Source organism: Oncorhynchus mykiss, chromosome 9 (assembly GCF_057628025.1).
Source record: "Oncorhynchus mykiss isolate SJ-2025 chromosome 9, ASM5762802v1, whole genome shotgun sequence".
Lineage (NCBI taxonomy): Eukaryota > Metazoa > Chordata > Actinopteri > Salmoniformes > Salmonidae > Oncorhynchus > Oncorhynchus mykiss.
In genome coordinates this window covers 71,193,742-71,294,934 of record NC_143030.1, presented here as the reverse complement: position 1 = coordinate 71,294,934, position 101,193 = coordinate 71,193,742, and the positions used below count along the sequence as shown (strand labels likewise).

At 41.3% G+C, this 101,193-nt stretch overlaps 3 protein-coding genes across 10 annotated transcripts; 2 read left to right on the top strand and 1 right to left on the bottom strand.

The window, feature by feature from the left end:
* Positions 1-23,656: 23,656 nt before the first annotated feature.
* LOC110532692 (uncharacterized) lies at positions 23,657-43,407 on the top strand. Of its 2 annotated transcripts, XM_021616785.3 has the most exons (8): positions 23,696-23,811; positions 24,339-24,463; positions 26,183-26,282; positions 26,594-26,626; positions 26,824-26,877; positions 29,753-29,794; positions 42,343-42,421; positions 43,033-43,407. In XM_021616785.3, exons 2-8 carry the CDS (start codon positions 24,353-24,355, stop codon positions 43,049-43,051), a joined length of 438 nt encoding a protein of 145 aa, XP_021472460.2. In that variant the 5' UTR covers positions 23,696-23,811; positions 24,339-24,352; the 3' UTR covers positions 43,052-43,407. The 2 variants fall into 2 exon arrangements, with proteins under 2 accessions (XP_021472461.2, XP_021472460.2); XM_021616786.3 differs by lacking the exon at positions 29,753-29,794 and having other exon boundaries at positions 23,657-23,811.
* On the bottom strand, positions 41,476-61,035 carry LOC110532691 (glycoprotein-N-acetylgalactosamine 3-beta-galactosyltransferase 1-B). 2 transcript variants are annotated; one of them, XM_036988728.2, is made up of 7 exons: positions 60,531-60,810; positions 59,181-59,230; positions 58,765-58,915; positions 53,756-53,909; positions 53,325-53,486; positions 52,633-53,135; positions 41,476-44,962 (listed from the first exon to the last, which is right to left on the bottom strand). In XM_036988728.2, the coding sequence occupies exons 3-7, from the start codon at positions 58,843-58,845 to the stop codon at positions 44,612-44,614; spliced, it is 1,251 nt and encodes a 416-aa protein (XP_036844623.1). In that variant the 5' UTR covers positions 58,846-58,915; positions 59,181-59,230; positions 60,531-60,810; the 3' UTR covers positions 41,476-44,611. The 2 variants fall into 2 exon arrangements, with proteins under 2 accessions (XP_036844623.1, XP_021472459.1); XM_021616784.3 differs by lacking the exon at positions 59,181-59,230 and having other exon boundaries at positions 60,531-61,035.
* Positions 61,036-67,054: 6,019 nt separating this feature from the next.
* LOC110532694 (beta-1,4 N-acetylgalactosaminyltransferase 1) lies at positions 67,055-89,402 on the top strand. 6 transcript variants are annotated; one of them, XM_021616787.3, is made up of 11 exons: positions 67,055-67,558; positions 71,819-72,064; positions 72,767-72,949; positions 73,470-73,576; positions 73,731-73,768; positions 77,410-77,590; positions 78,441-78,533; positions 79,468-79,655; positions 79,898-80,038; positions 82,483-82,720; positions 87,402-89,402. In XM_021616787.3, exons 2-11 carry the CDS (start codon positions 71,847-71,849, stop codon positions 87,608-87,610), a joined length of 1,596 nt encoding a protein of 531 aa, XP_021472462.3. In that variant the 5' UTR covers positions 67,055-67,558; positions 71,819-71,846; the 3' UTR covers positions 87,611-89,402. The 6 variants fall into 6 exon arrangements, with proteins under 6 accessions (XP_021472462.3, XP_021472463.3, XP_090041350.1 ...); XM_021616788.3 differs by having other exon boundaries at positions 67,168-68,274; XM_090185224.1 differs by lacking the exon at positions 71,819-72,064 and having other exon boundaries at positions 67,172-67,558.
* The last annotated feature ends 11,791 nt before the right edge of the window (positions 89,403-101,193 follow it).

Here is a 101,193-nt window from a genome sequence, read left to right as displayed (position 1 = left end):
TATGAAGCCCCTAAATAAGGGGCCATCCATATGTATTCACCCCCTTTACTATGAAGCCCCTAAATAAGGGGCCATCCATATGTATTCACCCCCTTTACTATGAAGCCCCTAAATAAGGGGCCATCCATATGTATTCACCCCCTTTACTATGAAGCCCCTAAATAAGGGGCCATCCATATGTATTCACCCTCTTTACTATGAAGCCCCTAAATAAGGGGCCATCCATATGTATTCACCCCTTTACTATGAAGCCCCTAAATAAGGGGCCATCCATATGTATTCACCCACTTTACTATGAAGACCCAAAATAAGGGGCCATCCATATGTATTCACCCCTTTACTATGAAGCCCCCAAATAAGGGGCCATCCATATGTATTCACCCCCTTTACTATGAAGCCCCTAAATAAGGGTCCATCCATATGTATTCACCCCCTTTACTATGAAGCCCCTAAATAATGGGCCATCCATATGTAATCACCCCCTTTACTATGAAGCCCCTTAATAAGGGGCCATCCATATGTATTCACCCCCTTTACTATGAAGCCCCTAAATAAGGGGCCATCCATATGTATTCACCCCCTTTACTATGAAGCCCCTAAATAAGGGGCCATCCATATGTATTCACCCCCTTTACTATGAAGCCCCTAAATAAGGGGCCATACATATGTATTCACCCCCTTTACTATGAATCCCCTAAATAAGGGGCCATCCATATGTATTCACCCTTTACTATGAAGCCCCTAAATAAGGGGCCATCCATATGTATTCACCCCCTTTACTATGAAGCCCCTAAATAAGGGGCCATCCATATGTATTCACCCCTTTACTATGAAGCCCCTAAATAAGGGGCCATCCATATGTATTCACCCCTTTACTATGAAGCCCATAAATAAGGGGCCATCCATATGTATTCACCCCCTTTACTATGAAGCCCCTAAATAAGGGGCCATCCATATGTATTCACCCCTGTACTATGAAGCCCCTAAATAAGGGGCCATCCATATGTATTCACCCCCTTTACTATGAAGCCCCTAAATAAGGGGCCATCCATATGTATTCACCCCCTTTACTATGAAGCCCCTAAATAATGGGCCATCCATATGTATTCACCCCCTTTACTATGAAGCCCCTAAATAAGGGGCCATCAATATGTATTCACCCCCTTTACTATGAAGCCCCTAAATAAGGGGCCATCCATATGTATTCACCCCCTTTACTATGAATCCCCTAAATAAGGGGCCATCCATATGTATTCACCCTTTACTATGAAGCCCCTAAATAAGGGGCCATCCATATGTATTCACCCCCTTTACTATGAAGCCCCTAAATAAGGGGCCATCCATATGTATTCACCCTTTTGCTATGAAGCCCCTAAATAAGGGGCCATCCATATGTATTCACCCCTTTACTATGAATCCCCTAAATAAGGGGCCATCCATATGTATTCAACCCCTTTACTATGAAGCCCCTAAATAAGGGGCCATCCATATGTATTCACCCCTGTACTATGAAGCCCCTAAATAAGGGGCCATCCATATGTATTCACCCCTTTACTATGAAGCCCCTAAATAAGGGGCCATCCATATGTATTCACCCCCTTTACTATGAAGCCCCTAAATAATGGGTCATCCATATGTATTCACCCCCTTTACTATGAAGCCCCTAAATAAGGGGCCATCCATATGTATTCACCCCTTTACTATGAAGCCCCTAAATAAGGGGCCATCCATATGTATTCACCCCCTTTGTTATGAAGCCCATAAATAAGGGGCCATCCATATGTATTCACCCCCTTTACTATGAAGCCCCTAAATAAGGGGCCATCCATATGTATTCACCCCTTTACTATGAAGCCCCTAAATAAGGGGCCATCCATATGTATTCACCCCCTTTACTATGAAGCCCCTAAATAATGGGCCATCCATATGTATTCACCCCCTTTACTATGAAGCCCCTAAATAAGGGGCCATCCATATGTATTCACGACCTTTACTATGAAGCCCCTAAATAAGGGGCCATCCATATGTATTCACCCCCTTTACTATGAATCCCCTAAATAAGGGGCCATCCATATGTATTCACCCTTTATTATGAAGCCCCTAAATAAGGGGCCATCCATATGTATTCACCCCCTTTACTATGAAGCCCCTAAATAAGGGGCCATCCATATGTATTCACCCCTTTGCTATGAAGCCCCTAAATAAGGGGCCATCCATATGTATTCACCCCTTTACTATGAAGCCCCTAAATAAGGGGCCATCCATATGTATTCACCCCCTTTACTATGAAGCCCCTAAATAAGGGGCCATCCATATGTATTCACCCCTGTACTATGAAGCCCCTAAATAAGGGGCCATCCATATGTATTCACCCCCTTTACTATGAAGCCCCTAAATAAGGGGCCATCCATATGTATTCACCCCCTTTACTATGAAGCACCTAAATAAGGGGCCATCCATATGTATTCACCCCCTTTACTATGAAGCCCCTAAATAAGGGGCCATCCATATGTATTCACCCCCTTTACTATGAAGCACCTAAATAAGGGGCCATCCATATGTATTCACCCCCTTTACTATGAAGCCCCTAAATAAGGGGACATCCATATGTATTCACTCCCTTTGTTATGAAGCCCCTAAATAAGGGGCCATCCATATGTATTCACCCCCTTTACTATGAAGCCCCTAAATAAGGGGCCATCCATATGTATTCACCCCTTTACTATGAAGCCCCTAAATAAGGGGCCATCCTTATGTATTCACCCCTTTACTATGAAGCCCCTAAATAAGGGTCCATCCATATGTATTCACCCCTTTACTATGAAGCCCCTAAATAAGGGGCCATCCATATGTATTCACCCCTTTAATATGAAGCCCCTAAATAAGGGGCCATCCATATGTATTCACCCCCTTTGTTATGAAGCCCCTAAATAAGGGGCCATCCATATGTATTCACCCCCTTTGTTATGAAGCCCCTAAATAATGGGCCATCCATATGTATTCACCCCCTTTGTTATGAAGCCCCTAAATAAGGGGAAATCCATATGTATTCACCCCCTTTGTTATGAAGCCCCTAAATAAGGGTCCATCCATATGTATTCACCCCTTTACTATGAAGCCCCTAAATAAGGGGCCATCCATATGTATTCACCCCCTTTACTATGAAGCCCCTAAATAAGGGGCCATCCATATGTATTAACCCCCTTTACTATGAAGCACCTAAATAAGGGGCCATCCAAATGTATTCACCCCCTTTACTATGAAGCCCCTAAATAAGGGGCCATCCATATGTATTCACCCCTTTACTATGAAGCCCCTAAATAAGGGGCCATCCATATGTATTCACCCCCTTTACTATGAAGCCCCTAAATAAGGGGCCATCCATATGTATTAACCCCCTTTACTATGAAGCACCTAAATAAGGGGCCATCCAAATGTATTCACCCCCTTTACTATGAAGCCCCTAAATAAGGGGCCATCCATATGTATTCACCCCTTTACTATGAAGCCCCTAAATAAGGGGCCATCCATATGTATTCACTCCTTTACTATGAAGCCCCTAAATAAGGGGCCATCCATATGTATTCACCCCCTTTACTATGAAGCCCCTAAATAAGGGGCCATCCATATGTATTCACCCCCTTTACTATGAAGCCCCTAAATAAGGGTCCATCCATATGTATTCACCCCTTTACTATGAAGCCCCTAAATAATGGGCCATCCATATGTATTCACCCCCTTTACTATGAAGCCCCTAAATAAGGGTCCATCCATATGTATTCACCCCCTTTACTATGAAGCCCCTAAATAAGGGGACATCCATATGTATTCACCCCTTTACTATGAAGCCCCTAAATAAGGGGCCATCCATATGTATTCACCCCCTTTGTTATGAAGCCCATAAATAAGGGGCCATCCATATGTATTCACCCCCTTTACTATGAAGCCCCTAAATAAGGGGCCATCCATATGTATTCACCCCTTTACTATGAAGCCCCTAAATAAGGGGCCATCCATATGTATTCACCCCCTTTACTATGAAGCCCCTAAATAATGGGCCATCCATATGTATTCACCCCCTTTACTATGAAGCCCCTAAATAAGGGGCCATCCATATGTATTCACGACCTTTACTATGAAGCCCCTAAATAAGGGGCCATCCATATGTATTCACCCCCTTTACTATGAATCCCCTAAATAAGGGGCCATCCATATGTATTCACCCTTTATTATGAAGCCCCTAAATAAGGGGCCATCCATATGTATTCACCCCCTTTACTATGAAGCCCCTAAATAAGGGGCCATCCATATGTATTCACCCCTTTGCTATGAAGCCCCTAAATAAGGGGCCATCCATATGTATTCACCCCTTTACTATGAAGCCCCTAAATAAGGGGCCATCCATATGTATTCACCCCCTTTACTATGAAGCCCCTAAATAAGGGGCCATCCATATGTATTCACCCCTGTACTATGAAGCCCCTAAATAAGGGGCCATCCATATGTATTCACCCCCTTTACTATGAAGCCCCTAAATAAGGGGCCATCCATATGTATTCACCCCCTTTACTATGAAGCACCTAAATAAGGGGCCATCCATATGTATTCACCCCCTTTACTATGAAGCCCCTAAATAAGGGGCCATCCATATGTATTCACCCCCTTTACTATGAAGCACCTAAATAAGGGGCCATCCATATGTATTCACCCCCTTTACTATGAAGCCCCTAAATAAGGGGACATCCATATGTATTCACTCCCTTTGTTATGAAGCCCCTAAATAAGGGGCCATCCATATGTATTCACCCCCTTTACTATGAAGCCCCTAAATAAGGGGCCATCCATATGTATTCACCCCTTTACTATGAAGCCCCTAAATAAGGGGCCATCCTTATGTATTCACCCCTTTACTATGAAGCCCCTAAATAAGGGTCCATCCATATGTATTCACCCCTTTACTATGAAGCCCCTAAATAAGGGGCCATCCATATGTATTCACCCCTTTAATATGAAGCCCCTAAATAAGGGGCCATCCATATGTATTCACCCCCTTTGTTATGAAGCCCCTAAATAAGGGGCCATCCATATGTATTCACCCCCTTTGTTATGAAGCCCCTAAATAATGGGCCATCCATATGTATTCACCCCCTTTGTTATGAAGCCCCTAAATAAGGGGAAATCCATATGTATTCACCCCCTTTGTTATGAAGCCCCTAAATAAGGGTCCATCCATATGTATTCACCCCTTTACTATGAAGCCCCTAAATAAGGGGCCATCCATATGTATTCACCCCCTTTACTATGAAGCCCCTAAATAAGGGGCCATCCATATGTATTAACCCCCTTTACTATGAAGCACCTAAATAAGGGGCCATCCAAATGTATTCACCCCCTTTACTATGAAGCCCCTAAATAAGGGGCCATCCATATGTATTCACCCCTTTACTATGAAGCCCCTAAATAAGGGGCCATCCATATGTATTCACCCCCTTTACTATGAAGCCCCTAAATAAGGGGCCATCCATATGTATTAACCCCCTTTACTATGAAGCACCTAAATAAGGGGCCATCCAAATGTATTCACCCCCTTTACTATGAAGCCCCTAAATAAGGGGCCATCCATATGTATTCACCCCTTTACTATGAAGCCCCTAAATAAGGGGCCATCCATATGTATTCACTCCTTTACTATGAAGCCCCTAAATAAGGGGCCATCCATATGTATTCACCCCCTTTACTATGAAGCCCCTAAATAAGGGGCCATCCATATGTATTCACCCCCTTTACTATGAAGCCCCTAAATAAGGGTCCATCCATATGTATTCACCCCTTTACTATGAAGCCCCTAAATAATGGGCCATCCATATGTATTCACCCCCTTTACTATGAAGCCCCTAAATAAGGGTCCATCCATATGTATTCACCCCCTTTACTATGAAGCCCCTAAATAAGGGGACATCCATATGTATTCACCCCTTTACTATGAAGCCCCTAAATAAGGGGCCATCCATATGTATTCACCCGCTTTACTATGAAGCCCCTAAATAAGGGGCCATCCATATGTATTCACCCCCTTTACTATGAAGCCCCTAAATAAGGGGCCATCCATATGTATTCACCCCCTTTACTATGAAGCCCCTAAATAAGGGTCCATCCATATGTATTCACCCCTTTACTATGAAGCCCCTAAATAATGGGCCATCCATATGTATTCACCCCCTTTACTATGAAGCCCCTAAATAAGGGTCCATCCATATGTATTCACCCCCTTTACTATGAAGCCCCTAAATAAGGGGACATCCATATGTATTCACCCCTTTACTATGAAGCCCCTAAATAAGGGGCCATCCATATGTATTCACCCGCTTTACTATGAAGCCCCTAAATAAGGGGCCATCCATATGTATTCACCCCCTTTACTATGAAGCCCCTAAATAAGGGGACATCCATATGTATTCACCCCTTTACTATGAAGCCCCTAAATAAGGGGCCATCCATATGTATTCACCCTTTACTATGAAGCCCCTAAATAAGGGTCCATCCATATGTATTCGCCCCCTTTACTATGAAGCCCCTAAATAAGGGTCCATCCATATGTATTCACCCCCTTTACTATGAAGCCCCTAAATAATGGGCCATCCATATGTATTCACCCCCTTTACTATGAAGCCCCCAAATAAGGGGCCATCCATATGTATTCACCCCTTTACTATGAAGCCCCTAAATAAGGGGCCATCCATATGTATTCACCCCCTTTACTATGAAGCCCCTAAATAAGGGGCCATCCATATGTATTCACCCCCTTTACTATGAAGCCCCTAAATAAGGGGCCATCCATATGTATTCACCCCCTTTACTATGAAGCCCCTAAATAAGGGGCCATCCATATGTATTCACCCCCTTTACTATGAAGCCCCTAAATAAGGTGCCATCCATATGTATTCACCCCCTTTACTATGAAGCCCCTAAATAAGGGGCCATCCATATGTATTCACCCCCTTTACTATGAATCCCCTAAATAAGGGGCCATCCATATGTATTCACCCCCTTTACTATGAAGCCCCTAAATAAGGGGCCATCCATATGTATTCACCCCCTTTACTATGAAGCCCCTAAATAAGGGGCCATCCATATGTATTCACCCCCTTTACTATGAAGCCCCTAAATAAGGGGCCATCCATATGTATTCACTCCTTTACTATGAAGCCCCTAAATAAGGGGCCATCCATATGTATTCACCCCCTTTACTATGAAGCCCCTAAATAAGGGGCCATCCATATGTATTCACCCCCTTTACTATGAAGCCCCTAAATAAGGGTCCATCCATATGTATTCACCCCTTTACTATGAAGCCCCTAAATAATGGGCCATCCATATGTATTCACCCCCTTTACTATGAAGCCCCTAAATAAGGGTCCATCCATATGTATTCACCCCCTTTACTATGAAGCCCCTAAATAAGGGGACATCCATATGTATTCACCCCTTTACTATGAAGCCCCTAAATAAGGGGCCATCCATATGTATTCACCCGCTTTACTATGAAGCCCCTAAATAAGGGGCCATCCATATGTATTCACCCCCTTTACTATGAAGCCCCTAAATAAGGGGCCATCCATATGTATTCACCCCCTTTACTATGAAGCCCCTAAATAAGGGTCCATCCATATGTATTCACCCCTTTACTATGAAGCCCCTAAATAATGGGCCATCCATATGTATTCACCCCCTTTACTATGAAGCCCCTAAATAAGGGTCCATCCATATGTATTCACCCCCTTTACTATGAAGCCCCTAAATAAGGGGACATCCATATGTATTCACCCCTTTACTATGAAGCCCCTAAATAAGGGGCCATCCATATGTATTCACCCGCTTTACTATGAAGCCCCTAAATAAGGGGCCATCCATATGTATTCACCCCCTTTACTATGAAGCCCCTAAATAAGGGGACATCCATATGTATTCACCCCTTTACTATGAAGCCCCTAAATAAGGGGCCATCCATATGTATTCACCCTTTACTATGAAGCCCCTAAATAAGGGTCCATCCATATGTATTCGCCCCCTTTACTATGAAGCCCCTAAATAAGGGTCCATCCATATGTATTCACCCCCTTTACTATGAAGCCCCTAAATAATGGGCCATCCATATGTATTCACCCCCTTTACTATGAAGCCCCCAAATAAGGGGCCATCCATATGTATTCACCCCCTTTACTATGAAGCCCATAAATAAGGGGCCATCCATATGTATTCACCCCCTTTACTATGAAGCCCCTAAATAAGGGGCCATCCATATGTATTCACCCCCTTTACTATGAAGCCCCTAAATAAGGGGCCATCCATATGTATTCACCCCCTTTACTATGAAGCCCCTAAATAAGGGGCCATCCATATGTATTCACCCCCTTTACTATGAAGCCCCTAAATAAGGGGCCATCCATATGTATTCACCCTCTTTACTATGAAGCCCCTAAATAAGGGGCCATCCATATGTATTCACCCCCTTTACTATGAAGCCCCTAAATAAGGGGCCATCCATATGTATTCACCCCCTTTACTATGAAGCCCCTAAATAAGGGGCCATCCATATGTATTCACCCCCTTTACTATGAAGCCCCTAAATAAGGGGCCATCCATATGTATTCACCCTCTTTACTATGAAGCCCCTAAATAAGGGGCCATCCATATGTATTCACCCCTTTACTATGAAGCCCCTAAATAAGGGGCCATCCATATGTATTCACCCACTTTACTATGAAGACCCAAAATAAGGGGCCATCCATATGTATTCACCCCTTTACTATGAAGCCCCTAAATAATGGGCCATCTATATGTAATCACCCCCTTTACTATGAAGCCCCTAAATAAGGGGCCATCCATATGTATTCACCCCCTTTACTATGAAGCCCCTAAATAAGGGTCCATCCATATGTATTCACCCCCTTTACTATGAAGCCCCTAAAAATTGGGCCATCCATATGTAATCACCCCCTTTACTATGAAGCCCCTTAATAAGAGGCCATCCATATGTATTCACCCCCTTTACTATGAAGCCCCTAAATAAGGGGCCATCCATATGTATTCACCCCCTTTACTATGAAGCCCCTAAATAAGGGGCCATCCATATGTATTCACCCCCTTTACTATGAAGCCCCTAAATAAGGGGCCATACATATGTATTCACCCCCTTTACTATGAATCCCCTAAATAAGGGGCCATCCATATGTATTCACCCTTTACTATGAAGCCCCTAAATAAGGGGCCATCCATATGTATTCACCCCCTTTACTATGAAGCCCCTAAATAAGGGGCCATCCATATGTATTCACCCCTTTACTATGAAGCCCCTAAATAAGGGGCCATCCATATGTATTCACCCCTTTACTATGAAGCCCATAAATAAGGGGCCATCCATATGTATTCACCCCCTTTACTATGAAGCCCCTAAATAAGGGGCCATCCATATGTGTTCACCCCTGTACTATGAAGCCCCTAAATAAGGGGCCATCCATATGTATTCACCCCCTTTACTATGAAGCCCCTAAATAAGGGGCCATCCATATGTATTCACCCCCTTTACTATGAAGCCCCTAAATAATGGGCCATCCATATGTATTCACCCCCTTTACTATGAAGCCCCTAAATAAGGGGCCATCAATATGTATTCACCCCCTTTACTATGAAGCCCCTAAATAAGGGGCCATCCATATGTATTCACCCCCTTTACTATGAATCCCCTAAATAAGGGGTCATCCATATGTATTCACCCTTTACTATGAAGCCCCTAAATAAGGGGCCATCCATATGTATTCACCCCCTTTACTATGAAGCCCCTAAATAAGGGGCCATCCATATGTATTCACCCCTTTGCTATGAAGCCCCTAAATAAGGGGCCATCCATATGTATTCACCCCTTTACTATGAATCCCCTAAATAAGGGGCCATCCATATGTATTCACCCCCTTTACTATGAAGCCCCTAAATAAGGGGCCATCCATATGTATTCACCCCTGTACTATGAAGCCCCTAAATAAGGGGCCATCCATATGTATTCACCCCCTTTACTATGAAGCCCCTAAATAAGGGGCCATCCATATGTATTCACCCCTGTACTATGAAGCCCCTAAATAAGGGGCCATCCATATGTATTCACCCCCTTTACTATGAAGCCCCTAAATAAGGGGCCATCCATATGTATTCACCCCCTTTACTATGAAGCCCCTAAATAATGGGCCATCCATATGTATTCACCCCCTTTACTATGACGCCCCTAAATAAGGGGCCATCCATATGTATTCACCCCTTTACTATGAAGCCCCTAAATAAGGGGCCATCCATATGTATTCACCCCCTTTGTTATGAAGCCCATAAATAAGGGGCCATCCATATGTATTCACCCCCTTTACTATGAAGCCCCTAAATAAGGGGCCATCCATATGTATTCACCCCTTTACTATGAAGCCCCTGAATAAGGGGCCATCCATATGTATTCACCCCCTTTACTATGAAGCCCCTAAATAATGGGCCATCCATATGTATTCACCCCCTTTACTATGAAGCCCCTAAATAAGGGGCCATCCATATGTATTCACCCCCTTTACTATGAAGCCCCTAAATAAGGGGCCATCCATATGTATTCACCCCCTTTACTATGAATCCCCTAAATAAGGGGCCATCCATATGTATTCACCCTTTATTATGAAGCCCCTAAATAAGGGGCCATCCATATGTATTCACCCCCTTTACTATGAAGCCCCTAAATAAGGGGCCATCCATATGTATTCACCCCTTTACTATGAAGCCCCTAAATAAGGGGCCATCCATATGTATTCACCCCTTTACTATGAAGCCCCTAAATAAGGGGCCATCCATATGTATTCACCCCCTTTACTATGAAGCCCCTAAATAAGGGGCCATCCATATGTATTCACCCCTGTACTATGAAGCCCCTAAATAAGGGGCCATCCATATGTATTCACCCCCTTTACTATGAAGCCCCTAAATAAGGGGCCATCCATATGTATTCACCCCCTTTACTATGAAGCACCTAAATAAGGGGCCATCCATATGTATTCACCCCCTTTACTATGAAGCCCCTAAATAAGGGGACATCCATATGTATTCACTCCCTTTGTTATGAAGCCCCTAAATAAGGGGCCATCCATATGTATTCACCCCCTTTACAATGAAGCCCCTAAATAAGGGGCCATCCATATGTATTCACCCCTTTACTATGAAGCCCCTAAATAAGGGGCCATCCTTATGTATTCACCCCCTTTGTTATGAAGCCCCTAAATAAGGGGCCATCCATATGTATTCACCCCTTTACTATGAAGCCCCTAAATAAGGGGCCATCCTTATGTATTCACCCCTTTACTATGAAGCCCCTAAATAAGGGTCCATCCATATGTATTCACCCCTTTACTATGAAGCCCCTAAATAAGGGGCCATCCATATGTATTCACCCCTTTAATATGAAGCCCCTAAATAAGGGGCCATCCATATGTATTCACCCCCTTTGTTATGAAGCCCCTAAATAAGGGGCCATCCATATGTATTCACCCCTTTACTATGAAGCCCCTAAATAAGGGGCTATCCATATGTATTCACCCCCTTTACTATGAAGCCCCTAAATAAGGGGCCATCCATATGTATTCACCCCCTTTACTATGAAGCCCCTAAATAAGGGGCCATCCATATGTATTCACCCCCTTTGTTATGAAGCCCCTAAATAATGGGCCATCCATATGTATTCACCCCCTTTGTTATGAAGCCCCTAAATAAGGGGAAATCCATATGTATTCACCCCCTTTGTTATGAAGCCCCTAAATAAGGGTCCATCCATATGTATTCACCCCTTTACTATGAAGCCCCTAAATAAGGGGCCATCCATATGTATTCACCCCCTTTACTATGAAGCCCCTAAATAAGGGGCCATCCATATGTATTAACCCCCTTTACTATGAAGCACCTAAATAAGGGGCCATCCAAATGTATTCACCCCCTTTACTATGAAGCCCCTAAATAAGGGGCCATCCATATGTATTCACCCCTTTACTATGAAGCCCCTAAATAAGGGGCCATCCATATGTATTCACCCCCTTTACTATGAAGCCCCTAAATAAGGGGCCATCCATATGTATTCACCCCCTTTACTATGAAGCACCTAAATAAGGGGCCATCCATATGTATTCACCCCCTTTACTATGAAGCCCCTAAATAAGGGGCCATCCATATGTATTCACTCCCTTTGTTATGAAGCCCCTAAATAAGGGGCCATCCATATGTATTCACCCCCTTTACTATGAAGCCCCTAAATAAGGGGCCATCCATATGCATTCACCCCTTTACTATGAAGCCCCTAAACAAGGGGCCATCCTTATGTATTCACCCCTTTGTTATGAAGCCCCTAAATAAGGGGCCATCCATATGTATTCACCCCCTTTACTATGAAGCCCCTAAATAAGGGGCCATCCATATGTATTCACCTCCTTTACTATGAAGCACCTAAATAAGGGGCCATCCATATGTATTCACCCCCTTTACTATGAAGCCCCTAAATAAGGGGCCATCCATATGTATTCACCCCCTTTGTTATGAAGCCCCTGAATAAGGGTCCATCCATATGTATTCACCCCTTTACTATGAAGCCCCTAAATAAGGGGCCATCCATATGTATTCACCCCTTTACTATGAAGCCCCTAAATAAGGGGCCATCCATATGTATTCACCCCCTTTGTTATGAAGCCCCTAAATAAGGGGCCATCCATATGTATTCACCCCTTTACTATGAAGCCCCTAAATAAGGGGCTATCCATATGTATTCACCCCCTTTACTATGAAGCCCCTAAATAAGGGTCCGTCCATATGTATTCACCCCTTTACTATGAAGCCCCTAAATAAGGGGCCATCCATATGTATTCACCCCCTTTACTATGAAGCCCCTAAATAAGGGGCCATCCATATGTATTCACCCCCTTTGTTATGAAGCCCCTAAATAAGGGGCCATCCATATGTATTCACCCCTTTACTTTGAAGCCCCTAAATAAGGGGCCATCCTTATGTATTCAGCCCCTTTGTTATGAAGCCCCTAAATAAGGGGCCATCCATATGTATTCACCCCTTTACTATGAAGCCCCTAAATAAGGGGCTATCCATATGTATTCACCCCCTTTACTATGAAGCCCCTAAATAAGGGGCCATCCATATGTATTCGCCCCTTTACTATGAAGCCCCTAAATAAGGGGCTATCCATATGTATTCACCCCCTTTACTATGAAGCCCCTAAATAAGGGGCCATCCATATGTATTCACCCCCTTTGTTATGAAGCCCCTAAATAATGGGCCATCCATATGTATCCACCCCCTTTGTTATGAAGCCCCTAAATAAGGGTCCATCCATATGTATTCACCCCTTTACTATGAAGCCCCTAAATAAGGGGCCATCCATATGTATTCACCCCTTTACTATGAAGCCCCTAAATAAGGGGCCATCCATATGTATTCACCCCCTTTGTTATGAAGCCCCTAAATAAGGGGCCATCCATATGTATTCACCCCTTTACTATGAAGCCCCTAAATAAGGGGCTATCCATATGTATTCACCCCCTTTACTATGAAGCCCCTAAATAAGGGGCCATCCATATGTATTCACCCCTTTACTATGAAGCCCCTAAATAAGGGGCCATCCATATGTATTCACCCCCTTTACTATGAAGCCCCTAAATAAGGGGCCATCCATATGTATTCACCCCCTTTGTTATGAAGCCCCTAAATAATGGGCCATCCATATGTATTCACCCCCTTTGTTATGAAGCCCCTAAATAAGGGGACATCCATATGTATTCACCCCCTTTGTTATGAAGCCCCTAAATAAGGGTCCATCCATATGTATTCACCCCTTTACTATGAAGCCCCTAAATAAGGGGCCATCCATATGTATTCACCCCTTTTACTATGAAGCCCCTAAATAAGGGGCCATCCATATGTATTCACCCCCTTTACTATGAAGCACCTAAATAAGGGGCCATCCATATGTATTCACCCCCTTTACTATGAAGCCCCTAAATAAGGGGCCATCCTTATGTATTCACCCCCTTTGTTATGAAGCCCCTAAATAAGGGGCCATCCATATGTATTCACCCCTTTACTATGAAGCCCCTAAATAAGGGGCCATCCTTATGTATTCACCCCTTTACTATGAAGCCCCTAAATAATTGGCCATCCATATGTATTCACCCCCTTTGTTATGAAGCCCCTAAATAAGGGTCCATCCATATGTATTCACCCCTTTACTATGAAGCCCCTAAATAAGGGGCCATCCATATGTATTCACCCCTTTACTATGAAGCCCCTAAATAAGGGGCCATCCATATGTATTCACCCCCTTTGTTATGAAGCCCCTAAATAAGGGGCCATCCATATGTATTCACCCCTTTACTATGAAGCCCCTAAATAAGGGGCTATCCATATGTATTCACCCCCTTTACTATGAAGCCCCTAAATAAGGGTCCATCCATATGTATTCACCCCTTTACTATGAAGCCCCTAAATAAGGGGCCATCCATATGTATTCACCCCCTTTACTATGAAGCCCCTAAATAAGGGGCCATCCATATGTATTCACCCCCTTTGTTATGAAGCCCCTAAATAAGGGGCCATCCATATGTATTCACCCCTTTACTATGAAGCCCCTAAATAAGGGGCCATCCTTATGTATTCACCCCCTTTGTTATGAAGCCCCTAAATAAGGGGCTATCCATATGTATTCACCCCCTTTACTATGAAGCCCCTAAATAAGGGGCCATCCATATGTATTCACCCCCTTTGTTATGAAGCCCCTAAATAATGGGCCATCCATATGTATTCACCCCCTTTGTTATGAAGCCCCTAAATAAGGGTGCATCCATATGTATTCACCCCTTTACTATGAAGCCCCTAAATAAGGGGCCATCCATATGTATTCACCCCCTTTGTTATGAAGCCCCTAAATAAGGGGCCATCCATATGTATTCACCCCTTTACTATGAAGCCCCTAAATAAGGGGCTATCCATATGTATTCACCCCCTTTACTATGAAGCCCCTAAATAAGGGGCCATCCATATGTATTCACCCCTTTACTATGAAGCCCCTAAATAAGGGGCCATCCATATGTATTCACCCCCTTTACTATGAAGCCCCTAAATAAGGGGCCATCCATATGTATTCACCCCCTTTGTTATGAAGCCCCTAAATAATGGGCCATCCATATGTATTCACCCCCTTTGTTATGAAGCCCCTAAATAAGGGGACATCCATATGTATTCACCCCCTTTTTTATGAAGCCCCTAAATAAGGGTCCATCCATATGTATTCACCCCTTTACTATGAAGCCCCTAAATAAGGGGCCATCCATATGTATTCACCCCCTTTACTATGAAGCCCCTAAATAAGGGGCCATCCATATGTATTCACCCCTTTACTATGAAGCCCCTAAATAAGGGGCCATCCTTATGTATTCACCCCCTTTGTTATGAAGCCCCTAAATAAGGGGCCATCCATATGTATTCACCCCTTTACTATGAAGCCCCTAAATAAGGGGCCATCCTTATGTATTCACCCCTTTACTATGAAGCCCCTAAATAAGGGTCCATCCATATGTATTCACACCTTTACTATGAAGCCCCTAAATAAGGGGCCATCCATATGTATTCACCCCTTTAATATGAAGCCCCTAAATAAGGGGCCATCCATATGTATTCACCCCCTTTGTTATGAAGCCCCTAAATAAGGGGCCATCCATATGTATTCACCCGTTTACTATGAAGCCCCTAAATAAGGGGCTATCCATATGTATTCACCCCCTTTACTATGAAGCCCCTAAATAAGGGGCCATCCATATGTATTCACCCCCTTTACTATGAAGCCCCTAAATAAGGGGCCATCCATATGTATTCACCCCCTTTGTTATGAAGCCCCTAAATAATGGGCCATCCATATGTATTCACCCCCTTTGTTATGAAGCCCCTAAATAAGGGGAAATCCATATGTATTCACCCCCTTTGTTATGAAGCCCCTAAATAAGGGTCCATCCATATGTATTCACCCCTTTACTATGAAGCCCCTAAATAAGGGGCCATCCATATGTATTCACCCCCTTTACTATGAAGCCCCTAAATAAGGGGCCATCCATATGTATTAACCCCCTTTACTATGAAGCACCTAAATAAGGGGCCATCCAAATGTATTCACCCCCTTTACTATGAAGCCCCTAAATAAGGGGCCATCCATATGTATTCACCCCTTTACTATGAAGCCCCTAAATAAGGGGCCATCCATATGTATTTACCCCCTTTACTATGAAGCCCCTAAATAAGGGGCCATCCATATGTATTCACCCCCTTTACTATGAAGCACCTAAATAAGGGGCCATCCATATGTATTCACCCCCTTTACTATGAAGCCCCTAAATAGGGGGCCATCCATATGTATTCACTCCCTTTGTTATGAAGCCCCTAAATAAGGGGCCATCCATATGTATTCACCCCCTTTACTATGAAGCCCCTAAATAAGGGGCCATCCATATGCATTCACCCCTTTACTATGAAGCCCCTAAACAAGGGGCCATCCTTATGTATTCACCCCTTTGTTATGAAGCCCCTAAATAAGGGGCCATCCATATGTATTCACCCCCTTTACTATGAAGCCCCTAAATAAGGGGCCATCCATATGTATTCACCTCCTTTACTATGAAGCACCTAAATAAGGGGCCATCCATATGTATTCACCCCCTTTACTATGAAGCCCCTAAATAAGGGGCCATCCATATGTATTCACCCCCTTTGTTATGAAGCCCCTAAATAAGGGTCCATCCATATGTATTCACCCCTTTACTATGAAGCCCCTAAATAAGGGGCCATCCATATGTATTCACCCCTTTACTATGAAGCCCCTAAATAAGGGGCCATCCATATGTATTCACCCCCTTTGTTATGAAGCCCCTAAATAAGGGGCCATCCATATGTATTCACCCCTTTACTATGAAGCCCCTAAATAAGGGGCTATCCATATGTATTCACCCCCTTTACTATGAAGCCCCTAAATAAGGGTCCGTCCATATGTATTCACCCCTTTACTATGAAGCCCCTAAATAAGGGGCCATCCATATGTATTCACCCCCTTTACTATGAAGCCCCTAAATAAGGGGCCATCCATATGTATTCACCCCCTTTGTTATGAAGCCCCTAAATAAGGGGCCATCCATATGTATTCACCCCTTTACTTTGAAGCCCCTAAATAAGGGGCCATCCTTATGTATTCAGCCCCTTTGTTATGAAGCCCCTAAATAAGGGGCCATCCATATGTATTCACCCCTTTACTATGAAGCCCCTAAATAAGGGGCTATCCATATGTATTCACCCCCTTTACTATGAAGCCCCTAAATAAGGGGCCATCCATATGTATTCGCCCCTTTACTATGAAGCCCCTAAATAAGGGGCTATCCATATGTATTCACCCCCTTTACTATGAAGCCCCTAAATAAGGGGCCATCCATATGTATTCACCCCCTTTGTTATGAAGCCCCTTAATAATGGGCCATCCATATGTATCCACCCCCTTTGTTATGAAGCCCCTAAATAAGGGTCCATCCATATGTATTCACCCCTTTACTATGAAGCCCCTAAATAAGGGGCCATCCATATGTATTCACCCCTTTACTATGAAGCCCCTAAATAAGGGGCCATCCATATGTATTCACCCCCTTTGTTATGAAGCCCCTAAATAAGGGGCCATCCATATGTATTCACCCCTTTACTATGAAGCCCCTAAATAAGGGGCTATCCATATGTATTCACCCCCTTTACTATGAAGCCCCTAAATAAGGGGCCATCCATATGTATTCACCCCTTTACTATGAAGCCCCTAAATAAGGGGCCATCCATATGTATTCACCCCCTTTACTATGAAGCCCCTAAATAAGGGGCCATCCATATGTATTCACCCCCTTTGTTATGAAGCCCCTAAATAATGGGCCATCCATATGTATTCACCCCCTTTGTTATGAAGCCCCTAAATAAGGGGACATCCATATGTATTCACCCCCTTTGTTATGAAGCCCCTAAATAAGGGTCCATCCATATGTATTCACCCCTTTACTATGAAGCCCCTAAATAAGGGGCCATCCATATGTATTCACCCCTTTTACTATGAAGCCCCTAAATAAGGGGCCATCCATATGTATTCACCCCCTTTACTATGAAGCACCTAAATAAGGGGCCATCCATATGTATTCACCCCCTTTACTATGAAGCCCCTAAATAAGGGGCCATCCTTATGTATTCACCCCCTTTGTTATGAAGCCCCTAAATAAGGGGCCATCCATATGTATTCACCCCTTTACTATGAAGCCCCTAAATAAGGGGCCATCCTTATGTATTCACCCCTTTACTATGAAGCCCCTAAATAATTGGCCATCCATATGTATTCACCCCCTTTGTTATGAAGCCCCTAAATAAGGGTCCATCCATATGTATTCACCCCTTTACTATGAAGCCCCTAAATAAGGGGCCATCCATATGTATTCACCCCTTTACTATGAAGCCCCTAAATAAGGGGCCATCCATATGTATTCACCCCCTTTGTTATGAAGCCCCTAAATAAGGGGCCATCCATATGTATTCACCCCTTTACTATGAAGCCCCTAAATAAGGGGCTATCCATATGTATTCACCCCCTTTACTATGAAGCCCCTAAATAAGGGTCCATCCATATGTATTCACCCCTTTACTATGAAGCCCCTAAATAAGGGGCCATCCATATGTATTCACCCCCTTTACTATGAAGCCCCTAAATAAGGGGCCATCCATATGTATTCACCCCCTTTGTTATGAAGCCCCTAAATAAGGGGCCATCCATATGTATTCACCCCTTTACTATGAAGCCCCTAAATAAGGGGCCATCCTTATGTATTCACCCCCTTTGTTATGAAGCCCCTAAATAAGGGGCCATCCATATGTATTCACCCCTTTACTATGAAGCCCCTAAATAAGGGGCTATCCATATGTATTCACCCCCTTTACTATGAAGCCCCTAAATAAGGGGCCATCCATATGTATTCGCCCCTTTACTATGAAGCCCCTAAATAAGGGGCTATCCATATGTATTCACCCCCTTTACTATGAAGCCCCTAAATAAGGGGCCATCCATATGTATTCACCCCCTTTGTTATGAAGCCCCTAAATAATGGGCCATCCATATGTATTCACCCCCTTTGTTATGAAGCCCCTAAATAAGGGTGCATCCATATGTATTCACCCCTTTACTATGAAGCCCCTAAATAAGGGGCCATCCATATGTATTCACCCCCTTTGTTATGAAGCCCCTAAATAAGGGGCCATCCATATGTATTCACCCCTTTACTATGAAGCCCCTAAATAAGGGGCTATCCATATGTATTCACCCCCTTTACTATGAAGCCCCTAAATAAGGGGCCATCCATATGTATTCACCCCTTTACTATGAAGCCCCTAAATAAGGGGCCATCCATATGTATTCACCCCCTTTACTATGAAGCCCCTAAATAAGGGGCCATCCATATGTATTCACCCCCTTTGTTATGAAGCCCCTAAATAATGGGCCATCCATATGTATTCACCCCCTTTGTTATGAAGCCCCTAAATAAGGGGACATCCATATGTATTCACCCCCTTTGTTATGAAGCCCCTAAATAAGGGTCCATCCATATGTATTCACCCCTTTACTATGAAGCCCCTAAATAAGGGGCCATCCATATGTATTCACCCCCTTTACTATGAAGCCCCTAAATAAGGGGTCATCCATATGTATTCACCCCTTTACTATGAAGCCCCTAAATAAGATCTGGTGCAACCTATTACCTTCAGAAGTCACATAATTAGTTAAATAAAGTCCACCTGTGTGCAATCTAAGTGTCACATGATCTCAGTATATATACACCTGTTCTGAAAGGCCCCAGAGTCTGCAACACCACTAAGCAATGGGCACCACCAAGCAAGCGCCACCATGAAGACCAAGGAGTTCTCCAAACAGGTCAGGGACAAAGTTGTGGAGAAGTACAGATCAGGGTTGGGTTGTAAAAAAATATCAGAAACTTTGAACATCCCACGGAGCACCATTAAAGAATATGGCACCACAACAAACCTGCCAAGAGAGGGCCGCCCACCAAAACTCACGGACCAGGCGAGGAGGGCATTAATCAGAGAGTCAACAAAGTGACCAAAGAGAACACTGAAGGAGCTGCAAAGCTCCACAGCGGAGATTGGAGTATCTGTCCATAGGACCACTTTAAGCCGTAGACTCCACAGAGCTGGGCTTACGGAAGAGTGGCCAGAAAAAAGCCATTGCTTAAAGAAAAAAATAAGCAAACAAGTTTGGTGTTCACCAAAAGGCATGTGAGAGACCCCCCAAACATATGGAAGAAGGTACCCTGGTCAGATGAGACTAAAATGTAGCTTTTGGCCATCAAGGAAAACACTATGTCTGGCACAAACCCAACACCTCTCATCACCCCAAGAATACCATCTCCACAATGAAGCATGGTGGTGGAAGCATCATGCTGTGGGGATGTTTTTCATCAGCAGGGACTGGGAAACTGGTCAGAATTGAAGGAATTATGGATGGTGCTAAATACAGGGAAATTATTTCTTCTTTCTTTCAATCTTCCAGAGATTTGAGACTGGGACGGAGGTTCACCTTCCAGCAGGACAATGACCCTAAGCGTACTGCTAAAGCAACACTCAAGTGGTTTAAGGGGAAACATTTAAATGTCTTGGAATGGCCTAGTCAAGCCCACACCTCAATCCAATTGAGAATCTGTGGTATGACTTAGAGATTGCTGTACACCAGCGGAACCCATCCAACTTGAAGGAGCTGGAGAAGTTTTGCCTTGAAGAATGGGCAAAAATCCTAGTGGCTAGAGGTGCCAAGCTTATAAAGACATATCCCAAGAGAATTGCAGCTGTAATTGCTGCAGAAGGTGGCTCTACAAAGTATTGACTTTGGGGGTTGAATAGTTATGCACGCTCAAGTTTTCCGTTTTTTTTTCTTATTTCTTGTTTGTTTCACAAGAAAAAATATTTTGCATCTTCAAAGTGCTAGGCATGTTGTGTAAATCAAATGATACAAACCCCCCAAAAATCTACTTTCATTCCAGGTAGTAAGGCAACAAAATAGGAAAAATGCCGAGGGGGGTGAATACTTTCGCAAGGCACTGTATGTTTGTTAGCCCATGTTGCTTGCTATGCTATTACACATAGGGCGACAATATTCCGTTTTCTGTCCAACTAGCTTACAAGACATTTGATATAATTTCACAGTTTCATCATGACAGTGTGTGTAGCCTGTAGCAAAGTGATTACAACCTAACTAGTGCATTATTGATTTTGTTAACTTTCATTGAGGTGACATCATAAAGGTTTTGTGTGATTGTATTGTCTAGGTCCTGAACTCAGTAAGGGGAATTTCCAATGCTGTAGGCTAACTTAAAAGACGTCTGTCTATATTATGCTGATATTTTGAATCTTTTGTGATATATTGAGTCTTTTGGTGTCTTATGCCAAGAATTACCCAAGGCGGTTGTATGGTTCATTTGGTTCCTATTCTGAAAGTTTGATAAATTGTGCATAATGACATGTATATTTAATTGTGCAACACATGTATTTAGGGTGTCAGACTCATATATATTGTATTTCAATGCAGATTCAAGGGCACCTCTGAAATATTTTGGAGCACCCTCTGGCACTGGCCAGGATCAGGAGCCATCTACCTCCTCAGCCACACAGGCCTCTTCAGAAATTATCTTGGCGCCTTGGGATGAGGGGCCTTCCACCTCCTCAGCCACACAGGTGTCTTCACAAATGTTGTCTGAGCCTGAGGACCCATTTGCTTCCACTTCTCCACAGCAGGATTCTTCAGGTGTGTTTGTGTAGCACGTGGACATACATGTGTGTGTGTGGGTACACACATGTGTTTATGTGTGCATCACTGCATAACATAAACAAAATAAATAATTTCCATTTTGCAAAGTTTTAAGTTTCCATTTTCGAGGTAACAATGATGATTTTATTATTACTGGGTTTGTATGTGGGATGTTCCACCACTATAAATGCTGTGAGTAACGAATGCCCATGTGCTCTCCATCTCTCATATGAGTGTGTTATTCTTTTTGTGTATTTGTGTGATTTAGTGCAATTTAGTTTTATTTGTGTGTTTCTTGTTAGCAATAGGATAATAGTTTAACAATTTGATACTTATTTATTTGTATTTATATACTACAATTTGTTTCTATTTGTCTTTGTTACTTCTTTTTTATATTTATGAGTCTTATTTCTGTATATATTTATATAGTTTTAAATGTTATGATTATTTATTTGTGTTTTTCAAAATGTCTGATAAAACGTAGTTAGTGCAAAATTGTGCACTTTGAAGTTTGTGGAAATGTTAAAGGAATGTAGGAGAATATAACACATTAGATATGGTAAAAGATAATAAAATGAAAAAACACCTTTTGTATTTTTTTTTGTACCATCTTTGAAATGCAAGAGAAAGGCCATAATGTATTATCCCAGCCCATGTACAATTTAGATTTTGGTCACTAGATGGCAGAAGTGTATGTGCAAAGTTTTAGACTGATTCGAAGAACCATTGCATTTATGTTCAAAATGTATCAAGACTGCCAAAATGTGCCTAATTTGTTTATGAATAACTTTTCATGTTCAAAACTGCACTCTCCTCAAACAATAGCATGGTATTATTTCACTGTAATAGCTCCTGTAAATTGGACAGTGCAGTTAGATTAACAAGAATTTCAGCTTTCTGCCAATATCAGATATGTCTAAGTCCTGAGTAATGTTCTTCTTGCTTACAACCTCATGCATTAGCCTACATTAGCTCAACCATCCCGCAGGGGACCCACAAATCCTGAAAAAGCTTTTACTCAATTTTCTTATTCCTTGTGAAGAAATTAATCGTACTCTTTGGGTCTAATGTCATGCTTGTGGTAAGTTGCAGAATCGATGTTTGATCGCAACGGCTGTCAAAAGCGTTTAAGTAGGAATTTAGCAGCAGAGGAAGCAATTTAAAAAGACCTTTGGAAACACACACACACACTGACTGCCAATCACTTTGACATCTTTACAGGATCTCTTTCTGCTAATCAACCCGGCAAGCAGGCAGCAGCTCAATTAGCTGTCTCCAAGACGTCCATCCATGTAGCCTCACGGTGCTGTGGCAGCTCCTATCTCTATAGTCTATAATGACTTCCTAGACGGATTGGGCTCTTGTCAATGACCACTACAATTAAGCGATCAAGAGCACAGGCCACCACGATGAGAGCAGCTATTTAGCAGTTAACTAAGGCATAGCAAAAACCAAAATGAACCATAATCCACTTATCTTCAGTACCAATTAGATTTGTGTCATGTATCAAAGAATAGGACTATGGAACGTTTGAGGCCATTGAATGGATCATGGTGTTCGTTTTTCCGATGACAGCTAGGCGCCACGGGCTCCATTTGAACAGCATGGTCATCATCACGAGTAGTATGAATATGAGTGAGTGTACACGAGAATGTGCTATGACGTCGAGAACCCACCTACGTTTCTGCATCCGATTGGACTCGCGCAGATACCCAGCTATCATTTAATAAACAGAGGTGGACTGGACCTCTCACTTTCGTCGTGGATCTCGTCGCTGCACTGCAGGAGCTATTCACGCCTTTCCTCACTCCAGAACGCACCTGGGCACACGCGCGGTGTAACAGAATATTACCACTTCGATCGGAAAACAGGTAAGTAAGTATTTATTTTAGAGAAATATGCCCTGTATTGATGTATTATATATCTAGATGTTTTTAAATGATTGCTATGCTTGTTAAATGGCGTGCATATTTCAGCGACATTTGGAGACGCTGATAACCCAACCTTGAACGCAGCGGGGAAAAAACATAAATATTGTACTGTTGTTGTTGAAACATGATTAATGTCCTTGAAAACATCCGAACAAAGCAAACATTACTGCCATTGTTTATTAATATAGACTTTACATTCAAAATGCATGGCAACATTTCAGTGCGCATTATGCATATTTTCAAACAAGAAGCCATTTCCTTTTGGGTCTTTTTATTTTCAGTTTTTTTTTAAAGATTGTATTGTAGAGTCATATCTGTCAGCTATATTATATTTATTGAGGGACAATATTAATTCGCTTAAAATCAGGCTCAAATGTGATGCGAGATTGGTTTCCGCAGAGCTCTTATCCAAACTTTTCAAGTTGTTTGGCTATATTGTTGCTAACCCATCGTCACTCACCTTACAGGTAGTGGTAAAAAGATGAGAAGCGGCATTTTGCTGGTGGCTTTGTTTGTCGCCATGAAACTCCACTCAAGCCAGTCCAGCTGCGAGGAACCTGCGGCTGGGGCACACAGATCAACCGACTCAGAGGTATGGAAGTTTTTCAGCCTAACGTTTCAATTTAAATCTCTGGTTAGCGCGTAAATGTTCTGTTTTTCCTTCATACAATAAATAAGATTTATGAATTCAAATTACTGATAAAATACACTATAGCCAATGAATAGGTTGAATCAAATCCGGAATGTGGAGAGATAACATTGTTTCATATGCCATGAAAACATTAAATGAGTTGGAATGAATTAATTCCTTCATATTTCACCAGACCTTGCCCACTGGGAACAAACGTTAGTTCAACGTCTAGTTTTGATTTACATTTGGTTGAGTTGTCGACTAATTCAACGTGAAATCAACAAAACTATTTACCATGTAATTGGATGTAGGTTAAAAGTTGGGTGAAAAAGAGACGCAATGCCATTCATTGATTACCTTTGGAAAATCCAAATCGTTTTCCAAGCTGATTCAACGTCATCACATTGATCTTTGGGGGGTGGAATGACCACAGTCATCACTTTGGTGCAATTTTCACAAGTACAGTATGTGTTACATTTTCACAACTCTAAGCACACAAATCTAAACAGATCATCAATGGCTGGTGTTTCAAAACTTCCAAGTACATTTTCAATTGACTGAGTACAACAAGCTAATTCACAAAGTATCTTATCCACTGCACCAAATCACTCTTCCAATGTGTATACATATTCAACCTACGTATCTGCTTTTCACAATGCAATATCCTCTTTACTTTTTTAATGTCATTTGTTAACAATACAATTAACTATCACTTAATCAAACTGATCAACACTAATAACTACTGAAACAAATGTATGTAGTGCCTAGTTAACATTATAGTTTGATTACTGCTGAACACTGTACATTTCTATATATTTACCTCATAAATGTGTCAATTTGACATACATATATGTTGGAAGGTAAAACCGAATCATATATGGATGTGGCTGTAAATACTACATCATCATTCTCCATCAGCCATTGTTCTTCAACAGAACAAAGTAGAACTAGTCACTATGTGCTACCGTTTGGAATTCTAGTGTAGTGTACAATGCACTGCTGAAATACCTAAATATATATATATATATACATATTATATTCCACTCGTTATCTGAATTGCATTGATACACTGTAAGCAGAGAAACAGGCAATATGGGTAAAAAGGTGAAAAAAGTGATCTTGAAAAATGTTGCATGAGGCACAAATGACATACAACACTGTGCTGCGTTTTTACAGTAGCCAACTGCTTTACAATACCACTATTTTGATGATTTGTCCTACGTATGTAATTTATAAGGATAATTAAACTATAAGCTTTACATGTTTCTCAATATGCTCACAATCTGCCACTGGATACAAATATACTGTATGGGAAATGATACTTACCATCTACTATTCTTTCTATTCAACACTATAAAAACTAACGTTGTTTTTTTGCTATTGGATTAAATGGTAGTTAAAATGATTAAATGGTTAGCCTATCGTTATCTGATGTATTGATGACCAAACAAAATGTTCTCATGGTATTTCACAGAAAATATTTTGGCATGGATGACTCAGGGGTGAAAGATGTGTGAAACCCCAATGTATGCAAGGTTTTGAACATAAAATAGGGGGCATTACAAGTGTTATCAGTTCAGAGTTTTGTACCCGGGAGTATACCACTTACATCTAAAAACTTGCACAGGTGATCGAACAAAAATAAAAAACACTGAATACAATCATGTGTCATCATTACAGGAGGGTCCAGGTTTGGGAAACATCCAGCGGACCATTCTGAAGAGATATAACGGTCTGGATTATGACAGCTTTGTCGGGCTGATGGGGAGAAGGAGCGCTGGTAAGCGTCTGCTCTGTCTACTCCACATCCTAGATCAAACTAAAGTTATTTAGAAATACCTTTTTACATCAGCAGACAACAGTTGTCACAAAGTGCTTGCCCTGGCCTAAAGAGATGATGTTGTGTTGACTTAGGCCTTTCATGATGGATAGAAGTGTTTATACCAATGATACATCTTTAATTATTTCATAACATGTTCAATGCTGATGCTGGTGTTCACTGCTGGTAAAGGACTAATAGGACTAATTCACTTTTTATTGGAGATCTATTGGGATTTATGATTTTTTGACATTTGACTTGTTTTTCCCCAGATATAAATGATCTACCACCATCTCCCCATAAAAGTTAGTAATAACCATTCATTTACTGTTTCTTTTACATATCAATAGAAATGTTATTATCTTTAATTGAAAATTATGAGGCATTTCGTGTCATATAATACTAATTCATAAAGTGATTTTTTCATACCCAAGGTCCTAAAAAATGTAAACATACTGTGAACACCTGCATTTGATAATGACCTAAGCCTTTTTTGTAACAGGGGAGATGGACGACGTCTTTGTTGGGCTAATGGGCAGAAGAAACTCTGAACTTGGTGAGTGTAGGTGGATGGGTATATGTTAATGTATATGTTATTACCCTCAGAATGGAGATCTGAGAGCAGTAAGGTAGAAATATGAAATGCGGTGTAAAAAAGGAAGCACATGAGAACGTTTCAATTGTATCAAGTGACTCCGTTTTCATAATCAATCAAAAGTTAAATAAATGAATATTCATATCAAATAAGTTTACATAAAGAGGAAATGATTCTTAGATTGAATTTCACAAAATCACAAAAATAGAATTGACATTACCCAATGAAACAAAACACCATTCAGTATTTCAGTCTCCTCCATGAACACACTAACATTCAGTCTCCCAGTCTTGTATAGCAAACGGCTCCATTTTATGATGACCACATCAGCAAGAGACAAACAGTTCAAAAGTCTGATGATAGAACCACGACAGAGTATTACTGTAATAACAGCCCAAATACGTTCTGCATCCCCCTGAACCATGAGATGACATTACTCCCCTGTTGAACAAATAAACCATCCAATACATTCACTGTAATATACATTAGAAAATAGTTACTTGGATATGGACACGCATTCCCCAGGGCACGAGCAGGCACCCTTTGAAGCTAGCTAGCAGCCCCTAAAATGCTAAAATGTATAGGCCAATGACCTCTGAAAACCCGCCCACAAGGCCTGACCATTAGCCCCTAAAAAATGTTGTTGCAAGAGTTGCCACATTTATCCAATTACCCTTTTTCCGTAGTTATCAACCGAATTAAGAAGGAATATCAATGTCATTTTTAACGACTTAGACTAAGAAGCAAAATTTGTTTTTTCATCAAAATAACAATTCTTGTGAGTTTAAGAATAAGTCGCGAGAGAAAAGATAAAACACCCGTATTAAACTATCCAGATCATTGTCCATCAATGGATGTAGATTGGACTTGTTTTGACTGCTTTGATTATGCAGTAAGGCTGGAGGAGGTGTGGTAAGAACAGCCCTCAGCCGTGGTATATTGGCCATTTACCACAAATCCCTAAATTGCCTTATTGCTATTATAAACTGGTTACCAATGTAATTAGAATGGTAAAAAGTATGTTTTTGTCATTCCCTTGGTACACATCTAATATACCATGGCTTTCAACCAATCAGCATTCAGTACTCAATTATAATTATAAACTGGATCATTCGAGCCCTGAATGCTGATTGGCTGACATAAGTGGCATATCAGACCTTATAACACAGGTATGACACAACATTTATTTTTACTGTTCTAATTACATTGGTAACCAGTTTATAATAGCAATAAGGCACCTCTGGTGTTTGTGGTATATGACCAATATACCACGACTAAGGGCTGTATCCAGGCACTCCGCGATGCATCATGCATAAGAACAGCCCTTAGCCGTAGTGTATTGGCCATATACCACACCCCCTCGTGCTTTATTGCTTAAATGAACCCTGGTTGTGCACGTGCATAACTATAGATACATCGACCTGAGAGTTTGAGTGATGAAAGTTGGACAGAGGGTCTCGAAATCTCTGCAAGAATCACTTGGACAAACTTTAAAAAACGAATATTAGTCTATTTTCTCGCAATTGTGCCGTCATTATCTGCCAAATGTTAAGACTACAAACATAAATCGCCTATTTGCGAGATTGACTTGTTATTTCAATAGGCAATATAATTCAATATAATTGCAATTCAACTGTGACAGATGCAGGTGGCCTATAGCCCCTGATAGGCCAACATGCCAACATCTAATTTCAGGGAAAAATCCACAATGGAGAATGACACATTTGTGATAGAGCTGTGACCATGATCACAATTGATAACTTCCAATTTAATTTAACTAAACATGGCCATTAATAATTGCATAATTACACAAGGATACAACAACAAACTGAATTATATTCTATTAAATTCGTTTGCCAGCTCCAGGTAGGCTACACAAGTGGCACAAATTGATTTGCATCGACTCCAGTGACATAATCATTTCAACATACTGTATTTATTGAATCAAATGGCAGGCTACAGTAGCCGAGAATGGCATATAAATGAATAGCTTACTTGATGGCCATCAGATGCAAATGTCGCCTATCAGTCCCCACATGTAATGTGATTTTCATTGTGGACATTTCCCCATAACACAAACTTCCATTTCAAATGTCCCTAGAACTGAGCATGAGTAAAACCCTTCGCCTGATACGGTTATCCATAAGAAAAGTCACCTTCAAAAATGCAGTTTACTTTAAACCACCTCTGAGCGAATTTATCTAAAGTACTCTAGTGCGCCTAAAGTCGTTTTCAAATGCATTCTCGCCGTTATCAGTTCTAGCTTGTTAATGTTTTATGGAAAGGGGGTGTCTCCATAATGACCCATCTAAATAGCCTAGCTACAACCGGTAAAAAGTTATCACGATGTGCGCGCGTGCTGCTCTGTCTCCCTGACTCAGTGAAATATATATATATATATATATAAACATTTTAAAGGAGAAATACGATTGCGATGATTTTGGAAGTAGCCCAAAAACCCGCCACCCGCGACCAATGCATTTTCACCCGCGACATCGTTTTCAAAGTAGCCCAATTTCGCTAGAAAACTGCGAACATGTCAACACTGAAGCCAGCTCAGTACTTACTCCCTTGATTCCTAGTCCAATACCAAAGTTAGAGCGCCCTCTTGTGTCCTGACTGTAATTGCATCTACTGCTGCATAATAAATACCTGACTGCATAGGAATGGATAGACTTAGTCCAGCAAAATATAAAAGGTATCCCTTGAATCCCATGTACTTTAAGTTCTAACTCAATTATTTGCAACCTGCTACACACGCACCCTCTTTAAATAGTCCCTCCTCTTATTACTCAGCAAGTCTGTAACTGAGCGGTATGTCTGGTGTTCTGTATAGGTTTCGGCACTGGTATTGATATTGGTCACACTGCTGACATTGGTAAGTAGACATGCATATTGGTGGAGTGGGTGGTAGAGTTTGCTATAAGGCATGAATGTTAGGTCTCCACACCTGGTATGTTGGCTGTCCAAGAGTGTCATAAGTTAGCTTGCTCCTTGGTTTTAGGCAGTGGTGTAAAGTACTCAAGTAGAAAATACTTTAAAGTACCTCAAGTTGTTTTTTGTGCTATCTGTACTTTACTTTACTATTTATATTTTTGATAACTTCTAGTTTTACTTCACTACATTCCTGAAGAAAATAATGTACTTTTCACTCTATACATTTTCCCTGACAACAAAAGTACTAGTTTTGAATGCTTAGCAGGACAGGAAAATGGTCCAATTCACGCACTTATCAAGAGAACATCCCTGGTCAACCCTACTGCCTCTGATCTGGCGGACTCACTAAACAGAGAACATCCCTGGTCATCCCTACTGCCTCTGATCTGGTGGACTCACTAAACAGAGAACATCCCTGGTCATCCCTACTGCCTCTGATCTGGTGGACTCACTAAACAGAGAACATCCCTGTTCATCCCTACTGCCTCTGATCTGGAGGACTCACTAAACAGAGAACATCCCTGTTCATCCCTACTGCCTCTGATCTGGTGGACTCACTAAACACAAATGCTTTGTTTGTAAATTAATGTCAGTGTTGTAGTGTGCCCCTGACTATCCGTAAATATATATACAAAAAAAAAAATGAAATTATGCTATCGGTTTGCATGATATAAGGAATTTGAAATGATTCATACTTTTACTTTTGATACTTAAGTACATTTTAGCAATTCCATTTACTTTTGATACTTAAGTATATTTAAAACCAAATACTTTTAGACTTTTACTCAAGTAGTATTTTACTGGGTGACTTTCACTTTTACTTGAGTCATATTCTATTAAGGTATCTTTACTTTTACTCAAGTATGACTTTTGAGTACTTTTTCCACCACGGGTTTTTGGATACATTGGGATCTTCTGATATCCATCCCTTCCTCTACGCACTGCTGATCTGAATCCATGACGTCATTCATACATGAACAACCATTGTCTGGATTGGGCCCAACTACAGTTTCGGGAGTGTCATCTCTCCTTTCAACATGGTCCTCTCTCCCTTCGGCATTGTCCCAATCCTCATTGTTTGGTTCTTCTAGGACCTCTGATTCCTGCTTCATGTTCTCATACTAACTACTTTCTGTATCCTGAATACAGGGATGAAACATATAGGCCTCTTCTGTCAGTGATTTTATCTGAGGTCTTGGGTGTTCTGCGCTTGCAACTGGGTTAACTCCACGAGAACAGATGTCTTCCTCCTCATTAGATTCTTCTGAAGTTTCATCCCCATCTCCTCCATGTTCCATGTTTGATGATCTTTTACTAGCATGCTGTTTCCTCTCTTCCAAGGTCTCATGTTTCACACAGGTATGTCGTTCACTAACAACAGCATGTTGCTATGGAGAACTCTGATGCCCTTAGCACCATTCTCCCTTTCCACCTTGTAGACTGGTACTTCCCCAATCTTTATTACCACCCTGTGTATGGCAATGTCCCAGTAGGCCTGCAACTTGCCTGGTTCTCCTCTCTCTAACATATTCTTCACCAAGACTCTATCTCCAGTTTGGAGGGTCACTTTTCTCGGTGTCTGTTGGTTGTCGCCCCTTTAACCTCTTCGGCAGCTTGGATGTCCTCAACGGTTAACGGTATCATGTCTTCCCAGACATTAGTGTTGTCAGGAAATGGAAGACTGATTGACAGAGCAGCTGCCCACATAGCCTCCTTTTCTTTGACACCTTTACTTTCCTTCCAGATGGCAGTAATTACATCTTGAGTCATGTTGTTGGTGAACTCGCATTCACCCTTATTGGAGGGCAAGTAGGTTTCTGGATAGAGTGTCTACGTCAATATTGACTTTCCCTGGGCGGTACTTAATGTAAAAAAATAAATAAAAAAAAATGTAAGTTTGCTAGTTCACGCACCCATCTGTGCCCTACAGCGTTAAACCTGACAGTACTCATCACAAATATAAGGGGATTGTTATCTGTGTATATTGTAAAAGATGAGGCATAGTAGAGATTATCACGGAACTTGTCACAGCCCATTTTAGAGCCAGGAATTCGAGCTTTCTGGAGTGTAGGTGATAGTTATTTTCAGCTGGAGACAAGGTCTTCGGCCTATAACCTATCATTCATATATTTTCCTGCTGCCTTTGGTAGTTTACTGGTAGTTAACTGCATTCACAAATCTATCTACAATGGCCTGGTGTGCTGCTGTCCATTCTACTGGCATCTTTGATGGCAATTGACCTGAACATTTGGTTTTCAGCTTTCCTTTCGATGTTCTTTGGGACATTTTGCTCTCCACTGTATTTTCTCAGTCGGGCTGGAGCAGTTCATTCAACGGTTTTGCGAGTCTCAAGAAATCTTCTATAGGAACCTAGAAATCAGAGAATAGGCCTCACCTCTCCCACTGTTCTCACACAACAGGTAATGAGTAGGACCACTGACTTTCTTACCCCCCCTCTTTCAAGCAGTGTGTGCACATGCTCCTTCACTTCCTTCTACAATGGTTTTGGAATGGAGTTGTAGGATTTCTGTACAGGTGTGTCATCACGTAGGTTCACACAACCTATATCTCCCGGAATTCTGATTCGTCGAACTACATTCGTCTCACTACTTATTCCTGCCTTGAATCTAGATCAGTGGCTCCCAAACATTTTATCGTCCCATACCCCTTCAAATATTCAACCTCTTTAGCACCAGGGTCAGCTGTACCCCCTCTAGCACCAGGGTTAGCTGTACTCCCACTAGCACCAGGATCAGCTGTACCCCCTCTAGCACCAGGGTCAGCTGTACCCCCTCTAGCACCAGGGTCAGCTGTACCCCCTCTAGCACCAGGGTCAGCTGTACAACCCTCTAGAACTAGGGTCAGCTGTACCCCCTCTAGCACCAGGGTCACCTGTACCCCCTCTAGCACCAGGGCCACCTGTACCCCCTCTAGCACCAGGGTCAGCTGTACAACCCTCTAGCACCAGGGCCACCTGTACCCCCTCTAGCACCAGGGTCAGAGCACTCTCAAATGTTGTTTTATGCCATCATTGTAAGCATGCCACACACACACACACTATACGATACATTTATTAAATATAAGAATGACTGTGAGTTTGTCACAACCCGGCTCGTGGGAAGTGACAAAGAGCTCATATAGGACCAGGGCACAAATAATAATAATCAATAATTTTGCTCTTTATTTAGCCATCTTACATATAAAATGTGATTTGTTCATCGAAAATTGTGAATAACTTACCACAGGTTAAGGAGAAGGGTGTGTTTGAAAGGATGCACATAACTCTGCAATGTTGGGTTGTATTGGAGAGACTCTCAGTCTTGAATCATTTCCCACACACAGTCTGTGCCTGTATTTCGTTTTCATGCTAGTGTGGGCGAGGAATCCACTCTCACATAGGTACGTGGTTGCAAAGGGCATCAGTGTCTTAACAACGAAATTTGCCAAGGCAGGATACTCTGAGCACAGCCAAATCCAGAAATCTGGCAGTGGCTTCTGAATCAATTATATAAGGGCACAGGGCGAGACCCAGATGCAGACTCAGGAGGCAGATGGTTTGAGGCTCTGATATTTATTATAATCCAAGGGGCAGGCAAGAGAATGGTCGTGGGCAGGCAAAAGATCAGAGATCAGAGTCCAGGAGGTACAGGGTGGCAGGCAGGCTCGGGGTCAGGACATGCAAGGGTCAAAACCGGGCAGACTAGCAAAAAACAGGTGACACCTGGAGGGGGGTGGAGACAATCACAAAGACAGGTGAAACAGATCAGAGCGTGACAAAAATGTAATTTTCACAGAACCACTTCTTGCCATTTTGATGAGGCTCTCTTGTTCAGATATCGGTAAGTGGACTGGAGGCAGGGCATGAAAGGGATAATGAATAGGGTTGTTTGTGTCATCCGTTTCGGGAAAGTACCAACGTAATTGCGCACCCAACTCACTCAGGTGCTTCGCTATATCACATTTGACATTGTCCGTAAACTTGAGTTCATTTTCACATAAAAACATCATACAATGATGGAAAGACCTGTGTGTTGTCCTTGTTAATGCAGACAGAGAAGAGCTCCAACTTCTTAATCATTGCCTCAATTTTATCCCGCACATTGAATATAGTTGCAGAGAGTCCCTGTAATCCTAGATTCAGATCATTCAGGTGAGAAAAAACATCACCCAGATAGGCCAGTCGTGTGAGAAACTCGTCATCATGCAAGCAGTCAGACAAGTGAAAAACATCACCCAGATAGGCCAGTCGTGTGAGAAACTCGTCATCATGCAAGCGGTCAGACAAGTGAAAAACATCACCCAGATAGGCCAGTCGTGGGAGAAACTCGTCATCATGCAAGCAGTCAGACAAGTGAAAAACATCACCCAGATAGGCCAGTCGTGGGAGAAACTCGTCATCATGCAAGCGGTCAGACAAAATACATTTATGTTCAGTAAAGAACTTTAAGCTCGTCTATCAATTTGAAAAAAGCGTGTCAATACTTTGCCCCTTGATAACCAGCGCACTTCTGTATGTTGTAAAAGCGTTACATGATCGCTGCCCGTATCATTGCATAGTGCAGAAAATACATGAGGGTTCAGGGGCCTTGCTTTAACAAAGTTAACCATTTTCACTCGTGGTGTCCAAAACGTCTTTCAAGCTGTCAGGCATTCCTTAGGAAGCAAGAGCCTCTCGGTGGATGCTGCAGTGTACCCAAGTGGGGTCGGGAGCAACTGCTTGCATGCGCGTTACAACTCCACTATGTCTCCCTGTCATGGCTTTTGCACCATCAGTACAGATACCAACACATCTTGACCACCGAAGTCCATTTGATGTCACAAAGCTGTCCAGTACCTTAAAAATATCCTCTCCTGTTGTCCTGGTTTCCAGGGGTTTCCAGAAAAGGATGTCTTCCTTAATTGACCCCCATTAACATAACGGACATATACCAGGAGCTGTGCCAGGCCCGCCACGTCTGTTGACTCATCCAGCTGTAACGCATAGAATTCCCTGGCATGTATGCGAAGCAGTAATTGTTTCAAAACATCTCCTGCCATGTCACTGATGTGTCATGAAACAGGGTTGTTTGATGAAGACATTGTCTGTATAGTCTTTTTGGCGTTTTCCCCCAGCATTGTCCCAGCCATATCCGCGGCAGCAGGAATAATTAAGTCCTCCACAATAGTATGGGGCTTGCCTGTCCTAGCCACTCAGTAACTCACCATATAAGACGCTCCTAGCCACTTCTTATTAATGGTATCTGTTGCTTTTATACATGTCTTACTACTCGAAAGTAGTACCTCTCTGATCTCCCCATCCCGGATCCGGGATCGTGAATACAGACTCAAGCTCATTACCATAACGCAACGTTAACTATTCATGAAAATCGCAAATGAAATGAAATAAATATGCCATCTCTCAAGTTTAGCCTTTTGTAAACAACACTGTCACCTCAGATTTTCAAAATATGCTTCTCAACCATAGGAAAACAATAATTTGTGTAAAAGTAGCTAGCTAGCGTAGCATTTAGCGTTAGCATTAGCGCTAACATCCAGCAGGCAACATTTCAACAAAAACATAAAAGCCTTCAAATAAAATCATTTACCTTTGAAGAACTTCGGATGTTTTCAATGAGGAGACTCTCAGTTAGATAGCAAATGCTCAGTTTTTCCAAAAATATTCTTTGTGTATTAGAAATAGCTCCGTTTTGTACATCACATTTGGCTACCAAAAAAACCCGAAAATTCAGTCCTCAAAACGCGAACTTTTTTCCAAATTAACTCCATAATATCGACTGAAAACATGACAAACGTTGTTTAGAATCAATCGATGATATATCGTTCGTGGAAGCATGGTTTCTCCTCTCTATCAAATGGAAAAATACTTGCACCTGGCTTTGCGCACCAATTTCGACACAGGACACCAGGCGGACACTTGGAAAATGTAGTCTCTTATGGTCAATCTTCCAATGATATGCCTACAAATACGTCACAATGCTGCCGACATCTTGGGGAAACGGCAGAAGGTCTAAGATTATTCCTGTCGCATTCACAGCCATATAAGGAGACATAAGAAAACAGAGCTTCAGAAATTCTGCTCATTTCCTGTTTGACGTTTCATCTTGGTTTCGCCTGTAGAATGAGTTCTGGGGCACTTAGAGACAATATCTTTGCAGATTCTGAAACTTCAGAGTGTTTTCTTTCCAAAACTGTCAATAATATGCATAGTCGAGCATCTTTTCCTGACAAAAAATTGCGCTTAAAACGGGAACGTTTTTTATCCAAAAATGAAATAGCGCCCCTATAGATCCAACAATAAAAAAACTACCCTGGCTTATTTTTCAAATTGGCATGTTTTGTTTCTAAATGTCTGCGCAAGAGTGAAGGTTTCATTTAGTTGTGAGATAGTACTTTTGCACATATACTCAGCAAAAAAAGAAATGTCCTCTTACTGTCAACTGCGTTTATTTTCAGCAAACTTAACATGTGTAATATTTGTATGAACATAACAAGATTCAACAACTGAGACATAAACTGATCAAGTTCCACAGACATGTGACTAACATAAATTGAATAATGTGTCCTTGAACGAAGGGGGGGAGGTCAATATAAAACATAACAGTCAGTATCTGGTGTGGCCACCAGCTGCATTAAGTATTGCAGTGCATCTCCTCCTCATGGACTGCACCAGATTTACCAGTTCTTGCTGTGAGATGTTACCCCACTCTTCCACCAAGGCACCTGCAAGTTCCCGGACATTTCTGGGGGGAATGGCCCTAGCCCTTACCCTCCGTTCCAACAGCTCCCAGACGTGCTCAATTGGATTGAGATCCGGGCTCTTCACTGGACATGGCAGAACACTGACATTCCTGTCTTGCAGGAAATCACGCACAGAACGAGCAGTATGGCTGGTGGCATTGTCATGCTGGAGGGTCATGTCAGCCTATAGGGAGCAGGTCAGAGACCTGGCCGTGTGGTGCCAGGACAACAACCTCTACCTCAAAGTGATCAAGACAAAGGAGATGATTGTGGACTACAGGAAAAAGAGGACTGAGCACACCCCCATTCTCATCAACGGGGCTGCAGTGGAGCAGGTTAAGAGCTTCAAGTTCCTTGGCCTCCACATCACCAACAAACTAACGTGGTCCAAGCACACCATGACAGTCGTGAAGAGGGCTCGACAAAACCTAATCTCCCTCAGGAGACTGAAAAGGTTTGGCATGGGTCCTCAGATCCTCAAAAGGTTCTATGGCTGCACCATCGAGAGCATCCTGATTGGATACATCACTGCCTGGTATGGCAACTGCTCGGCCTCCGACCGCAAGGTACTACAGAGGGTAGTGCGAACGGCCCAGTACATCACTGCGGCCAAGCTTCCTGCTGTACCGGAGCACCAAATCTAGGTCCAAGAGGTTTCTAAACAGCTTCTACCCCCAAGCCATAAGACTCCTGAACATTTTGTCAAATTGCTACCCAGACTATTCACATTGCCCCCCCCCCCCCCCTCCCCACCACTGCCACGCTCTGTTGTCATCTATGCATAGTCACTTTAATTAACTCTACCTACATGTACATACTACCTCAACTAACCGGTGCCCCGCACATTGACTCCGGCACCCACCCTGTATATATTGTTATTTTTTACTGCTGCTCTCTAATTACTTGTTACCTTTATCTCTTATTCTTATCCATATTTTTTTAACTGTACTGTCGGTTAGGGGCTCATAAGTAAGCATTTCACTGTAAGGCCCGTTGTATTCAGCACATGTGACTAATAACATTTGATTTGATTTCAAGTCAAACCCATTTTGTTGTGGCTTACCACCTCCTTCCTTTATGAGCTCCTCAATAACATTAAAGCCCACAAGTGGGAAGTCAACAGAGCTCTGGCTCACTAGCATGGGAACCGTTATAGCCATATTTGGTACTTTGGATGTCCACCAGCACCTCAATCCACCCCTCAAAGGGTACTCTGGTTCCATTTGCTGCTTTCATATTGCGGTGTTCTTTATCTCCAAGTAATGTGTCAGTGGTGGGCAGTGTCTTCTCAAGCCACTTCTTTCCCACTATGCTAACCTGTGCGCCTGTGTCTAATAGTGCCTCACATGACACTCCATGAAACATGAGAGCAGACACTTTCCCCCAATTAACTGTGCTATGTATTTTGTATTTTGCCCATTACTGTATTGTCCATCTTCTGAATAAAGTGAGAATAATTCTGTCACTAGACCTTGCTGTAGTATCGGTTTGGTCAGTAAATACCTCAGGAGGGGACTTTCCCATGTTTGAGGTCACTGGTCGTCCCCGCCCTGTGACCTCCTCCAGTTTCCCAGTCTCTGTCCTTTCGGCAGACAACCCACTGCTCGGTGGCCAGCCTGTCCACAGAAGAAGCAATAGATACATTTATCTTTAGCTTGTTTCACACTGGTGTTGCATTTCCCCTTATCCTCCTTCTTCTAACACTGCTGTTTTTGCTACCATAGTGTCAGCACACTGCCCACGCTCACTTTTTGGTCTGATAATTTTTTCCAGGTTCTTTGCGAGGACTGTGACTTGAGTAGTTAACTCTTGGATGGCTACTCTGTTTGCCTGAACATCACCTTGTATGTGGCCTTGGTTTTATTCCGTCACACTTTCACCCCCCTCACTTTGCTGTAATACATTAGCAACTACTGAGCACTGTCTGTAAGACCCCCATGGGATTTTGGATTTCTGCGTCATCCCTTGCTGACTCAGTGATTAGATCTACAAGGAAATCATCTTTAATCTTAAAATCAGATACATATGCTTTTAAATCACTTCCTATATTTGCATGTTTGACACTGAACCCTTGATGCCTTGATGTAAAGGGCAAAGGAAAACATGCTGGACCAATGGTTTGTCATATGTTAGTGTGTTTGCACCCTCGTGGCCAGCACTATGCGCTGTTTCAACCCAATAAGCCTATATGCAAATTCCTGTGGGGTCTCTTTATCTAGTCGTTTTGCAACGGCTCACTACTGGCTTTATCTTTCATGTGTGATTTGAGAAATGACTTTAATTCATCAACTGTAAGTCCTTCATAGTTAACGAACATCTCTAAGAATGTGCCCAATTCTGATAACCTTGAGGACAGCTCTAACTACAGTGCCTTGCGAAAGTATTCGGCCCCCTTGAACTTTGCGACCTTTTGCCACATTTCAGGCTTCAAACATAAAGATATAAAACTGTATTTTTTTGTGAAGTATCAACAACAAGTGGGACACAATCATGAAGTGGAACGACATTTATTGGATATTTCACACTTTTTTAACAAATCAAAAGCTGAAAAATTGGGCGTGCAAAATTATTCAGGCCCCTTAAGTTAATACTTTGTAGCGCCACCTTTTGCTGCGATTACAGCTGTAAGTCGCTTGGGGTATGTCTCTATCAGTTTTGCACATCGAGAGACTGACATTTTTTCCCATTCCTTCTTGCAAAACAGCTCGAGCTCAGTGAGGTTGGATGGAGAGCATTTGTGAACAGCAGTTTTCAGTTCTTTCCACAGATTCTCGATTGGATTCAGGTCTGGACTTTGACTTGGCCATTCTAACACCTGGATATGTTTATTTTTGAACCATTCCATTGTAGATGTTGCTTTATGTTTTGGATCATTGTCTTGTTGGAAGACAAATCTCCGTCCCAGTCTCAGGTCTTTTGCAGACTCCATCAGGTTTTCTTCCAGAATGGTCCTGTATTTGGCTCCATCCATCTTCCCATCAATTTGAACCATCTTCCCTGTCCCTGCTGAAGAAAAGCAGGCCCAAACCATGATGCTGCCACCACCATGTTTGACAGTGGGGATGGTGTGTTCAGGGTGATGAGCTGTGTTGCTTTTACACCAAACATAACGTTTTGCATTGTTGCCAAAAAGTTCAATTTTGGTTTCATCTGACCAGAGCACCTTCTTCCACATGTTTGGTGTGTCTCCCAGGTGGCTTGTGGCAAACTTTAAACAACACTTTTTATGGATATCTTTAAGAAATGGCTTTCTTCTTGCCACTCTTCCATAAAGGCCAGATTTGTGCAATATACGACTGATTGTTGTCCTATGGACAGAGTCTCCCACCTCAGCTGTAGATCTCTGCAGTTCATCCAGAGTGATCATGGGCCTCTTGGCTGCATCTCTGATCAGTCTTCTCCTTGTATGAGCTGAAAGTTTAGAGGGACGGCCAGGTCTTGGTAGATTTTCAGTGGTCTGATACTCCTTCCATTTCAATATTATCGCTTGCACAGTGCTCCTTGGGATGTTTAAAGCTTGGGAAATATTTTTGTATCCAAATCCGGCTTTAAACTTCTTCACAACAGTATCTCGGACTTGCCTGGTGTGTTCCTTGTTCTTCATGATGCTCTCTGCGCTTTTAACGGACCTCTGAGACTATCACAGTGCAGGTGCATTTATACGGAGACTTGATTACACACAGGTGGATTGTATTTATCATCATTAGTCATTTAGGTCAACATTGGATCATTCAGAGATCCTCACTGAACTTCTGGAGAGAGTTTGCTGCACTGAAAGTAAAGGGGCTGAATAATTTTGCACGCCCAATTTTTCAGTTTTTGATTTGTTAAAAAAGTTTGAAATATCCAATAAATGTCATTCCACTTCATGATTGTGTCCCACTTGTTATTGATTCTTCACAAAAAAATAGTTTTATATCTTTATGTTTGAAGCCTGAAATGTGGCAAAAGGTCGCAAAGTTCAAGGGGGCCGAATACTTTCGCAAGGCACTGTACCTCTGATTCAGAAATGTTTGCTCTGGTTTCCTCAATTTGCTTAAAAAATGCTACTATAACTAATATCAGCACCTGACTCGGCTATTTGACCACCAAAGACCTTCAATTCATGTTGTGGCAGAAGGGTTGCCACGTCTGACACGCTCACCAGAACACTAGGTCTCTGCATTTTTGGTGTCAGGAATGGCGACTTCCTCAGGAACCACCACATGGCCGCTGTACGTTGGTGTGTCTGTACGTTGTTGTCTGTTGACTCTCGCTGTCCTTGTTCGTTGTCCTTTGATGGAGTCCAGTTCATCTCGCTGGCTGTTGTGTAGTCGTCGGTGTCCCCCAGCAGTTGGGTGACAAGATCCTGCAGAAATAGCAGCTGACCGACGCCCTCATCTTCCAGCTCACTCAGCTGTTTACTGTTCATGTAACACAATGTAGTCATGCATTTCTGCATCATTAGTCCCTGTGACAGTGGGAGCCTCTACAAGCGTTTCCCCAATCAGGACAGCTGCCAGTTTGTATGACTGCATTTCGTTGAGCTGGATCAATCGTTTTTGAATGTCCTACACTAGCTTTTTACATGTGTTAACTCATGCCATTCCCCCTACCATCTATTGACTTCTGTGTGTCTACGTCGAACACTTCTGAAAAGGGGGATACCTAGTAATTTGTTCAACTGAATGCATTCAACTGAAATGTGTCTTCCGCATTTAACCCAACCCAGCTTGCTCTGGACTCCAAGCGTTTGTCGCCGTGGTTCTTTCACGATCCACAACTCTGGTCAGTGTTGTAGATCACAGACGAGCCCCCAAAATGTTACTACCCTCAGAATGGAGATCTGAGAGCAGTAAGGTAGTAATATTAAATGCGGTGTAAAAAAGGAAGCACATGAGAATGTTTCAACTTTATCAAGTGACTCCGTTTTAATAATCAATCAAAAGTTGAATAAATTAATATTCATATATCAAGTTGACCTAAATAGGAAATTCATCTCAGATTGAATTTCACAAAATAACAAAAATAGAATTGACATTACCCAATGAAACAAAACACCATTCAGTATTTCAGTCTCCTCCATGAACACACTAACATTCAGTCTCCCAGTCTTGTATAGCAAACAGCTCCATTTTATGATGACCACATCAGCAAGAGACAAACAGTTCAAAAGTCTGATGATAGAACCACGACAGAGTAATACTGTAATAACAGCCCAAATACGTTCTGCATCCCCCTGAACCATGAGATGACATTACTCCCCTGTTGAACAAATAAACCATCCAATACATTAACTGTAATATACATTAGAAAATAGTTACTTGGATATGGACACGCATTCCCCAGGGCACGAGCAGGCACCCTTTGAAGCTAGCTAGCAGCCCCTCTCGATAGCTAGCTAGCCTAGCTCACTAGCTTGTTTGCTACATTGAATATTGTTAAAAAATATAACCCTGTGACCGATAAACAGACATAAATAGACATAGTATATCAAATCCGCTACACATACATGAGAATATAGTTTATATAATGATCCTCTGCAACTCAGCTTGTGTGGCTCAGTTGATAAGAGTGAGGTGCTAGTAACACCAAGGCCATGGATTCAATTCCTACAGGGATCATACTGTATTTTAAGTAACTTTGGATAAAAGCTTTGGCTAAGTGGGATACATGATCATATTAATTAGTCTACGGTATCTATACCTCTATAGTAATCCAATGTACAGTATTTTTTCAGCTAAGTCACTCAGTGTGGGCTCTGTCTTACAGGTAACATGCGTCCTTTGAGGAAGGAGGTGTACCCAGAAACAAGAAAAGGAGGTCTATTCTTTAACAAGTGCAGACTGAGGTGAGTGAGTGTGTAAGGCATCTTCTCTCCCATGTCACTCAGTAGACTGCATGCATTATATACTGTTTTCCATTCACGTGTTAATTACAAATGCATGATCTTAATTTGAGCCAGTTTGCTTGGCTTAAAAACAATCGTTAAGAAGCCAAGTCATTCCAGCCATATCAACCATTTTACAATCTTCATGACATTCAAAGCATCTACAGATGTAGGATCTTAATTTGAGCCAGATTGCTACAGCAAGAAAATAATCCTGCAGCAACAAGAAATGTGAATTATGCGGATTAAAACTAATGGACATTTTTGTAGGGGTTGATACATTTTCAGTTAGCAAATCAAATCTTTTGAACTTTTGAAGCCTTTTTTAAAACTCAAATATACTACAAGTTTGCATTTCCTGCTGTGCAGGACAATTCTCTGTAGGCCTCCACTCAAATGAACAGCTTTAGTTCAGCTCTCTACGTACCAGAATACATTGAATAAGAAATCAAGTGCTTCATATTTCATGTTGAATTAAATAAACTATAAAACTATTTTAAAAACACATTTATGAACCTTTATTGATTATAAATGTATGATACTGTACATCCACTGTTCCGGTTTTGATCCAGGTTTCGTCGTGGGTTATAGACAAGACATTCATCTGGACCCATCTCTACCATCCAGCTAAGGCAACACCCCTTTTCAGAAGATTGGAGATATTATTATACAATACAGAAGATCAACGATATATTTTACAAAAACAAAGTATTCTGAAAACGTCAATGGAATTTAAACTGACCAAACCAACATATTACTGTAACATTCCAGATGGGTTGTCATAGTAACTAATAACTATACAGTTTGTATATAACATGTATTGTCACAAAAAAAAAACAGTCACATCTGATATGATCTATTTCCTTAACATAGTTGGTTCTTTTTCCCCAAAAGTTCAAGATAAAACACTTTTTCGTTGTTGTAAATTAAAATATTAATTTAACCCATCTTTGTACTTCTTGTCATATCACAACTGTAATATCTTATCAAATGGAACGAGAGACTATGGAAATACAGGATCCCACAGCTGTCACCAATTATACTGGTAGAGTATACAGTACAAAAGGTAATATGATGTATACTAAGGCTGGGATTCAATACAATCACGGGTTATAGGCATTGCGGCTTTCAAAGGCAATGTTGCCGCTTTCGCAGAGATCCCAGCCTTAGTAAATCGGTACACAAAATGGCCTTTAAAAGCTGCAATGCCAATAACCGGCAATCGGATTGAACCCACCCTAAATAGCTTGTTTCATTCCAGCTGAAAAACATACAGGTCAATGTTTAGTGTAGAAAATTAAGGTAGATATGAAATCTTCTCTTTGACCTCCCAAAAAGACAACGAAACCAAAGAACAAGGTAAATGGCTTAAAAACTACCGTTAAGAAAGAAGCCAAGTCATTCCAACCATATCAACCATTTTACAATCTTCATGACATTCAAAGCATCTACAGATGTAGGATTTAAATGAGCCAGTTTGCTACAGCAAGAAAATAATCCTGTAGTAACAAGAAATGTGAATTATTATGTGGATTATAATTAATGGACTTTTTTGTAGGGGTTGATAAATTTTTTCGTAAGGGAAAATCAAGTCTGAACTTTCAAAGTGGAAATTAAAAACTTCAAAACCCTTTTTAAACCTCAAATACAATGCACGTTTTAAACCTTTTAAGTAACAGATGCATTACGCATTCCAAAGGGCATCACAGTCTATTGTACCAAGTTATCAAGCGTAACGAAAGAGGCGTGCGTAACACCTAATAAGCTGTCAAGTACTGGATATAGATGAATGGTAAGTAACTGCATACTATTTCAATTCAAACAGAATATCATATTAAATCGCAACAGATATCAAATAAAAACAGTTAAGACTTTCAAGTTAAATGATTTACAGTATATGGACTCACTTAAAAGATAAATATATATATATATATAAAATCCCCATAATCAATTAAACCTGCACTGTGGTGGAACTGGCCATAAGAGCACTGTGGGTAATCATTTTTTCATTATTCATGTGTCAATTCCACTTCAATTCAGTCAATTCAGGAAGTAAACTTAAATTGACTGAATTTAAGTGGAATTGCCCCATCCTGGTCCATACACTACACATTCCCATTACAAAAACACATGTAACCCATACAGAGAGAATCACCCTTGCCTCTCCTGTGTGACTGCAGTCCTGTTGTTGTCAATGGGGATTTTACCCAATGTCTCCTTCCCACCTTTGTCTGACAAAGGCTTTGCCCCGGACTCGGCTTTGGACTGGTCTCCATCACCCCCAACAGTAATACCAGCTGGGGTTCTCCCTCTCCCAGCTGTACCCACTGTAGGCCTCTCTGTTTGGGCCTGCCGCTCCACCAGGCCCTGGGATAGTGGAGGTCTGTAGCGGTACCTGTAGCCGTAGGCACGGAGGTGGTAGGTCCAGTATTCCAGTGTGTACATCAGCTCTGCATCCACATAGTGAAAGGATACTGCCAGGTCTGAGCAGCACCGGGGACCCTGGTGAAGGAAAGCACACACATCACACACAGTATTCTAAAACGTACTACATGGCCTTTCACTGTATCTGTTGACAGAGCGGGATACAGGAACCAAGGCTCCGAATCGCACCCTTAAAAATATCAGGGATTTTTGTATATTCAATTCAACAGCTTGAATTTATACCTGACTATTGTGGTGTTCACTGTCTGTTTCAAATGGCTTTCAGTATCTTGGGTACTATGAACATCTCATTGCCCCTTTTTGACTGTCGATCTGATAACCATTTGGAAATAGGCTACCTTGGTATCGAACAGCAGATACACTGGCTGTGTTTCCATCACAAATACGCTTGTTTAACCCTAATTGTATTGCCGTGTGTCTCGATGGTCTCTGTCTGACAGACTCATAATAGACTTCTCATTTGCATTGCAAAGCACAAAGAACTAGCGCTTTTATCTGTAACAAATTGGCAAATGTTCCTATTGTTGACAGAGTTTTGTCTCTACTGCAATCATCCACCTCAGCATCAATGTAATTTATGTATTTATTTTAAAGCTGTACTAACTAGGGCCAAAGACCCAGTGGGACAGACAATCGGAAGTTACGAATGTAACTATGGTTCTACAAATATTTGGAGACCGTCAGTACGGTCACCACGAACATGCCCATCAGTTGTTGAACGTTCGTACCTTCACCAACACATTCAACAGGAATTTTTGCAGAAGAAGATTAATGCTGTCCACACACTGAGGTGTTACACATGCCCTCATCGTGTGGAAGTTCAGAACCATGCAAATAAAAGGTGACCTTTTGGCTTGGTGTGCAGTTGCTATTTTCGTTGTTCACGGTAAGACCCAGTACGATGACTAGGGTCAGTGTCAGCGCTGTGCTCTCGGCTGCACACTCGCAAGAGTTATTTATTTTATTTGACCCTGCTTTCCCCAGCTAAGTTGACTGAGAACACATTCTCATTTACAGCAACAACCTGGGGAATAGTTACAAGGGACAGGATGAATGAGCCAATTGTAAGCTGGGGATGATTAGGTGACTGTGATAGTATGAGGGCCAGAAAGGGAATTTAGCCAGGACACCAGGGTCACCTACCCCTACTCTTAGTCAGCCACCAATTGTGCAAGTTCTCCCACTTAAAAAGATGAGGCCTGTAATTTTCATCATTGGTACACTCCACTGATAATCTCCCTTGATCTAGGGCTCCACGCAAGATCTCACCCCGTGGGGTCAAAATTATCACAAGAACGGTGAGCAAAAATCCCAGAACCGCACGGGGGACCTAGTGAATGACCTGTAGAGAGCTGGGACCAGTAACAAAGCCTACCATCAGTAACACACTACGCCGCCAGGGACTCAAATCCTGCAGTGCCAGACGTGTCCCCCTGCTTAAGCCAGTACATGTCCAGGCCCGTCTGAAGTTTCCTAGAGAGCATTTGGATGATCCAGAAGAAGATTGGGAGAATGTCATATGGTCAGATTAAACCAAAATATAACTTTTTGGTAAAAACTCAACTCGTCGTGTTTGGAGGACAAAGAATGCTGAGTTGCATCCAAAGAACAACATAACTACTGTGAAGCATGGGAGTGGAAACATCATGCTTTGGGGCTGTTTTTCTGCAAAGGGACCAGGACGACTGATCCGTGTAAAGGAAAGAATGAATGGGGCCATGTATCGTGAGATTTTGAGTGAAAACCTCCTTCCATCAGCAAGGGCATTGAAGATGAAACGTGGCTGGGTCTTTCAGCATGACAATGATCCCAAACACACCGCCCGGGCAACGAAGGAGTGGCTTCGTAAGAAGCATTTCAAGGTCCTGGAGTGGCCTAGCCAGTCTCCAGATCTCAACCCCATAGAAAATCTTTGGAGGGAGTTGAAAGTCTGTGTTGCCCAGCAACTGCCCCAAAACATCACTGCTCTAGAGGAGATCTGCATGGAGGAATGGGCCAAAATACCAGCAACAGTGTGTGAAAACCTTGTGAAGACATACAGAAAACATTTGACCTCTGTCATTGCCAACAAAGGGTATATAACAAAGTATTGAGATAAACTTTTGTAATTGACCAAATACCTATTTTCCACCATAATTTGCAAATAAATTCATTAAAAATCCTACAATGTGATTTTCTGAATTTTTTTCTGAATTTTTTTCTGAATTTTTCTCACATTTTGTCTGTCATAGTTGAAGTGTACCTATGATGAAAATTACAGGCCTCTCTCATCTTTTTAAGTGGGAGAATTTGCACAATTGGTGGCTGACTAAATACTTTTTTGCCCCACTGTATATACTGTACTCTATCATCTACTGCATCTTGCCTATGCCGTTCTGTACCATCACTCATTCATATCTTTATGTACATATTCTTTATCCCTTTACACTTGTGTGTGTATAAGGTAGTAGTTTTGGAATTGTTAGGTTAGATTACTCGTTGGTTATTACTGCATTGTTTGGAACTAGAAGTGCAAGCATTTCACTACACTCGCATTAACATCTGCTAACCATGTGTATGTGACAAATAAATTTGATTTGATTTGAATGGTGTAGCTGCTGGGGCCTTCTTAAAGAACAGGTTAGCTGCAGGGGCTGTGGCTTGAGGGTGCTCAAGCTCTAGCCTAGCTAAGAATGTACACAGGACAGGACAGCGCATAGTGAGGCAGAACTTTCTTCTGACTCAGTGTGATCAGAACCTCGGAATGACTCCTCTGACCCATCTTTAGCGTTGAGGCTGAATGGGTCCACAACTGGTTGGCACCCCCTTCGCCATGTTGGGCTTTTCATCATCCTGGTGAGTAAAGTGCCAGTTGGATGCCCGAGTGGAAAGCAGGTCATCATCAAGGCTATCTGAGTCCTCTGGAGGGAGTCCTATAGGGCCCCAACTCAGGGGGCTCGGAAGAAGACAAAATCATTTTTAGCTGCTCTATCTCAGAGGATAGGGAATTGACATTCCGAGTGAGGCTCTTATTTTTTGACTTTTTCACGAAGGGGGCACCATCGGTTTTGTGGAATTTCCCTCTTTTGGTGGTCCTGGGTGGGTCCTGGCAAACAACACTGGTAAATTATTTGTGAAAACCAGGCCCTCAACTCTGGCTAGCCACACTTCCCTCACCTTCACAGGAAGGATGGTGCAGTTAATGCAGGGGTCAGTAAGGGCCTCACGCAGGTGGCCAAAGCCTAGGCAGGCGGGGCACAGGTCATGACCATCTTGTACTTGTAGTTCAGCTCCACAAGAGGAACAGCCATGCATGCCCAGCATCATGGTGATGCAGTGTTCTCTCAGCTCAGAATGTGGAGAAAAAACAACTATCAAATATTTCTTATGTAATATACTGATTCATGAAATTAGTGAGGTCAATATCCCTCCAGGATACCTGGGCCAGGGAGATTAGAAAGGCCTGCTCACTGAAGTGTTTTAGGGAGAGTTTGACAGTGATGAGGGGTGGTCGTTTGACCGCAGACCCATTACGGACGCAAGCAATGAGGCAGTAATCGCTGAGATCCTGGTTGAAGACAGCAGAGGTGTATTTGGAGGGCAGGTTGGTTAGGATGATATCTATGAGGGTGCCTAGGTTTACAGATTTGGGGTTGTACCTGGTAGGTTCATTGATCATTTTTGTGAGATTGAGGGCATCAAGCTTAGATTGTAGGATGGCTGGAGTGTTAAGCATGTCCCAGTTTAGGTCACCTGACAGCACGAGCTCTGAAGATAGATGGGGGGCAATCAATTCACATATGGTGTCCAGGGCAGAGCTGGGGGCAGAAGGTGGTCTACAGCAAGCAGCAACAGTGAGAGACTTGTTCCTGGAAAGGTCGATTTTTAAGTAGAAGGAAAAAATTGTTTGGGCACAGACCTGAATAGTAAGACAGAACTGTAGGCTAACTCCGCCCCTTTGGCAGTTCTCTCTTGTTGGAAAATGTTAAGTTAGGGATGGAAATTTCAGGGTTTTTGGTGGCCTTCCTAAACCAGGATTCAGACAACTAGGACATCCGGGTTGGCAGAGTGTGTTAAAGCAATGAATAAAACAAACTTAGGGAGGTGGCTTCTAATGAAATGAAACGAAGGCTTTTGCGGTTACAGAAGTCAACAAATGAGAGCACCTGGGGAATGGGAGTGGAGCTAGGCACTGCAGGGCCTGGATTCACCTCTACATCACCAGAGGAGCAGAGGAGGAGTAGGATAAAGGTACGGCTAAAGGCTATAAGAACTGGTCGTCTAGTACGTTCAGAACAGAGGAGTAAAAAGAGCAGGTTTCTGGGCACGGTAGAATAGATTCAAGGCATAATGTACAGACAAAAGTATGGTTGGATGTGAATACAGTGGAGGTAAACCTAGGTATTGAGTGATGATGAGAGAGATATTGTCTCTAGAAACATCATTGAAACCAGGTGATGTCATCGCATGTGTGGGTGGTGGAACTGAAAGGTTGGATAAGGTATAATGAGCAGGGCTAGAGGCTCTACAGTGAAATAAGCCAATAAACACTAACCAGAACAGCAATGGACAAGGCATATTGACATTAGGGAGAGGCATGAGTAGCCGAGTGATCATAGGGTCCAATGAGTAGCTGGACCATCTGGCAGTCTGAAGGACAAATCCGGGTTTGGCTGATGCCAGGAAAACACTACCTGCCCCAATGCACGGTGCCAACTGTACATTTTGGTGGAGGAGGAATAATGGTCTGGGGCTGTTTTTCATGATTTTAGTTCCAGTGAAGGGAAATCTTAACGCTACAGCATACAATGATATTGTAGACAATTCTGTGCTTCCAACTTTTTGGCAACAGTTTAGTGAAGGCCCTTCCCTATTTCAGCATGACAGTTCCCCCTCCCACCCCTGAACTCCACCTAGCAGAGACATCTTTGTATTAGCAACTATTAATTATGAGCTTATATGGTATTAAAGTTAAGGGACATCACCCTGGTCGGGGTGATCCTCAGTAGGGGATAAAAAGGGAAAACACCATATTTTGTGCTGAGTGTGTTACTTGCAAATTACTGTAATTGTATACTCCGGGTTGCAATCCGGCTTGCAATCCTTATTAAACAAACTAACCTCTGATCAAAGAAGATTCCTGTGGTCACTTCTGTGCACATAGGACAGAATTCCCTTACATCAACCAACATCAGTGCCCGACCTGAGTAATGCTCTTAAGGCTGGATGGAAGCAAGTCCCCGCAGCAATTTTCCAACATCTAGTGGAAAGCCTTCCCAGAAGAGTGGAGGCTGTTATAGCAGCAAAGGGGGGGACGGACTCCATATTAATGTCCATGATTTTGGAATGAGATGTTTGATGACCAGGTGTCCACATACTTTTGGTAATATAGTGTACCAGGGGAGAGGGATGCCTAGGGGAGGCAATCCGAATCTCACGTCTTATAGCTGACTAGGCTAACAACCTTCCTGGACGCGGTTATCTCGAGAAGTGACCAGTTGGAGTTTTAAATAGTTGTGGCCTCAATAATGAGCACAGCAGTGGAGGATATCTTGACAAGGTTAGCATCAGAGTGCGGTGGCCAACACAGACACACCCTAGCAAGTGGGCTAAATCCGCACAAGACAAGGAAGCCCGATATCCTCAGATAAAAGGGATAGGTAGGGGAGACCTGTCACACAGCCTTGGAGGGTGAATTTTGCGCTCTGACCCATAGGTCACAGGCTGTTGGTGACAGACCGACAGTACACACAACTCACAGAGTTTAGTTTATCGTACCGCTACCTGGGAAGATGCAGTGGAGCAGTCAACTTGGGTGATATGGCTCAGCTAACTTTGGAAGAAGAAATAAGAGATGTGGTCTGACGTCCGTTTTTTTTATGAAGCGTGGGGGCACGTCCTCCCACGCTGTCACGTCACCGGCGTGACTTTGTTGTTATTATTACTGGACCCGCACGGAGCACGAGGGATATAATCTATACTTCCAATGATACTGACGATCTGAAAGGTATGAAGTAGAACCAACATTCATTAATGTTGTCATTCACTGTGAGATAGCCTTTACATAATATGTTGTTTATATTCAGGCCGTTTGTTCATTGAAAATAAGTGTAAATATACCATATATATTACACCAAGAGGGTTTGTGTAAGACTGATGCACTGGTCAAAAGATGCCATACCTTTTAATAGACCAAAAACACTTGGTGTCACAGGAGGTTGGTGGCACCTTAATTGGGGAGGACGGGCTCATGGTAATGGCTGGGGCGGAATAGGGGGAATAGTATGCTGCCAATATACTGACTCAACTCCAGCCACTTTAATAATGGAAATTGATGTAAAAAAATGTTTATCACTAGCCACTTTAAACAATGCCACTTAATATAATGTTTACATACCCTACATTACTCATCTCATATGTATATACTGTACTTGATACCATCTACTGTATCTTGCCTATGCCGTTCTGTACCATCACTCATTCATATATCTTTATGTACATATTCTTTATCCCTTTACAGTTGTGTGTATAAGGTTGTAGTTGTGGAATTGTTAGGTTAGATTACTCGTTGGTTAGTACTGCATTGTCGGAACTAGAAGCACAAGCATTTCGCTACACTTGCATTAACATCTGCCAACCATGTGTATGTGACAAATTAAATTTGATTTGAAATACATCAAACATAGTTTGAAATATAAAAAAAAATAAAAAATAAATGTATCGGACAAGCGATCATTTTCACGTTTTCATACATTTTAGGAATGTTTGGGAGTTACGTATACTAAGGTATTTGTGAAAATTCTATAGCAATATAGAGTGGGAAAGCGGCAGTGCATTTGGACAATTAATAAACACTGCAGTAAATAAAACATCTGTCTCAACCAGTCTATGCAGACCAGTGCACCATAGCCAATCAGAGCTACAATAGGCCTTTATGCAAACAAGCCATTGCCACACAGGCCTGTCATCATTCACATTCATCATTGCAACTGCGCAACTTTAGATCATTAGAACACATTTGCCAAAAGCCACAAAATACACCTGAATGGATTTTTGCAAATATGTAAATATCACATGGGAGTCCTCTTAACATCTGGGAACTTTTCAGTCCTATTGATCAAACAACCATGAAAAGGTAGGCTCTCACAGTTATGCACATCAACAAGCTCAACAACTAATGCTAGCTAGGTCAAGTTGGGCTAAAATTTAACAAAGGAACATTTGATAAACCCTCGTCAAAATTGCACTGATAAACAATAGGGAATTGTAGCCTACTCGTCCTTTTGCACCTTGTTTAAATGTTATCTAGAGCGTTCGTGAATGTATCAGTTATTCTGCGCCCTGGCGCACTCAGATGAGAGTGCTTTGAAATTGGGGTAAATAGCCAGAGTGAATTTGCGAAAGCAAGAGATATGCTAACTGGATAACAGTCGTTCAAGTTCTTGCTAGCTAACCAAATGACACCTGCATCACTAGCTGTGTATAGCAACCAAAAAATTATAGGTGGGGAATAAACCAGTCACTCACCCACTCCTCCAATGTTTTTAGCTAGGAATGTTGAGTCAAATAGACCCTATTCTTAAAACCTCATAATGTTGGTTTTGTAGCATGAATTGGGAATTTGATATTTTTGACTGATATTATGATTGTCTATTTGTTTCATATCTGCAAAGTAGTTAAAACACTGTCCGTTTCACTTGAATAATCTGTGAAACTGAAAGCCAACAAGTAACAACAACAAGACAGACCTCTACGATGGGGTAGTAGCAGTAGCTCCAGTACCAGAAGCTCTTGGAGAACTTCCCTGTCAGATGATGCTCGGGAACAAACGGATGAAACGTCTCCCGTTGAAGGGTATCCCTCGAGTCCATAGCCAGAACACCCATCTTCTCCAGACACTGTCCCAGAGCCAAGTCCTCCACAGAGGTGGTATGGGTACACACCTTGGTCTTGAACCCCTCCACAAACCTCCTGAGAGCTTCTTTACTCAACACATATCCTGCTCCACCACTCATGTACCCCTGCTTTGCGTAGGGCTTGAAGCGCTTGCCAAAGTAGAGGGGCTCCTCGGGCGTGTGATTGGACAGGACCCAGCGGAGGTTGTCCACCACAACGAAGGTGTCGTCGTCCGCCTTGAGGAACCAGTCGGCATCATTCCCATGATGCTCCAGGGCGTAGTGGAAGGCCCGGATGGTCTTCCAGTAAAGCTGGTCGCGGCCCTCCCCCGTGCCGAGCCCCACTGTGGGGAAGTCTGGAGAAGAAGAATACTTTATTGCCATTTCACCAACACTGGACCGAGAGCAGTTAGGGTTAAGTGCCTTGCTCAAGGGCACAAAAGCAGGAGACAGCATCCAGATTTTTACCGTTAATGGGATTCGAACCGGCCAACCTCGAACCAGCCCGCCTCTCTGCCCTCTAGGCTACCTGGCTGGGTACCTACCTGGGTCGTCGATAGAGCTCATGAAGACCACGACGTTGCAGTGGCGGCTCCAGGTGGCCTTTACGTGGCGGGCCTTGGTCTGCAGGTTACTGGGACCAGTCATCACCCAGCACAGGATGCGCACCTTCCGGTACAGCTCATCTGCCACGCTACTGTCCTCACCTGAAAACCATAGCCAAATTAGAAACAACTTTAATTGATGGAAGAGAGACACTGTATAGTATTCATATTTCTATGGGGAGATGTATGGATGTTTTGGAATGAGCCTATTTCAATAATGAATTGTCTTTGTGGCAGCAAAGAGATCTATTTTCTATATTAAAATACCCAACACACACCTTTCATACTTCCACACAGATTTATGAGAAACTTCAGAGGAAATTCATTTCCTTTAACCTGAAGAGGTCCTGTGTCTTATTGGGCCTGTGTACCTATGTGGTGTGGATGGTTGAGGTTGATGAGGGTTGCTCCTTCCATCCTCCAGTTATTACTGTCACTAGCCTGTCTCTTCTTCGACAACGCTGCTACTGAGCTGTCCTGGCCCTCTCCCAGCACATCGGGCTCCATGCTCATCTCGAACCACACCTGTTTTTACAAATAAAGATGACGTGATTCAAATTCAACTAAGTTTACTGACTGATAACATCATAATACCATAGCAGGTATACAAAATACCGTAGGTACAGTCAACAGTAACAACAATGCAAGGAGAGAGTACCGTAATTCGTTTTTCAACCACTCACACAAATTTCTTGTTAGCAAACAATAATGGCAAGTCGGTCAGGACATCTACTATTCCAACAATTGCTTGCAGACAGATGATTTCACTTATAATTCCCTGTATCACAATTCCAGTGGGTCAGAAGTTTACATACACTAAGTTGACTGTGCCTTTAAATAGTTTGTAAAATTCCAGAAAATGGTGTCATGGCTTTAGAAGCTTATGCTAATTACATCATTTGAGTCAATTGGAGATGTACCTGTGAATGTATTTCAAGGCCTACCTTCAAACCCAGTGCCTCTTTGCTTGACATCATGAGAAAATCAAAAGAAATCAGCCAAGAGCTCAGAAAAATAATTGTAGACCTCCAAGTGGGGTTCATCCTTGGGAGCAATTTCCGAAAGGCCTGAAGGTACCACGTTCATCTGTACAAACAATAGTACGCAAGTATAAACACCATGGGACCACGCAGCCGTCATACCGCTCAGGAAGGAGACGCGTTCTGTCTCCCAGAGATGAACGTACTTTGGTGCAAAAAATTCAAAGCAATCCCAAAACAACAGCAAACAACCTTGTGAAGATGCTGGAGGAAACAGGTCCAAAAGTATCTACAGTGGGGCAAAAAAGTATTTAGTCACCAATTGTGCAAGTTCTCCCATTTAAAAAGATGAGAGGCTTGTAATTTTCATCATAGGTACACTTCAACTATGACAGACAAAATTAGAAAAAAAAATGCAGAAAATCACATTGTAGGATTTTTTATGAATTTATTTGCAAATTATGGTGGAAAATAAGTATTTGGTCACCTACAAACAAGCAAGATTTCTGGCTCTCACAGACCTGTAACTTCTTCTTTAAGAGGCTCCTCTATCCTCCACTCGTTACCTGTATTAATGACACCTGTTTGAACTTGTTATCAGTATAAAAGACACCTGTCCACAACCTCAAACATTCACACTCCAAACTCCACTATGGCCAAGACCAAAGAGCTGTCAAAGGACACCAGAAACAAAATTGTAGATCTGCACCAGGCTGGGAAGACTGAATCTGCAATAGGTAAGCAGCTTGGTTTGAAGAAATCAACTGTGGGAGCAATTATTAGGAAATGGAAGACATACAAGACCACTGATAATCTCCCTCGATCTGGGGCTCCACGCAAGATCTCACCCCATGGGGTCAAAATGATCACAAGAACAGTGAGCAAAAATCCCAGAACCACACGGGGGGACCTAGTGAATGACCTGCAGAGAGCTGGGACCAAAGTAACAAAGCCTACCATCAGTAACACACTACGCCGCCAGGGACTCAAATCCTGCAGTGCCAGACGTGTCCCCCTGCTTAAGCCAGTACATGTCCAGGCCCGTCTGAAGTTTGCTAGAGAGCATTTGGATGATCCAGAAGAAGATTGGGAGAATGTCATATGGTCAGATGAAACCAAAATATAACTTTTTGGTAAAAACTCAACTTGTCGTGTTTGGAGGACAAAGAATGCTGAGTTGCATCCAAAGAACACCATACCTACTGTGAAGCATGGGGGTGGAAACATCATGCTTTGGGGCTGTGTTTCTGCAAAGGGACCAGGACGACTAATCTGTGTAAAGGAAGGAAAGAATGGGGCCATGTATCGTGAGATTTTGAGTGAAAACCTCCTTCCATCAGCAAGGGCATTGAAGATGAAACGTGGCTGGGTCTTTCAGCATGACAATGATCCCAAACACACCGCCCGGGCAACAAAGGAGTGGCTTCGTAAGAAGCATTTCAAGGTCCTGGAGTGGCCTAGCCAGTCTCCAGATCTCAATCCCATAGAAAATCTTTGGAGGGAGTTGAAAGTCTGTGTTGCCCACCAACAGCCCCAAAACATCACTGCTCTAGAGGAGATCTGCATGGAGGAATGGGCCAAAATACCAGCAACAGTGTGTGAAAACCTTGTGAAGACTTACAGAAAACGTTTGACCTCTCATTGCCAACAAAGGGTATATAACAAAGTATTGAGATAAACTTTTGTTATTGACCAAATACTTATTTTCCACCATAATTTGCAAATAAATTAATTAAAAAATCCTACAATGTGATTTTCTGTATTTTTTTTTCTAATTTTGTCTGTCATAGTTGAAGTGTACCTATGATGAAAATTACAGGCCTATCTCATCTTTTGTAAGTGGGAGAACTTGCACAATTGGTGGCTGACTAAATACATTTTTGCCCCACTGTATATCCACAATAAAACAAGTCCTATATCGATATAATCTGAAAGGCCACTCAGCAAGGAAGAAGCCACTGCTCCAAAACCACCATAAAAAAGCCAGACTATAGTTTGCAACTGCACATGGGGACAAAGATCGTACTTTTTGGAGAAATGTCCTCTGGTCTGATGAAACAAAAATAGAACTGTTTGGTCGTAATGACCATCGCTATTTTTGGAGGAAAAAGGGGGAGGCTTGTAAGCCTAAGAACGCCATCCCAACCGTGAAGTACGGGGGTGGCAGCATCATGTTGTGGGGGTGGTTTGCTGCAGGAGGGACCGGTGCACTTTCACAAAATAGATAGCTTCATAAGGAAGGAAAATTATATGGATATATTGAAGCAACCACCTCAAGACATCAGTCAGGAAGTTAAAGCTTGGTTGCAATTGGGTCTTCCAAATGGACAATGACCCCAAGCATAAGTCCAAGGTTGTGGCAAAATGGCTTAAGGACAAGTAAGTCAAGGTATTGGAGTGGCCATCACAATGCCCTGACCTCAAACCGATAGGAAATCTGTGGGCAAAACTGAAAAAGCGTGTGCGAGCAAGGAGGCCTACAAACCTGACTCAGTTACACCAGCTCTGTCAGGAGGATTGGGCCAAAATTCACCCAACTTATTGTGGGAAGCTTGTGGAAGGCTACCTGAATCATTTGACCCAAGTTAAACAATTTAAAGGCAATGCTACCAAATACTAATTGAGTGTATGTGAACTTCTGACCCACTGAAAATGTGATGAAAGAAATAAAAGCTGAAATAAATCATTCTCTCTGCTATTATTCTGATGTTTCACATTCTTAAAATAAAGTGGTGATCCTAACTGACCTAAGACAGGGAATTTTTACTAGGATTAAATGTCAGGAATTGTGAAAAACTGAGTTTAAATTTATTTGGCTAAGGTGTATGTAAACCTCCGACTTCAACTGTAGGTAGGGCTACTTGAATAGTAATTACAGCTGTATAGAATGAATACTAATTACAGGGCTATAGGGCCACTAGATATTGGAAACACTTCTGGAAATAAAGCTAAACAAAGAGATGTATTCAATCCAATAATACTAAATATGGGCTTGTAACACATAAACATCTTTATTTTTTGTCTTCTGATCTTGGACAATGTTTCTTAGAGGTATGGGTAGTGCTATGTTGAAGTGCCACCAGGAGGCGCCTTGCTTCTAGTGGACCTAAAAGGTTTCTCATAACTTCGAATGCTCTGTCATTTAGATCAAGACAATTACATTTAAGAAACTGTAAACAATTTGTTTTTATGTTGGTAATTATAATAGTTACATTTCCAATTTAAGTGTGAAATTAAATGTTGATAACAAGCCGAGTACACAATCAGATAAAACCAGGCAAGGTAGCTAGCTAGCCTAATTGATTTAGCTTTTCTCTCGTCTTGTCTTTTTGATGTAAATGTTTTCATTGATAACTGTACAAAATAAAATACTCATTCTTGACATTTTGAAGAGCATTTTTCATTAGGTATGAGCTAGACCTAGATAAAATGAACTGGCTAGTAATTCAGTTAAGATATGAAGCTAGCTTGCTAGCTAGCCAGTCATACAGAAGAGAGGGCTGCTGTAGGATTGCTATTTTACCTGTAAAATGTATCATCCCTATATAGCTAGCTAGCTAACTACATAGCTACATATCTCGATACTGCGGAATTATGTTTTTAGAATGTTTTACTAATTAAAAATTAACACCTGAAATGTCTTGAGTCAATTATTTATTCAACCCCTTTTTTAATGGCAAGCCTAAATATATTCAGGAGTTAAAATGTGCTTAACATGTCACATAATAAGTTGCATGTACAGTGCAATAATAGTGTAACAAGTCAGTGAAACGACTGTAAGTCATTCACAGTAAAAGCTATCACTATCATGATTTCAATATGCTTTTTTCTTTATATTCATTAGGAAGTTGTGTAAATGGCAGTTGTTTGGGGGGAAAGCATATAAGTTACGCATTTTCACAGGTGTTTTTTCTTGACGGATTACCCTTTGATTGATATGGTGCTAGATATGTAGGATCTTAGTTTGATCACTTTTGTTGATGAGAATTTTCCTGCAAACTTGTAGTGTATTCAACGTTTAAAAGGGCTTCTAACGTGTGTAATTTCCACTTAAAACATTCAGACTTGATTTGCCCTAATGTAATGTTTAATTAATTATAATCCACATAATTCAAATTTCCTGCTGTAGCAAACTAGCTCAAATTAAGATCCTACATCTGTATTGCATGTTATATCGTTTGAAAGGGCTGTTTCTCAGCTTTCAAAATATGTATTATGTCTTCATTTATGGTTTGACACCAGAAAATAATGCTCATTAATGTACGTAGAGGTCATGGTCTCAATAAATTCAGGAATTCCAAAACTCTCCTACAGATGATGCAACAATGCCAATATGGCGATTTACAGTTACAGTTAGCTGGTGTTCTGAGGCCTAGTGTTTCCATTTCACTTTAACCCACCTGGCGCAGGAAGTACAGGCTCAGGGTTCCCACTAAGAAACCCATGTAGAAGCAGCATCTGGAGCCACTCAAGCCTTTCATGGTGACCTCCTCCCTCCCTCTCCTCGTCTCTAGTAGTTCCTCCTTGTCACTATGATCACAGCATCTCTGTCTGAGATTGAAAGAGAACAGTAGGGATGAATAGGCAGACAAGATAGCCACCTAGAAGCAACAATAATTTCAAAAATAGTTTCTTTCAAGTAGCCAGAAACCAACTGATCGTTAATCATAAATGTCTGAATGATTTAAAGGACAACTCCACCACTTTTAAACCTAATTTTCAAATTATCCAGCACAATGCCAGTATGCACATAAAGTATGTGGAAATGGTACATTTCTACATTTTGTAGAGAAAAATTATAATTAAAAAGTTTTACCCGATGACATCAAAAGTTTAACCTCACTAGGGTCTCTGGGACAGTCCCACCTGGCCAACATCCAGTGAAATTGCAGAACGCCAAATTCAAAAACAGAAATACTCATTATAAACATTCATAAAACATACAAGTGTTATACATCGGTTTAAAGATTAACTTCTTGTTAATCCAACCACGGTGTCAGATTACAAAAAGGCTTCACGGCGAAAGCATACCATGCGATTATCTGAGAACGGCACCCAGCAGACAAATCATTACAAACAGTTACCAGCCAAGTAGAGGAGTTACACAAGTCAGAAATAGCGATAAAATGAATAACTTACCTTTGATGATCTTCATATGGTTGCACTCACAAGACTCCCATTTACTCAATAAATGTTTGTTTTGTTCGATAAAGTTCCTCTTTATATCCAAAAACCTCTGTGTGATTTTCAGTGATTTTCTTACTTTTAACCCTGCCCTGTGATGTCTCAGGGAATAATTATTTTAGGAACTTTCTTCTCATCTTTTTAAACACAGATCATAGAAATGCAAAATTTTCACATATGTATAAACTGGTATTGTGCTGAAGATAATGAATTGTTGAAAAGTGGCGGAACTGCCCTTTAAGGAGTAAATTGCTTGTTTTGCATGAACCATGACAGCTCAGCCCAACTACATGTGAAAGTACACACTGGAGGTGTGTCAGGAACCTTGCTCTTCTGTAGACTTTGTCTAGAGAAACCAGTTGGCCGATAGCAATGCAATCTTATCACCCAGGTAGGTGATTCATGTTCTTGTTGGATTCATTTATTTTAGATGAGAGTGAAACTACAAGAGTGAAAGCGCAAACAGGAGTGGCCAGTTTACTAGAATCCGGTCCATTGACTAGAAGTTAAATTTCAAAAGACATTTCAGGCGTGCAATGGAACTACAGAGACCCTTGCCACCATAGCTTTCAGATAAACAAACTCACTTTAACACATATGGAGGTTAGAGACCTCTTATCATGGACCAGGAAGTTAATTATTTACACTAAATAGGCCAAGTTTATATAACCCCTTAACAGACAGACTAGGTTACACTGTCTATACCCCCTCTGCTGCCTGCTGTACTGCACTGAAAAACATGTCTTAACACAATGGTAACATTGTATAGTACAGTTTGCAAGCTACCCCGTATCTTCCCTAGCCTTAATCTCCTGGTGGGTGAGAATCTGGACTAGTCCTAATAACTGGAGAAGATAAATTGATACAATGTTACAGAGACCACCACGACAACATAACAGCGACGCACGCGTGTTACCGCGATCATCTTTCCCCGTCAATACATTTTATCATCAGTTATTGTGTCCCAAAATATAATAATTACCTGTGTTTGTTGACCAGAGTTTGTTGACGAGAATATGGAAAGCAACCTCTACATTGAGAGTGCAACCTAGCCTACAATGAATTGATGAATTTCGAGACTAAAGGACGACGTTACACCATCACACAGTGGGTCAGTCCAGTATTGAAGTTGGTAGCTCTCAATGTACACAACCGCTCAGAAAATAACCTACAGCATGACTAACGTCCCTGTAAAAATCCACGTTTTTAAGCGTTACAGTGTAATCTCCGAAACCGCGGCATTTGACGGATGGAAATATCGCGTTTGACCTAAGAGCCCGCCTCCTTCCCGAAACCACGCTCCTAGATTGAGAAAATCAAAATGTGTGAGACGCTGCGCAGAATTACAGATTTTTGCAGCCTCGGTACAGATCACGTAAAAAACTATTTACAGGTTAGTTATTTCGCAGTGGACAATCATTTGCAGATCAGTGAATCTGCGCATTACCTTGTTCGCAATGCATGATAATGTGTAGATCAGTGAATCTGCGCATTACCTTGTTCGCAATGCATGATAATGTGTAGATCAGTGAATCTGCGCATTACCTTGTTCGCAATGCATGATAATGTGTAGATCAGTGAATCTGCGCATTACCTTGTTCGCAATGCATGATAATGTGTAGATCAGTGAATCTGCGCATTACCTTGTTCAAACCAAAAACAGTACAAAAACAAATACTATTGAGGATATTGGGTGCGTTCCAGATCTGATAAAATAATAGAGATACAAAGATACGCCCAGGATGCAGGATGCATCCAGGATGCAGGAAGCAACTGAAAAATAAAATCCAATAAAATGTTATTGGTCACATACACATATTTAGCAGATGTTGTAGCAAAATACTTGTGTTCCTAGCTCCAACAGTGCAGTAATATCTAACTAAATGCTTGTGTTCCTAGCTCCAACAGTGCAGTAATATCTAACTAAATGCTTGTGTTCCTAGCTCCAACAGTGCAGTAATATCTAACTAAATGCTTGTGTTCCTAGCTCCAACAGTGCAGTAATATCTAACTAAATGCTTGTGTTCCTAGCTCCAACAGTGCAGTAGTATCTAACAATTCAAAACAGTAAAACGCTTCACACAAGTTTTCTAGTCATTTGAATGAATGAAATACCAACATTTATTTAGAAGAATATGACTTTTAAATACTTTAACGAGATTAGTAGCCTACACTACGTATCTTTATAGGCCTATGTGACTGCAGTTATAACTAGGCCTTTATAGCCTACTCAGAACTTCTGGGTAAATAACTGCAGCCTGGTAGTATTTGCACAATTCTAATCACATTAGTGCACGTTAGTTCAACTGTCCCGGTATAGGGACACCGATCCCGTAGATTCACTTTTTTGGTTACTACATGATTCCATATGTGTTATTTCATAGTTGTGATGTCTTCACTATTCTTCTGCAATACAGAAAATAGTAAAAAATAAAGAAAAACCCTTGGATGAGTAGTTTTTTTATCACTTTTGACTGGTTCTGTAAATTATACCAAAGTCAGTTAGAATTGTGCAAATACGACCAGGCGGCAGTTATTCTGAGTAGGTTATAAAGGCCTAGTTATAACTGCAGTCACATAGGCCTATAAAGATATTTAGGCTTCTAATCTCGTTAAAGTATTGTGATGACCCTCCCACTCTGTCTGCCGTATTCTCTCTCTTTGCTCTGGTTTTCTTATTAGGATGCTGGTGGGCGGAGCCAGGAGGGTTGTCAGCTACATGGGAAACACCTTCGGCCCGGGTGTGTCCCAGGACAAATAGACCTCTCCCACATTCATTGGGGAGACTTTCTCCATGCAGACACCTTAATAGATTTTGTTGTGGTATTTTTTTGTGGCATTTTGTTTGTTTGTTTGTTTGTTTGTTTGTTTGCTTGTTTGTTTGTTTGTTTGTTTGCTTGCTTTGGCACCTTTCAACACCCCACATTATCACATTTATGCATGCCAAACACTCACTCACTTACACTACTGATTACACACACCATTGTTAATTGCATTTAGGTTACCTTAGTTAATAAATATATTTGGTTATTCCTTATCTCCACCTTGTCTCCCTTTTTGTTATGGGCTTCGTGATAGTATTAAAATTCATATTCTTCTGAATAAATGTAGGTATTTCATTGATTAAAATGAATGGAAAACCTGTTCACTGTGCATGCCTTTATCAATAGTTTTTTCCCAGCATGTCCCTCTCAGTTCAAAAGCCTCCACTTTGCATATCTGATGTTGTTTTTAAGGTAATAGGCTTCTAGACTAAACTAGTGTGAAGGGACAGCAAACAGGCCGTGGCTGGCTAGCCGATGTGGACCGAGATTAGGAAATCTTGTTCTATGAGACACTCGAGCACGTGTGCACGCACTCACACAATTGAGGCACAATCTCTGTTAAATATTAACCAATACATGCCATGTGAGGAGGTCAAGGTACAAAACCCTTTAAAATATGACTAAATAAATTACATATATGCTAATAACATTTATTGAAACCTTTTACAGTAAATGTGGGTGTATGTATGTGTTTTTTTTTAATGCACAACATGCTTGTTGAGTCCATATCAATTTTGGCCACTAGATGCCCCCCTAGCAAAGTAAGGTTTCTTATTGTCTATGTAGATAACCTTAATGCCCCCAAATCCTTGTTTTCTGGAGGCCACATTAAACCTATAAAGTTTCAAATATTTTACTGATTGAAGGTCAAGTATTGTCTGATAAGAGTAAAAGGAACAATACAAATGTGAATTAGCAGGTAATGAATTCGAGACCGGATTTAAAAAAAATATGTATTCAATCAATTATTATTATCATGGAGATAAATGCTCTCCCTCAAATTAAATATTTCAAAGCATGCCATTCTGAGTTGCCAGTTTTCAGATTATAAACATGTTTAGCAAATCCTTGCAAAAGGTAATGTACAATAATGCATTCTGGGTACTAGTCTGTTCAGCTACAGTGCCTTGCCACTCCTTGTCATGCTAAACATCTTTGGTGCATGGAGTACAAGGAGCAAATGTTAGTTAAACATACTTGTACGCCCATGCTACATAATACACTATCATACAGTTAACGTAGGCGTAATATGAGTGCAAATACCACAGCTGAATAAATCATTAACAATATGTGCTATGGTGCTCTGTCTGCTCAGACGCTGAAGTCCAGGTACAGTTGAAGTCGGAAGTTTACATACACCTTAGCCAAATACATTTAAACTCAGTTTTTCACAATTCCTGACATTTAATCCTAGTAAAAATTTCCCATCTTAGGTCAGTTAGGATCACCACTTTATTTTAAGAATATGAAATGCCAGAATAATAGTAGAGAGAATTATTTATTTCAGCTTTTGTTTCTTTCATCACATTCCCAGTGGGTCAGAAGTTTGTATACACTCAATTAGTATTTGGTAGCATTGCCATTAAATTGTTTAACTTGGGTCAAACGTTTCAGGTAGCCTTCTACAAGCTTCCCACAATAAGTTGGGTGCATTTTGGCCCATTCCTCCTGACAGAGCTGGCATAACTGAGTCAACTCAAATCAAAATCACTTTTATTTATAAAGCCATTCTTACATCAGCTGATATCTTAAAGTGCTGTACAGAAACCCAGCCTAAAACCCCAAACAGCAAGCAATGCAGGTGTGGAAGCACCGTGGCTAGGAAAAATTCCCTAGAAAAAACAGAACCTAGAAAGAAACCTAGAGAGGAACCAGGCTATGAGGGATGGCCAGTCCTTGTCTGGCTGTGCCGGGTGGAGATTATAACAGAACATGGCCAAGATGTTCAAATGTTCATAGATGACTAGCAGGCTGGATGCTAAGACAGGAGGGGTTGAGAGACACTGTGGCCCCATCCAACAATCCCCCAGACAGGGCCAAACAGGCAGGATATAACCCAAAGCACAGCCCCCACACCACTAGAGGGATATGTTTAACCACCAACTTACCATCCTGAGACAAGGTCGAGTATAGCCCACAAAGATCTCTGCCACGGCACAAACCAAGGGGGGGCGCCAACCCGGACGGGAGGATCATGTCAGTGACTCAACCCACCCAAGTGATGCACCCCTCAGAGGGATGACATGGAAGAGCACCAGTAAGCCAGTGACTCAGCCCCTGCAATAGGGTTAGAGGCAGAGAATCCCAGTGGAGAGAGGGGAACCGGCCAGGCAGAGACAGCAAAGGCGGTTAGTTGCTCCAGTGCCTTTCCGTTCACCTTCACACTCCTGGGCCAGACTACACTCAATTATAGTACCTACTGAAGAGATGAGTCTTCAATAAAGACTTAAAGGTTGAGACCGAGTCTGTGTCTCTCACATGGGTAGGCAGACCATTCCATAAAAATGGAGCTCTGAAAGCCCTGTCTCCAGCTGTTTGCTTAGAAATTCTAGGGACAGTTAGGAAGCCTGTGTCTTGTGACTGTAGCGTACATGTAGGTATGTACGGCAGGACCAAATCGGAAAGATAGGTAGGAGCAAGCCCATGTAATGCTTTGTAGGTTAGCAGTAAAACCTTGAAATCAGCCCTTGCCTTAACAGCTTCTTCTGGCTTAGATTCCGCTACCGGGATCGATAGGACAACAGCCAGTGAAAGTGCCATTCCTCAAACATTTAAGTATTTTACACCATTTTACAGATAAACTTGTTGTTAATCCCACCACAGTGTCCGGTTTCAAAAAGGCTTTACGATGAAAGCACACGAAACGATTATGTTAGGTCAGTGCCTAGTCACAGAAAAACACAGCCATTTTTCCAGCCAAAAAGAGTAGTCACAAAAAGCAGAAATAGAGATAAAAATCACTAACCTTTGATGATCTTCCCAAAAATCTCAGTTTACATTGGCGCATTATGTTCAGTAGTTCCACAACATGGTGATGTACTCATATACTCATAATAAACATTGATAAAAGATACAACTGTTATGCAAATCATTTTAGATCCACTTCTCCTTAATGCAACCGCTGTGTCAGATTTCAAAAAAACTTTACGGAAAAAGCACACCATATAATAATCTGAGTACAGAGCTCAGACAACAAAACAAGCCATACAGATACCCGCCATGTTGTGGAGTCAACAGAAGTCAGAAATAGCATTATAAATATTCACTTACCGTTGATGATCTTCATCAGAATGCACTCCCAGGAATCTCAGTTCCACTTAAAGGTTGAAAAAGTTTGAACTGTTCGGGCATAGACCTGGAAAGTATGACAGAACTTTGCAGGCTATCTCTGCAGTAGATTGCAACTCCTCCCCCTTTGGCAGTTCCATCTTGACGGAAAGTGTTATAGTTGGGTATGGAAATCTCAGAATTTTTGGTGGCCTTCCTAAGCCAGGATTCAGACACGGCAAGGACATCAGGGTTGGCAGAGTGTGCTAAAGCAGTGAGTAAAACAAACTTAGGGAGGAGGCTTCTGATGTTGACATGCATGAAACCAAGGCTTTTTCGATCACAGAAGTCAACAAATGAGGGTGCCTGGGGACATGCAGGGCCTGGGTTTACCTCCACATCACCCGAGGAACAGAGGAGGAGTAGGATGAGGGTGCGGCTAAAGACTATCAAAACTGGTCGCCTAAAGTGTTGGGGACAAGGAATAAAAGGAGCAGATTTATGGGCGTGGTAGAATATATTCAGGGCATAATGTGCAGACAGGGGTATGGTGGGGTGCGGGTACAGCGGAGGTAAGCCCAGGCACTGGGTGATGATAAGAGAGGTTGTATCTCTGGACATACTGGTTATAATGGGTGAGGTCACCGCATGTGTGGGAGGTGGGACAAAGGAGGTATCAGAGGTGTGAGGAGTGGAACTAGGGGCTCCATTGTAAACTAAAACAATGATAACTAACCTGAACAACAGTATACAAGGCATATTGATATTTGAGAGAGACAACCAGCAAGGCATAAAGTAATTGCAGGTCTTGATTGGGAGAGCTTGCTAAAACAACAGTGAGACAACAACAGCTAGTCAGCTAACACAACAACAGCAGGTAAAACTGATCATAATACAATGTACATTGGTTTATATCACATTTCCTCATAGCATTTTGAATGCTGCTCCTCTTTCTCTCCGATACAATGGCAATATAGTTCACAAGCCTTCCCACATTGTCTGCCACTTGTTAAACAATCTACTACAAGCCCAAGGTCTCTCCCCTCTCTGGGTAGAGACAGGATGTCCTGTAAGGAACACAGCATTCCAGCCCGTCTGACAATAGCTCCATTCGTTTCTAACCAGGAACAGAAAGTCCTTCTAATTCTTGAAGAAATCTACACACATTACATTCAGTATTGTGATTATGATAAGATTCATACATCCATACAGTAACATAGTAGTATTCTGTTTAGTTATAGTTCTGATTGAAATGTTTACATAATTTAGTCATTATTCATAAAAATCCCTTAACATAAAGGCACAGTCAACTTAGTGTATGTAAACTTCTGACCCACTGGAGTTGTGATACAATGAATTATAAATTAAATAATCTGTCTGTAAACATTTGTTGGAAAAATTACTTGTGTCATGCACAAAGTAGATGTCCTAACCGACTTGCCAAAACGAAAGTTTGCTAACAAGAAATTTGCGGAGTGGTTGAAAAACGAGTTTTAATTACTCCAACCTATGTGTATGTAAACTTCTGAGTACAACTGTGTCAATTTAGGTGTAGGAATGCAGCTCGTGCTTTCATAGTTTATAGTGGATATCAAGGCGGATTTAGGCGGTCCATAGCAACCTACTGACCTGAGTTTTGCTGAGCGCATTATTTGACTGCGAATAGCCTAGGCTTACATGACATTTTATGGAATTTCTACATTTTGAATATGACTAGGCCTATAGTTAACTTTATTTCACATTCATTAATTTGCAAGTATGTATTTATGGTAGGCTATTTAAAGCTCTGAGGACATCATGGACACCAATAGAAAGTGGCAGGAGATTACTTTCAGCAGAATGCCTACTACAACTATACTTGAAAGGGCACGCACCTCAAACTGTGACAGCAGCGCGCTAAATGAAACTATTTTGACAGGTACGTTTCTACTACATCTGATTTATCGAAGTGTGCCTATTCGATGCTAACACTTTAGATTATTAGACTATGCTACTTTAAATATGTACATTCCTTTTTGCGGCGTTCAATGTGTTTGCATCACATTTTCAACACTACGGATAGTTTTTTTTTTTTATGTTGCCCTAAATAAGAAATGTTTATGTGCGCTCTAGGCAACAGCTGGTAGATACAGTGCGTGTAGGCTGATCTGCAAGAATAAATTATTATAGATAAGAGCGATTTTTATTTGTCAAAGCTGTCAAGAATCGATTATCATGTCACAAGAATCAGACCCTCGATGTTTAGGCTATTGGAAAGGATCATCAAGATCACCGTGCACGTTCAACACCCTGTGAAGTTCATTATGAATTATTTCATTAATAAACTGCATGGTTTCCCAAGTCGTAGAGGGAGGACCACACAATATATCATAGCGTGACTTCAATTTTACTTCGATATTATGGTTATTATATCAATATTTGCTCATAAAGGCGTTTCCCCCGCCGTTGGTTGCATAATTCGTTTTACCGATAGCAAAAGATCTACACATTTCGAACGAACAAACATAGTCGCAGCCGTCATGTTTTTTTTATTTTTTTTTATTTTTACATTAGCGACTTCACTCGCATAAAAACTGGATGGATACGCGGTTATTGAGCCGATATTGGACAAATATCTATCTCTCCTGTCACACTGTAAGATAATACTTATTCATTTTATTTTATCTTGATTAACAATTGATCAACTACATTTTGACCAGTTGTTTAAACATTGACAACGACTATTACAATAAGATTAAATTGCATGTTTTGTTCCATTATGCCTATACGCGTGTGTTTGAGTGTAGATAGGCCAACATTCAAGTGTTATTCAAGTGTTATATTTGGGTGCATACTATTTGGGCACTTCTAGTCCACGATACAAACTACATTTGTTATCTGTAATAGCCTACGGCACAGCTCTCGTTTGAATCTTAATGTCACGTTGACACTGCCAATGTCATACTATATATGTACTTTCAAGTCCTATCATTCCCTGTAAAATATGATGACCCTTTCCCATTAGAAGTGACAACACCAGTGACATTTTATTTCTGATACAAATATTAGTGACCGTTAATGTCAGGTGTCATTATTTCTGAGAAGACAATGTCTGTGTAATCCACAGATCTTTATTCAGCCAAGCTCTAAGACATAATATAATAAAATAGCAAATTAACTGAACAGAGTGGGCACATGCAGGTAAAACAGTACTTAGGCTAAGCTCTATTTAAGCATTTAAGTAAGTTGCCTTGAGGCGGAACGGCTCATAGGTATGGGTACCAGTCTGTTTAGCTATCATGCCACTCCTTGCTACCCCTGTCACGCTAAACATCTTTGGCATGTGACAAAGAGTACAAGGAGTGGAATGTTAGCTAAATCCTGTTTCTGTATGGTTGATTTTGCAAAGACTTGGATGTTCAATGTTTTGGAAAATGAAACTGTTTTTTATCTATCTGAATATTTTATTCACTCTGTCTGGAAACAAGATCTAATAGTGGCTGAGACCATACTATTTAAGAATATCAAGATTTTTTATCGGTTTCCTCAAATACCCGAGGGGAAATGTCATTACCATCAAGTCATAAAATTAGCTTTTTTAGTTTTAAAGGAAATTACAGAAATATAACATTATATAACATTTAACATATATTTTTTTACTATTTCGAATTTTTCTTAATTATATGCATTCATCATTGTCATGTCTAAATGTCCATAAATGCCTTGATGATGCTCAGAAACATGTATTTACCACATCAAAATCGTAATACGTTACATTACTTTAGAAATGATCTCAAGAACTAGCATATAAGGTTCACATGTGGGAAAAATCATCAATATCAATTGTAATTTAATACACCTTTACCTCAAAAATAAACATTTTAATGTCATTGTTGTACATGTTGAATTTTTATTGAAGATATAGAACAGACCATTCTTTCCAATTCATCCCAAAGGTGTTCAATGGGGTTGAGGTCAGGGCTCTGTGCAGGCCAGTCAAGTTCTTCCACACCGATTTCAACAAACCATTTCTGTATGGATCTGGCTTTGTGCATGGGGGTATTGTCATGCTGAAACAGTAAAGGGCCTTCCCCAAAACTGTTGCTACAAAGTTGGAAGCACAGAATCATCTAGAATGTCATTGTAAGCTGTAGCGTAGAACTAATGGGCCCGAACCATGAAATTACAGCCCCAGACCATTATTCCTTCTCTACGAAATGTAGGACAGATGATTTTTATGCGCTACACGCTTCAGCACTCAGCAGTTCCGTTCTGTGAACTTGTGTGGCCTACCACTTAGTGGATGAGCTGTTGTTGCTCGTAGACGTTTCCACTTCACAATAACAGCACTTACAGTTGACCGGGGCAAGTTTAGCAGGGCAGAAATTTCACGAACTGACTTTGGAAAGATGGCATCCTATGACGGTGCCACGTTGAACGTCACTGAGCTCTTCAGTGTGGACCATTCTACTGCCAATGTTTGTCTATGGAGATTGCATAGCTGTGTGCTCGATTTTATACACCTTTCAGCAACGGTGTGGCTGAAATAGCCGAATCCGCTAATTTGATCCACTAATTTGAAGGGGTATCCACATACTTTTGTATATGTAGTGTATGTCCTTGTCCTCTCCTTGGTTGATTTATGGAGCATCTTATAGAAACATTTAAAATAAATAATTAAAGTCAGCACTAATCATTGTAAGTCACATAAATAGACATGAAAATCACTCAATCACCTGAACATAATACAACATTTAATGGTCTTATTTAGCAAATAACTGTTCATTTTTCAATTTGTTTGTCTTTTCAGGTCCTAAGCTAAGTAAAAATGTATAAACTAATACATTTTGTCATTACCACCACATTCTGTCCTTAGTATTACAGTTCGTTATGTGGTGGTAATGATGTGTAGTGGGAATGACATTTTAACAGTATTTGGTCATAAATAGCAGGGATTATAGCATGCTAACTCCAGTTGAACTGCTAGAATACAATGTATCCTAAATACACATAATTAAAACATAATTTTAAAAAATCTAATTATTATAGCCTATTTGGTATTGAAGTACAATAAAAAAAAAAATTAAAAAATTCTATCATTTCCTGACAAAATTGGAATTCCCCTCCATATGCTCCACTGTCACTATTCACAGCCATGGTGACCAAGTACACTAACTTTAGAAAATGTTACTATTATGTAATTTGCTTGTCATGATGGTAATGACACAATACTTTGAGACTGTATTTTGTGTACAAAAAGTATCAAATAGAAAATGGCTTATGCACATCTAATATGTATATAGTTTCCATTTATTTGACTCTTTTTTTAAACAGGTGCATTCAATATTTTGTAATTATCAAGACTTTTCTAAGTGTGATACATAGAAGATTGTCAAAAGTCTGGATGTCAGACAGGACAAAAACAGTGCAAAACAGTTCAATCCAGACAGGAAATGCTTTAGAAAATAAAAAATAAAAACATTTTGAAAGCTGAAAAAACAGTTTAAGGTTATTTTAGTCTCTACATGATGAAATAAAACATCTAAATTAAAATGTTATCTTAAAAATCTAACCCTGAGACACAAAAAGGCCCGTGTTCGCAATATCTCCCATATACTGTTTGAAGAAAAATAAACTGAATGTCAAACCAATATCAAATCATGTGAAACAAGTGTAACCTAATAAACTGAATGTCAAACCAATATCAAATCATGTGAAACAAGTGTAACCTAATAAACTTAATGTCAAACCAATATCAAATCATGTGAAACAAGTGTAACCTAATAAACTTAATGTCAAACCAATATCAAATCATGTGAAACAAGTGTAGCCTAAGGAAGTAAATATCATTATTATTATATATTTTTAATCACAGTAGTTGAATATTGGAATGTAGGCTTATTTTGAAATACACTTAAAGTATTAGCATATATTTGAAAATACATATGGCCTGTTTTGGTATTTGAAATAATCTATTTGAACATATTTTCAAATAGAAGGCCATCATAGGAAGTTATTTGAAAATACTTTCAAATACTTCCAATAGAAGCAGTGGTTTTGTGTCACATTATTTGAAATGACTCAAATAAATAGAAAATAAGTATTTCAAAAGCAAATAATAATAAAATACCCATGTATTTGAACCCAGGTCTGAAACACATGACTGACTAGTGTCTTATTGGTCCGATCTGTCCTTTAGTGACATCGATCTGTGTCTGACTGTGTCCATGATGCGCTGCCTCGTTCAGAAGAAAACATACCTCGTCATTTTATCTCCACTGCTACTGTTCGCCCTCCTCCGCTACTGGACTCGAAGGGCCACCACCACTGTTGACGTGGGACCAGGTCAGAGCTACAAGGCACAGAACGTTCTGAAGGAGAGGCTACAAAATGTCCAGAATAGTTATGACAATATCCCATATGTCCTGAAGGAAAGTGTGGCAGGGTGAGTGCAAATGGGCAAATGGTATAACACATGTATAACACATTCATACATGGCAAAAATGATAGTCACAAAATAACAAATACAAAACAAGGTTTGGAAGTGTGTCCTAAATCTAGGAGAAATAAGAGAACTCGGGAAATAAATATATATATATATATATATATATATATATGCATTTGATTTTTTTACACATATTTAACCAATTTTTTGGGGTAGACACAAAACTACATTCATACTTCCATTATTTGTTTTAAACGGGTACTGGTTTCCATCAGAGTTGTGTGACACTTATGGGGGTCATAAAACGTGTTCGTGAGACTCTCCCCTTTCCATAGTGGGGTCCCATTAGTTTGCAGGCCAAACTGATTTTCAAACACCCACCTTTCATCGCAGACGCGGAGGTGCGACATCGGTGGATGTGGTAGATTGAGACGTATCCAATGCAAATAATATAAAAACAGATATCTCTAAATTAAATGGACATATTTTTTTATATATTCCATTTGGAAATTCCATTTGAATTCGGCCAAACTGAAATTCAAGGTCCAATTACAATTTTCTTCATTGCGTTTCAAATTTCGAACTACTTCCTGATTCGACTCAATCAAATCAACCTGCATGGTTTCCATTGCACTAATAGTGACTTATTTTGTCCCATACTCTTACCAACCGTGCACAACGCTCTTCATTAATCTCATTCAGGCGTCTGGCACTGAACGTGTGTGTGTGTGAGGCAGATAAGAAGCCTGCCATCGAGCTGCCTTTTGCCCAAGTGCTGTTCCCCCGTGTCTGGGCTCAGGATGACTTCCACACAGCCTTCCAGGAGGCAGAGCTGGCTCAGGTGAAAAGTCGCAGGCAGCAGGAGTACAACAGCTTCCAGCAGAGGTAACTAACTGTACAGTACACTGAAGTGTTGTGCTGTGCTTTGCAGTGCATTGTAATTTAATGATTTGCTTTGCTGTGCACCTTGCAACTATATACTGCAACTCCCCACTGTTTTCAAGTTATGGGCCCACCCTTCTTTGCCTTCTCTCCTTCCATTGAAAATATGTGACGTACATGACGTGTTTACAATGCTGCTTTTAGTTTTAAATCACCATAATGCTGGAACAAAATTCAAAATACATTTCAACTTGATGTTCTCTGTATGTGTGTGTGTGTGTGTGTGTGTGTGTGTGTGTGTGTGTGTGTGTGTGTGTGTGTGTGTGTGTGTGTGTGTGTGTGTGTGTGTGTGTGTGTGTGTGTGTATTTATGTTGTGTATACAGGGTGCATTTGTAAAAGAGACCTAGGTCTCAATATGTCTTCCTGTTAAAAAATAAAGGTACTAAATAAAAGTACATTACATCATCATACTTTAGCTCGAGCTTATTTCTAGTCCGGCTAACCTCTCCATGTTGGCTGCAGGTACCAGACTCCCGCAGACCTCCTTGTTATAGCAGAAGCCAACAGTCCCCTACAGTACCCTACACAGGGGGTGGAGGTTCGCCCTCTCAAGACTATCGTTATCCCTGGTAAGACCACTGAAAAGATTTACACTCTGGGCAGAAGGGATTTTTGAAGCTTTGTTGTAAATATCGCCTTTGCCCCAACCATAACTGTAGAACCGTTAAAACAAAACTAACCTGACCTTATGACTGAAGATGGAATTCTCTTCTCTTTTTTAAGGGTTGGGTCTGAAAGAAAAGCATAGACAACTTCATACAGTAAGTTTATCTCCATTTATAATACTACATTGAACAAAAACATAAACGCAACATGCAAAAATTACAAAGATCTCACAGCCTTACAGTTCATATATGGAAATCAGTCAATTTGAATAAATACATTAGGCCCTAATCTATGGATCTCACATGACTGGGAATACAGATACAGTGCCTTGCGAAAGTATTCGGCCGCCTTGAACTTTGCGACCTTTTGCCACATTTCAGGCTTCAAACATAAAGATATAAAACTGTATTTTTTTGTGAAGAATCAACAACAAGTGGGACACAATCATGAAGTGGAACGAGATTTATTGGATATTTCAAACTTTTTTAACAAATCAAAAACTGAAAAATTGGGCGTGCAAAATTATTCAGCCCCTTTACTTTCAGTGCAGCAAACTCTCACCAGAAGTTCAGTGAGGATCTCTGAATGATCCAATGTTGACCTAAATGACTAATGATGATAAATACAAGACGTCACGTGCTGTAGACACCTTGGGGAATACGTGGAAAACGTAAGCTAATTCGTAGCTCATTCACAGCCATATAAGTCATTGGCATGAGGCGGTTTCAAAAAATGCGGCACTTCCTGGTTGGAATTTTATCTGGGTTTCACCTGTAACATCAGTTCTGTGGCACTCACAGACAATATCTTTGCAGTTTTGGAAACGTCAGAGTGTTTTCTTTCCAAAGCTGTCAATTATATGTATACTCGAGCATCTTTTCGTGACAAAATATCTTGTTTAATACGGGAACGTTTTTCATCCAAAAATTAAAATAGCGCCCCCTAATATTCAACTGGTTAAGACATGTAGCTAGCTAGCTAGGTAAACAATGAACCTAGCTAGGTAAACAACATTTAAGATCATACACGTCACGTAATGTTAGCTAATGAGCCAGCCAGCTAACGTTAGCTAGTTAAACAACAAGGAACATAGTGCCAAATCATGTCGTTACTACCCTGCATGAAGGTTCAATGTTAACTAGCTAACATTAGGCTCTAACTAGCCAAGCAAACGGTTATGGGATACGAATAATAATGTCATACACATAACGTTAGCTAGGGAGCCAGTTAGCTTGAAATGAAACAACTTTCTGCCACAATTAGAAATGTGTAATATCTGAAAATGTAGCTAGCTAGACTATCTTACCCGTATACATCATCATGCATGATGGACTCGTCTCCCTGTCATTGATGCCATGCCACTGATGCTTTTAGTTTGAAGATGTAATCCGGAGACAGGTGTTTTCTCCATCTCTTTAGCTATCGAACTCTAATTCCACTGATTTCGATCCTCCAGAAAGTGCAGAGCAACACTTATGCAGCTCCACTACACTATACATTTAATAAAAAGCTGTGTTCTACAGGATTACTAACACAGACTGACCAACTCAAATAGACAGAAGCCTTCTTTATGGCAGACCAATCTGAACTCCTCTCTCGGCATATCTAGCCCACTCATTATCTCAGCCAATCATGGCTAGCGGGAAGGTTGCTGGCATTTTCTGTGACTTAACCAATAAGGCTTGTAATTGAACAATATTATTTGTATTTTCAGATGGCATACAAGTTTGTTATTAAGGCACATGAAACTTCACATGTTCCAGAAGGCATGGTTTGCTAACTATCTGTCTGATAGAACTCAGTGCACTCAATTTGATGGGCTTATGTCTGTTAAATTGTCTGTCTTGAATGGTGTGCCCCAAGGCTCTGTACTTGGTCCTCTCTTATTCACTATTTATATAAATGATTTAGACAAAAAGGTCCAAAATGCACAACTTCATTTTTATGCTGATGATACTGTTATTTACTGTTGTGCCTCGTCTCTTACAAAAGCTTTCCAGAACATGCAAACTGCTTTTTATACTGTTCAACATCAATTGAAGCTTATCCTCAATACTGACAAAACTAAACTAATGGTGTTTTCTAATGCAAGAAATATACCTCTGAACCTTTCACCTATTACTACCTGTCAGGGAAAGGGGATTGAGGTTGTAACCTCATTTAAATTTATTGGAATTTTAATTGATGACGGCCTCTCTTTTAAATTGCATATTCAACAACTTACAAAAAAATTGAAGCTGAAATTGGGATTTTATTTTAGGAATAAGGCCTGTTTTTCTTTTGAAGCCAGAAGGAGGCTAGTATCAGCTACATGTATGCCTTTACTAGACTATGGGGATATTTTATATATGAATGCTTCAGCTCAGTGTTTGAGATCAATTGACACTCTTTACCATGGCACTTTGAGATTTATTTTAAACTTCAAAACCCTTACGCACCACTGCACTTTGTATACCAGGGTTGGCTGGCCTTCTCTAGTTACTCGTAGGCTCAGTCACTGGTATACTTTTATTTACATTTTGGGTTTACTACCTTTTTATCTGTGCATTTTTATTGTTTAGAAATGTGCTGGGTATTCTCTTCGTTCGCTGGACTTTATCCTGCTAACTGTTTCAAATGTCCAAACTGAATTCGGTAAAAGGGCTTTTATGTACTCTGCGCCATCGTCTTGGAACGCCTTACAAAACTGGAAGAACTTGTCCCGATTGATGTTTTTAAATCTCTGATGAAGGATTTTGAGGCTGATTCCCTGATCTGTCAATGTTTTTAATTTGCTGTTTTATACTCTTGTGAATTCAATGGTTTTTCCTAGATTACTTGTAGTTTTTCATGTTGACTGTCTGTAATGTTTTTGTAATGACTTGGTGCTGCCTAATTTGGCCAGGGTGCTCTTGAAAAATAGATTCTAATCTCAATGAGCCCTTCCTGGTTAAATAAAGGTTAATAAATAAAAATAAATACAAATTTCTGCCAAAAAATGCATTTTGATAAAAAATAAACGTTCAAATGTCTCTCCTGTAAAATCGGGACTTGCGACGTATGCCTAGTTTCATGAAATTGGAAACAATTTGCCTCTTGCAGCACGACACTTCTCCTTTACATAGAGTTGATCAATCTGTTGATTGTGGCCTGCGGAATGTTGTCCCACTTCTCTTCAATGTCTGTGCGAAGTTGCTGAATATTGGCGAACATGCTGTCGTACATGTTGACCCAGAGCATCCCAAACGTGCTTAATAGGTACCATCATGTCTGGTAAGTATTCAGGCCAATGAAGAACTGGAACATTTTCAGCTTCCACGACTTGTATACAGATCTTTTCTACATGTGGCCGTGCATTACCATGCTGAAACATGAGGTGAGAATGGCACGACAATGTGCCTCAGGATATCGTCACGCTATCTCTGTGCATTCAAATTTACATCGATAAAATGAAACTTTGTGCATATGGAACATTTCTGGGATCTTTTATTTCAGCTCATGCAACACGGGACCAACACTTTACATGTTGCGTTTATGTGTTTGTTTCAGTATATGTTTGTTGTAGTGGCAAGTAATCTAGCGGTTAGAGCGTTTAGCCAGTAACCGAAAGGTTGTTTGTTCACCTTGTCGGCTCAGGGAGTTGAACCATCTGTCTATGTACCCTTGAGCAAGGCACTTAACCTATAAGTCGCTCTGAACAAGAGTGTCTGCTAAAATATAAAATATAAAAATCTACAGTCATTTTGTGACCATTGTAATTGCCACAAGCAGACTAGTTATTTGAAATAAACTGAATCCTCCCTATCATGTCCTTTAGGTGAATCTGACTGCTACCCTGGGGACATTTGATGTGTTAGCCACTGTAGACGGGGTCTCCATTAGAGGACAGGGAGTGATGCACATGACTTTGTCCAGTAGACTCCTCTCCACTCTGAACAGACAGCTACAGTTTGTCACCTACACCAACACCTTGTTCCACCCTAGGACGGCTGACACAGGTTGGTCAGCCCCTCAGTGTGTGTCTAGTCCTGAGTTCTGATACTGCAATACAGGGTTTTGAATACTAACTTTTTAGTGCCTGCAGCTGTACAGGAGCTGTATGCCATACTATACAATACAACTTTATTGTCCATTTAGTAACAGCAATCAACAGAAATGTGTCTTTTGTTCCGTTCTCAACTCCCGCCACCCAAATCCCCATTATCATGCCACTCCCTGTCATTCCACTCCCTGTCACTTTTCACTTCAGTACGACAACACAGAGATAGAAACACAACGCATAATTTCTTGCATGTCTCAAATTCTTTATAAACCTGTCTATTATTCCCTGGAAGGGGCACACAACTAGCCTGCACTAGAATTACACAGTCCGTGTTTAGGGAAGAGATCATTCCGCAACTGGAGAAAAAGCAGTTGGTGTGGTATTTGACATTCCATGTTGCAATGTAGGTGTGGTAGACTATAGATTACAGCTTGTTTGCTGAACGAGACTTTGAGTGTAGAGAGCGATTCTAAGAGAGTTTAGCTGTTTGGGGAAAGAGATGTTAGCACAGAGGCAGACTAGAGGAAGCAGTGTTTTGTGTACAACAATAACTGTGTTGTGTACAACAATAACTGTGTTGTCACTATTCATTTCCATATGTTAACGTGGATGTTATAAAAATAACAAGTATCTGTAGACCTACTGGTAAACAAGCTTGATCTCTTATTGACCATTAGGTATTGAATGTGAAGTGAAGTACATTTTTGTTTTGTTCATTTGATTATATTTAATCAAATGAACTATACTGTAATGTGATACACTTGAGATATTAGAGTGATGAAATATGTTTCTCTGCTCTATTGCAGTGCAGTTTGAGACTGATGGACACCAGTCCGTTTTTACCATAAAGGTTGGACATGCTGTTATTCCCAAGCTCTATCACTCAGGTTACACTGGAGGTATGTACTGTATGGGTTGTTCATTTGGCATTTGACCACTGTATAGTTATTTGTATCTGTACAGTTATCGCAGTGATCCAAGGTCCTAAATGTTGCAATGTTGTTTAAGGCCCAGTGAAGTCAAAATTCAGTTTTCCTGTGTTTTGTATCAAATTGTATAACAGCTGATGAAAGTGTTAACACATTTGATCAGTCTTATTTCTTGATAGTTGCTGGTTGAAAATGCAATCTACACAGGACCTTCTAGGAGTTTCGGGCTTTCCATGGTGACATCACCATGCTGTAAACTGGTTAAAAGAGTTCCAAATCTTTCTACCAATGACAGCTAGTGTTCAGTTTTGCTCTCCCCACTCAGACCACTCACAGTCCTAGCAAAATTCTTGCTTGAGATTTTTTGTTGTTGTTGCTATATAAGCTATTTTGGCCCATTTGATGGGAAATCTATTACATGAAAGTACTTATAGGACAATTCCACCCCAAAACGATCTTTTTGGTTTTTGTTTTATTAGTCCATTGTTGACATAGTCCCAAAATGTTTTGCTTGTCAGCAATCAAGTTTTCAAGATATGTAACTTTCAAAATATAGACGTCATCACGTAGGTATCCCGAGTGGCGCAGCGGTCTAAGGCACTGCATCTCAGTGCTATAGGCGCCACTACAAACCTTGGTGCAAGGCTGTATCATAACCAGCCGTGATTGGGCGTTCCATAAGGCGGCGCACAATTGGCCCAGCATCGTCCAGGTTAGGGTTTGGTTGGGGTAGGCCGTCATTGTAAATAATAATTTGTTCTTAACTGACTTGCCTAGTTAAATAAAACAATTATGCATTTTGCATCATATGGGGGATGATTTCTGTATTATGAAAATAACTGATGATAAGTATAAGTATGAATATTCATAATTGGGTACAAACACGTCTTTCCTTTTTCCTCAGAATACAACATAAGCTCACTTGTCACCATAGCTACCAAGACATTTCTGCGTTATGACAAACTGCAGGATCTGATTGACAGCATACGGGAGTTCTATCCCACTGTCACCATAGTGATAGCAGATGACAACGAGCACCCCCAGCCAGTGATGGGTCCATACATTGAACATTACATTATGCCATTTGGGAAGGTAAGCAAACTTTATTTTGGGAAGTGTAGCTCCTGTTTCATCACAGCAATCTCTCAGTTCTGGTCTTGGGGGACCCACAAGTTGTCCTTTTGTTCCAGCCCAGTATTTCATTTACTTGTGATTCCCTCCTGGTACTCTGAGGGTCTCCATGTCCAGGATTTAAGAACACCTTGGCTATCAAACGTTCGGCTATTGCCAAATTGGTAATTAAGTCTTTGTCCTGTCTGTCCACCTCTGTGCAGGGTTGGTTTGCAGGGAGGAATCTGGCTGTCTCTCAGGTGACCACCAAGTATGTGCTGTGGGTGGATGATGATTTCCTCTTCACCTCCAACACCAGGCTGGAGAAAATGGTGGAGATCCTGGAGAAGACCACCCTGGACATGGTGTGTGTTTGTGTGTGTGTGTGTTTGCGTGTGCGTGCTCATAGATCTGGACCTGGTGAGTGATGAGGGTGAGGCCTTTCTGAGAGGAATGATTAAAACCAGGGTAGAGTCAGGTTAGAACCACAGTAGAACCTGGGGTGGAATTGGGGAAGGGGGCGCGCATGGGAACCGAGTTCTCAAAGTGAAAGTCATATTGACATGTACGTATAATGTTTTTTGGGCTGGATTAAAATGTTTGTGGTGAGTTCTCAAAGGGGTTTCATACAGTAGCCTAGGCTAGGGGGTGACTTTCTATCCACTCCAAACTTGGAACAAAACCACACCCACAAGTAACCATAGCAACATTTAAAACCGCATGAGAGCTGAGAGCGGTTATTGGTTAGTCGAAGAGCCTCATCCTGGCAGGTGAAAATGTGATCAAAGTCCAAAGTTATTTACGATGTCTTACCTTTGAATTTGGCCCAATATTACTGGATAAAGTACAAGCATAATTAATGTGTGGTAACTGTTGTTTACTGACTTGCAAAACTTCCTTGCATAACTTGATTTTAGCAATACTAGTTTGAAAGGCTTGCATGCAAAACATGATTTTAGGAGATAAAATATCTACATTTTAAATTCAGGCTGTAACACAACAAAATAAGAAACAAATCTAAGGCTGTGAATGAATACTTTCTGAAGGTACTATTCTTTTAATAATTCTTCAAGTTCTGTCAAACTGGTTGTTGATCATTGCTAGACAACCATTTTCAGGTGTTGCCATAGAATTTGATTTTAAGTCAAAACTGTAACTCGGCCACTCAGGAACATTCAGTGTCTTCTTTGTAAGAAACTCCAGTGTCGATTTGGCCTTGTGTTTTAGATTATTGCCCTGCTGAAAGGTGAATTAATGTCCCAGTGTCTGGTGGAAAGCAGATTGAACAAGGTTTTTCTCAAAGATTTTGCCTGTGCTTAGCTCCATTCCGTTTATTTTTTATCCTGAAAAACTCCCAAGTCCTTAACGATTACTAGCATACCCATAACATGAGGCAGCCACCACTATGCTTGAAAATATTAAGAGTACTACTCAGTGATATGTTTGGGGCAAATCCAATAAAACAAACACTTTGTATTCAGGACAAAAAGTTAATTACTTTAGTTAATGGCTTGTTGCGAACAGGATGCATGTTTTAGAATATATTTTATTCTGTACAGATTTCTTCTTTTCACTCCGTCAATTACTTTTGTATTGTGGTGAAATCCCTGAGCGATTTCCTTCCTCTCTGGCTATTGAGTTAGGAAGGACACCTGTAACTTTGTAGTGACCTGGGTATATTGATACACCATACACAGTGTAATTAATAACTTCATCATGCTCAAAGGGACATTCAATGTCTGCTTTTTATATTTGTACCCATCTACCAATAGGTGCCCTTTGCGAGGCGTTGGAAAACCTCCCTGGTCTTTGTGGTTGAATCAATGTTTGTAATTTACTGCTCGACAGAGGGACATTACAGATAATTGTTTGTGTGGGATACAGAGATTATTTAATCGTTCAAAAATCATGTTAAACAGTCCATGCAACTTATTATGTGACATGTTAAGCACATTTTTACTCCTGAACTATTTAGGCTGGCCATAACAAAGGGGTTGAATACTTATTGACTCAAGCTTTTCATTTTTTATTAATTTGTAAAAATGTTGCATAAAAACAAAACTCCACTTTGACATTATGGGGTATTGTGTGTAGGCCAGTGACAAAACAAAACTCCACTCTGACATTATGGGGTATTGTGTGTAGGCCAGGGACAAAACAAAACTCCCTCTGACATTATGGGGTATTGTGTGTAGGTCAGTGACAAAACAAAACTCCACTTTGACATGATGGGGTATGTGTGTAGGCCAGGGACAAAACAAAACTCCACTTTGACATGATGGGGTATGTGTGTGGGCCAGGGACAAAAAGATTCAGGCTGTAACACAACAAAATGAGAAAAAAATCTAAGGGTGTGAAAACTTTCTGAAAGATCAGTTAGTCAGGAAATACTGCTTTTGAGCCGGAAGTGTTGTTATCTAGAGCTGTGATGAAATAGAGCTGTGCTAACATGAGTGACTTGTTTTGTCTGTTTTTTGACAACTTGCCAGTTGTGGTTTAGTTTTCCACTGTGACATTAAAAGAGGGTTTGCTACCGACTCAATTCCTGTACCTTTGGAATGTACATCCTCTGGTTTTGAAGTGGTTATACAAACTAAGAGTTCTGCTTGGTTAATCAGGTCAACGGTCTATGATGGGTGCACCGGCTGTGTGTGTGTGTGTGTGTGTGTGTGTGTGTGTGTGTGTGTGTGTGAGATCACAGGTGGCTGGTGCTGTGAGGGAAGCTACACTGACACGTTGTGGCAAGTCATTTGTGGTGACTCGTATTATCTTTCCACTCATTTTGTTATTTTTGTGTCTGTTACCCCAGGTGGGTGGTGCTGTGAGAGAAGCTACAGGCTACACTGCTACTTACCGCCACACCATCTCAGTGGAGGAAGGGGGTGAGGAGGGGGACTGTATACACATCAGAAATGGATACCATCATGTCATTGAGGGCTTTCCTAACTGTGTCCTAGCCGACGCTGTTATCAACTTCTTCATGGGGAGGACAGACAAGATGCAGCAAGTGGGATTCGATCCTCGTCTGAACCGTGTGGCTCATCTAGGTGAGTGTCTTTGTCTCATCACTAGAGCCCAGAGGTTTTCCTTATTTCTGATCAAAATATTGCCTTTATTTTAATTGTGTTAACACAAATCAAAGGAACAGCAAAAGACCAACATACTTTAGGTGTAATACCCCCAGGGGTGTGTGCTTAGTCCCCTCCTGTGCTCCCTGTTCACCTACAACATCCTGGCCACGCACAACTCCAACACCATCCTTATGTTTGCTGAAAACAAAACGGCATTAGGCCTGATCACAGACGACGATGAAACCACCTATAGAGAGGAGGTCAGAGACCTGTCAGTGTGGTGCCAGGACAACAATCTCTCCCTCAATGTCAGCAAGACAATTGAGCTTTTCGTGGACTACAGGAAAAGGAGGGCCGAGCACTCCCCCATCCACATCAACAGGTCTGTAGTGGAACGGGTCGAGAGCTTCATGTTCCTCAGTTTCCACATCACTAAAGAATTAACATGGTCCACACACAGGCACACACCAACACTGTCGTGAAAGAAGGCACGACGACACCTCTGCCCCCTCAGAAATCTGAAAAGATTTGGAATGGGCCCTTATCATCAAAAAGTTCTACAGCTGCACCATTGAGAACACCTTGACTGCCTGCTTCACCACTAGGTATATATCAATGATGTCGCTCTTGCTGCTGGTAATTCTCTGATCCACCTCTACACAGACGACACCATTCTGTTACATCTGGCCCTTCTTTGGACACTGTGTTAACAAACCTCCAAACGAGCTTCAATGCCATACAACTCTCCTTCCGTGGCCTCCAACTGCTCTTAAATGCTAGTAAAACTAAATGCATGCTCTTCAACCGATCGCTGCCCACACCCACCCGCCCGACTAGCATCACTGCTCTGGACGGTTCAGACTTAGAATATGTGGACAACTACAAATACCTAGGTGTCTGGTTAGACTGTAAACTCTCCTTCCAGACTCACATTAAGCATCTCCAATCCAAAATGAAATCTAGAATCGGCTTCCTATTTCGCAACAAAGCCTCCTTCACTCATGCTGCCAAACATACCGTCGTAAAACTGACTATCCTACCGATCCTTGACTTCGGCGATGTCATTTACAAAATGGCCTCCAACACCATACTCAGCAAATTGGATGCAGTCTATCACAGTGCCATCTGTTTTGTCACTAAAGCACCAAATACAAAATGTCAGAATAATAGTAGAGAAAATAATTTATTTCATCTTTAATGTCTTTCCTCACATTCCCAGTGGGTTAGAAGTTTACATACACTCAATTAGTATTTGGTAGCATTGCCTTTAAATTATTTAACTTGGGTCAAACGTTTCTGGTAGCCTTCCACAAGCTTCCCACAATAATTTGGGTGAATTTTGGTCCATTCCTCCTGACAGAGCTGGTGTAACTGAGTCAGGTTTGTAGGACTCCTTGCTCGAACACGCTTTTTCAGTTCTACCCACAAATGTTCTATAGGGTTAGTTGTCATCAGCAAATTTGATGATGGTGTTGGAGTCGCGCGTGGCCGAGCAGTCGTGGGTGAACAGGGAGTACTGGGGCCGAGCTCCCTGCCATCCAGGACCTCTATACCAGGCGGTGTCAGAAGGCCCTAAAAATTGTCAAAGACTCCAGCCATAGACTGTTCTCTCTGCTACCGCACTGCAAGCGGTACCGATGGAACCAATAGAACCCTGAACAGGTTCTATCCCCAAACCATAAATCTACTAAATAGATAACCAAATAGCTACCCGGACTATCTACATTGACCCTCTTTGATTATAGATGGCAGGAAAAAGCTGTTTCGGGTTTTAAGAACAAATGTAAAATCTCCAACTCCCGGACGAGGGACCCTCCCCCAGCCACCCTCATGTACTTTGTGCCCCCTCTGATTTTTGGTCACCACCACAGCATTTGTTGTGGACACAGTGAATGTGTGGAAACAAACATTGAAAGTGAAGAACCAAGCCAATGAGCATCTCCGTTGTCTGTGCTGATCAGGCTTTGGTCAAGGTGTTTTTCCACCGTAGAGAATGATAGAGGCGTCATCTTTTCATATGTCCCATTATGACATCTGTGAGGGCACGGGCAGCACCATTGAGGGAAAAACATTTATTTATATATTTTTTGGTCCTTATGAAACTGGTATGCTTTTTTACTTATTTTCTTTAACTCTTTTCACTTACAGTTCCTTCAAAAAGTTTTCACACCCCTTCACTTTTCCACATTATATTGTGTTACAGCCAGAATTTAAAATGTATTAAATTTAGATTTTGTGTCACTGATCTACACACAATACCCCATAATGTCAAAGTGGCATTTGTTTTGAGAACATTTTCTAAATTAATAAAAAATGAAAAGCTCAAATTTGGTGGTGGAAAAAGTACCCAATTGTCATACTTGAGTAAAAGTATAGATACCTTAATAGAAAGTTGCTCAATTGAAAGTCAGCCAGTAAAATACTGCTTGAGTAAATGTCTCAAAGTATTTGGTTTTATATATACTTAAGTATCAAAAGTAAATGTTATTACCTTTTTCAAACCTCGCCTTTTCCTTTTCACAAAGTTTTTTTCAAACAACTTAATAGGAAGGTTTCTTCATTTCTGTGGAAAGGGAAACCCTCCAGAGTGAAACTCATAACTTTATGCAAACCATACTCAGAAGGACTTACTCTACCTGACTTCCTGTTGTATTACTGGCCATCTCAGTTAAAGGCTGTGTGGGTATGGCAAAATACAACAACAAGTTCACCCTCTTGGAGACAGATGGAGGAGTGTCTGACCCCTGTTACATTGGCATCTATACCTTACATTAGTCCACCTAAAGCTTTGCTAGGTCTCATAAACAACCCCTTCATTAAAAACACTTTAAATATATGGATGGAAGTCTGTAAACAAACAGAAGGGCTTAGATCTATATATGAACAAACACCTTTCTATAATAACCCCATCTTTCAACAACTGGCATCTCCTTTTCAGTTACCTCAAACTCATTTCTTCAAGTACCTACAGGTTAGGCATTATATTGCCACTCAGCAGGGAGGTAGGATTCAGCCCATGAGTAAATCTATAACTGATAAACTGTGGCTGGAGAGGAAAGAGGTAAAAGGTTTCATTTCTTACATGTACTCTAGGCTCAAAATATATTTTAGATTTGTAAGGACAGACGCTGGAGACGAGAAGCAAGTACAGGGAGTGAACATTTGATGAAACAGCGGACATATAACAAAACAAGAACAGCGTCAGGACAGGGGGAACAAAGCAGACAGAACCATTTTCTTGTTTAAAAAAAATTATGGATAGCCAGGGGCACACTCCAACACTCAGACATTATTTACAAAAGATACATTTGTGTTTAGTGAGACCACCAGGACAGAGGCAGTAGGGATGACCACGTGTTCTGTTGATAAGTGGGTGAATTTTACAATTTCCCTGTCCTGCTAAGCATTAAAATGTAACGAGTACTTTGTATGGAGTAAAAAATACAATATTTTATTTAGGAATGTAGAGAGGTAAAATATGTCAAAAATATAAATAGTAAAGTAAAGTACAGATACCCCAAAAAACGACTTAAGTAGTACTTTAATGTATTTTTACTTAAGTACTTTACACAACTGATAAAATGTATTGAGTCAATAAGTGATGGACCTATTTGTCAAGGCAAGCCTAAATAAGTTCAGGGGTGTGCTCAACAAATCGTATTAGTTGCATGGACTCATTCTATGTTTGATAATAGTGGTAAACTTGATTTTTCAATGACTACTTCATCTCTGTACCCCACTCATACTAGTATCTGTAAGGTCCCTCGATCTAGTAGTGAATTTCAAGCACAGGTTCAACCACAAAGACCAGGGAGGTTTGTCAATGCCTCGCAAAGGGCACTGTTTGGTAGATGTGTTAAAAAATAGTGAAGTTATTCATTAGGCTTTGGATAGTGTGTCAATACACCCCATCGCTACAAAGATATAAGTATCCTTCCTAACTCAGTTGCCGAAGAGGAAGGAAACTTCTCAGGGATTTCACCATGAGGTCAATGGGGATTTTAAAATGTTTACATTGTTTAGTGGTTGTTGTGATATGAGAACTGAGGATGGATTAAAAAAAAGAATTGTAGTTACTCCACAATACCAACCTAATTGACAGATTAAAAAGAAGGAAGCCTGTACAGAATACAAATATTCCAAAACATGTTTGCAACATGGCACTAAAGTAATGCTGCAAAATAAATGTGGCAAAGCAATAGAGTTTTTGTCCTGAATACAACGTTTTTATGTTTGGGCAAATACAATACAATACATTACCGAGTACCACTCTCCATATTTTCAAGCATGGTGGTGGCTGCATCATGTTATGGGTATGCTTGTAATTATTAAGGGCTGGGGAGTTTTATTATAAAAATGAAATTGGATGGAGCTAAGCACAATCCTATTGGAAAACTAGGTTCAGTCTGCCTTCCAACAGACACTGGGAGATTAATTCACCTTGGACAATGACCTAAAACACAAGGCCAAATCTAAGCATTTCACTTTTAGTCTACACCTGTTGTTTACGAACCATGTGACAAATACAATTTGATTTAATAAGTGAAACCTTCTAGACTGAGAACATAAACTGTGACTTGTCACTGAAAGTCTGCAACAAGAAAATAAGACATTCCTTTTGTGATCAAATTGTAAAAATATTTTATTGCATCCTCAGAGTTCTTCATCGACGGGCTTGGGATCCTCCACATAGCTTCCTGTGATGACATCATCATAAACCATGCATCTAAGATCAAGTTGCCATGGGGCAAGTCGCACAGTGAGAAGGCATACGCCAAGTTCCGCTACTCCTCATCGGATGCTGTCCAAATCAAAAATGCCCTTTTTTACTTCAAGAACAGACTCAAATGCATGTCTAGTAACTGAAACAGGCTCTACAAGCTATCACTTGAGGTTTTAAAACAATGAGCAGCCATTTTTTGTCATCACCAACAGAGGTGTCATGCCCATAGGGGGCATAGGGGCATGTTCCCCCCTCGGATTATATTTTGTGTATGTAATTGTTGTTTCTCTGTAATACTATTAGCCACCAATGATTTTTATGAGGTTTTTACCCGGGTTTTAGCAGAGATTCGGAGAATAATATTTATCACCAGTCAGGAGGATACAGACTGCTCAAGAGGGTATGCTAAGTAACCAGTCAAATACACATATTTTTTAGATATATGAAGCGTAATGATTATAAATGGCAGGAAAAAGCTTTCGGGTTTTAAGAACCTATTTGGGGCGGAACCTGCCTATTTGGGGCGGCAGGGTAGCCTAGTGGTTAGAGTTGTTGGACTAGTAACCGAAAGGTTGCAAGTTCAAAACCCTGAGCTGACAAGGTCATTCTGCTCCTGAACAGGCAGTTCAGGCCGTCATTGAAAATAAGAATTTGTTCTTAACTGACTTGCCTAGTTAAATAAAGGTAAAACATCTAGAGTCCTCTAACTATGGTATTAACAGACTGTGCCAAAGTTTGGGTCATGCCATAGTCCTGATTACTTTAATTACCTGACTTAAACCCTCTTGCTCTTTGAGGAGCATATGATATCATCCCACTCTACTACTCTGGACAAAGTTATCACTGTTCAATGTTTACGTGGCAAACCTGTCCATCATGTGGTTTGCCAAATTAATGGGGCGGCAGGTAGCCTAGTGGTTAGAGTCTAGTGTTTAGAGCGTCGGACCAGTAACTGAAAGGTTGCTAGATTGAATCCCGAGGTGACAAGGTAAAAAGAAAACTGTCGTTCTGCCCCCGAAAAAGGCAGTTAACCCACTGTTCCTAGACCAGTTAACCCACTGTTCCTAGACCAGTTAACCCACTGTTCCTAGACCAGTTAACCCACTGTTCCTAGACCAGTTAACCCACTGTTCCTAGACCAGTTAACCCACTGTTCCTAGACCAGTTAACCCACTGTTCCTAGACCAGTTAACCCACTGTTCCTGTTCTTAACTGACTTCCCTAGTTTAATAAAAATCATGGTCTGTTTATGGCTCCCTATATAGTGCACTCCTTTTGTATAGGAAATACTGTGCTATTTGGGACACATCCATGGTCTGAGATCACAATATGAACTTTACTTTATGGAGACTGACATTCTGAATATTGTCCTGAATTCACGCCATCCAAACATCTTTTCATCAAGCTGCAGCTCTTCCAACCAATCAAAGACTTACTTCCTTTTAAATTAAATGTAGGTTTACCTATAATATGCTTTTCTATTTTTGCACTCTTCATGAAAAGCATTTTGATTGATGAATTTCATTAACTAAGCTGTCTTTTTTTTATACAAAGAACTGTAATGATCTGTTTGTATTGCATAATCATGGACACCTACCAGAGCATGATGTCCTGCCAATGTAATAATGATAAAGCCAGACAGGTCACCCGTGATACAAGTCAGTATTCAACGTGATATAGATTCATGTATTCTCTTCATGATGAATTCAAGCAGTCATACTTTTTGTATTATTTTGCATGAATGTTAGTGAGACTGTGTGATATCGCGTTACATGCTGCCGTTATACTATTTGATCACAAGGTGGAACCAGAGACCTGAATAATGATTGTCTATAGAAATCTAATACTGTTTTGTCCCTAATGTCAAGTTCAGTTTTCTACAGTTAAATTATGAAAATGTATTTTTTTATTATTAAAATGTAATGGTTAAGTTTATGGATCTGATTTTGAGGAATTGCATTTTCCGTTTCTCCTGTTATACTGTAGGCTGCAAACTGTATGAATTATTCTCGACTAAGTAGAGTAATGACCAAGAGGTGCATGGTTTCTATTCACTGTTAGAAAACCAAAAACCTCCATCAAAAACAACCAAAAACACCATTGATCACACTCAATATTCTAGTTAAGTACTGGAATCATCTACTGCTGTGGGGAGTAGTTGTAGCCGTAGTAGGGTTATTTTGACCATGAGAGAATATGGCTAGTACGTAAATGCTGAAATCCAAGATTGATTTGAGTCTGATGTTTGTTATTATAAACTGGGTGGTTCCAGCCCTGAATGCTGATTGGCTGACAGCCGTGGTATATCAGACCGTATACCACAGGTATGACAAAGCCATTAATTGTTCTGCTCTAATTACGTTGGTAACTAGTATAAACTAGCAATAAGGCACCTTTGGTTTGTGGTATATGGCCGATATACCATGGCTAAGGGCTGTATCCAGGCATTGCGCTTGGCGCCGTACATAAGAACAGCCCTTATCTGTGGTATATTGGCCATATACCACACCCCCTCTGGCCTTGTTGTTTAATTGTATATCATGTCACAAGTCTATACGCTGTACCATTGGCAAAACCGAGCAACATCACTTGTGGTTAGTTGGTAAATAGTTGCTCCTTGTACTATTGAATATGATACTGGGTGAAATAGGCCTTCTGTTATTTTATTTAAGGTCCTAATTTGCGGTCTTATTTCCATTGTACGATAAGTGGTTTGGTCACATGTACGCTATGTGTGTGTGTGCGTGTGTCTAAGTTATAAATTAGTTTGGTGTGTTTGTGTGTGTTGGCGTGAGTGGAGTGGAATTGAGGTCTGCTAGAGAGATATTGTCGCTTTCATAAACACCTGGCCAGAGTGAGTGTTGTGTACCACCAGGCACTTTAATTGAAGTGGGCTACTTCCTTCCTGCATGCCTGCCAATTAGTAAAACACTCCTTGAGCTTTTTAAAGGAAGAAAACCTGAAGGGTGCTACTGTGTAGAGGGTTCTTTGAAATATGCCATGGTTAACATGAATAACTTCCATCCATGGGCATCCAACATCAAGTAAGCAAATACCTAGTTTGTTTGGATTGCCCTGTGTTGAACTCCACATAGGGTTTTGCCACAGGGTTTTATCAGGTCAAGGTAATAGGATTATGTTGTACAGGGATGGGGAAACTTCAGTCCTCTGGGGCCGGAGTGGTGTCACACTTTTCCCCCATCCCTAGCTAACACAGCTGATGAAAACAATGGCATTTTAAACTGAAGATCATGATTAGTTGATTTATTGGAGTGAGGCGTGTTAGCTGGGGCCAAATTGTGGCATCGATCAGGCCCCCGAGGACTGGAGTTGCTGATACCTGGTGTAGCACTATGCAACCTCTTGTCCAGTGCTCGAGGATGTGGGGGAAACACTGCTCTAGACTATGCTGGTACCACTAGAAAGGCCCTGTTACAGCTCAACATCCAGTATGCTAGTGCAGAACGCTCACAGTTCTAGGCCTACTCACAAGATATCAGCTATGTCATTGTTAGAAGACTTCTGAGGCAAATCAAGTACAGTATGTGTCACGCCCTGATCTGTTTCACCTGTCTTTGTGATTGTCTCCACCCACCTCCAGGTGTCACCTGTTTTCCCCATTAGTCCCTGGGTATTTATTTCTGTGTTCCCTGTTTGTCTGTTGCAAGTTCGTCTTGTCAAGTCAACCAGCGTGTTTTTCTGTGCGCCTTCTTTTTCTTATCGCTCCTTTGCTAGTCCTCCAGGTTTTTGACCCTTGCCTGCCTTGACTCTGAACCCTCCTGTCTGACCATACTGCCTGCCCTGACCTTGAGCCTGCCCGCCACTCTGTACCTCCCGGACTCTGACCTTATGATCTTTTGCCTGTCCACGACCATTCTCCGAGCCTGCCCCTTGGATTATAATAAATATCTGAGACTCAAACCATCTGCCTCCTGTGTCTGCATCTGGGTCTCGTCCTGTGTTCTTAATGTACGAACTTGCCATGACAAACCCAGCAAACTTGGACCAGCTCCGCCACGCTGTCTCCCTGCAGGGAGCCGGCATGAGGAGCTACTGCTGGACCTTTTGGAAGGGCTTCGTTCCCTGACGGAATGCCACGACCTATTATGGAGGCTATTATGGAACAAATCAGTGAGTTAGCTCATAGGCAGCCCTCCACCTCAGACCTCCCAACCACCCAGTAATCTGTCTACTATCCTGGGCTACAGCAGTTTGGGAGCAACAATCCGCTATTTGTCATGATCTGGAAGACCTCATGGCAGAGGTGAGGAAGGTATTCGGTTCTCCGGTATCCGGGAGAGAGGCGGCCCGAAAACTACTGGAATTACTCCAAGACTCCCGTAGCGTGGCAGACTATCGCACGTTGGCCGCCGAGAGTGCCTGGAATCCGGATTCCCTATTCGATACCTTCCTTCACGGATGATCAGAGGTGATAAAAGACGAGCTGCTCTGGAGTTACCGGTGGACCTCGATGCCCTCACCATTAGGATTGATGGACGTCTACGGGAACGCAGGAGTGAGACGAGGTCTGGCCTAGGTCACTCGCTCACCTCTGAACGAATCCGGAAGTCCCCAAACGCTGTTTTTCCGAGGCCACCCGAGCTCCCTCGAGAATCATCGACAACAGGTGAGTCGGATACACCGGAACCTATGCAACTGGGAGGAGCTAGATTACCAGTAAGTTACAGAAGATAATGTTGAAAGAGTTGCAGCTGTCTTTTCTTGTGTACAGTATGTGATCGAGCCCAGATACAGTGGGTCGTCTCACCACAGAGTTGACAGCTTCTCTCTCCCTCTTCTCCAGGGTCTCGCTGGCCTTCTCTCGACTGGAGATCCTCTCCCAGGTGAGACCCGGCATAAGACTCACGTCCTCTCGGAAGAAGCTGCGGTTGCCGTAGTATATGGGCCCATTGTACATCAGGATCTTTAAACCAGGCACCTCGCAGCAATAAGGAGGGAGAGAGAGAGAGACGCAGTAGTTAGGTTAACAGGTCACTAGGGAGAGGGGAAAGATTATAATGACACTGGGCGAGACCCAGATGCAGTCACAGGAGGCAGATGGTTCGAGTCTGATATTTATTAAACAATAAGGAGCAGGCAAGAGGCAGGTTGAGGACAGGCAACTGTTCATAAACCAGGTCAGAGTCCAAACGGTACAGGGCGGCAGGCAGGCTCGAGGTCAGGGCAGGCTGAATGGTCAGGCAGGCGGGCTTAGTGTCAGGGCAGGCAAGAGGTCAGGGCAGGCTGAATGGTCAGGCAGGCGGGCTTAGTGTCAGGGCAGGCAAGAGGTCAGAACCGGGAGGACTAGAAATAAGAGACTAGGAAAACAGGAGCTTGGTAAAAAAACACGCTGGCAAGCTTGACAAGACAAACTGGCAACAGACAGACCGCAGGAAGAAATACACTGGGAATATTGATGAAGATGGGTGACACCTGGAGGGGGGTGGAGACAATCACAAGGACAGGTGAAACAGATCAGGGTGTGACAGAGATACAGTAGTCAGGTTAACAGGACACTAAGGAGAGAGCGAGTCAGGTTAAAACAGGGCACCCATCCCAAACCTCACTTGTAAGGTGTTTCTTTTTTTTAAAGGGGAGGGTAGATGGAACAAGTCACTGCATAAAAAAGCACAACACTTTAATAACTTAGCAGACGCTCTTATCCAGATTGGCTTACAATAAGCTCATTCAACTGAAGTTAGTTAGCAGGTGTGTGTTCAAAGGGACAAGGTGACAAATCAACATTGATCACTGTCTAGCACTATGGTACTGCATCAAGAATTCCTGGAATTACTGCATTGTGATTAACATTACAGACAGAAAAGTCTCTTCAATGTGTACAGAAGTCCACTCACCTTGTGGTTCTCTAAAGGTCTGTAGATCTGTGTTGCTCACCCTGTCCAGCCCCGAGGAAAACAATATTATTGTGCGAATGTTTACATATATTGTAAGTCTACCAACTTTATGTTTACAATATTGTGAGCTTACTTGGTTATAACCAGTCATATACTGTCTATCTATCTATCTATCTATCTATCTATCTATCTATCACTCTGGTTATAACAATTCTACCTCTCCCTTTGGTGAGTGTAATAAGCAAGGCAGCCGACCCCCAGCAACAACTGATGATGTGGACGTCGATTAAGGTAGCCCCCCGCACCCATCTTATTCAGATGTGCAACTGACTAGGCATCCCCTTTAAAACTTCTTAGGGCTGCAAAATTAAAATTCCTCAAACATACATGTATCTTATACCGTTTTAAAGGTAATCTTGTTGTTAATCCCACCACAGTGTCCGATTTCAAATAGGCTTTACAGCAAACACACCACAAACGATTATGTTAGGTCACCACCAAGCCAAAGAAAAACTCAGCCATTTTTCCAGCCAAAGAGAGGAGTCACAAAAAGCACCAATAATCACAAATAATCACAGGTAATCACAATTAATCACTAACCTTTGATGATCTTCATCAGATGACACTCATAGGACTTCATGTTACACAATACATGCATGTTTTGTTTGATAAAGTTCATATTTATATAAAATAATCTGAGTTTACATCGGCGCGTTATGTTCACTAGTTCCAAAAACATCCAGTGATTTTGCATAACCACATCAATTCATCAGAAATACTCATCATAAATGTAGATGATAATACAAGTTATACACATGGAATTATAGATATACCTCTCCTCAATGCAACCGCTGTGTCAGATTTTTTTTTAAACGGCGCTCAGAGAAATAATCAAATTAGCCGCCATGTTGGAGTCAACAGAAACCAGAAATCACATAAATATTCCCTTACCTTTGATGATCTTCATCAGAATGCACTCCCAGGAATTGCAGTTCCACAATAAATGCTTGATTTGTTCGATAATGTCCGTTATTTATGTTCAAGTAGCTACTTTTGTTAGCGCGTTAGGTACACATATCCAAACGCTCGTGCATTACTTCGGACAAAAACTTAAAAAAGTTATAATACAGGTCAAAGAAACATTTCAAACTAAGTATAGAATCAATCATTAGGATGTTTTTATCATAATTCTTCAATAAAGTTCCAACCGGAGAAATCCTTTGTGTCTAGAGGAGCAATGGAACGCAGGGCGATATCATGAGGAATGCTCATGACCAGGAAATAACCAGTAACCTGACTCATTCAGCTCTTATTCAGTCCCACAACACAGTAGAAGCCTCATTCAAGTTTCTGAAGACGGTTGACATCTAATGGAAGCCCTAGGAAGTACAACTTCATTCATATCCCACTGTGAATTCAATAGGGCCTGGGTTGAAAATCGACCAACCTCAAACACTTCCTATTTGGATTTATTCTCGGGTTTTTGCCTGCCATATGAGTTCTGGTATACTCACAGACATCATTCAAACAGTTTTAGAAACTTCAGAGGGTTTTCTATCCAATAGTAATAATAATATGCATATATTAGCAACTGAGACTGAGGAGCAGGCCGTTTACTCTGGGCACCTCTGGGCACCTTTCATCCAAGCTACTAAATACTGCCCCTGCAGCCATAAGAAGGTTAACCTACTAAGTTCATATCATATCCTACAGGACCAACAGGCATATGAGAGCTACTAATTCATCCCTATGAGAGGTAGTAATTAACATTGCTCTGCTCTAGAAGCCTCCATCCTGGCACACAGCAGCATCTAGGGCGTTGCGTCACGTTATTGAAAAGCATAATCAATTGGATTATAGTGTTGCTGATTATATTTTTTTCTAATGAATGTACAAATCGAATTAATATAGATGTAATAAAAATAGCTAGATGTACAGTGCATTCAGAAAGTATTCAGACCATTTGACTTTAAAGCCTTATTCTAAAATTGAAATCCTTTTTTTCCCCCCTCATCATTCTACACACAATACCCCATAATGACAAAGCAAATATAGGTTTATAGAAATTAAGCAAATGTATTTTAAAAAGCAACAACTGAAAACACATTGACATAATTATTCAGACCCTTTACTCAGTACTTTGTTGAAGCACCTTTAGCAGCGATTACAGCCTCGAGTCTTCTTGGGTATGACGCTACAAGCTTGGCACACCTGTATTTGGGGAGTTTCTCCAATTCTTCTCTGCAGATCCTCTCAACCTCTGTCAGGTTGGATGTGGAGTGTCGCTGCACAGCTATTTTCAGGTCTCTCCAGTGATGTTCGATCGAGTTCAAGTCCGGGCTCTGGCTGAGCCTCAAGGACATTCAGAGACTTGTCCCGAAGCCACTCCTGCGTTGTCTTGGCTGTGTGCTTAGGGTCGTTTTCCTTTTGGAAGGTGAACCTTCGCCCTACTCAGGTCCTGAGCGCTCTGGAGCAGGTTTTTAATCAAGGATCTCTCTGTACTTTGCTCTGTTCATATTTCCCTCGATCCTGAGTAGTCTCCCAGTCTCTGCCGCTGGAAAAACATTCCCACAGCATGATGCTGCCACCACCATGCTTCACCATAGGGATGGTGCCAGGTTTCCTCCTGACATGGCACTTGGCATTCAGGCCAAAGAGTTCAATCTTGCTTTCATCAGACCAGAGAATCTTCTTCCAGATGGACAACCATCTCTGCAGCACTCCACCAATCAGGCCTTTATGGTAGAGTGGCCAGACGGAAGCCACTCCTCAGTAAAAGGCACATGAAAGCCTCCTTGGAGTTTGCCAAAAGACACCTAATGACTCTCAGACCATAAGAAACAAGATTCTCTGGTCTGATGAAACCAAGATGGAACTCTTTGGTCTGAATGCCAAGAGTCACATCTGGAGTAAACCTGGCACCATCCCTAAGGTGAACCATGAGATGGCAGCATCATACTGTGGGGATCATCTCCTAGAGATGAACATCATTTGGTGCAAAAAGTGCAAATCAATCCCAAAACTTTTTGTGAATAAATAAAACGAAAACAAAAAAACTAAGATGAGTAATTTTGGCTTTAGCTCAGGTGGCTAACACAGTCTTATGGGTGGAGGAGACCCGGATTCAAAGCCAGTCTCACAAAGCCGCCCTGTGTGTTTTATCCATATACATTTTTCAGGCTCCAGTCCTGGATTAACCATATCTGTGTATATTACCAGTGGAGACATGTCTTCCTGTGCCAAGCATGTAGAGGACAACAGGAACGAAGAAGGTGTAGAGGCCGTAGATAGGCACCATTGACATCAGTTAGGCAAAGGGGCTACAATAGGTTGCCATCACATAGGCTTATACCTGCAGCTACATTTGTAATTGTTGACATTTTCAGATAAAATGGCTTTGATATTGTTGCAAGTAATTCTGCCAATTGTACTACTGGTTTACTACTACTGCTTTCAATGCTGCTATTTTCTTGACCCCATTATCTGAAAAGCCTGGGGGTGTTACATCCATCAAGATGAATTGTTTGCTGTCAAGCTCAGCTGAGAATACATTGTTCATTATGTGTGTGTGAATGGCATATTCACAGAGGGTAAAATATATATTCAAGCTCAACAATTATCTGTAGTGGACAAAAAGTCCATATTTTAAGGTCATCAAAAAGAAAGGAGGACCAAGGCACTCTTCCTATAATTAATTAAAATGTCTTTATTTGTTATGGCATGTTCAATGGGAACAAAGTTTAAAAACGCATGGCCTTCGTCGGGGTGTACAAAGAAATGATAGTACAATATCCTCTTTTGAACAGCTTTTTCCAATCAGCCCTGATAAATGGGAGGCTATTCTCAACAAGTGTTCTTTTGACCTAATGCTACTTTTAAATAGAGCACAAGTAGTCCAAACAGAAATGTAAGAATTAAAAAGGAAAATCACAGAACACAGTGATAATTCTAACAAAGTACAATGTGATGAGATCTTGAAAGAGAAAGTAGACACATTCACTGACATTGAAGCCAGACAAGCTAAGAACATTTAGAAGAGATGAAGTAGACTATAGAGATGGCAAGGTCTTTGCCTTAAGAAAACCAACCTGCAAAAATTCAGAATCACATCCGCAGAGGAGGAAGCCTAGATGTGTCTCTTTCAACTTTACAAGCAGTGACGATGAGGGTCACCCTAAAGCGTCAGAGGCCGGCTACTCCCAAGATTTTGTAGATCAGGAAGAGGAGCCACGCAGGTTCCCCAACAAGAGAGGGAGATGATGTAGAAGAGGCCAACGCGGAGGGGGAGGAAGAAATCAAGACTATCTAACCACACGGAGCAGGACCAGAACAAGGCTGTGATCAACATTTCTGGAGAACCCCTTTCTGATGATTGTGTAAGGGTCTATCTAGTCTAAAGGACTGTCCTTTGCCCCCACATACTCAACTAATGAGTTCAATACGAAGATTGACCCATTTCGTTTCTACAGGAATCTACATCTGAAGTCCTGGTACAAGCAAAACATCTCTCCAACTAAAGACGCCAGTGTCTCAGGTCAGGTAGTTTCTGTGCCCTCTAAAACACCTTTTAAGCCCAAGTCCACCTTTTGTCCCATCGTCCAGAATGCCACACTAAATACATTTGCCAAGAAGGTGAATTTTGTGGTGGAGAATCTGTTTAAGTGTAAATTGACTAACCAAACACGACGTAACCTTTCTAAGAGAAGGATGCAGTTGAATCATTGTACAAAAATGGAGGGATTGTGGTTTTTAAAAAAGCAGACAGGTGGCGCTACAGTAGTGTGGAGTAAAGACAAATATGTGACAGAAGCCTACCGTCAATTAGACAATGAGGAATTCTACCAATCTCTTACCTTCAACCCCACAGAGGACCTAAAAACAGAATTGAAAGGGATCCTCACTGTAGCTTAAGGATAATGGTTACATTTCAGACAATGATTTCAAATGTATTTTCAATGACAGTATGGCTTCTTTTTTATCTTTTTTCAAAAGTCCACAAGAATCTTGAAAACCCCCAGGCAGACCAGTCATTAGTGGTAAGACCAGTCATTAGTGGTAAGACCAGTCATTAGTGGTAAGACCAGTCATTAGCAGTAAGACCAGTCATTAGTGGTAATGAAAGTCTGACAGAACCCATCTCTCAGTACATTGATTACTTTATTAAGCCTTTTCGGCTGTCACTCCCAGCCTATCTTCAAGACACCAAAGATATACAACACCATCGAACATGAACAAGGAGCAGCTATGCACCATTTCTTGAGTACCCAACCTGCGCCATCGTGCATACATTTATTTTGCCCCACTACACCAAACGTGATCACGACACGCAGGTTCAAATATTTGCAAGCTAACAAGCTAACTAGCTAAATTGCCATACATGTTTAATGCTTTTCGAACTGTCCCCAAATTAATGTCATTGGTTCAGGGTTTGTTTTGATATTTTAGCCTGCGTGTCGTGATCGTGTTTGGTGTGTGTGTGTGTGTGTGTGTGTGTGTGTGTGTGTGGGGGGGGGGGGCTACTGTATGTGCCACGATGGCGCACGCTCGCAGACGGTTTGGGTTCCATGTTATATTTTAGCCCTTGGCGTCGCAGACGCTCGTTGCCGTGCGCGAGCAGTGTGGGTGCAATAATTGAATAACATGGATTTCTACATTTATTTTGCGACACTCGCGCACGCGATGTGTCCGGTCTGGTCAGCAAGACTGAGATGCCTCCCACATAATTCATTGTCTCCCTGACTGAATGGACTCTTAATAATGACATCTTTGTCTTTCAGGACTGCTATATTGATGATGTTTGCCTGTTCTGGTCTGTCTCAGAAGATTAACTTATTTCCTTCCACCAATACCTTAACAGCATTAACCCTAACATCAAACTAACTATTGAGTACAGCAAGGATGAAAATATTTTTTGGGACCTTGACATCAGTAAAAATGACAAACGTATTTTGCACACATCAATCTTTAGGAAGCCTACAGATGGGAACACCATTCTGAGGGCAGACAGCTTTCACCCCAGAAGGCTAAAAGAGAACATTCCATATGGCCAATTCCAAAGAGTCCGCAGAATTTGCATTCAGGAAACAGACCACAGTGTCAAATCTGCTGAATTGGAGAATCGCTTCTTGAATAGGGGCCACATCGCTCTGGTCCTGAAAGATGCAGGTATAAGGGCTGGATTACTTGACAGAGAGAACTTGTTGCGAAGGGGAGAGCCTCGTGATACATCAGAGAGCGTACTTTGTTACAAAATACAGTACTGAAGCAGAGAACATTAAAATAATCATTTTAAAGAATTGGGGAATCATCCAAAGTGATACGCTACTACTCCAAGTCGTCCCAGAGCCACCAGTCATCAGCTCAATTAGAAAAGGGGACCGTCTTAAACAGCTAAACCAAAGGGAAAGTTTTGGGATTTACAAAAAACAGGCCACTAAGGAGCCAGGTTTAAATGAAGATATGGATTTACAAACTACAGGCCACTAAATACCCAGGTTTAAATGAAGATATGGATTTACAAACTACAGGCCACTAAATACCCTGGTTTAAATGAAGATATGGATTTACAAACTACAGGCCACTAAGTAGCCAGGTTTAAATGAAGATATGGATTTCTCACCCTTCCTGTAGGGTCGTGATTGGTCCATTTGTTGTCATCTAGTGGACATTTTGCTCTATTGCCCTCAGCTATGTTTAGACTGTTGTTGTTCATGTTTTGCTGTGTTCTAGTGTACTATGGAATATATTGCTCTGCTATTCTTGGCACTTTGCCCAGTCATATTTAAGGTTAGATCTACCTTTCTAGGTGTTCTGACACTTCTAGCTTTGTTTTCAATTTCTTGATAACATATCTACAGTATTTCACTTTTTAATGTGTACAGTAGGTGTTGTCCAACTAATTATGTAACCACTCCCTCTTCAAATCAGGGCTGATTGGAAAAAGCTGTTCAAAAGAGAACATTGTATTATTATTTCTTTGTATACCCTGGCGAAGGCCATGCAGCTGAAACGAGTCAGAGTTTTTAAACTTTGTTTCCATTGAACATGCCATACAAATAAAGGCATTTTAATTAATGATATGAAGAGTGCCTTGGCCCTCCTTTCTTTCTGATGATGACCAATTCACCCCTTTCACCAGAGAGCACCTTCTGTCTACCAAAATCTACTATTGTGTACCTTAGCAGCTTCTGTCTACCAAAATCTACTATTGTGTACCTTAGCAGCTTCTGTCTACCAAAATCTACTATTGTGTACCTTAGCAGCTTCTGTCTACCAAAATCTACTATTGTGTACCTTAGCAGGTTCTGTCAACCAAAATCTACTATTGTGTACCTTAGCAGCTTCTGTCTACCAAAATCTACTATTGTGTACCTTAGCAGCTTCTGTCAACCAAAATCTACTATTGTGTACCTTAGCAGCTTCTGTCAACCAAAATCTACTATTGTGTACCTTAGCAGCTTCTGTCAACCAAAATCTACTAGTGTGTACCTTAGCAGCTTCTGTCAACCAAAATCTACTATTGTGTACCTTAGCAGCTTCTGTCAACCAAAATCTACTATTGTGTACCTTAGCAGCTTCTGTCTACCAAAATCTACTATTGTGTACCTTAGCAGCTTCTGTCAACCCAAATCTACTATTGTGTACCTTAGCAGCTTCTGTCTACCAAAATCTACTATTGTGTACCTTAGAAGAAAAGAGGAGGAAGGGAAGCGCTTCTATCTTTAAAGGTCTTTATTTTGTTAACGTTACCAAAGCAATTTGACACTTATCTTCTTCAGCTCAATCAATTACACGATTGGTTAGTAGACTACATGTGAGAAATAAAATGTCCTCACCATAGCCACGGGAAGTAGGGGTAGTAGCAACCCCAG

Coding starts and splice junctions, on each gene's coding strand:
- LOC110532692 (XM_021616785.3), top strand. CDS start 24,353: ATGAGAAGCGGCATTTTGCTGGTGGCTTTGTTTGTCGCCATGAAACTC. Junction 24,464..26,182: donor ACAGATCAACCGACTCAGAG/GTATGGAAGTTT, acceptor TCATCATTACAG/GAGGGTCCAGGTTTGGGAAA. Junction 29,795..42,342: donor TGGTCACACTGCTGACATTG/GTAAGTAGACAT, acceptor TCTGTCTTACAG/GTAACATGCGTCCTTTGAGG.
- LOC110532691 (XM_021616784.3), bottom strand. CDS start 58,845: ATGAAAGGCTTGAGTGGCTCCAGATGCTGCTTCTACATGGGTTTCTTA. Junction 53,910..58,764: donor GCCTGTACTTCCTGCGCCAG/GTGGGTTAAAGT, acceptor TTGTAAAAACAG/GTGTGGTTCGAGATGAGCAT. Junction 53,136..53,324: donor GAGCTCTATCGACGACCCAG/GTAGGTACCCAG, acceptor CTTCTTCTCCAG/ACTTCCCCACAGTGGGGCTC.
- LOC110532694 (XM_021616787.3), top strand. CDS start 71,847: ATGATGCGCTGCCTCGTTCAGAAGAAAACATACCTCGTCATTTTATCT. Junction 72,065..72,766: donor CTGAAGGAAAGTGTGGCAGG/GTGAGTGCAAAT, acceptor AATCTCATTCAG/GCGTCTGGCACTGAACGTGT. Junction 77,591..78,440: donor CCCTAGGACGGCTGACACAG/GTTGGTCAGCCC, acceptor GCTCTATTGCAG/TGCAGTTTGAGACTGATGGA.